Source organism: Hippocampus guttulatus, chromosome 2 (assembly GCF_054856545.1).
Source record: "Hippocampus guttulatus isolate MCC_2025c chromosome 2, RoL_Hgut_1.0, whole genome shotgun sequence".
Classification (NCBI taxonomy): domain Eukaryota; kingdom Metazoa; phylum Chordata; class Actinopteri; order Syngnathiformes; family Syngnathidae; genus Hippocampus; species Hippocampus guttulatus.
The window spans coordinates 30,892,455-31,033,587 of record NC_141262.1 but is presented as its reverse complement, the minus strand read 5'-3'; the positions used below and the strand labels follow the sequence as shown (position 1 = coordinate 31,033,587).

The following is a 141,133-nucleotide window of genomic DNA, read 5'->3' as shown; positions in this document are numbered from 1 at the left end:
GAGGGTCTCTGTGCACTGACAATGGAAGACTCGTCAGCTACGACTCAGTGGGTTCCTTATCAGCCTCCTCAAGCAATTACAGTTCATTAAGCCTCAAATCTTGTGAGCGAGAGGGTGAGGAGGAGGGCCGAGACAGTTTCTTAGCTCACTGCAGTCCTAAAATGGTGATTCAGCAGAGTATGGATGCCCTCACGCCACTCAGGGAATCCTCGGACCTGCTGGACATCTCCAACTTCACCCCTGACAAATTTAGACACTCGTCGTTGTCAGAGCTTTCCCCGCCTGAGACGCCCAACCTCTCCCCACAGGTTGCGGGACGTGAGATGAAGACACCAGGGAATGTTGGAAAATATCAGGATGTAAATGATATGTCTACGGAGCGCAACAGGGACCTCAAGTGGAACTGTGACTTAATACAGCAACAGGAGCACACGGGAAATGCCTACGCAGTGGAGGACGGTCAGTTTCCACTACACAACTTTAATAACCAGGATGTATTATGCTTAGATAAAAAGGGGGAACTGGACGCTACAGAATTTAATGAGAAGACTGATGAAATGGCAGGGGCCAAAAGCATTAAGTCAAAGAGGAAAGGCAATTACAAACAGGCAACTGCAGGACAGAGCCCGAAGAAAGTACGGGCTCCCAGAGCACCCAAGTCAGAAAAGGTCAAGACCCCCAAACAGAATTCCCGTTCAACCAAAAAGATTAAGGCCATGTTAGAGGGTAAGGCAGCCAAGAACCAGGCAGATGGGTGCCGCGCAGGCCTGACGGACAGCACAAGCAGCGGGGACTGGTCTGGCCCAGGCTGGTCAGAGAGCAACAGTCTCGTCGGAGACGACCAGAGAGAGTTTGAGGAGCCCTCCAATATCCTGTCCAACATTGTCTCCGGTATGGCTGAGGTCCAGAAATTCATGATGGCCTCCATTGAGCCGCTGTGGAATCCGATGTCTGAGGCCGATGCGCCCTGCGAGGCCAACAGCCTCAACCTAAAGACCCTTAAAATCTTGGCAGGCACCGAGTCTGACCTGAAGAAAAAGGGTGCCATGGTAACAGGGGCTGGGAGAGGCAGGAAGGCAGGGGGGAAAGGAGGGAAAAACCAGGCCAAATTCAACCCTACTCATCCCTTATTCCCTCAACTCGCTCTGGGCTGTGACATGTTTGACAAACCCAACTTTATTAACCCGGGGCCTGCGCACAAAAAGCTGTACCGTCACAAGACCAGTGCAAAGTTTCCTCGCATTGACACGCTGAAGGGCAAGCGAGCTGAGAGAGACCCAAATAAGGACATAGCACTGATGACCTCTTTTGAGAAACTGAGGTAATATTTTTTTATCAGCTGCTGTTGCACCCCCCTTTTTCTCTTTCCCCCACGATACCTGAGCCCTCCCTCACAAGCATACCTACACTGACGCTATGCCAGAGCTGCATGAGAACTAAATTTCCCGTTGATTTCTCTCACTTCCTTTAATCCCCGAAAAGGAAATTACTATCTGCATGAAAAACTTCTTGTACGTTGCAAACTACCTATTGAGTGATTGTGTCGAGCTTGATTGAGATTTAAAACGACCATGGCTGCATTTTCCTCGCTTTTGTTGTTTCTGCTTCGTTTGTTCTTCTTAGAGTCATTTTGAGTTTTTTTTCTTTCTTTCTTGTTTTTCTCTGGAAAAAAAAAGAGAACCCTCGAAAAATGTTCCGTAAGCTTTTTGAGGAGCTTTCTTTTTGTATTTTCTCAGCAAAACATGCTCCCCCGAAGTATGTATTTATACCTTTCCCCCCTAAAGATGTAGCTATATACACAAATGCATTGAGTGACATCTACGCACCCCTCCTCCTCATCTGTTTTTGTATGCAGAATGTGGATGTCCTGTTGTTGCCGTCCTTCATACACTGCCTGGCCCATTTCAAGAGGAAAACCTACATTTAATGAGCCCCATTTAATCCCAAGGCATCTTGAAAACACAAGATGGGACCATTTTGTATTGATGACATATCAGATGCCTTTTTTCTCCTCGAGGCCGGAATGATTTTCTTTTGTCAAGCACTTCTTTTTCTTCAGGAGTGTAGAGGAACTGATTATCTACATTTACATTTTTACGCCTTGCAGAGTCATAAAAGCTTCACCCTCAGAGTATTTTTGTCATTGTTGATGTACAGGGACATGCAATATTTGCAACAACAACAACAAAAAAAAGAGAAAATTATACCTTAAAATCAATGTGCCAAAAGTAACAATGCTGTGTAAATGGCCTCTTATATATGTGTGAATATTGGCTGTTCCTATTTTCTATCTCCTGGAAGACTGGCTCTCCTCACAGAGACTTACCACAACAGGTATTCTTTGTTTGGGACTCTCTCTCTCTCTCTCTCTCTCTCTCTCTCTCTCTGTCTCTCATCTGATGAAAAGCACCAACAGCTGGCAGTGGTACATCACCACTCACCAAACCAAATCAGAAACACTCTTGTTATCGCCCCCCCCCCCCCCACCAACCCCTCCCCTCACTTTGTTTGCCAAATTCAATTTACCTCAACATCGCCCGGCAATGAAAAGCAGCAACAAGAGAGAAAAAAGGGGAAATCTACTCTGAAAGCTACTGAAGAGGAATAGGATGAGAGCAAGATGCATTCAAGGTAGCTTTCTGCAGACCAAGGAGAATGTAGTTAGGATGTTTGAGGCTAAGCAAGGAAATTATTTGTCAGCCGGGGCTGAGCCTCACTGAATAGCTCTTTTGGACTGAAGTTTCAAGGCAATTTATAACAGAGAGATTCGGATGCACGTTCCAAATGGCCGTCAGTCGTGGCATCCTTTGCAGTTCGATTTCATGTGAATGTCAAAGCAGTTTTCAGTACAAATGCAATCTCGTAAAGGAAAAGAAGCATTTCTTTTGATTAATTCCATGCGAAAAACTTGCTTTTAATAAAATCTAAAATGTTCATTTGAATATCCTTTACTTCACATTCTTGTGGAGTTATGTTTAGAAATTAATGTATATTTTTCACCGTAGGCGCATCCACTTTAAGATTATTTTTGCCTACATTTTCCATGGGAAGGCATTGTTTTTTTCATGGTTGTCTTAAGTTGTCATCAAAGTTTATGGTCCATGTTTTGGCAGAAAATCAAAACCATATTCGTGCATAATATATATACAGTATATATATATATATATATATATATATACGTACAGTATATATATAAAGATGCTCTATTTGGTACCATTTTTTTAATCAACTGCCTCTCATTTGTTACTGAGCATCCAGGATTCAACCATAAATACAATCAATCTTACAAATGGCTGCAAAAAAATCAGAATAATTTTATATATCTTATTTCAAGAAGATGCAGCTTCTTTTACAGATTATACACAAGAGAAAGGCTTGTGTTATTTTTTTGGGACAATTTAATTTTAAGGTGATGAGTGCAGATGTGGAAGCTTGACTTATGTACGGGCCTTGTCACAAAGGGCGTGGCGGCACAAGGATGATCGTAATAAGATCCAAATCAAACTATTGTTTTTTTTGTTTTCCCTCTCTGCCATGATCCTGCATTTCTCTCCTCCAGAATATCAGGGTTAGGACCAAGATGAGCTGCTGATGGGAAGCTCCACATGGGTTGCAAACCCATTTAGACTGCCTTCTCTCATTTCTGCCTATTGTCAAATTGAATGTACTTATCTTTGAAGTTTTTTTTTCTTTTTCTTTATGAAATGTGCCACTGTTGAGCTGCCTCATTTTAATGGTGCTAAGAAAGCTGACATTTTGTTTTGTTTAGTTTCATTTGGTTTCTCCCAGAGTTAACAAAAAAGAAATGCAAACTAGATTAGGTTCCTAATCCTCCTTATGAATGTATATTATGACGTTATGTTTGATGTATTCACTTCATGATTCTTTGACATTGATTGGAATTACTTTTGCTCTTTTCGTTAAAATATTGCCAAGCTTTATATATACTGTCTAGAGTTGTATCCAGAAGGAATCTTAATGAACTCTTGACACAACAAAATCTTGTATATTTTTTGTGTGCCAATTTGTAACATATTTTGTAAGTGTATATTTTTCTTAGAAAGTGCTGTGAAGTATTTGTGTGTGTGAGTAACCTTTTATGCGCCTCAATGGGCAGTCGAAAGGATATACAATGACAAGTTTCTGGTTTTAAAAACCAAAATATGAAAGTATCGACAAAAAACTAGAAATATTTACATTTTGTTGGGAGTTTTTGTAATAAGACCATGATCTTGTTGTGTGAGTGTTGTGTTACTGTGTAAAACACAAATAAGCAAAGGGATAAAACAGAAAACTTTGGAGAAAAAAAAATATCTATATAATTTGTGAACAATTTGCTGTTTTATAGAATTTCATGTAAATTATTTGAGTATTCTTTTCTTTTTGTTTGTTTGTTTGTTTGTTTTGTTGTAACTGTTGCAAAGGTTTTAAATATTTGTGATCAAGCCTGTATGGTGATAATGTAATATTGGTAACTTGCTGAGTTTTGTAATAATGTTTATGGAGTAAATATACAAATTAAAATAAGATTTTGAATGCTGCTTTCTGAAGAGAATCGGGTTGTGTTATTTCACTGTTTTCTAAGTCCGTGTTAATTACTTTGTGATGGAGTGAGGGCAGGAGGGAGAGATAGGGTTGGACGGATGGATACAGTAGATAGATAGACAGACAGACAGATAGATAAGATAAGATATCCTTTATTTGTCCCACACTGGGGAAATGTACAGATTTAGATAGATAGATAGATAGATAGATAGATCGGAAGAAATGGGAGGATGAGCCACTGCTTTTCCCGAAGCACCATGCATCCCAATTAGTCCTTCCTATCTATATTCACAATATTGTAAGATTCTTTGGTGAAAGGTATTTTAATTTCTCTGGGTCCAACCTTGAATCATGTTATTTTAATGTCAGAACTAATTAGCACTCAGAGTCAGGCGTAGCTCGAGTGATTGCTCATCCATAACTCCGAGCTGGGCACTGTGGTCCACACTGCAACTCATTCTGGCATGCTTAATTGGGGCTGGAGCCAATGTCTGAGACTATAAACACACCGTGTGGTGTATGCGTCCAAAATTGTCAGGTGATATTAATTTCGTGTTTGTTCCGTAGTCACCCATAACAGTTAAGAGAGCAAGCCAATTATAAAATACAATGTGTCAGATGTACACCTACAGTGGGATCTTAATTGTTTTGTTGGTGCCTCTGTATTTTTCCCCCCTTCAGAGTAACAGTTTTAAAAGACGGCATTCGCACATTTGCGCATATTTTTCCCAGTCAACAAAAATATTGACAGATTTTGTTTGATGGCTGGTTTCAATTTTTTTAAGTGCATGAGCAGATCCCTTAAGGTGGCATATCAAAACACCTTGTAAGATGACTGTTTTTGTGTGCAATTGTACAATAAGAACTTAAACAAATGTAGAATAATGTATTATTCAACACATCAGGTGATTTTGTATAATTAGATTTTATGTCTTTTTTTTTCTAGCGGGCGGCCCGGTGTTCCAGTCGTTAGCACGTCGACCTCACAGTGCGGAGGTGCAAGGTTCGATTCCGGCTCCGGCCTCCCTGTGTAGAGTTTGCATGTTCTCCCCGTGCCTGCGTGAGTTTTCTCCAGGTACTCCGGTTTCCTCCCCATTCCGAAAACATGCATGGCAGGCTGATTGAACATTCTCTTTTGCCCCTAGGTGTGAGTGTGAACACTCTAAATCAGGGGTCCCCAACCGCCCCAACAGAAAGAATAAATAACTTACATTCCTTCCATTTTATTCATTTCGGAATCTGAAAGATGTTTTATTTTGAAAAATTATCGGATTCTCTGTTATATCAGTCTACAGTGTGTCACTCTTGATAGCAGGTGAATGCGCACCTCTCGGTCACGTGATAGGTTACCGCTAAGATGAAACCCAGGAGCTAGCAAAATGAATAAAAAACAAACGTCTTTGAAAAGTTTTTTTCGGGAAGGGGAAAAGGCCCAGCCAGGAGACAGAAGAGGAGCCTATGACTTTCAAAAAAAGAGAAGGCTACTTTAAAAAGACAGTATCAGAAGTCCTATTTCAAATATGGCTTCATCTCAATGGGAAATTCAGACGCACCAAGCCTACTCTGCATAATAAGCGGCGATGGTGAGTCGTATTTTTCATGCACTTTTTATTTGTGGCGCATCTTATTTTGAAGGCATGTTTAAATATTACCATAGCAACCAGAGAATGTTGCGGCCAGATAGGACATTCCTCATGTCATGATTCGTGTTTATTATGTTTCTAAAATACCACACTTTTCATGCAGGTCATATCATATTATATTGTTGATTCTATCCGGCGGGTACCTGAAAATATTGTCTGACATGGAACCGGTCCGTGGGGCAAAAAAGGTTGGGGACCTCTGCTCTAAATTGTCCCTGGGTGTGGGTGTGAGCTTGGATGGTTGTTCATCTCTGTGTGCCCTGCAATTGGCTGACAACCGATTCAGGGTGTCCCCCGCCGACTGCCCGAAGACAGCTGGGATTGGCTGCAGCACACCCTGCGTTCCTTGTGAGGATAAGCGGATCAGAAAATGGATGGATGGATGAATGTTTTTCAAGCCAGTTTCAAAGTAAAATTCAATCCAACTCGCCTACGAATAAAAACATATCTTTGTTACTTTCATTTACCCAGAAGATGACCCGGAAGTGCATAATAAACATCCATCCATCCATCCATTTTCCGAACCGCTTGATCCTCACTAGGGTCGCGGGGGGTGCTGGAGCCTATCCCAGCCGTCTCCGGGCAGTAGGCGGGGGACACCCTGAATCAGTTGCCAGCCAATCGCAGGGCACACAGAGACGAACAACCATCCACGCCCACACTCACACCTAGGGACAATTTAGAGCGTCCAAACAGCCTGACATGCATGTTTTGGGAATGTGGGAGGAAACCGGAGCACCCGGAGAAAACCCACGCAGGCCCGGGGAGAACATGCAAACTCCACACAGGGAGGCCGGAGCTGGAATCGAACCCGGTACCTCTGCACTGTGAAGCCGACGTGCTAACCACTGGACTACCGGGCCGCCCCCATAATAAACATTTCTTTCCAAATAAATATATACATAAATAAGCGTTATCTCATAATCTTTGCAAGGGAATGCGCAGTTGTTGGGGGGGGGGGTCTACTATGTTACTTTAGGGGCTCCGTATACGCTTTTGACGAGACGTCTGCTTTCAAACTTAACCCCAAAAAAAAAAAAAGAAAAACATCTTGTCTATTTGAAAGAACCATAACTTAGCCTATCAGTCCACTAGTGCTAATCAGCATCCTTGCAGCAGTGCTTTACCCCTTGAAGCAACATAATGAAAGCACACAGTGCAGCAACAATACTGTATGTAGCCTACTGTACAGTTTTCATGTTGCTATGTAATACAATTTTGCAAGTCAAATCATTGGTATCTCAGGTTACTAGTGTGGTGCAATTAAATGTTTGTGAGCTTTTCCTTTTGGAAAGGTGCAACATCAATCATTGGCCTTCATAGAAAAAGAAAGCCGTAGACAAGTGCTACTGCAGCTGTTTTGATGTCAAAATGTTTATGCACGGAAAACACTAGTAACATTTCTCATTGAGGGGCTGCCGATATGCCGTTTGAAGTTGTTTGCACGATGCTCACTTTCTTCCCATCTACACTGATATTGACATATTTGCAGGGATGTCCATTGCAAAGTACTACTAATACTTTCTGCCCTTTACCTAATATTTTCTGCATGGAAACACAGGCATATTGAATAACACACCAATTCATAATGTTCCTGACGCATTCCCGTCAAAATAATGTTCTATTCCAAATAATGACACATCGGACCTGGGACACATATTTAGAACTCTTCCAGGCACAGCAGTTACTACATTGGACAGTTTGTCATGTTATCAGGTGACAGGGTGCATGAAAGGGTTAAACATTTCACTGTACATTGGGTTTACATGAGAGTTCCCCTCTGATGGCAGCAGTTTGACCCGAATTTGTGCTGTTTGTAATGTTTTCTTGAAAAACACATCTAAGGCATACAGATCAGGCAATCCACACTATTGTAATTCATTGCTCATAAATACATATTACGTCCTGTCCCTGTCGGTGACCAATCCTTACGTGGACCCACCAGTTGACAATAACTAGGACAGACAAACCGACAGACTAACAGGTAGGTTGGTATGTAGGCAGGTAGGTAGGTAATTAAACTGATAGATAGATAGATAGCCCATACTTTTACTACTGTCAAGTAGGGAAACTATGCACACAGCGTCCCCTACTTGTCAACAATTGGAACAATAGTTTTAAAAAGTCAGACTACTGTACAGAAGTACAGTAATTACATTATAATACATTTAGTCATGTAGCCCAGCAACCCTTGCACTTCAACGTAAGATGGTAAATACAGTACATTATGTTTAAATGTGAGGAGTTTGTAATGAATGAAGACAGTTCGAACTGAAAATTAATTACAGCGCGCCTGCGACTCTCGTGAGGATAAGTGGTTCGGATAAAGGATGGAGGAAGTCTGGACAAATCTCTTGTGACGTGCCGCGTTCCAAATAGTGGCATTGATTTGCTTTCACGTGCTCGCTGACTTTAATTGATTTAATTAAGAGATGATAACGGTGATGTACTGGTGAATTAATGGAAAAGCAGAAATATCTACTGTATTTCAGTATCACCGGGTAGTACTTGGCATGTACAGTATAGCCACGCTGTGACCGAATTGAGTGTTTCGGTTCAAAACAAATCGATTGATTGTATTTCCTGAACTCTATCTATCAGGCAGCACGTTCGCCGATTGGTTCGCGCGGTGACCGTGGCGCCTACGTTCCAAAATAGCTGTGTAACGTCACAAAATGTTCCTGTGAGTCTAAATTCGGGAAATGAGAAAGTTTTGTATTTCCGGAAGGACGTTGTGGCTTTCACGAAAGAAACAAAATGGACTCCTGAAACTAAATTTCATGTTACATCCAATCGTTTTTTTAAGGTTATTGGAAGAACAACTGGGACTTACTATCCTATCATTACTCTCATCACCGAGCAGGTAACATAATAGCGACCTTTTGAGAGACCGTTTATGTTTCCTGGTACTATTATTTTGAGCGAACCAATTCGGTCCCGTTTGCACTTGCCTCGTACTGGTTTAGAACGTCATTGCTACCTGCCGTCCGCTTAGTTAGCTCAACAGTGGCTAATGGCTGTCGATGACGCTACACTTTAGGGACTTGGAACACTCCCATCCCGTTGTTGAACATTTATTGAAGCTTTGTCAGCCGATTTACAATTGCGATTGACCTTGCCAGGTATGTGTACACGACAATTTAGTGGTACTAACGACTCTTGTGAAATTGATCGCTATCGTAATGTTAGACGAAAGGCCCGTTTGAGATTACGTTGCTAGCGGCCACTGCGCTAGTTAGCATTGACGCCACATCGCCGCTTGTAGCCATTTGTCTCGGCGTGTCCGACTAATAAGTTCATAAACACGTTTGAAATGAATTCTTTAACGGCAACTGTACGTCAGGTGGTTTCGGACACCTAGTTTACGTTATGTGTACCGAGTACAGTCGCGTCCGTGTTCACTAATAGCAATATGAACGCAAACTAGATGCCATTTTGTTTTGGCTATACTTCTCAATTTATTAAGGGCTTTCCTTTAAATTAGACTTGTCCATATCAGCTGTTATGTATCCTTGTTATTTTCCTTAGAACAGCGTGGCAGTTTCGCTGTACTACAAATTACAGTGTTATAATGTTAGCGAATTGAAATGATTAGTTGACGTTTGGGTTTAGGTAATATCTAATGGATGTATTAACAGCGAATTTTGATATGGAATTTCCTGACACGAAAAATAACTGAATAATGTACTGTTTCTACTATAATCGCATCTGAAAAATATATCGAGTCAGGCCTTGTAATTCAGTGAGCCACCGCATTTTTTAATCACCCACATTTGTCATGCATTCAACAATAGTCATTTCTAATCCTTACATCTTTTCCAGCAGATCATTAAAAAGTCTTAGATATTGAAGTCAAACAAGGCCTTGTTTAGCAATTAAATGTAAATCTTTGAGGACCTAAAAATGTTAACACATGATACATGTAGGATGTCATAATTGTAAATAATCACACACAAAAAAATACCAAATGGTTCTGGTGGTAAGATCACACAAAATAGGACCTTGAGACTATTGTGAAGTTGTTCTTTTACTTCAAATGGAACTAAAAAGCCTAAAGTATTTAACGTGTCCTAAGATGTTGGAACCATGTCTTAAACCATTATTACATACATGTACATTTATTGTGTTTCATCCAGCTTCTAAATCTTGCTGGAGACTGGAGAATCTTCTCGGACCTCTTCCCCTTCTGACTCAATGGAAGGGTCTGACAGTTCAGAGCAAAGCGCCAGTGACCAGCCAGAGTCGCAGCGCAGGAGGCAGCTCGATCGTCTTGATAGAGAAGAGGCCTTCTACCAGTTTGTCAACAATCTCAGTGATGAGGACTATCGTCTCATGAGGGACAACAATCTTTTGGGTACCCCAGGTAATCGTCTTCCGTTTTATCTGTAATTCATTTCACTGGACATGCTGTCAGCTCATCATATGATTACATTACTGATGTTTAATCCAAAGTAGGCCAAATGCCCTTGTGTTCAAATTCTGTGTATCTAAGTGGCAGTATGCTGTTTTTGGGTGTCTATGATAGGATCTAAACTACATGGTTCAAGTGACAGATTTCCCAGAAAAAAAGGGCCCACTTTGCTGTAGTCATGTGGCATAGCAACATTTGTAAATAAAAATCTGATATGAATGAGAGAGCTGCCAACATGACTGCAGAGTAAATTGACAGACTTAAATCGACATCATTGAAGTATGCCGATAGATGGCATGCCTATACAGTGGATAGAAGAAGTCTATACACCCCTGTTGAAATGCCAGGTTTTTGTGATGTGAAAAAAATGGGACTTAAATAATTAAAAAAAATCTGCTATTAATGTGAGTGAGACATTAAATATCAGCTGGAAAAAAAAACCCTCAATGTTGAGAGTGGAAATGAAAATAAACAACCAATATAATGTGGTTGCACAAGTGTGCACGCTTTCTTATAACTGTGGAAGGTGGCTATGTTCAGAATTGACCAGTCACATTCAAACCTAGGTTAATTTGGAACTAAAATAAGATAAGATATCCTTTATTTGTCCCACACTGGGGAAATTTACAGTCTACAGCAGCAAAGTTGGGGGGGTAGAATGAAGAAAAACAAAGTGTTAGCATTCACAAAAATGTGTAACCACAACATAAAATTCAGATGTTTAATTTAGTAGGCTATTTCTGACATTTTCTTTTCCCTATAGATGCCTTTTTGCTGCCTTTTTTGTTTGTTTATTTTTAATTAGCTGAAGTCTGACAGTTTTGTGTTTGCAATGACTGCTGGTGAACTGGTTTGTTTTCTCTGCACCCACTCGAAGGCTCCAGTTCTAGCTATGCTTCACTGTTGGTGATGAGCAGTGTTTTCGGCAAATATATACAGTACCTTTTGAAATTATGACCACAAAATTTGACCGTGGTCTTATCTGACCATAAGGCATGTGTCTTTGGTTGATTTCAAGTGTTGTTGTTTTTCCCTTTGTAAGACAAAGCTTCTGTCTTGACTTTAGATTTTTGGTTTAATTAATTGCACAGGTTATATGTGACATTGATGGTAGAAAAAGTTGTGAAATGATTTATCCTGGTCTTTTTTCTTTTTTTTTAAACACAAAAATGGCATTTGAACTGGGCTGTTCAGACTTAATTTACAGTTCATGCACTACACATGTACACATCTTCTAAAACACACTGGAGTTTCGTGGATAGCATGCAGTAAATCAAACCTGCAGCAAAACTGTATACCTTGAAATAAAATGTGGTTTAAACCCAGTACAGTATATAGTAAAAATGTTATGGTGTAATGCAGAAGTTAACTTCATTTTACAGTGGGTTAGGGAAAATCCTTTTAAGCCAACTTAATTATTCAATGTTCCACGTTTCAATTATTATTTACTCTGAGTGTGTTAACGCATATAAATTTAGCCCTTTTTGCATGCCAGTTGTTACGTTTTTTTTTGTTGTTCAGAATGTGTAAAACGCTGATATCTCAGGACTAACTTGGCAATAATGTAAATAGACAGTAAATACAATTCTAAAGACTAAATCGAATTGTGGCACTTGGACTTGCAGTCTGAATCCAGCCTAAAAAACTTTAAGGAAAATGGGTATGTCCTACTAATTTCATCGGTCAACAAATATTGATGATGTTTCAATCGGAGCTGCAAGTAAACTAGATTTGGTTTTTGCACTGATTATGAATCTGTCCTTATAGTGTCCTATAGTAATACACATGTAGTCATATTTGTGAATTAAGGATTACATTCAGAAACAGGTGGAATATTGGACTGAAACGTCCAAGCTATAAATTACAGTGTACAGCAAAATCTGCACTGCAAGGTGTCGAATGGTTAACACGTTCGCCGCAGAGTGCAGAGGGTGTGGGTTCAATTCCAGCCCCAACCTTGCTGCGTGGTGTGTTCTCCCCCCGTCCCTGCGCGGGTTTTCTCTACGTATTCTGGTTTCCTCCCACATTCTAAAAATATGCACGATAGGTTAATTCTAACTCTAAATTGCCTGTAGGTGTGGTTGTGAGTGAGAATGGTTGTCTATCTTACAGCCAGTTCAGGGTACCCCACCTACTGCCAAAAAACAGCTTGGATAGGCTCCATCACATGCGCAACCCCCGTGAGGATAAGCGGTTCAGATAATGATTGAATGGATGGATAGATGGTAAAATCTGTATTATGCAAGCTTTTGTGGATCATACTTAAAAACAAACAACAAAATGTAAAATCAAATGATGTGCTAGAAAAAACCAAAAACATATTTTTTTTAATCAGTGTCAGAAATAAGTTTAGGGACACGTAGTGCAAACTGATGAACATTTGCCGTTGTTCTAGTGAATTCATATTTGAGTCACGATTTTCTTTGACAGTTGTAAAATGTGACTTTTTAAACTCCCAAATGTTATGGGTAGTTACTGTATGTTGGCTATATAATTGTTAATCCCTTTCATCACTATTAAATAGTTGTGTTTTTTTTTTTTTTTTTTTTTTAACGTGCCAAAATGTGCACCAGCCTCTACTCTTGTGAGAGATTTCAACATTTCGGTCCATTGTGTGACTATTAAGTGGATCCTAGAAGTCTTTGTGTTTAGGGACAGGATTGTTAGCATTTGTGTCTCACATTGTTGACGTGCACCTGTGTTTATGTGCAAAGATTTAAAAAAAAAAAAAAAAAAAGACTATGGTACTTGTGACACATATTTGCTCATTTCTGTTGATTATTTGGGGAGATTGAAGTTTACATAGTTGGATTGCATTTCCCTTACAATGAGCCTTTGACATTTTGTCTGCTGTGAAAGTCGCTTACATCGTTTCATCCAATGTCACCTATGTCATCATCAGAATTGTTTGTTTTTTTTTATCTCTCCACAGTCAGTTAAATCCCCCCCCCCCCCCCCCTTTGCCTGTATCGGAAGATGCTGTGCTGAGCATTAAGCTCGGGGAGCTTGGTTTTCACACTATGATGAAAATGTCACAACTTTCGCGCTCTACTGAAGACACCAATCCGTTTGTGTCCCAGGACAGTGGGAGGGAGAGTGTAAGTTTGGAGCGTCCTTTAGCGGAGCACCCTGCGAGGCGAGGGCATTGACTGGACAGTGGCATGCCCTGGTAAGTCTAGAGGTCTTAAGCATTGTCCTGTTGCTGTGTTTTAAGGAAACAAAACAGCTCTGTGGATCACTACTGTTTTGAAAAATACTCTAAGGACTATGGGATGAATTTGTGTCCTGTGCATTTATTGCAGGATGGCACCTCGAGAAACGTTGAGACAATAAGGAACAGAAAAAATTTGAAATACAGTACAGGCGGGATCTTTTTTCGCTGCTTATGATTCTATTGTAGTTGTTGAGGTCAAAAGATTTTGCATTCTGTTGGAATATATTTCCTTCAGCCTGATTGAACATTTGATTTTAGTGCAAAATGGTTTGGACGTTGGTGTCTTAGCTGTTTTTAAGATGAACTTAATACCAAATGACATTGAAAAAATGAATTACGGGGTGAGCCACGGCGGGCGCTCTGTTTTCTTGTTGATAAAGTGCTCTTATGTTTTAAATTCTTTTTCAGGAGAGGCAACTGAGGATGAGCTGTTTAGTAGACTTCAGAATCTCAAAAATGGTGCAGAGCAGCAAAGTAACACGCCCAGTACCGAAAATGTAGAAGAGCCCAGCGGTAAGTTTGACATATCTTTTGCTTTCTATTTAAAATCGAATTGGAAATCAATGATGAACCTGAAATTTTCTCCATAACTTTTAGAGCAACCTGAACCCTCTGAAGATCCTGCTAACGGAGATAGTCTCCTGGAATGGCTGAACACTGTGAGGCGCACAGGCAACACAACCAGAACTGGCCATCGTGGAAACCAGTCCTGGAGGGCTGTAAGTCAGACCAACCCAAACAGTGGAGACTTTCGATTCAGCCTGGAAATCAGCGTGAATCGCACCTTAGCAGAGCAGCAGGCAGCTGCCGAAGGACAGCAACAGCCTCCAGAGTCTCAAGCAGTGGAGGGAAATGCTGACCCACCCGTTCTCATGGAGACAGGAGTGGTAGAAGAACCAGTTGTCGAGGAGATGGCTGTCATTGTTGAGCCGGAACCGGAACCGGTACCGGAACCTGAGCCTGAGCCTGAGCAGGAGATGGTTGTTTCGAATGAGACACATGGAGAACCTCCCAGCTCACCAGTTGTCGTGCCAGTTCAACCCACTCTTTCTGTGTCTCTACGTAGAGGACACAGGAGGGCTCGAAGCCGCAGTTCGGAACCGTGCCGAACCGGGACTCGGTCGGCCAGGAGTCGCTCCCCTCTCCGTTTAGATCAGCTGGAAGAGCTCCCCAATACCCGCTTTGCTCAAACGTCTCAAAGCCCCAGCATCAATCCTAGCAATCCACCTGCCCCTCAAGTGGAGGGTAGTTCTCGGACTCGACAGCATGTTGTTTCTAGACAAAGTGCTGCTGAGACTGATATTCAGGAGAGCAGGGTTGAAACTGAACAAAGTCCTGAGACCCAAAGCGTTGCCTCCCAAGAAGGAGAAACTGGAGTTGAAGGGGGTGCAGCTGGACGACGGCCGCCGACTATCATGCTTGATCTCCAGGTGCGGCGCGTGCGTCCAGGCGAGTATCGCCAAAGGGACAGCATTGCCAGTCGTACCCGTTCGCGCTCGCAGAACTCAAACAACACATTTCTTTATGAAAGTGAGCGCGGTGGATTTCGTAGGACTTTCTCACGCTCGGAGCGTGCCGGTGTGCGGACCTATGTCAGCACCATTCGCATCCCGATCCGCAGAATCTCTGATGCGGGTTTGGGAGAGGCGACCTCAATGGCTCTCCAGTCTATGATTCGACAGATCATGACAGGCTTCGGTGAGCTCGGCTACCTCATGGATTCAGACTCCGATTCTTCAGATTCCAACCGTGGAGCCAATGCATCTGCGGATTTGGCTGAAAACGCCGATAACCCGGATGTCGCCGCTCCTGCTGCTCCTGTTGTTGATGAACCAGCCGTGGCTGCCGGTGTCAGGGCGAGGACAGTTGAGACCGATACGGATGAAGGACATGCCACCGCTCCGCCAGCCCCCGGTGGCAGGGCTCGACCCAGACCCCCTATCAGCCTTGAGGAGCCGAGCTCGTTGCCCCTTCTGCGACTGGCTCATTTCTTCCTATTAAACGACGAAGATGAGGACCAACCCCAAGGGCTGACCAAAGAACAGATTGACAACCTTGCCATGCGCAACTTTGGCGAAAGTGACGCCTTGAAGACTTGCAGTGTCTGTATAACAGAGTATGCGGAAGGAAACAAGCTCCGGAAGCTTCCTTGCTCCCACGAGTATCACGTGCACTGCATCGATCGTTGGCTGTCCGAAAACTCCACCTGCCCTATCTGTCGCAGGGTAGTTCTTGTGTCTACCAATCGAGAGAGCATAGTGTAGTTCATAGCAGTTTTCTTTGTCCCACACATACGTGATGTAATAACCCAAGTTCATTCACAACTTGAAGGAGAGCAGTCTTTGTTGAAATCTCGACCATCCGTTCCATTTGCAAGTTTTATCTTGAGGTCATCACCAGTTTGATTTGGGTTGCTTCACGCTGGCACTGCCGGAGGTTACGGTTGCTGTGGTATTCTGGTTTCATGATATACCGAGTTTGAACATTTCGGTTTTACTTCCAGTCGCAGACAGATGATCAGGTACAACAAATAATATCTTATCCAATGAAGACGGTTGTTGTGCGCAGAAATTGGGTTTCCATTGCAAGCCGTGCCTGGGAAACTTGTCAATTAATCGACCTGACTATTACAATAGTAGTTTCCACCTTTCCAAAGTTAGTCACACACCCTGCATGCTGTTTGAATCAAGCCCTTAGTGTGTGTGTGCGCGTGTGAGTGAGAGAGAGAGAGAGAGAGACACTATTCTCAAGAAAACCCTCTGGTTATAAAAGCTGTGCACCTGCAGGCAGTTCAAGCAGCTCAAACTGCACTGGTTTTATTAGCTCCTAATCAATGCCTTATATACCATGAGGTGTGTTGGTACAGTTCGGTTACTCCAGGTCAAAGTATTAGCTGTAAATATGCTTGTATAAATAATTTTGAGTCATGCTTTGTATCCGTGGTCTTATTTTTCGATTGGCCGACGTTATTGTCTAACAGGGCAACCCTTAATTTGCATCTAAACAAGGCTGGGATCAGCCTCCGGCCAATTTTATACATTGACGTTACAACCAAATGAGGACAATGTTGCTTTGCCATTTCATCTATACACTGCCATGTTTGTTAACTATGGCATAATGTCCATGTGCAATTGTTTCATAAAATGCAGTAGATAGTTGTTCCGGCAGAAAGAATATGGGAAAACAGGTTGCATAATTTTTTTTTTTTTTAACTCAACTTTTGGATTTGTATAATATTTGGCTGACAAAAAAGAAATGAAAATGTAATGATGTCGGACCAGGAATTGGGGATGTGTCTGCTGATTGTACATATTGGTTTGAAATCTTGCTGTTGACATGTGAATTTTCCCACATTACCAGTGCTGGAAAAAAAATCACAACACGCCTGGTCTCTCTGTCAATGGTTTGCTCCTTAAAGATTCCTGGAATTTTCCCATAGAAATGTTACGCAATCCATTTTTCCGCCATCTATCAGTTGCCTGGTCTACTCTCACATGATCAGATTGTTTTGTTAGGATTACTGAGCAAAATGTAACGCGTCTTAACTTTCTCAATTTATGATGGAATGGTACCAATAATTTGCAGAAATTAATTTCCATTTGCAATCCCAAATCTTAAAGAATCCCATCTTCACGCTTCAGTTTTGACCAAGGTGTGGTAGACTGTCAAAAGATGTTCAGCCTCACCACATGCCCATTACAGTTTGCAATACATGCAAAAGTCCAAGTTCACCAAACAAATTATTCTATATAACTGTATGCTATTATTAAATCTATGTTCAATGGCTGAAATCCGAAATAAAGATTTCTTGCATTATTAAATGTGTTGAAGTACATTTCTATATTAGAGGATATGTCAGGTTTTATGGCACTATTGAAGAACAGGAACACAGGACATCTTTGCCATGGTTGCTACACTTTTTTGCAGGTCCCCCCAAGAAATTAAGCCAGATTTTGTCATTGTTGAAAACCACAAACTTGTGTACAGTGATCCCTCGCTATTTCGCGGTTCATTTATCGCGGCTTCAGTGCATCGCGGATTTTTTCAAACATATTCATAATTTTTTTTTTCCACATACATGGAGTACCGTACTGTATATGTTGCTCTATGTGACTCGCTGTTGTTTTGCAGCTTCTCGCGGACCGTTTGCGGACTTTAATTTTTTATTTTTTTTACCTGTAAATGTTTATTGGTCACTACTTTGCGGATTTTCGTTTATCGCGGGTGGTTTTGGTCCCCATTAACCGCGATAAAAGATGGATTACTGTATACATTTTTTCTGTGATATGCCCAATTTGACTGGTCTTGAATGGAAACTTAACTGCTGAATTCAACAAGTTATGCCACAAATGTATTTGTAAGGTATCACAGGTATACTGTACTAAGGACCGGTTGCCGCAGCTATTGGCAGGGTAAATATAGTCAACATTTCCCATTCACACCTCAGGACAATTCAGTCTTTGGTTAACCTTTCATTTATTTATTTGAAAAGTACATGGCCCATGCAAGCATGAGACGCAAGCAAATTCATTAATTGAAGACCAGAGTTGATATTTGCCCCTGAAAGTCATAACTTTAAGGCAGATGTGCTAACCACAGCTTTACTCTGATGTTCATGTTTTGTTTTGTTTTTGGGAAATGCATTTTGTCAATTTGTTTTGGATATACAGTGGACCCCCGCTAATAAGGGAAATAGGGGACGGATCACCTGCAAATGAATGAATTAAAATCTGGATAATTGACAAACGTTTGAATTTCAAACGTTTGCACGGCAATTCCAATATTATAGTTGTGCATTTTTTTCTGTTTTTCAATTTTTTTTTTAGCACTTTGGGATTTTCGTCTTTTTAATTTCGGGGGCCACCCGACCCCAAACCCCACACTTCATGTAGTTCAGCAACAAAATAGTTTCTTTAACCCCTCTCCAAACATCTCTTGAATAAGTGGAGATAAACTACCAATAAGCATTTTCCATGAAAAAAAGGGTTGGGGGTTGCCCCCCCCCAATTCATTATTATAATTGTTTAAACATCGTAAAAACCTCAACATTGCATAAATTCCATTCCAGACCGCTCCCAATTCATCACCCCACCACAATCAGCACCTCCGACGAGCAGGAGTTGGATTTATTTAGTGTTGACAATTAAGGATTACGTGATGTGTACACCGTGTCCTTCAGAACACAAAATGCAAAATAATAGTCGCAAAGTGTTTCGTCTTCGAATATGTACAGTAATTCGAAAGTAGCGAGGAGGTGACGATCCTGCAATAATGAGAAGCAGAAAATATTGTGGAGGGCCAGGCCAAAAGTTAGAAATAGAAATAGAAAATAAAGAAGATGGCACAATGTCTTTGTATGCCAGTAATAATGTAACATTCTCCTCCACCATCACACTCAGTTCTCCTCAAGGATGTGTACTGAGCCCCCTGTTGTTCACGCTCTACACATTTGACTGCTCTCCGACTCTTATTAGCAGTCCAGTTTGCGGAAAGTTTTTAACATGATAACAATCAAACCATTTAGGAAATGTTCATTTACTCGAGCCACAAGCAATTCACTCTGAGCATGGAAATTGCCAGAATCGGACTGAGTAAGAATCGCTTCCTTGTTTTTCAAAGTCTCGTAGATTTGAGTCTTTCCGACTCCAGGCGTCTCCTGAATGTTTCGTACTTTGTTACCCGCTTCGTTTAATCAGATACATATCACTTTCCCTTCCATGGTCATTACTCTCCCTCTTTCTTCGTCTTCCCCTCCCTCCCTGTGCTCTGCAACTTGAAGTAACTGCGCCACCTGGTGTTGAAATACCTGTCGTTACAAGTCCAAACGAAATGAATGCAATCAAACCTTAATTGTGCACCAATCTTCGGCAGGCCGGATCCGGCCCGCAGGCTGTAGTTTACCCATCACTGCTGTAGACAGATGTATCCGTTTTGACTACACTCATGAAAAAATTAAACGCACACATAAACTTTGCTTTAAATATGTATTGCACACCACAAATCGTCCGCCAGTCTCCCCGTAGTATGTTGCCGAAGGAATTCATTGTATTTCTATGAATGTGCGGTGTTTCCAATACAATATAGAACGGGTCATTGATTATACCCGCTTCTCAAAATACCATTTAGATTCAGGTTGCACAATTTTGAAAATATTTTAACAATAGCTGATGGGCTTAAAACGAGACTGTTAGAAAAGTGAAGGCACGTTGTCTCGACTCTGTCTTCAAATTGCAAAGGTGGACAACGCGGAAGTGCCTTACAATTACATTACACTAATGGCACTTCAGAGAGCTGTCAGTCGTTTTTGGAGCGTCCAGAGGATGATACCTAAGGTAATTAACCGTTGTTAAAGTGAAGATGTGGTACTGTGTTTCGAGCAGAAACGTGAAATAATGAACGTACGATTTAGCCTTGGGTTTCTTTTCAGAAAGATTTCGCTCGAACGCATGACGCAGTTCAACGCAAGGGAACATGTCCGATCGAAGTGAGTCATTTGGACCATTTGGTGCTGACTGTAAAAAGTGTGCCGGACACCATCAAGTTCTACACGTCGGCTTTGGGCATGGAGCTCGTCACGTTCAAGGTATGCCGCGGGAATGTGTTCGAACGGCCAGGGGTTCATCAGCAAGTAACGATCAGAAGGCGTATACTTTTTGTGCCATCTTGTTTTAAAGGTGGTGTGTGTGAGATTTTTTTCAAAGAGAATAAGTGGAAGGAAGGGCATCTTTTAAAGCGGTTTGTAAATGTGTGTTGATGCTCATAAAGCACCAACACCATGCATGAATGTACTGTACAGTACACCAGGGAAAGGCAACTTGGATGCTGCAGAGGGGGGCAATTTACAAAAAAAGAAAAAACGGCAATTCCAATATTATAGTTGTGCATTTTTTTTGTTTTTCAATATTTTTTTTAGCACTTTGGGATTTTCATCTTTTTAATTTCGGGGGCCACCCGACCCCAGACCCCACACTTCATGTAGTTCAGCAAAAACGTATGTTGCATATTTATCAGCATTTTTTTACTTTTGAGTGTGTGGCCCATGGGCTGCCAAGTTGCCACTTGTACATTTTTATAAACCCATGTTACAAAAGCAACTGTATTCAGTAGTTACATTTTTTAAAACAAAAACACACCTTTACACCAGGCCCATAATACTAATAATTGCATATTCGTACAAGTTGCTTTCGCCTGAGCCCAAATGAACAAATAGTTGAGATTTTCATAAAAAATTAGAAGTTGGGTTCCCCCCAAAAATGTCCTAAGATGTACATTTGCAAATGCTGAACTGCAAATATGCGAGTGTTCACTATAAAATATTGGCCTTGGCTCAATAAAGGTTGGGAAAACCTTGTTGAAGCTCATCTTCGTGAAACATCTCATTCAGGATGAGGAATTGCAATCAAAGCGCCATGATAATTTTCATGCAATAGTTGCCACATGGCATTCTGAAGGTTTCACGATGCTATTGCTTTATCCATCTACAAATTGTATTGACAGTCTTTTTGGGGCATTATGTCATGATTTGATTACCGTCTCATTGCTTTTCTGTCCATTATCATAAGACATGATTTCCCTGTCGCTGTGTCAAGACTAGTGCAAACACCAATACAGCCAAGTGGCAGCTGTACAAACACTCAGACCGGAGAAATGCTCCACTCAACACAAACTGACTTTTGTTTGTTCCCCAAAACATTACCTTACAACCAAAAGAAAAACAAATAAATGGCATATTGCCACCAGAAGCCCTGAAGGCACACACAGGAAAAAGGCTCACCAGCTCCATTTCCAAGTGGCGCATCACACACTTGCTAAACAAAAATTCACCTGATAACACCACTGTGTTTTCAGTCATACACTTGCCCTTCAAAATATCCCCCCCCCACCCCCGCACTTCCCAAAACAAGCATTTGATTATTCTTGTTTTGAGTTCACAATAAAATCAATGCTAAGAGCATGAATTAATTCTCTAATCACACCATTCTGTATGTGATTGCCATAGAGATCCCCAAATGTCCCTCTGATTTGTAAGAACCTCCACCAGATGGCAGAATTTGATTGTATTTCACGCATCTTCTCCTGTGCTCACTAATTATTTACTTAGGGCAACTTTCCTGACTCACGCATGCCATTTCCGCCCCACCAATGGAGGGAGACCGTAAAGCTCTGGTCTTTGGGAAGCAGAAGTTTAACCTTCACCAGCTCGGCAAGGAATTTGAGCCTAAAGCTAAGCATCCAACTCCAGGCTCTGCAGACTTGTGTCTCGTCACCAAAACCCCTCTGACTACTGTAGCGGCACACTTCAAGGTCTGTCCACCTGTCATACGGAATTATTTTGTACGTTGGTAGTTGTTTGACTTATTTATCCCAGCTTCTGACATTGCTTCGTCTGTAGGCGTGTGGAGTGCAGATAGAGGAGGGCCCGGTGGAGAGGACAGGAGCGGTGGGGACAATCACCTCTCTGTACTTCCGAGATCCAGATGAGAACCTCATTGAAGTGTCCACTTATCACCAAGAAACATCACAAGAATTTTAATAAGACCGACTCTTGTTTTTTTCAAGAAAATATATACTTTTGGAGAGCTTAGTAGCGGGCCTTTTCTTTCTGGAATGAACAAAGTGACAAAAACAAAAATTAAAATGCTTTCTACTCACCAGCCACGATGATCATTATTTGTAATAATGTGATCGGAGCGCTACTTTTGTATATTACTCGTCAAACTTGGTTGGAACAACTTATTGAACTTGGTGTTTTAGCGCTGACCGACCAATTACAGGACGGAAAATGCAAATGGAATTGAGGGCCGGAGCACTGGCACTGTGAAGATGGATTTAGGATCTGATTAGTTTCAGAAACAATCCATCCATCCATTCATTTTCTACCGCTTATCCGGGGTTGGGTTGCGGGGGCAACAGCACCCCTGAAGAGATCCTGTCAAGGAGGCTGAGGAGTGTGATCCCTCTGTAATCGGAACACACCCTCCGGTCCCCCTTCTTTAAAAGAGAGACCACCACCCTTCTCTCCCCGATGACCATGCTATGTTACAGAGTTGTGTCAACGAGGCCAGCCCCACAGCATCCACAATCTTGAGGAACTCCAGGTGTCTTTATTAGATTTTCAAAAAATAAACCCCCTGGGCCATGGCACAGCTATCGGGGTGGGGGTTTCACATACATGAACGATGGGGATGGAAAGTGGTCTCCAAGTGCCCACTCCACAACTGCATGTGGAGGTCTGTTTGCAGTGCCTCATAAATGTATTTTGTGGGCTTTGATCTTCCGCATGGACTCCAGCAAGTCTATTTCTGCTTACGCAATGTCAAAGTTTGTGTGCGCGCCTTTCCTGTGCTGAATTTAAAGTGAATGAGCGGACCTTCTTTTTTTGTGTAGTCGTGAGTCGTCTGTGTTCACTCCCACAACGGTGCAAATGCCCCTTTCTACCTATGCCCGTCCGTCTATGGAAAATACCAAAAGAAAGAAAACTCCGCCCCTGCGGACAGTTAGACTACACTGTATGCTCGACTTGCTCTGGGCATGAAAATAGGGCCCAAAGTGTCCACTAGCTTTCTCGTTTCTATTCCGAATTGTTCAATTGAGTGAGTGACTTGTGTGACCATTCACTGCAATGCTACGTTGTAGACAACGGCACAGAGATCAGCTGACTCGATATCAAGCTCTGTCTCGATTTTCGATCTCTAACATGTCATTCATTCATTCATTTTCCGAACCGCTTAATCCTCATTAGGATCGCAGGGGGGTGCTGGAGCCTATCCCAGCTGTCTTCGGGCAGTAGGCGGGGGGACACCCTGAACCGGTTGCCAGCCAATCGCCCAATTGCAGGGCACACAGAAACGAGCGACCATTGGCGCTCACACTCACATCTAGGGACAATTTGGAGTCTTCAATCAGCCTGATATGCATGTTTTTGGAATGTGGGCGGATGATACCGGAGGACCCGGAGAAAATCTGACATGTCAAATCTTTTTAATCAATGATAGCTACCCCTACAAAAGCGCTTCTCTTTGATTTCACCCACGCTGCTACACTCTCACTCCTTGGGGATGTTATGAGCTTCATTAGAGAAGCTCATGAGTCGGCCGTGGATCTCATTGCCGACGTTGAAGGCCAGCAGGAAGTCCAGACCACTGGGCTTGTCATTGGCAGGCATCATGTCGCTGAGAGCCAGCACAGCAGGAAGCACTGCGCCGGAGGGATGAGTGGCAGGGTGCCATGTATCATCAAAGTCCATGGAGTGAGTCTGTATCAAAGGAGATAGATAATCAAATGCCCTTCAAATCCCAGGCGCTTTTGTCTGCGTGTGGCGAAAACTTAAATTGTAGTGAAAATAATGGCCTGAAAAGTCAACTTCAGCTCCTGGTGGCTTATTAAGGGAACCAAACTTTACTTGCCGGTTTAATAGTTGGAAATCTCACAGTCCATCTCCACTGCCCAGCTGAAGAATGTTTTAAGATTAAGATATCCTTTTTTGATGCCCTGTTTTACTTTTTACATGGGCATGCAGCTCTGTCTGCTCTTCATGCGAGTGTACACAGCACAAATCCTTCATTCTGACATCAGATTGTCCCTTGGGTTCTCATCTCTGGAGCCGTCATCCAGGCCTATGTCAGTCGGTTGAACGCTACATGAACAAACCGCTTTGGGTCGATCATCGCGTTAGTCAATGCGGCTGTTTGGGCAACATGGACCTGGTTTCGATTTGCAGGTATGACATCCAAGTGAGATGTGAAGTTGCCAACATTGTGATGTTGCACCCACAATTCTGATCCCTACTTTTTCATTTGTAGGTGTTCTACTTCAGCTTTCCACACAAACAACTGATGATTTTGCTGCAGGAGGCATCACTTTCGTGGTTATCGATGCTTTCCTTCTATTCAGTGGTAAGGATTACCAAATTGACATTTCCAGAGAGTTATAATGATTTCATGAAGCAAGCTGTGATGCTTTCCATTCATGTCAGCTACTTCCAAGAATCTGGTCCTGCTGTTGCTAACAGCAACCGTAGAGGTGCTCTTTGTTTGTCTTCTTCTTTCAACTCTACAGCAATTGCCACACCAACTACAAGGTGAGTGAAAACGAGATTTGAATATGAATCAAACACTATCAATGTCAATACATTTTTTCTTTTGTTTTGTATATGTACAGTATATACAGTGGCCACGCTTACGCACTTTCCCATCATTTGTGCATATGGCGCAATGGCAGCTTCTCTCAAAGATTACTACCTTTGGGCCCTGCATAATTAAAGGTACAGTATTCAGTATTTGTTCTTGTTTTTCTCTTTGAGCGTTGAGTTGTGAACGATTTTATTTGCTTGAGAAAAATGTTCCTTTTTTTTTGTCTTGGATGCAAGTGAAGCAGGAGACTGAGTTTGAGCTACCGTGCCCTGTGGCAAAATCTTGACTCACCTTTGGGCTTTTGAAAATTGCCAGCATTCTTGAAAAAGGGGGAATCGGCGCTATTCCCACAGACACCTCCTGCAAGGACTCAGCTACTGCGAAAATCTCAGAAAAACCCAGTGGAGAACCGGACAGCACGCACCACGGCATGGTCGTCGAGTAAGCCCCACTGTACAGATGTCATCATTATTTGCAAATTCAAGTCGTTTGGCATGACGACTGCTTTTTGTTTTGTCTTAGCCGACTGGGGCATAAGATTCAAGGGGTCCTGTGTGACGGGGAGACGACTGAAGTCGTTGCTTCAACAGTCGTCGACTGCCTTCAGATCAATGAGGGTACAAATCAGATTCTTCTCACATTCTCTTCAAAATCATGCCAAATTTAACCCCCCACCCCCCATCCTTTTTCAATCCACAGGGGAAATCACTATTCTCAGGGAAGGTTCTGTGCCCGCAGGATGAGTCAGGCAGATCTTCGACAGAGTGAACAGCACAACAGCCTGATTGTTGGATTCCAAATTCCTCCTCTTCAGAGAAGGCAGGAGCAAACATATAGAAGCTTGCACAACAGCCCTCATCCCAAATTATTGCACATTGTGCTCTATGTTTACTGCAATGTGCACGCTCTTGAAACTTGAAAATGTTCTCTGGGAAAAGGTTGACTGTCCATGAGGTTTTGGGAACAGCTCTTTGCCAGAGAAAGTGATATTCTGATATAGAGGCAAATGCGTCCGAGACAGGGGATTGAGGTGAGGAGGACCCTGATTTTGAGGCATTCTCATCTGATGCATGAGAGTTTTGACCCTGCTGTTGTCGCCCGACCACCAGCAGACACGATTCCAAAAATGTGAAATATCATATGATAACAATCCAGGCAGGCGGCCCGGTAGTCCAGTGGTTAGCACGTCGACTTCACAGTGCGGAGGTACCGGGTTCAATTCCAGCTCCAGCCTCCCTGTGTGGAGTTTGCATGTTCTCCCCGGGCCTGCGTGGGTTTTCTCCGGGTGCTCCGGTTTCCTCCCACATTCCAAAAAACATGCATGGCAGGCTGATTGAACACTCTAAATTGTCCCTAGGTGTGAGTGTGGGTGTGGATGGTTGTTCGTCTCTGTGTGCCCTGCGATTGGCTGGCAACTGATTCAGGGTGTCCCCGTCTACTGCCCGAAGACGGCTGGGATAGGCTACAGCACCCCCCGCGACCCTAGTGAGGATCAAGCGGTTCGGAAAATGGATGGATGGATGGAAGTATATATCCGCTTGTGTGGTACACCTAAAACGTGACCACAATTGTTTTCAGTTATTCATTTTTCTACATATTTTCCCCAATATATGACACCCCCTTTTTTTTTTACACATCATTGTGTAAATGTGTAGGGCTTTCCTGAATTTTCGTGAGGAAATGGATGGATGGGTGGATGAATTTTGTTAAGGAGGGAACTCTGGAAGTGGAACTTTAGTTGTTCGATGCTGCCATCCAGTGGCGATCTGCGTGGTAAACTTACTATATTGCCTCAACCGCAAACTGGACGGGGGACAGCAGCCTATGGCAAGCCATTTGAGCATTTATTCCAAATCCCTGATATCAAACATAAGTGTGTTACACAAGTTGACATGTTGCTGAAAATGAATGACTAGTTGGAGTTTGTATGCAACTAGTTCGACATTCGGTGTCACTAGTGTGGCCGAGTGTCGAACTAGTGCTGAAAGAGATCGAACTAGTGTAACACACTTATGTTTGATATCAGGGATTTGGAATAAATGCTCAAATGGCTTGCCATATGTTACACTAGTTCGATCTCTTTCAGCACTAGTTCGACACTCGGCCACACTAGTGACACACTTTGTCGAACTAGTTGCATACAAACTCCAACTAGTCATTCATTTTCAGCAACATGTCAACTTGTCAATCATGGATTATTCTAACATGTGAATTTGTGACCCGTGATTTCCTGCGTGAGTAAACAAGTGCGAGCTGAAATACTCACTAGTTTACTAGTGGCGGATAAAACAGTAGCTAGTTCACTAGTTAAAGCCCCTTGACGCCTTGATATCTAACTAGTGAGTGTCAAAAATGTTACTTGTTCACTGGTGATGCCCCAAATATTTACTAGTTGCACTAGTGTGACATTTAATGTCGCACTAGTTCAACTAGTGAGGTCTAAAATGTTCACTAGTAGAACTAGTGGATGCCAACCTGCTCACTAGTAAGCTAGTTGCACAAAATATAATGAGGAGGTGGGGCAGAAATGTGGCTGCAGGATTCCTATTGGATCTGCAGTTAAAATACACCAATCGGGATTCCGATTTTGTCATAATCACACCCACTTCATTTGCATGTTTTACACTAGTTTACAAGTTGTCCTGAGGATTTGCAGCTAGTTCACTAGAGGATGCCCATTATTGGTTACATGTCGACGAGTGAATCCAGAAATCCAAACTAGTAAACTAGGTGCAATCGATTTGACCTTACATGTTAACTAGACGGTTTCAAAATGTGAACATGTTCACAAGTCAATGTAGAGATATCCACTAGTTACACTCGTTGGGCTCATTTTCACTGTAGTGGTTAACTAGTGATACACATGTTTCCTCACTAGTAAACTAGTTGGGTTCAGTGTGACATACTAGTGAGCTAGTGACACAGATTTTCATATCACTAGTTAACTAGTGGAACGTATTTTGTCTCACTTGTCAGGCTCAATGCTGAACATGTATAGACTTTGACTGAACATGTTTTACAAAACTGGGCACTAGGTGACATGTGCACACATCTAGTTTACTAGTGAAATAATCACATTTGGCTAGTTTACATGTTTGGCAGTTACAAAACTTTACAAGTTCACTAGTTGTGCACACATGTCAACTAGTAAGCAATTTTATTTAGCTAGTGCGATGTGCATGCCAGCTAGTATGCCAAAAACATGAGCTAGTGCAACAAAAATCCCTACATGTTAGATATTTGTTGCACTCGTTGTGCACAGTCGCTCACAAGTGCTGATTAACACCAACAAGTGAAAAGAAAAGCCCAACATGTAGGAAAAATGTCAAACATATTCAGTCAAACCTTGCACAAGTTCATTTCTTGGTCTGACTAGTGAGACAATATGCCTCCCACTAGTTAACTAGTTGAATAAACACGAGCGTCTCTAGTGAACTAGTGGGCGTTTTGTGGCTTACATGTCAACTAGTAAGCCTCAAAATGATCTTACTAGTGAACTAGTGGGCGTTTTGTGGCTTACATGTCAACTAGTAAGCCTCAGAATGATCTTACTAGTGAACTAGTGGGCATTTTGTGGCTTACATGTCAACTAGTAAGCCTCAAAATGATCTTACTAGTGAACTAGTGGGCGTTTTGTGGCTTACATGTCAACTAGTAAGCCTCAAAATGATCTTACTAGTGAACTAGTGGGCGTTTTGTGGCTTACATGTCAACTAGTAAGCCTCAAAATGATCTTACTAGTGAACTAGTGGGCGTTTTGGGGCATACATGTCAACTAGTAAGCATCACAATGATCTTACGAGTGAACTAGTGGGCGTTTTGGGTCATACATGTCAACTAGTAAGCATCAAAATGATCTTACTAGTGAACTAGTGGGCGTTTTGCGGCTTACATGTCAACTAGTAAGCTTCAAAATGATCTTACTAGTGAACTAGTGGGCGTTTTGTGGCTTACATGTTCACTAGTAAGCGTCAAAATGATCTTACTAGTGAACTAGTGGGCACATTTATGGCCTTACATGTTCACTAGTAAGCGTCAAGATGATCTTACTAGTGAACTAGTGGGCAATATGGAATAAATACTCAAAGGGCTTGCCTGGCAAACCCTGAGTATTTATTCATCCGTGATTGTATTGTAGACCAATGAGAGCACGTCCGACAGACAGGTGGACTTCGGGCAGCCAATCATGATGCATTTCGAGCCAAGCCCCAACAAAAACGGAGGAGAAAACTTTCAGACGCATTGAAAGTTTTTCGGGTAAATATTACTCTTGTTGTTACACAAAATGTTGTTTTACGATTATTTTAGGCGGTAAAGTTATGGTGTAAATGTCAAATATGTGGTCAATTTATCAAGATGAAGCCTGCTTAAAAATTTGCTCCAACGATTTCGGAGATGTGTCTGACTTTGACAGCAATGGCGGCAGTTCAACGCTGACAGTCGCAGTCGGGTGCAGATTTATTTCGGCAGGACTTTCTCAAATCTGCCGTTTGCTCTGACAGTTCTCTGTCTGACAGTCACATTTTGTCTTATTACTCACAAGCTAATTGACATTTAAAAAAGAGTTAAAGTTAATGTTTGGAACATGATTTTGCTCTTACTGTTTGCTGCCTTAGTTCGTTTGAATTATTCCCTGCCTGCATTACATGAAGTACATTTTTTAATATTCACAAGACTGTAACTGTGCATTATAAATAATGTAACATTTGCACTATGTTTTACTGGATCTACAACTAAACTAAACTCGGTCCTCGTTTCTGGGAGAGTCCACAGCACCTCCTGCATCACAACCATTCTGCCGGCACACCTTCAGCAGCACGATGTTTCTAACGGGAGCTGGAGGGTGGAGGAACAGGAGGAGGAGAGGCACAACGTTTGTCATCTGTGATGTTTTTAGACTTTTCTCCTCATTAAAAAAAAACTGTATGTTTTGTTAATTTCTTGATATAGTTCTTGTATTTAAATATTTTAACAATCAAATATTTTTCAACTGTGTTTTGGATATGAATTGTATGAAATAAATCGGTGAAGCCCCAATCAAATTCTACTCCATCTAATCTGCTCGATCACACTGCTGTCAAGATGCTGTAAATAATGCCTTCATTCATGATTGTAGAAACCCCAGAACGGTAAACATGTGATTCTTTTATTTTAAAATATAAGAAGCCTATGTTTTTCAATTGTGCTCATTTTCGTTGTCTTGCACGACAAATATAATAGATGAGCCGGTTTGGGGACATCATCAACCAAGCTGCTGCTCCAATTGCAATGCGATGTCCTGCTCTCCTAAATTCGCATCTACACCACAAATTATAGCATCCTAACTGATTTAGCAACAACTGAAAATTCACATCATTATTTAGGGAGAATATGTTGCAGAACTGTTGCATTATATGGTGCCGTATTAATTTTATTTAGTATAGCATACATATATAAAAGTGGAAAGATACTGTAGAGCTGTACCATTACTCTTTATCTCCGTGTACATAATAAATAAACATCACCTACAGATACATTGACTGGTAAAAATTGCTTGATTCCTTCTGTATACTGCAGATATTACGCAAATGGCGGTAAATAATTGTGAAAGCTCAGAATCAGGTTTTAAAGGGTTAATTTTTTGCTGGGTGGTGCTCTTATCGTGGAGCCAATAGGAGGTGTTCACTTCTGGCACTGTCCGGCCTCCTGATTAGCATTTAGCGTAACTAGTGTGACCAGTGAGCCATTAGTGTTTCACATGTTGTACAAGTGAACATTTTGCCATCACTAGTTAACTAGTTAAATCAAACGACCATTTAACTAGTTGACTAGTGAGTAGGGTGACATCCACTAGTGCGACATTTTGACTTCACTAGTCGAACTAGTGAAGTCAAAATGTCGCACTAGTGAAACTAGTGGATATTTGGGGCATCACTGGTGAGCAAGTAACATTTTTGGACTCACTAGTTGGATATCAAGGCTTTAACGGTCTTAAACTAGTGCACTATCAATGTTTTATCCTCCATTAGTTAACTAATGGATATTTCAGCTCCCACTAGTTAACTAGTGCAGGAAATCATAGGCCACTAGTTAACATGTTAGAACAATCCACGTTTTACTAGTTAACATGTTAACACTTTTTAAACCTTACTAGTAAACTAGTAAGACTTTGAACCTCACTAGTTTGGTCTAGTGGGCCACTAGGGCATAAAAAAGCTGACTAGCTGGGAAGTTCCCTCTGCTTGTGTGCTTCCAGGTGTCACTAGTTAGAATTTTGTCAGCACTAGTTGGACAAAAGTGGCACTAGTTGCCAAAAATGAGTGGCTAGTGAGGATTTCTGTGCAACTAGTTCGACATTCGGTGTCACTAGTGTGACCGAGTGTCGAACTAGTGCTGAAAGAGATCGAACTAGTGTAACACACTTATGTTTGATATCAGGGATTTGGAATAAATGCTCAAATGGCTTGCCATAGTAGCCAGCAATCGTATCCTAGTTGTCTCCCTTCTGTACTGTATAAACATTTTCAGGTCAGAACACGGTGAAAGTGAACCGAAAAATAACTGTAAGTTGCCACAAAATATTTAAAGTCGCACTGTTATTGACTTGCAAAGCACTTTTGGTGTGTGCTAAATACCTCAGATGACACTGAGAGCAGTGCTATCGCGGCCAGCAGTAGCGTTGTTGAAACCGTTTGTTCATTTTGAGAAAATGTCATTTCTTCTCCTCTGTGACAAGTGTGCTACCCCCCCCCCTTTTTTTCTTTCCTGATTCAGCCCAACATGTGTGCAGTATGAAAATAAAACTCAAAAAGCATGTCGATGTGTTTTCAAGCATAAGATTTGAAGACTAAGACAATAATTGCTTTACATCTTAGAAAACGTTATTAATCCGTTTTGCTAGGACATGAGTGTGGCGCCTACCTATTTTCCTCATGCTGAGTCTCTGTATGGCACAGTGTGACAAAGATCTGTTCTTGACCTCGAAATATGATGTCGTGGACCGTCGTAACCACTCTCAGTCAAGTAGGTGACATCATTTAATTAAAATACCTTGATCATTTTCGACATTTTGAAATCGTTGCGGTCCATCGGCTCAGCAGCCTTCTGTGTTGCAGGCCTCCTACAGAGTGAAAAATGTCCTCTCTGTCTCTCTCTCATCCTACTACAGCAGATCACCTCTCTTGAGCTAAGCAAGTTATATTAAGCCCAGTTTATATAATCTTTTTTAAATGTCGAGTTAGCGACCTGGTGAGTCAGCTTTTGCTATTCATATTACATCCTGCGTCATTCTTCTACATCATGCCATGTATGAGTCCATGAAACAATTCCCACTGTATCTCTCTTAAAGCAAACAGGCATCCATCTCAGTTGAGGTCCCTCACTGTAAAGGCAGGAGAGTCCAAGATAAGCATCCAAGGCTAAACCTCAAAAAGCCACATTAGTTCCAAAAGCCTCTGCTGCGCCCTTGTACATTTCGCAATAAAGCACTTGTCCTCGGCTTTTATTGGCACGCCACGTGCTGCGTTTTTAAGCCCTGCGAGGGCGCGGCAGACGTCTGGACCCTGGGGTGCAGTCCAAGCATTTTGATTTCTGTTCGCTTCAGTCCAGACTGCTGTAATCAGAAAAGCCTCTTAACTTTTGGGGATGTTTTTTTTTTTCTAAACACCAAATTTTGGTTTCATTCAGTCGTAGATGTTCAGATTTAATCCCAGAAAGCAGATGAGAGTCACTCTCTGTGGAAAGATCAAATGAAAGCTGGCTTTTGAACACTTTTATGTGTAAAAAAAAAATAATAATAATAACAACAAAAACATGAACCGTCATCATCCATCGGAGTTTTGCTGAGGAGAATACAACATATAATTGTAAAGCAGGGCAGTGTCATTGCATTTGAAAGATACAGAAATATCAATGTACTGTAGTGCTTTACAGCTGAACAATTATTCCAAGTAATCATTCAATTCAATTATTCAAGTAATTGACCAACTATATAAATCTGGCAGGAAAGAGGACTAAAATCTATTTGTAACAATGTCATTTTCATAAGTAGAGCCACTTTTCACAAAATAGTTTCAAATCTTGGCACCAAACATGAGTCCTTGTTGATACCGAACTCCCGCATGCAGCTTTTCTGCCTGAATCCAGAAAAGCTTACTAGGACCGAACTCAGTCCCTTCTGAATCCTTTGGTTATTGTCAAAGCTGTACACCGATAGTAGAATAACAACAACATTCCCCACGATAATCATGAGCTTATAGACAGATTCACATTTAGGAAGACTTCTGCTGTACAATGTAGCAGGCGCTAGTTTCTTCTGTTGGTTTTGGACGGTTACTTTATGAATATCGAAATACACAGGCTGTGATTTAAAAACAGAAATATTCACAATTTTATTTATTTTACGCCGGCATTTTTCCTCTGCCAAAGCATATATGGGGCAGAATGCCGCCAAAATTACTCTACTCAAACACAATTTCCTCAATTAAACAGAGTGGATAACGCATTCGTTTCAATCACAAAATCCCAGACTGAGTGCAGGAGGTGCACAGGTATCCAAAAAAGTGTACAGTGTGGCTTTATTGATTGGCAATTACAATCATGGTTGAAACTAAAAGTTCTAACTCTTGGTCCCAGGCCGCCTTGTCGTCCGTGTTATGTTCAAATTTCGGAGGATTCGATCCTATCTATCCACGGCAAACCCGGGGATGGACTGTCCTCTTGTTTTTCCGCGTCGCTGTTCAGCTCTTTGTCTTCCCTTTCCAAAGTGCCATCTCCGCTCCCTCCTCCTTGCTCTCGAATGGCTCGCAGCTGGTGCACCTCCTTCTCCAGCTCTGCGTTGCGGTGGTACATCTCTAAATAGCTGGTCTGCAGCTCCTTCTGGTAGCGGATGACCTTGTCCTTCTCTTTCTGCCATGTCCGCCTCTCTTCCTCGAAAGCCGCGGCCTGGGTCTCACTCTGGCGCCGCTCCAATAGTAGCTCGGCGCGCAGTCGCTCCTCGGTCGGGCCCGCACACACTCCTACGAGCAAAAGATGGTACGAATGTTTCATCAGCGGTCCAGTGGAGCTTTCTGATCCTGACCTGCTTTCATAAATGAGGTACTAACTTCTTTTTTTGTCCCAAAAATAACGAAGTGGTTTATGATCGTCATTATTCCTCCTAGACACTATATAGGAGTAAAGTATTCACACACACGTTTAGCTTTGGACAAGGCCCTTGAATGGCCCCGACACTGGAAAAAAAAAAAAAAAACGGCTTGTATTTTTTGGGGGCCCAAAACATTAAGTTTGAAAAAAAAAAAAAAAGATTAACATTCAAGGCAAGTTAGCACAACCAAGCAAGATAATTGTTTCCTCCAAAACAATTTGCTGAGTTGTATTTATGTAAATCTCGGTAAGTTGGAGAAGAATAGTTCGGTCAACTATTTCTTTGTTGTGAAATGTGAGACAGCCAACTTGCACAACAGAAAATTTTCAAAAAATGTTTTTGAATTGGCCAATTTAAACGTTTATTGAGGATTGTTGCCTTCAAATTGAAATTTTGAAATCGCCAAACTTTTTTTAAATCTACCAGTACTCTTTTTTTGTTTTGTTTTTTTAGTATTTGAAACTGGGAACAGTTTGGAAAAGAAAATTTTCCTGTTCTGATGTACAAAGTAAGAAAGCAAGGTTCATTCTGGCAGGATCAGATAGCTTTGCTGTGGAAATACCGGTACTTGCACCAAAACCTGACCTAAATCCCATCAACACCTTTGCAGTGGACTAGAATGGAGTTTGCGAGAAATGTCTGCAGACATGCCAAAATATTGTACAAAATGCTATATATTGTCCAATGTGTCCGAAGAGATTATCAGGTATATTGCGAGAAATTATGCAATTTCACTTATTTGGTTGAAAAATTAACTTCAATACAGTAATGCCTCCTCCATTGCAGGGGCTACGTTCCAGACCCTACCTGCAATAAACAAAATTCTTGATATGGAAATACCCTATTTAAATACTCTTCAGGCATGTTTTTTAGAGCAGTTACGGCATTTGTATTTTTTTTCAAAGGTCTTTACACACTTTTAAAATAATACAAACACATTTAAATACATTTGGGAGCAAAAGTGCAAGAGCAATGGATAACGGAACTGCGTAACAGTGTGTACCGATCCCTCAACATCGCCCATTTTTTTCCCATACAATTAACTTATCATCTCACAATATAAAGTACATCAATCATGATAAAAAGCAGGATTAGAGCAGATGACATTCAATATTTTTTGCACCAAAAAATAGGCTGTGGTGACGTAGAGTACTTCCTCTTTCATTGTTTTTTCAAATGTACACGGTCTCAAACGAAATAAGTATGCCTTCGTCTAGTGGATGAAAGTGGAATACCAACGCATGTTAGACCAAAACAGTTATCGACTGTTTAAAAAAGGAAAGATTAAAAAAAGGAGAAATATGCAATTTATCAGGACGGTGAACCTGGAACCTGCCAGGAAGAGGGTTTACTGTAATGTATCTTCATTCATCGAGCTATGCCAGCCACATATAGTGATGAGCAGAGCAAGTGACGGCAGAAGCTAAGGCAAACCTGTGTACTCACCTGTTGCCGTTCATACAACAGAATAAATAATAGCTTGGCATTCAACTATTACTATTCAACATGCCCAACTTAACAGTGAATAAATTGAGACATTCTGATCAGCATTTTAATATTCATATTTTCTGTGGCATTTTTTTGTTTTGTTGTGTGCTGTAATTTTTTTTTCCGATGTAAAATAGATCAGAAGGTGAGCTAACCAGCAAATTATCACTTGAGTCCTGTAAATTCATGTCAAGTCCCATTCAGAATTTGGAAGCATTTCAAATGTGTTTAATTGAGCCCCAAACACTACCTGTTGCACTTTCGTCTCCTTTTCCGTGGTCGCTGGTGCCGCGAGAGGGTCTTCTGTGACACTGGGAGCTGTGCAGGATGACCTTCAGCGCATCTACTTGACTGTCCCTGTTACGAAGCTCCAGCCGAGTCTCTCTGAGCTGCGTCTTCAACTGGAAGATCTCGCTTAGCTTGCGGGTCACCTCGGCTTGAGAGTCTCGAAACTGCTGCTTAAGCAAGGAGATCTCTCCGGACTTCTGGCAAACCTTTGAGGAACAAAAGGCATAAATGAGACCCAGCAACATCGAATTCACTTTAAAGCGAGCGCTTCTCCCAGTCATAAAGTGTAGCCCACCTCCCACTGTGTCTCCTCCAGGGTGGGACTTCTTGGCTTGCCCTTGGCCTCGCCCTCCCGACTTCTTTTCAGACCCTCGAGCTCTTCTTGCAGTTGGGTTTTCTCTTGCTGGGCCTTGAAGAGCTGCAGCTGGAAACCACGCTGGGATCGCTGGGCATGCTGGGAAATCTGTCGCAGCTTGGCGGCGTAGAGGCGCTTCAGTTCCTCCACTTCCTTCTCCCACAGACGTTGTTTGCCTTCAAACACCTACGCGCAGGGAGGACGTGAGGCGCAGGCCTCCAACAAGACGGACGACACTGATTCGTGATCCAGAAGAGGGATTCACCTGAGCGATGGCGCCCTCGCTCTCGTCCAGGTTTCTTCTCATCTGCTTCAGCTCGTGTTCTTTCTCCACCAGCCGCTCCTCCAGATCCCGCACCTTTGAGAGGGTCATGTTATGCGCGTGGACCAAGGTTATTAGAGTTCAGGAAAAATAACTAAGTAACAAAAATTAAATATTTAAAAATATTGTCATTAATGGGGAAAAAAAATGCTTAAAACAAAAGAACGAACTGAAACTACATCTTTTGTTGCTAAAACTAACTATAATGACAGCAAAAATGTTGATGTGTTTGATGATAATAAACCATGAGCTTTCATGGTTTATTTCTGTGTACGCCCATCACGAATGGCATGTTACTTTTAAAAAAAATAATTAGTTTGCGATACAACTGACATTTTCCAAAAGGTAATTGATTTACAAATTATTGCCTTGTACAAGCAGTTAGTGTTACTCAGCAAATCAATTATGATACACACACACACTGCGGCATGTTTTAATTATATTCTCTCCGATTATCCTCACCACTTCCTCTACCGACATGGAGAGGGTCCAGTCATAAGGAGGTGGCGCTTCTCCTCCGTACGGCACCAGGCGGCTGAGTGTTGCCATGCTGCGACACGCCATTTCCCCCATGGTCCCACCTCCCGCCCCAACAGCTTGGGCGCCCAGCGAGGTGCGGTCCAGGGAGCCGATAGTATTGATGTGGCCCATCGATGCACTAGAAAGGCCATACAAATGTCGTTTTCAAGCAGCGATGAAGAAATGAGAACAATTGATTGGAGGCTGGGAAGTGACACAGACCTGATTTGAGCCAGGTTTGGGCGAAAGGGGGGCCGATACGGCGGCAGGCTATTCATGGAGTTGTGGCCCGAGTCTGACAGATTGTCATCCTCCTGGCTCGCCCCTCGTGCGGAGGAATGAACCTACACACCAATAAGTGCAATGCCAGACAATGTCCAAATTGTTGATTAGCTTCGCTTTGGGCCATTTGTTATGATGCAGAAACTTGATTGGGGAGTGATGCGTTTTCTCAGGCCCTTACAATTAAGCAAGAATCCGACAATTTACTTTCAGTGATGTAGAATCACAATCTCAATTTTTTTTTGACGTTTTTACCCGCAACTTCTTTGGCTGTCTACTGTATTTTGAAAAACACATGGCTTAAAAAATTTGTGGGTTCAATCATAAACATCCCACTCACACCAAGGGACAATTTAGAGTGTTCAATCAGCCTGCCATGCATGTTTTTGGAATGTGGGAGGAAACCGGAGTACCCAGAGAAAACCCACGCAGGCCCGGGGAGAACATGCAAACTCCACACAGGGAGGCCGGAGCTGGAATCGAACATCTGCACTATGAGGTCGACGCGCTAACCACTGGACCACTGGACCACCGAGCCATTCTAGTTCTGGTTTGCTTTCGGACTCGGAAAGAGATTTTGCAAAATGAACACATTTTCTTCCGCTGAACTGGGATCAAGTGAAAATGTTGTGAATGATAACAGAAGAGACCGTGTACCTTGTCGTTACCAGCGGTGGAGCCTCCGTGACGAGAAGGCGAGGATGAGGAAGATGAGCTGGAGAGAGTTTTGGAGAGATGGGCGTAGGCTCTGTGCAGCCCATTAGATATGCCGTGGTCCACGTCTTCTGACTTGGAAGATGGATACAGGTTCTGCATGGAACTGAAGTTTTTGGGAGTGACGGGTTTGAAGGCAGATGACCTAAAGCGGGCCTGGGGGAAACAAGAACATTCAAGAGACTTTAGGAAATCACATGCGCGGATACTGGCCTATCAAACTAAATCACACCAAAAAAAAAGATCAAAATTATTTCGCCTTGAGCAAGACATACAAAGGAATAGTTGTTATGATTGCATTAATGTCGGTGGTTTATGTTATGTGTTCTGTTGAACGAATATTATTTTATGTTAAATGTTCTGTAAAGCTCTGCAGCTGTTGTGAAAGCACGATATAAACAAAGTTGTCTTGTATTGCATTGAGGCTTCCCAGCACGACTGATTGAATTTCAGTTTGCGAGATTTTGTTTCAAGCAATGAATCCAAGCACAGTGAGTCTCCCAGATGGACGCTTGATTGACCACTGACATGTTGCGGGCGTGTTGAAGGATGCATCCAGAGCAGTATAAATATGATACTTGATCCATTTAGCACAACCTTGGCAGCTGGCCACTGGCTGGATGTCAATATAAAACACCCACATTGGCTGCTTGGAAGTTATTATTGTGTTCCTAGGCCGTATCTAAATCAAATGATGACGTTCTATCCCCTACATGGTGCTTCAATTACTTATCTACTATTATATGGACAAGGCAGAAGTATAAGACACCATTTTTAATCAGTCATTCATCAATAAGGGTTTATATCCCAAGATTTGAACTCCTCTGGATTCCAAAGACTCAGGCTTCACTCACAAAATTGTTGGGCAAATAAAATAACCCAATTATGTGTCAAAAAGGGACCGACTGCCACATGGGTCCCTTTGACCCTACTTTTAGGGTTATTCATTTCATTAGGACGAGAAACTTTCTCATATTAACAAAGAATTTCTCTCGTTAGGATGAAAAACATCTTTCTCCCGTGCGCTAGCTTATTGACCTGCGTGAGCTAGCTTCCCGTGAACGATCGTCTATTTTTAACCTGCTTCCAGCGCAATGAGAAAATGGCGGCAGAAGAGGACACTCTTTCCTCAAAACGATACCAAATACTGTTATCGACCAACTAAAAGAAGATAAGGTGAGGATCATTGTGTCTAATTAGGAGAACGTTTTCTCGTTTGGACTAAAAAGTTTTCTCGTCCAAACGAGAATCGTTTTTTGTTCTCCATGTCACTTTCAGGACTCCGTAGATTTTTGACCCAAGTGATTTTTAGAGCGCCATAATCCATGTTATTCGATAGTGCAGTCAAATCAACATTTACCTTTTCATATTTTCCACCACTTGGTAGTGAGTTCTTGCTCAAATCAATCTCTGTGATATCTTTGTTGAAGATTTTGGCATCCAGGTTTTCTTTTTTATGCCCACCGATAGAGGCCATGATGTCATTCTTGGAGCCACCGCTCTGGTTTGCTTTGGTCTCTTTTCTGTTTGGGAACACAATAAATCAACCATGGAATGTGACAACAGCCTGGGAATGGAACAAGTGGTGTCACCCACCTGGTGATGTTGAGGTAGTTGAGGAGCTCCCTCTGGGTGAAGCCTTTCTTCACGAGGCTGTTGGACGGTTTGGGCCTCACCTGGGGAACGGCCTGGTTGACTTTAGTAGGAGACACGTCGGGCTTCTCCACCAGACTGCCTACACTTCCCATGTTGCAGCGGGGCGAAAAGGACGGTGCCGGGAATGGTCTTTGAATTTTTTTACCAGGACGAGGAAGTGTCTGAACCGAGGCCGCCATCGGGGACACGGCTCACAAGGGAGGAAAGGTGCTCTGGAAAGAGAGAAAACACATTGCATGGGATCAATGTGACAAGATTTACACTTCCTGCCTTGACGTTTTAAATGCTACATGCTCACTTTAGTTTATTTTCCCTCCCTCCCTTTTTCTCCGCTCCACCTTTTGCCCCATTTTATTACCCTGAACGTATGTCATCAGCTGTGGTCCTCATGTGTGCGCAAGCAGCAGTCTCAGAACCCAGCTAAACCCACACACTCACACATGCATCCGCACTAGCCCAGCCTCATCTCCCATCAGACAACAATGCATGCAAAAATTACACATTGGGGAAAAGAACAAACATCCGACAGCTCTGCAAAAATACCCGCTGTGTACTCGCAGTTGTTTCAGAAGTGGTTTTAACCATCATGCGTTCATGTCTGGCCGTCCCGGCAGCAAATAACATGTGGCATAGGAGGCTGATGTTTATCCGGAGGTCGGGCAGCATATGTCAAATCGCAAGCCTGTTGCGTAACTCTGATCCAACTAGGTTACAAGTGCAGAGCTCGTGGGGGGGGGGGGGGGGGGTATGTTTTGCTGAGCCTTATGGCCAATTCAATCTGGTGCTTATTTTGCAAATGGCCTGCATCCCACGAAAGTCACATGTCCAATGTACTCTTGACAAAATGGATGCTGTGTGCAGTACTCTTGTGAAGTTCTACCTGCAGGCATCTGTCTATCTAGCTGGCTATCTATGGCAGGTAAACAGAACAAATATTCACTGAGACTGACTGAAGAAGTGTCTCCATCTACCATGTAAAATTGGTGTCGAGCTATTGCTGCACACAGATAAACTTTGAATATTTGGAGAGGTGCAACGTTTAATCGACAATTAATTGATCAAATGAATCGACAATTATTTTTATCATCGATTACCGGTAACTGTTTCGAGGGTTAATTTAAATTTGTCGAAATCCTTGGAACTTTAGCCTCTCAACAGCAAATGTTCTCCGATTTCTGTAGTCCTCAGTGAAAGCAGATTGATGTGTTGTTTCCCCCTCCCCTTTCAAAATAAGACAATTTCAAATATCTTGTTTTATTTTGGATAACAGTGGTCAACATTTTTGACGATTTTCTTAAACTAGTAATTAAAACACGATTAATCAATGTATCATTCATTCGTTTTCCAAAACAATACAGAAGGTAAAAACAAAAACCAAAAAAAGACTTTTTTGATCATATTTGTTCAAAACACCAAAATAATTAAAAAGATGAATAACAACTCTTTTTTCCGATTTTTATTTTTTAGACACAAGTGTAAAACGGGAAAACCAGATCACAGGCGATTCGAATATTTCATGTACTATAGCTACCGCAAGTTGTGTCACCTGGAAAGAAAGTTGAACTGGAAGAGAGCTTTCATATGACTCGCGGGAACTTCATTCATTTCTATTGAGAGATGGGCTTAAGCACACTTTAAAACATCCTAACTTGCTGCATATCAAAGCAATGGTCATGTGGTTTGTTTAGTTGCAAATGTCAGACATGTGGCTACAATACAAAATAAAAAGATCAGTGTGCGTTGAATTAAAAATCAGGACTTTTAAGGAAAGGTATTTTAAGGAAGGAGTGCAGCGGATTGGGAGACTGCGAAAAGACTCATTCATAGTGCACATTTTCCTTTTAGAACCGACGACAAGTAACCGAGGAGTCTGTCCAGTCAATGTAATTTGACATGTTGATAAATCATTAACTGCATTTTTTTTTCTCTTTACCCTTGCTCCCACCCTCACATTACGCCCTCTAAGATGGCCTCATTGAGGTTGTCTAGTGATTTCAGCAAGAAGCCATAAACATTTGAAAGACCACAAAAGCAGCAGCATTCCTATGAAGATGAGTATTTGCGCTTGGTGCAACATACATTTCCTCTAGACTGGATGAAAATCCGTTAGTTATAAGGCTCATACTGTCAAACAAGACTCTTCTTAATTTGAATTTAGAGTCTGCATTGAAAGCGTCTTCAGGGACAACATGCAACAGCAAAGTTTTGAACCCAGCGACCCTCAAAACTCTGCGGCATATCTGCTGACATAGAATTTAACATGTTGCCTGATAATATCAATGTACTGGCAAATAAAATAAAAAAAAATAAAACCTTATAATATCATCTGAAGTTTTGGAATATCCTACAATGGCTAGTATAATTTGGCGTGACCCTAATTGGAACCTCAGATACTTGAGCCCCCGCACTGCCTACCTCTTCATGCTCACCTTCCAAACAGTCTGGATATGCATTGGCATGTCTCACTTTGAATACATCATGAAGTGCTTTACACAGCTTCCCTCTGCCATTACGCAAATTGTTCAAATAGGGAGAGAGAAGAGAGCGCAAAAAAAAACTTGGGGGTACTTTGCTCAGGCCACTCAGCCACTTTCAGACGAAAGCTGTTCATGTTTAATTCACGCAGCTACCATGTAAAACTTTGCACTAAATCAACCAGCTAGTAAGCCAATCCAACACAAACTGAGATAAAAGATGCTGAAAATGTACACAAACACAGGCAATTGCTTCAAGACCGAGATTTCCAGGGCACCCCAAACATATAATAAGACTTGACTTAGTTTTTTTTTTTTTAAATCCCATTTTTGGGGGTGGGGGGGTATTGAAAGCATTTTTAAAAATTATTTAAGTCTCAATTCCCATGCTTCAAAACAAATCACAATGCTTAATCTATCACGACCATTTAGAGTTGTCTCCCCCATCCTTGCCATGGCCCATTGCATCTTCTTACAGCTTAATTTAAAGCGCGGGTTCACAATAAAAACAAAAACAAAAACAAAACAAGACACTTGTTTTTGTAAGAAAAAAAAATATGCGTAACTTGACAGTAGTGCATGATGAATATCATCTGTGAAACCGAATCAGCCATCACTGGCCCTCACTTGCGCCTTCAGGTTTCAGTCATTTGTTGTGCACTGGCGGGCACGCTCGTTCGACCGCGGCGCTGACCGGTTATCTTCTCGTTTGACTTTTCAAGCACCTCGTTTGTAATGGAGTGTTACTATCACGCTCCATTTAATTAGTAGAGATGTCCCGATCACATCCGTTTGCATCCAAGTCTGAATGTTTTGTTTTTACAGTATCTTGTATGTCACTGGCTTCGTAGGATGTATCAAGCCCAAAATACTGCAAGCTGATCGATACTCGACAAGAAGAGCAGCATCCACTTTGTTTCCCATCGTTACCTTTCAATTTATTGGCCTGAACAAACCAGACGACAACATTTACAGTAGCAAGCTAGCCCTGACTATGGTCCGCCTCATCCCCATCTCTTGATTGATGTATGCTTCTTGCTTAAAGGCAGAAAACTTTTCCTCTCTGTGATAACTTTTTTTAATGTACTCTTTAGCTTTTTATTATGCTCATAGGCACTTTTTTTCCACGTGACAAATTTCTTGCAGTATGTCCAGATCATGACTGGACTTCCACTGAATACTAAAGCGGTCATGTCAAACATTGTGCATGCCATTCTAAAAGTGGAAACACTCCATGTTTTCATTGTCAATGTTTTAATATAGGGCAGTTTACCTTTTATGTGTCACTATTAATACTTTACATGGGTGTATGATAAGAATTTCAAAATGCTAAGGAGGCAATTGATTCATGTTTTAGGATGCCAACAGATGAATTCATACACATTCCATTATTTTCCACGGGATTTTTTTTTCCTGCGGACAAATTGGAGATTGTGAGTTGGGAAGAACAATTTTGAAATACAATATAACTGCATGTTTTTCCCCCTCCTATATTGCGATTGCGATTGAATATGCGCTTATTTTTTTTCAAGGTTGCCTTCCCTCGTATTTCAAATGAATCAGAATTACAATAAGAGATTATATACAGTACATAAAATACTGCAATGTCACAAATTGGTCAATTTCCTATTTTTTTTTTCACAAACTGAAAAACTATTGGTAAGTGTGTTGGTGTTAGTTTTCCAAATTATTGACTAAACTACCCTCCAACTAGCTGGCCACCAGTTTAGAGTGTAGCCCACCTCCTGCCCAAAGTCAGTTGGGATAGGCTCCAGCACACCCGCGACCCTCTCCAGGATAAAGCGGTTCAGATAATGGATGGATGAGTGGCTAAACTGAAGTGCTGAAGATGGCTTGCTCTCTTTTAAGATGAAGAACAAACTTTTTGGGGGAGGTCTTCTGAAAAGTCATGATTTTGGAGGTACAAGGGCCCCCCCCCCCACACACACACAGACACACAACAAATTCCAGACTTTGCGATTTCAAAATCTCAAACGACTACATTGGGATGTCAATTTGAATGTGATTGTTCAGCCCTACTTCCGAATAATTCTGGACCTTAATAACTTCCAATGGACACACTGTTTGCAAAAATGCATCGTACTGTTTTCTCTATACAAATGTTTGCTTCTCATCTTTGCATAACCCGCACAACTACCACATCTACAATAACCACAAAAACAAAGAAAAACCCTCAGCTTTCAAGTGGAGGCTCTCTGGGACCAAGTCCCTCCTAAAATAGCAGATAGAAGTCTGACACTTGAGTGTGAAGAGTGGACAGTTCAGACGCTCGAGAACATTTGGGTCAGTCAGCAGCACCACAACATGCACAGTGGAAGGAAAATTCCAAAGATACTTCACAGAACACGGGTTTGGACTTGTCGGTTTTTTGATGCACTGAATGCTAACTCCCATGGACGCTTCACACACACTTGTGTATGTGTACGGGTCACTCAACACAGCCTTGCAAAAAAAAAAAAAAAACCCTCCATGATTGCGGATCTGATACCCCCACGGACATTGCCTCCCCTGCCTCATATCAAAGTTTGTTTACATTGGTGGGGTAACTGCAGGTCCCATCTCAACCTCCCACACAGCGCACACTTGGTTACATCACATTAGCTCGGTGGAGACAGGACGTTGTGCTAAAACTCAAATCATCCACTGGTCTCCCTTAATTTGTTCCACTAACAACTGCAGTGATACGGTGAGATTTAATTACGCTGGTTAATGCTTGAGTTTGAAACATCGTGGTCTAGTTATATCCAGAGGTATCCATCCATCCATGCATCCATCCATCTGTATACTGTATACACATATTAGGGCTGCCAAGATTCATCGATGAGTCTTGACGGGTCATTTAGATATTTATTTATATGTCGCTTTGTTTTTTTGTCAAATCTTTTCCCGCTGACTGTAAGCCTTGACTGTGATGCAAATGCGCAGTCCAGGTAATCCGTGATGTAAACAGAAGCATTGGAAGTTATACGGTATTACGGCTAACCCACGTGAGCAAGAGTCCGAAAGTTCGGGTGCATTTGACCAAAAATACTCAGAGATGAAAGTGGACTTTTCTGAAAATCCCGGAAAAATAAATAAATAAATAAATAAGCACACACACACACACACACACACACACACACACACACACCTGGCTGATCTCGCATGAATCAGTTTACACAAAACGCTCTTCAAATACTCGACATTCAATGACTAATCTTCCTTTTGTGTGTACGCGTGCACCCTTTGTGGCTTCCGTTCTTGACGAAATTTCGAAATCTCCGAGAAATGGCGAGGCCATGAGAATGCGAGGCGAGGGTATTACTGTTGTGGCGATGCCACTCAAGCTCAGCGAGCCTCAGCAGTAGATAGTCCGCTGCTCCCTGCTGTGCGTGCTTCAGCGCGAACATGTACGCAAGCGCGTCTTTTGATTTCAACCAATCAGCGCAACGACGACACACACGACAACAGCTAAGCTAAACTAGCCGAGACGACACTCGAAGTCGGACGGACACTTTTTCTGCCAATCTGTGTGTTTGCCTTTTTGTCCAAATATATTTTTTACGACAACTGTCTTGTCCACGGTGTCTTTTATTCGTTCCACTGGGGTTTAGCAAGTGTATTTAAGTGTGTTTAAGTAAAATCTCTTTACTGTTACTCGTGTTAGTGTCTCAACATGGCTACGCTCCTGAAAGCAAAAGAACGAACTCAAACGCGTCTTCGTTCAATGTTGTCAACTCATATCCGAATTAATTTTAGGCAAATTTTCCTCAATTCTCCGGAGAGATTTTCATAGAAATTTGAAAAACCCGGAATTCCAGGAAAATCCGGAGGACTTTCATCTCTGAATACTGCATACGATGCAAATCTCCCTTTCAGGGCAGTGGTGATAAACGAGCCTCTAAAAAGGAGGCACGCTGTGGCTGATTCCTGATTTCATATCTGACAGAGCGACAGTCTTGTCTGGAAGCTAGCATTTTGTGTCTGATGTAATGGTACGCTAACCTATTGTAGCGTCAACTAAGAATTACAGAGGCATTAGTCAGCAAACTCACGTTTATCAACAACCAAAACATCGTTTTTGTATGCCCGTGGCTAACATCGAACAGGCGCTCCCTATAATTGAAGTTGCTGCATCATTTATAAACGTGTCAGAAATGTTGGAGATCCTAACACTCATTCACTTAATTTTCCACATCGGCCCATTAAGCCATTGGGATTCGTTACACTAATGTCGCTTTTCAGGTGTGACAAATGGAACAAGCAGGTTCATGCATGTAAAGTCAATGAACAGCTTGTTTATCTTCTCCGATGTGGGTGGGATTTAAGATCTGTGAAGGAATTTTCTCTGCTGGTACTTCCTTAACATTCCATACTTTTGTTATCAACCAACACTCTTTGGTTTGTGGTCTGTTTGTCAGACTTTTCGTCACTCAAATTTCCCACACATTGTCCATTCCATGCCTTACATCTTAAAGACGCTCTATTCTTTATCAGGCAAGCAACCAGACTGTGACCCAGTCATATGACAATCAGATCATGATAAAATGATGAGAAATGTAAGGGCACGTATGACAAAACACGAGATGATGAGTGAAAAGGTGCAACATTTATGTCAATAAAATTATGGCCAGCGACTGCGTGTGGATAGAAGACAGAAGCATTTAGTCCATATTAATTGATTTGTTGTCTTCGCTGTGGCTCCACTCAGTGGCGGTGTGAATGGTTGTTCATGTCAATATGCCCTGCGACTGACTGGTGACCGGTTCAGAGTGTAATCTGTCAGCACCACTGCGACCCTGTACAGGATAAGTGGTTCAGGTAATGGGTGGATGGATATTTTCATGGCGACATCTGACAGAGGGAGAGAGAGAGAGAGTGAGAAGCAATATAGCAACCTAATGGTGATTAGTAATGGTGTCAGTATTACTTGTAAATTATAATTTTGTGGGTTTTAATTTCCCACAATGCTTATAATTAATACAGAATAATCGGCATTTATCAAATAACTTAAGGAGATGAAACAAAAAACAAATGTCTATTTCTTTCGGTCTCAATAAATATAAATGTCAGCATTTCAAGCAATAATGATTCATTTTTGTTGTCACAATAAAAATGCCCTTGGAATAGATATTTAAAAGTGAAAATGGATGAATGGATGGATTAAAAAAAATAAATTTAAAAAACAATTCAGTTACACTTTCCGAGTTAGAGCCTGCTTATATGGTTGGGGTGCCGCCATTTTTTTCCCCATATGAAAACACCACTGTAGCTGCCAGGTCCCTAAAATATCCTCTGCCCTATTTTGTGTCTGGCGTCTACACGCCGAGTGCTCAATAGCAGCTTTTCTCTGCAGCGATGAACAAATGCGACCCGCTTTGACCTCTGTAGATGCCATCAATGAAGACAGTGTGAGAGAGAACACTTGAGCTTTAACAGTACCACTCTTGACCACCACTGAGTCATGCCCCTGAGTCTCCCCCTAAGGCTGCTTCTGGTCCTCCGTGTTTTGCAATTATAGTGGACCTCTTGTGCCAAGTTGCGTCTACTTGCTCCCGAGGTGCGAATGACATGGGCTCGGTTTAGCCACAGACATCCCTCGCCGCATTTCCATGTACGTCTGCAGCCTGTGTCATGTCATATATCACACATAGGATATGACATCCAAATTGCCCTCAGATTGCAGAGAAGACGTATTTCACAGCCTTTTTCTTTGCCTTCTTTAAGTCGCCTCAGGGTTTTGTCTGTGTCTCGCATCCATAATGAATAACCAGCTAAAAATTTGAGGCTACAGCTGAGCAATCTTCGTCAATCCTGCCCCATGGTGACGCTTGCATGCAACAGTCTCCCGCGCAACCGAACACTCTTTGGCCTCACATAGGAGATGATTGTTCTCTTCTATATCTGCAGCGTATTTCGTTCTTTTGCGTTTGACAAGTGTTGACAGTATAAGAACGTGATCAAATCAGCAGATAGTCACACTTGCTTTACTTTCACATTGTTCTGACCGCAAATCATTTTTCCACAAATAACATGGCCCAACACCAATTTGTAACTTCGAAGAATGCAGAGGCAAAAAGCACAATTAAAATTGCGTTTGTGTGACAGTGTGGGCTACTCATGAAAATACTAGAAAAAATTAGGCTTTTGAAAGATTTAACCCTGGAGAACCCACGGGGTCAAATTTGACCCCTATAAATTCTGCTACTTCAAATACTGCCCTTAAATCCCAAAGGGTGATTTGGCCCTACTCCTAAACTAGGATTAAAGCGTTGAAAATTTGAAAAAACATATATTTTGGTGTTCAGTGAACATATAGCAGCCATTTAATGTATAATTGATCATTTTCCAAAGAAGAAAAAGGTTCTTGGGTTCTCCAGGGTTAAAAGGCTAAGATTAGCACACTTTTAATGTACGTCATCATACTATGACAATTTTGTCGTCTCCCATGTCTCATATTCATGTTAGCCATGGTGCCTGCAGCTGAGATGTCTTTGCTCTCAGTAGGCGAATGCATATTGACCTCTGCTGGTTGTGTCATTTTGTATTTTCTTAAGAGAATTCAAATATCGGCTTAAGTTGTCATGTGTAACCCCACATGGGCTTACTGCTGGTTGAACTGGCACGGGCTGCATGGACCCATATTAACCTGTATCTTTGTATGCTATGCAAGGCTGTTTTGGTTTAAAATGAAGGCCCCCGAGGGACCGTGTAGCCAAGATACACACACACACACACACACACACACACGTATTAGCACTATTCACGTGCCCTCCTGTTTATTTATTTCCTAGTTTGTTGCAGCAGAGAATGAATGAGTTGCATTTTGCCTGACTTTGGTGAAATTTGAAATTCTGACTGTTATTACCACTTGGTGTGTGTGTGTGTGTGTTTTGGTCCATACGAGTAAGATTAGCTTTCGGAGAAAAAGGATAAATACCTGACCCCCAGGGTTAGCATCTGTTTGCTTTGCACCCATCCCACACACCCATGTGGGCTTCAGGAATCAGCCGAGTGGGTAAAACAAAGCAGTTCTCCATCCATCAATTTTGGACGAGAGGTAAGGTACACTCTGGAATGATCAGCAAATCGGTCTCAGGCGATCAATGGGCAAATAACCATACGCTCTCACGATCACCTCAATGGGCGGTTTCGAGTCTTCAGTTAACTAGCATGCATGTTTTTGGAACGTGAAAGGAAACAACGATGCAGAGGGAAACCCACACTGATCTTTCCGGAACCTATCAACTGGGAGGCAGACAACCACGACGCCACCATCGTGAGAAAAAGACCACCTGCGTGAAATAAGCACGATACAAATAAATGGCACATTTGACAGTATCGTCAACAAACAAAATATTCAATATTTGTACTAATAAGGTTATTTATAACAATGATAATACGAAGAACAATAACAATTCGGGACCAACTGACCCACATTGATTTTTTTTTTAATTTTCAATATTTGGCAGAATAAAATTCCGATGACCAATTAATCAGATGATTAATTTAAAAATTTTAATAAATATAATGAATACTTTAGCGCTTATGCAAAATGCAACATTGAAGCCAGCCTGTGTTCATGCTGCTTACTTAATAAGCAGCAGTTCAGTGAGAGGTATGTGAATCAAGAGAACGATACAAGGAAATAAATGCACATTCTTAGCATTTCTCCCTGGCTAATAATTCATAGAACCCAAACGTTGCCGTTGATACTATGGTGGAAAGGTTGCGTGTTGGGTCAGTTCAGAATGGTCTCAAAAAGAGCAAACCCATGAGAAAAACACATGGGTAGCCTAACGACCGACATCTAATCACTGGTCATTTTACCAGATAATCATACTGTGTGTGTGTGTGTGTGTGTGTGTGTGTGTGTGTGTGTGTGTGTGTGTGTGTGTGTGTGTGTGCGTGTGCGTGTGTTGGCATGAGCTGATTAGATAGAAGCACAGGAGAGCGAGAGTGGGGAAGAGTTTGCCTTCCCTTTTGTGAAGCTTCTTTGTTTCCCAAAGTGGTTCACGTAGGAGTTACCCTTTTGTAATTATGGCAACACAAATCACGCTCACTTCCCACATCGATCCAGGTCCGCTCAGTCCACAGCTGCAGTGAACGTGCATCCACATAAACAGGAGGCTGGGCTCACAGCAGTCACCGAGGATGTGTCACACTTAAGTGCATTATTTAAAGTAACGCTTTTCAGATTTTTTGACTGGTTTTATGGTTAGCGGGACACTAAATTATCAGCCCGCATATCAGGCTGAACACTAGGATGCTGTTTGTACTGACAAACAGCAAAGTGGAAACAAGTTCCTTGCACTGTTTCTAATGACAACAGTAAAGGGTGCGGGAGACTGCACCACTACGGAAACACAAATGGAACCACTGTTTCGACAAAAGCAACCTAATGACTTACGCACCTCTGGTCGACAAGGCATCAAGAAATCCCAAGGACACAAACGGACCATCAGAGCAGCAATTATACATGAACACACACAAAAGAATGTCAATAAAGGGATATCTCTGCATGGGTCAGCAAGCCCAGGTAATCCGAGGTGTCTTTATCTAAGCACCATGCGGTTCCACTTTGGTGATAATCAGCCATCACATGTTCATTAGCGTCAATTCAGTGGGGGTACTCAGTGTGACGTCATCTTCCCAGAAGCAATGCCTTGAAAAAGTCAAAGTTTACCCATACCAATTCGGCTCGACTACACACGAGCGCTCTCTGTGGCTAATTAGACAAGTCGCACTGCGAACTTTCACCGCGCTCATCTTATTGGCATGTCAATCAGTGTTTCCACAAGCAGGGTAAACTACATGCACAGTTCAAGCCTTAAATGAAATAGCAGAAATGACCGGCCCTACTGAACATTAAACAAAATAAAGGTCAACCTATCGAATGCAAGTTTTAAACATTTTGGGGGGTACAAAAATGTTAAATGTTAAAGTGCACCAATATTAATGGAATATACTTTAACTAACTAACGAGCTATAATTACAATGAACTGTTCAGTCACGTTTCCATGTTGTGCCTAATTGTAATGAGAAATCATTCCATTCTAAATACTGTGTATTTAGATAGCTTGAATATCGGATTTAAAAAATGTAGTATAGAATTTGCTTTTCCAGGTCTATACAGTAAATCAACTTCAGTTAGAGCAGAATCTAATTTTACAAATAGAAAATACATCAATAATTTACATGGAATTCAGTCAACATCTTGTTCCTTATTTTCTTAAGTAAACACAAAAAATATAAGATGAATTATCAACGTACATTTCTATTAATTAGTCAGGGTTAATTTCATGTCGGATCAGCTTTAATGGTTCGTCTTGAACCAACCAAACTTTAAAGGTATTGAGCAGAGGCTGCATTTCATCTGCACGCGTGGCAAGAGAGAAAAGCATGAAAGTAAATCACTTACCTGTTTGTCCAATTGAATCTGTGACTTATCCCATGTTCCGCTTCTCTTACTGATAACCAGGTCATTGGACTTCCTGTTTGTCAGAGTGATGCGAGGGAGGGAGCTCCCTGGTCCTAAACAATCACCTGTAGGAGGACTGCATGGTGCACAAACACAGGCTAAGCTATTTTTTTAAACTGCGCTTAAGGGCCATGCAGTCAGATGGTTTACTAATTTAACACCGAGTTAACCTAACATGGCTTTTGTAGGGTGTCCGGTACTCTCCAGCTCTCCACCTGCTCATCTTTTTGTGTACTGCGCGCTCACTTAAAGAGGCTCATGTGGTCGGACTCGTTCTGCCTGTTCTCCCGCAGACAAAAGCCCTGCGTGTGGATCCGTTTTGGAGGCGGACAGTCCAGAGCCAACATTGACACACACGGCCTCGTCAGAAAAAAAATACACCGACGCAACCCGCATGTTTGTTATCGAATGAAGGCTCCGACTTGGGCTGAAAGACACAAGAGTGAATACAAGAAGCGGTGAGCCCAGCTTGGGACAATAGTCAGATTGTTAGATGGGCTCCCGGACGGGTTCGGCGCCATATCAGGTTACATGAATCAAACCAGAGGGAAGAAAAGAGAGGACATTGTTCTATAAATCTGCAGAGAAGTTACTTCTGTATTTCCCTCACTTTGCCTTGGAGTGGATCAGCAGAGCTCAATGGTCTGCTTAAAGAAGACGGGTGGGCATGCGGGGTTCTTATTTAATAGCGGACCGAGCCAAGATTGGCAGGCGAGTAAAGACATTCCTGGGCTTGATTGAGCTGCTGTATATAGCCTTACAGATAAAAAAAAAAAAGCAAGCAAATACTTCATTAAAGGACCCCTGCAATGACAGGCTGAACCCCTATCATTAACTCTGAACCCCACAGGCTCATACGGTCTTGCTCACAGAGATTATCATCGATCGGGCTTGTTTACGGCCTGAGACAAGAATGTTTACAGAGATCCATAGATGGAGAAACTAAAGACGGGGCTATGTTGGAGCCTGCTTAAAGATTCCCTACCTGTTGGACATGTCACAAAATGAGAGGATAGTCTGGATCAGACTCATTTCCTCTGTCTAAGATCCCCTGGACAATAACATTACAGGAAGCAGATAGGCTGTCTGGCATTTGAGAAACAACATTAGCCTTGGTCAGACACCCACTGGAGCTCAGCCGATATGTCACAGTCCACAATCACAGTAGGATAAAACGTAACTAAGGTCAAACTGATATACGTAAAACAGTAATGTGATTTAAAATGAGGATAATGTGACTATTATTGAATACTCTGATGGTGTAGCGGTAGCCTACACTCTGCTGACTTTAGTATAGGCAGTGTGGATTCAGCTCTAATGGATTGTACATTACAAAAAGTAAAAATATGAAGCAATATTTTCATGGCTGTCTTAAATTTTGCAGGGTGGAGAATTTGTGAGAAGGAGGGCTGCGCCGCTGTGGGTCACAACTGACTTGAATCATGGTCAATCAAAGCAGTTCTTTTCATTCAATTTTAAATGTGGCACGTTTGATGTTGCCAGTCCATATTTTGACATCCTGAAAATCGGATTTTGGCGAGGATTCTGAACGAGGCCTTAGTCTTGACATGGTGAAACCCCAAATGCACAGTGAAGTGAGCACTTGGAGAACAGGGCTGCAAGTGTAACATGGGTAGAATTGTTTTTCTTTTGGTGTTTTGGTAGATGGCAGCAGGGAGAAAGGGCTGTTTGCACTGTTGTGGGAGTTAATGCATCCAACTTGTTTGCCTGCCAATGAAAGAGACTCCCCTCATTCTCTTTAAATTTAGCCTAAGACTTTAACTAAGACTAAAACTTTTTCACATTGAGGAAATAGAAGACTCAGTGGAGTCGAAGTACGTTTCTTAAAGTACTGCAAGCAGAGCTCCACGGCTGGATGATGTAAAGTTAACCAGGTTGATTATAGATCACCGTTGTCAAGTCGGCACTTGGAGAACACCTTCCACCGTGGTCGTTCTCCTCTGTTTGTTACAGGGGCAAAGATGGGGCAATCGATTTATTTTCACAGGTAATTTTACTCATGTACTGCTGTCAGGTCAAATTGACAGGAACAAAACAAACAAAAATAACATTTGGAGAAGATTGAAAATTGTACCCTCTAAATGAATTCCTTGGTAGGGTTACAATAAATGCTTTCCGGTGCATTGTGTCATTTATGAAAACCAATGGTGACACCCGAACTAAAGCTGACCTCAACTATCAAAGTACATGCTGCGGGTTGGAGATAAACCCCTCGTGAAACCAGCTGAGCTTTACATTCAGTGCAATTCACAGGGTTTGGCTAAATGTGTCACATTTGTCTTGCTTGTATTTTTCTACAAACAATATGCTGTGTGATCACTATTGAGGCACGTGTGTGCAGGTGCACCTCTAATGGTAGATAAAGCACATCAATAAAAAGACGATAAGGCTGCAGGGACGTAAACAACCGCGACTTACTTTGGTTAATAACACAATATATACTAAGAAAATAGTGCCTGGGTGAGGAGCTGTCAGAGTTTGAGCAATGAGCCGTTTTCGTTGAAGTTGGTGACATTTGGGGACAAAGGGCACAGTGAGGGGTCTGTCCGCCCTCTGGCGCTTGCAGACTCCTCCCCGCCCTCCACCCTGAAGGCCCCTCCCTCAACACTTTTGTTTCATTGTTTTATTTGCTCTGTCTTATCTCATTATATCTGCTTCATCCTCCACCTTGAGGGTTTTGGATTGATGGGAATTAACATTTGGGTCAGATCAGTGTGCCAAGCCCACACTTGAACTCTCACACAGTGCAGTCTGTGTTCAAGACCCTGACAGATGATGTGAAAATCAACAAAAGATTGAATGAACAGATACGAAGCTTAATGAGTGAAACTTCCATCGATTGTGTGATATGTTATCCCTCATATGATGCAAAAATGTGCTGCTAATTATGCTGAGTTTCACTTACCTGAATAGTCAAAGTTTCTCTAAATCTTAATTCAGTGGGTTGTCCAGTCTTCCCTCCAAGCAAGAAACTAGCACGAGTGTCAACATCCTTCTTTAGCTCTCAAGTACCACCTGCTATTTGGGGATAATGATTAACTTAGGTGTGTTCTGCAGCAAATAACTCAAGTTTCATAGACCCCCATCTAAAAAAAAAATAAAAATAAAGATGAATTCATCCGTCAGTACTAAAACTAACTACAGCCGAACATCCGGAATGGGTTAAAGCGACATATCCGATGGTGCATAAAGCCGCTGTGCCTTACTTTAGTTCTACCAGCAGATACTCTGAAAAGGATAAGCGTAGCCAAGGAGTGAAAAGCTCTACATTCAGAGAGTCAATGAGATGAGGATAACCTCAGGATTAGGGACTACCATTGAGAAAAAGAGTTGAAAGGAGCGGAAAAGCCAAGTGGAGAAAGAAATGGGAGGTGGGGACTGCACTCGGGTAAGAAGGACTGATTAGTCTTTTTGATTTGTTGACTGGCTTGAAGGGGGAACTTCTGTGACTCAACACAGTGCCAATGGACCATCTGCTGGATTTCAAGTATGCATGAATGGTCTGACGTACACATGCGTGCTACTTGGCAAGTAGAGGAAAAACCTCAAATCATATCGTGACAATACACGTCTGGCAACAGGTTTAAATAGCCCCCCCGCCACATATGAGATTTGTTTGTGAAACAAATGGTCGGCATTTGGCCGGACAGTGTTACATCAGCTGCTGGTGTTTAAAACGGCAACATACGTGCACGCCGCACACACACACGAGCCCCTGGGATGTTGAACAGCTGAATGAAGATGGTCGCATCAGCTGTCTTGCAGAAAAAGGTTGCCCTAATGGGCAAAAGTACTGCAAAATACTGAGCTGGTTTCCTAACCCATTTGCTGGGACACCATGGTCTTTTGAGCAGATGGGGTTACTTTTACCCAGGATTGGGTTAATAATCTTGACCCAGCAGATTGTGTTGAAGTTTGGATTGGGGCAGGTTGGTTGCCATTTTGGAGTTTTAATCTATCATCCGTAGAAATGTCGGGTTCTTATGTCAGGAAGGTTATCTGGTGTAAAAACCATGCCAAACAGCATGCAGGTGACTTGCTGTGGCAACCACTGATAGGTAAAAAAAGGCTTCTTCTTCGAAAATGTTGGGAAAATGTGTATTATTTTTAACCACAACTATAATGATAAACTGGTGACCCATTTCTTGGTAGTTTTAACTCATCAGTACGGATAGCTTTTACCCTCTGTTGGGTTACATTTTTGGCCGAACACACTCGGTCAAATCATCAACCCAATGCACTAAAATAACCCAACATTGATTTTGCCCATTTTCGATGCAGCAATATGTAAGCTGTTTCACCCTGTTTGGGTTACTTTTAACCCAGCAGTTTAAAGAGTTCATGTTAAATGTGTATAAAGTAATGTCACAAGCCGCTTCAATAAGTAAATTTGGAAATGATAAGAATGTCTACTACAAAAGCTGTGTCAAATACTCTGCCTTTACAAAGATAATTATGCGGAGTTTTCTTGCTTACTTTATTAAGCTTTAGGAAAGGGGCATAAATATACCGTTTATGCATTGAGTATATCATTAAAATTATTAGGGATGCGCAAGACCACTTTTTTTTTAAGTCTGACACCAGGATGTGTTTTCACTCTTAAGTACTCACCGATACTGAGTACCAATACCACTAATAGTTTTGATAAACAATCATTCAATTAACACAGTGACACGCAATTGATAACAAAGACCTTTCTGTCCTCCTTTTTGGCACACATGATGATTTTCCGGCACACATGATGATTTTCCAAAGTGTCAAACAGCTACAGTGCAGTGCCAATTACTGGCAAGGGGGAATTACTCCATATCAGATGTTTTTTTTTTTGTTTGTTTGTTTTTTTAATGCCTGAAGGTAGCTGGTATTGGCAGCCATCGCGAAACCTGAAACTGTTACCTGGTTTCAATATCTGCCCATCCCTAAAAACTATATTCGGTGTGCGTGTGTATGTATGTGTGTGTGTGTATGTATATATATATATACTGTATATATATATATATACTGTATATATATATATATACTGTATATATATAGATAGATAGATAGATAGATAGATAGATAGATAGATAGATAGATAGATAGATAGATAGATAGATAGATAGATAGAAACATAACAGCCACTGCAGTCATTTCACATATTGTTGATACTGCACTAAAGCACAGCAAGACTGCAAATCTCCCCCAACTTGACACCCAAACATGCAGTAAAAGTACCGATAACCCACGCTCGAATATACCACACACCCTGTAAAACAGCATCCATTGTGCCTCTATTGTCGAACTGATCCTTCATTTGCGTCAGCGATCTCACACATAGCCACCTCGCTCAAAAGACCCTTCTTGCTATGTTCCAATAGCCCTCCCGGTCAGAGGTCACCTGTGGCCTCCGGTTTCCATGACGACAGCCTGGCAGTCCCCAACATTGAGTTACCCCCCCCCCCCCCACCTCTCACACACACACAAACACACACATTTTCTGTCACCAAACTCCAGACCATCAAAAGAAATTCTAGTGTGTGTGTGTGTGAGAGACAGAGAGAGAGAGAGAGAGAGAGAGACAAGCAATACAGTATAGCAACGTCATGGTGATTAGTAATGGTATCAGTATTACTTGTAAATTATAATTTTGTAGGTTTTAATTTCCCACAATGCTTATAATGAATACATAATAAGCAGCATTTATCAAATAACTTAAAGGCTCAACCCAAACATGCACAGATGTCCACAGCAAACACTTCACAACACGTTACACAAATGATTCCCAACCACTGGAGCAACTTACTCAATTGTACCTGGTCAGAGAAATATTAAGTACTTTTGTGGCAAATCTATCTGTACATAGTAACAGACAAAAATGTAATTAAATGAATTAGATTTCGCCACCAAGCATAATTATTTTGAGTATGCAAATTTTCTGGGACATTTTTGACTGGTGGCGTGCAATGAGTTTTTATCCGCAGTAAAATATGTGCCTTGGTAATTGGAAAACACTCCAGTCCACAGCGATGGAAACTACCGTCGCCCAGAGTCGTTACTCTGGATGAAGCTTGAGACTAACGTTGACAGTGAAGTTCCTCCATCATCCTGCTCAGTGCACGCAGGCACACCTTCAATTGCGATTCGAACCTAAGAGCGTATAAAACGAGGAAGAAATCAGTTTTGCCACTCACCATATCCCGCATGCAGGACATGTCTTCTTCAGCGTGGGTGTCTCCCTGTAGATGTAACAATTCAAACAAGAGGATAGTTTTCCAATGTCGCCGCGAATAAGCCTGCTCAGCGCTTGCACAAACACACACTGGCATGAAGAAGCGTTTCCCTCTCAAACGTTTGGACGGAGCGGAAACACCAGAGGCTGGGAGAAAGTTGCTCGGGCACGTTGTGTGGTAAAAGTGGAGGGAGCGACATCTTGTGGCCACAATTGTAATTACGTCAGGCGTGGATGATTTTTGCTGAAATGGATCATCCGACCATGTATGTGGTCTTAATTTGTCTAAATATTTTCAGATAGAAAATTAAGAAAAAAAGGAATGCACCATGTGGTTATATTTTAGACTCTAAAGTATTTTGATTTTAAGGTTGTGTCTGCATACAACACAACAGTGAAGATCAAATAACGTTAAGAAAATCCAAACATGTTGGCTCACGGTTTAGCCCCCTGAAAATGAAGGCCATCCATCCATCCATCCATCCATCTTCTACCGCTTATCCGGGGCCGGGTCGCGGGGGCAACAGCTTTAGCAGGGAAGCCCAGACTTCCCTCTCCCTAGCTACTTCTTCCAGCTCTCCCCGGGGACCCCGAGGCATTCCCAGGCCAGCTGACATAGTCTCTCCAGCGTGTCCTGGGTCTTCCTCTGGGTCTCCTCCCGGTGGGACATGCCCGGAACACCTCACCAAGGAGGCGTTCAGGAGGCATCCGAATCAGATGCCCAAGCCACCTCACCTGGCTCCTCTCGATATGGAGGAGAAGCGGCTCGACTCTGAGCCCCTCCCGGATGACCGAACTTCTCACCTTATCTCTAAGGGAGAGCCCGGACACCCTGCGGAGAAAACTCATTTCGGCCGCTTGTATCCGGGATCTCGTTCTTTCGGTCACGACCCATAGCTCGTGACCATAGATGAGGGTTGGAACGTAGATCGACTGGTAAATTGAGAGCTTCGCCCTTTGGCTCAGCTCCTTCTTCACCACGACAGACCGACACAACGGCCGCATCACAGCAGACGCTGCACCGATACGCCTGTCGATCTCTCGCTCCCTCCTGCCCTCACTCGTGAACAAGACCCCAAGATACTTAAACTCCTCCACTTGGGGCAAGATCTCCTCCCCAACCCGGAGGGGGCACTCCACCCTTTTCCGACTGAGGACCATGGTTTCAGATTTGGAGGTGCTGATTTTCATCCCAACCGCTTCACACTCGGCTGCGAAACGCTCCAGTGAGCGTTGGAGAGCCCTACTTGAGGGAGCCAACAGTACCACATCATCTGCAAAAAGCAGGGATGCAATACTGAGGCCACCAAAACGGACCCCCTCAACGCTTCGGCTGCGCCTAGAAATTCTGTCCATAAAGGTTATGAACAGAATCGGCGACAAAGGGCAGCCTTGGCGGGGTCCTACCCTCACTGGAAACAATTCCGACTTACTGCTGGCAATGCGAACCAAACTCTGACATCGGTGGTATAGTGACCGAACAGCCCATATCAGGGGGTTCGGTACCCCATACCCACGAAGCACCCCCCACAGAACTCCCCGAGGGACACGGTCAAACGCCTTCTCCAAGTCCACAAAACACATGTAGACTGGTTCGGCGAATTCCCACATACCCTCGAGGACCCTGCTAAGGGTGTAGAGCTGGTCCACTGTTCCACGGCCGGGACGAAAACCACACTGCTCCTCCTCAATCCGAGGCTCGACTTCCTGATGGACCCTCCTCTCCAGCACCCCTGAATAGACCTTACCAGGGAGGCTGAGGAGTGTGATCCCTCTGTAGTTGGAACACATCCTCCGGTCCCCCTTTTTAAAAAGAGGGACTACCACCCCGGTCTGCCAATCCAGAGGCACTCTCCCCGTTGACGATGCGATGTTGCAGAGGCGTGTCAACCAGGACAGCCCCACAACATCCAGAGCCTTGAGGAACTCCGGGCGGCTCTCATCCACCCCTGGGGCCTTGCCACCGAGGAGCTTTTTAACCACATCGGTGACTTCAACCACAGAGATAGGAGAGCCCACCTCAGGGTCCTCAGACTCTGCTTTCTCAAAGGAAGACGTGTTGGTGGAGTTGAGGAGGTCTTCGAAGTACTCTGCCCACCGGTTCTCAACGTCCCGAGTCGAAGTCAGCAGCGCCACATCCCCACTGTACACAGTGTTAGTGGTGCACTGCTTCCCCCTCCTGAGACGTCGGACGGTGGACCAGAATTTCCTTGAAGCCGTCCGGAAGTCGGCTTCCATGGCCTCACCGAACTCTTCCCACGCTCGGGTTTTTGCCTCGGCGACCACCGAAGCTGCGTTCCGCTTGGCCAGTCGATACCCGTCAGCTGCCTCTGGGGTCCCACAGGCCATAAAGGCTCGATAGGACTTCTTCTTCAGCTTGACGGCATCCCTTACTGCTGGTGTCCACCAGTGAGTACGGGGGTTGCCGCCACGACAGGCACCAACCACCTTACGGCCACAACTCAGATTGGCCGCCTCAACAATAGAGGCACGGAACATGGTCCACTCGGACTCAATGTCCCCCGCCTCCCCTGGAACATGGGAAAAGCTCTGTCGGAGGTGGGAGTTGAAACTCCTTCTGACAGGGGATTCCGCCAGACGCTCCCAACAAACCCTCACAATACGTTTGGGTCTGCCAGGACGGACCGGCATCTTCCCCACCATCGGAGCCTACTCACCACCAGGTGGTGATCAGTTGACAGCTCCGCCCCTCTCTTTACCCGAGTGTCCAAAACATGCGGCCGCAAATCCGATGATACAACCACAAAGTCGATCATCGAACTGCGGCCTAGGGTGTCCTGGTGCCAAGTGCACATATGGACACCCTTATGTTGGAACAAGGTGTTCGTTATGGACAATCCGTGACGAGCACAGAAGTCCAATAACAAGACACCACTCGAGTTCTGATCGGGGGGCCGTTCCTCCCAATCCCGCCCCTCCAGGTCTCACTGTCATTGCCCACGTGAGCATTGAAGTCCCCCAGCAGAACAAGGGAGTCCCCAGGAGTACTCTCCAGCACACCCTCCAAGGACTCCAAAAAGGGTGGGTATGCTGAGCTGTGTTTGGTGCATATGCACAAACAACAGTCAGGACCCGTCCCCCCACCCGAAGGCGGAGGGAGGCAACCCTCTCGTCTACCGGTGTGAACCCCAATGTACAGGCAGTGAGCCGGGGGGCAATGAGCATGCCCACACCTGCTCTGCGCCTCTCACCGTGAGCAACTCCAGAGTGGAAGAGAGTCCAACCCCTCTCGAGAGAACTGGTACCAGAACCCAGGCTGTGTGTGGAGGCAAGTCCGACTATATCCAGTCGGAACTTCTCTGCCTCACACACCAGCTCGGGCTCCTTCCCTGCCAGAGAGGTGACATTCCATGTCCCAAGAGCTAGCTTCTGCAGCCGAGGATCGGACCGCCAGGGTCCCCGCCTTTGGCTGCCGCCCAGCTCGCATTGCTCCCGACCCCTTTGACCCCTCCCACAGGTGGTGAGACCATGAGAAGGGGGACCCACGTTGCCTCTTCGGGCTGAGCCCGGCCGAGCCCCATGGGTGTAGGCCCGGCCACCAGGCGCTTGCCAACGAGCCCCACCTCCAGGCCTGGCTCCAGAGGGGAGCCCCGGTGACCCGCATCCGGGCAAGGGAAACTGAGTGCCATTGATTTTATCGATCATAAGGGGCTTGTGAGCCGTGGTTTGTCTGGTCCCTCACCTAGGACCTGCTTGCCATGGGTGACCCTGCCAGACAACTTAGCTCCTAGGATCATTGGGACACACAAACCCCTCCACCACGGTAAGGTGACGGCTCACGGAGGGAAAAAAAATGAAGGCCCTCTGCATAAAATCACTGTAATTCATAAATGATAAATGCCTGACTTTTAATCCGAATTTTAATCAAACCTTAAATACTTGTGGTTTTAACTCTACGCATACCTAATATGTTTTGTATTTTCCAGTGTTTAAAACATGTACGCATAAACTATTAAATTATTCAGTTTTTGTGAAATTATTCATCCCCTGGACTAAATGAATGTTTAATTGTTGAATTGTTTCTGGCAGGGAATTGTTCATTTTTCATTATTACATATTTGAAGCACTTTATTGATCTCACAACAAAACAGTCATGGAGGAATCATACAAAAGTCAAAAGAAGTTTAAAAAAAAAGAAAATAGCCACGTATGTCTAAGAAGAAGTTTAATAGATCAACTGTGATGCACAATATTAAATGTTACATGTATTCACATTATTTTTCTGCTGGTTTTATGTCCTCATCGGAATTTTCCACAAAAGTGAAACATGCTGGGTGTCAAATGAAAGGCGCTTCATGGTTTTGGAGGTTTAGCTTTGGGAAGCACTTTGACTGTGGTGGACACGGATTTGGACCCTTGCAGGTTCTCAGCAGTGCAAGTGTATGCTCCTTGGTCCACGTCCCTCACCTCGTCCACCAAGAGAATGGACTGAATCTGCTGACCAGCCGCGCCCCCACCAACTGAATTGATACTCTCGAGTGTATACAGAGGCCTCCCAATCTGCTCCCAGTACAGATAAAATGAAAAAACAGAATGAAAGAAGTTAGAAGTCATAGAGTGAATATGAGTCAAACTCTTATTTGAAGCTAACTTTGTCATGATCAGTTGAAGTTTATTGCCAAACTAAACATAAAACAATGATAATTAAAATTAATTATTGAGTAATGAAAACAACCACAAAGCTTTGCTTCAGATTACCGGTAGTCTGTTTAGCTTTATGCTAACAAACAATGCACAACGTCATAGACGGGCTACTGAATTGGATCAGTGTTTAATTCTTGACATTTGATTATACCATTACAATATGTTTTTATATCGTAAAGTATTAGAGAGTGCTATTTTTCTCATTAAAAAAAAACACATTCAAAAGTTTATTGTTTTTTCTTTTGGGAGGCTTCAACAAATTGATAGAATTTCAACTCATTTCAATAGATAACTTTACACATACAATAACATACAATATATACAGATATATCACTCCCTCCATCCATAATCGGAACCGATTTATCCTCACGAGGGTCACGGCGGTGCTGAAGCCTAACCCAGCTGACTTCAGGCAGTAAGCCAGCCATATATATATACAGTATATATGTGAGCAGCACACCTCTCCACTATGTACTGCTGCCACAATAATCTGAGTGTAACCAATTTAATGATCATAGAGTGTTGATGATATGTGACCTGCTGTCCCGGGTACTCCCATGTGATCTCTACTGCCACATTCCTCTCTCCCATCACAGTGCAGCTGACACGTAGATTGTCACCAGCAGTCAAAGAGGTCGAACTGGCCTGGATGACTGGAGCGGGGGGAGCCATGGGGTCTAAAAAATGTTGAAAGATGGCATTTTAGAATGAGTTAATACACACAAATACACATTTCAACTACAGTACACACAACAGAGGGACTAAATAGCTTTTAAAAGCCAACAGGAGTGGGCAACAACATGCTATTTTTCCATTTTAATGTGAAGGACAGACTAGCCATGTTGGGATTCTGGTGTACCCACAATGAGTCATTGGCCAGGAAAAACATCAGCTGTGATTCTGTCCAATTACGTGATTGCAGTATCGTGCAGGGATATGGTGGCCTTTTTAAATGCATGGGGGTTTTTTTTCCAGACACGTTGAAGGACCACTGAAAAACTTACAAACCTTAATCAGCGGGTCACTATTCTGGGGAGAATGACTGAAGAACTTTATGTGTGTAACCTATTTGAAATAAATTCTGTAAACACATCTTTGTTGATGAGAAATGGGTTTCAAGAAGTTCATTTAAGTATTAGATTATTTTCGTATGTATAAAGACAGACAGAAAGTGTCTCGAACCTTTTTGGTCGTTTGCTCCATTTTACAATTCTTGATTTGACATAAATCCACTGGCCGTAAAGTTGTATAATTTTTAACTTTTATTTTTCTTTTATTTAGAGTAAAAAGAGAAAAAAGAAGTCTTAGTCGCAGTTGTGGGCTTGGCCCTCAAAAATTGTTTGGGTAGTGCCCCCAAAACCGATATTTGCAACATGAAATTAGTTTGGCTTATCTCGGTTGAGTAGTTCTTCTTTCTTCCTTCATTACACACCAGTCCTTTAAATAGCAGATGAATTGTTAAGTCAGAAGTCACTCACAGTTGACATAGATGAGCATGTACTTCGTGGAGCTCTGCCTTAGGCCGCCCAGGTTGGCCACACAGTACAAAGCACCTGCATGATAAGGCCGCGGTCGATGGATGGTGAAACCTTTCTTCACATTGAAAGAGATCTCCGTCCCATCCACTGCCACATCCACTGGCGGGAACTCGCGGTGCAGCGTTACATTGGCTGCGGGTGATGTCACCTGGCAGGGAAGGCGGGTAGGCCAGTTGGATCTCAACTGGATTACCTCATAGTAGTCAGACGATGGGACAAAAAGCTCCTGCGGGTCTGTCACAAAACATGTCAACGTCGAGTCACTATCATCATGGTAGTGAAATGAAAGACCTTAATGTTGGAGTGTTGGCTTTTCACCATACCAGGGAAGAAAACAAAGACTTTGATAGCTTTGTCATAGTTCTTTCTGCAATCTGTATCCTCACAGAACATGGGGTAGCATGTGTACTCCCCTGTGTCTGCACCTGTAGTGTTGATGAGTGTCAGAACACCATAGCGCTCATGCTGAACAATCCTGCGGAGGTGAAACAGAAAATACAGTAGAAAGCCATTCTCTTCCAACTTGTAACCGATCCTATCGCCAAGGTTATCATTCATTCATTCATTTTCCGAACCGCTTTATCCTCACTAGGGTCGCGGGGGGTGCTGGAGCCTATCCCAGCTGTCTTCGGGTAGTAGGCGGGGGACACCCTGAACTGGTTGCCAGCCAATCGCAGGGAACACAGAGACGAACAACCATCCATGCCCACACTCACACCTAGGGACAATTTGGAGTCTTCAATCAGCCTGCTATACATGTTTTTGGAATGTGGGAGGAAACCGGAGTACCCGGAGAAAACCCTCGCAGGCCCGGGGAGAACATACAAACTCCACACAGGGAGGCCGTAGCTGGAATCGAACCCGGTACCTCTGCACGGTGAAGTCAACGTGCTAACCACTGGACTACCGGGCCACCCCAAGGTTATCATAGTTAATGAAAACTAACAAAATAACAGAAAGTAAAATTCCAAACAATTTTCCTAAATGAGGTAAAAAAAATAAAAATAAAAAAAGGTTTACACCGCATTCAATATAAAATCCTGCTCCTCACATTCAAAGCCATCCAAAACCTAGCCCCTCCATACCTATCTGACCTCATCCATATTCCTACACCTGTCTGCTCTCTTCGTTCCTCTTCCTCTCTCCTCCTCTCTGTCCCCCCTGTTCGCCTCGTCACCATGGGAAACAGAGCCTTCAGTCGCTCTGCTCCCCAGCTCTGGAACTGACCTTTGTAATACAGACTCATTAACACATTTCAAATCCAGCCTCATAACACATCTGTTTAGACAAGCCTATTCACTCGGACCATAAATCCATTATTTTTATTTTGTTTTATTATTTCTTATTTTATTTGATGTTGTTATTAACATTGCATTTGTGATTTTAACTGCTTGTTGTAAGGTGTCCTTGAGTTCCTAGAAAGGCGCCCACAAATAAAATGTATTATATATATATATATATATATATATATATATATATATATATATATATATACAGTGTATATATATATATATATATATATAATATATAAGAGATATATAAGAGAGGGGGAGAGAGAGAGAGAGAGAGAGAGAGAGAGAGAGAGAGAGAGAAATAACAGCCAAAATGTCATTTATTTCATCATTGTCACTTAAATTTATAAATGAGCCAACGGGGGTGATTTTAAATGTAATTATTTTGGTATTACTGTACGGCCATAATAAGGAAGGTTGTTGGGGATTTGTAGTTTATTTTAATTAACTCTAGTTCATAATACTTGTGAACCTTGTTTATATCTTGCAATTGATCACTGCTTCTTATATAAACAAAATTAAAACTAATCCGAAAAGTAATAAAAACTCAAGTAAAATGAATCATTAAGAAAAATAACAAACAAACATTAACAAACCCCTTCTAAAAACTAATTAGAGTGAACTGAATTCAAAAGAAAAAAGTACAGGTCGAATAAAATCGAACTGCAATGAAAAATCCATTTCTATTGTAACACAGCCCACCAGACACCAGTGGCAAAATTGCCTGTTCCACTCCCACTGCCATGTCGTTTCCTGTCTGATTTGCTGTCCAACTCGCCCTTTGCACAGCAAAACTGATCCAGCATATAAAAAGACATGTATTTGTCTGCAAGGTACCTTCAAGACTTATCAAGCGGGAGGCCTACCTGAGCCTGCCTTCATCATCCTCCTCCAGGTACGATGGCAGGGCCCACTGCACGGGTTTCCCCCTGCACCTCAACTCCAGAGTGTCTCCAGCGTGCACGCTTATTGTGTCTCCCACCTTCATGAACTTACCTCTGTTTATCACCTTTGGGGTGTCATATAAAAACCAGAGTGGGTCACTTGGAAAGAGTACAGGGTCACGTCTAAAGAAGGAGTTCTACCTGTATGAGTAAGTTCTGAGCCTGCATTGGTGCCTTAACCTTTGGTTTAGGTTTTACAGGCAAGGGCCCTTTCTTTACTGCTTTGGCCTGTTTCGGCTTTCCAGTTTTGGCCTCCTTCCCTGGACTCCTCCTCTGCTCTTGAGCATCTTTATGACAATAAACTAGATAGCAATCAGAACATATCATAAAACTTCCCATCGTCAAATGTATCTTAACATTTCCGACGTCAGTAATGTGTGCCATCAAAGAAGAGGGAATGAGGCAATCATCGTTTGACCTTTTCCCAGAACATTTTGACGTAGTAAAGCAGTACCGGTACATAAAACGAAGGGAAAATTCCTTAAGCAGGAGTACACAAAATATGCAAGACCGATTTCATTGATATTTTATGAGTCATGTGGTAATGCATGGCCACCGAGGAACATTTTGGTGAGGATTTGGATCAAGGTGTACGGTACATGTCGAGGTGAAGTTTACCCAAACTGTCAACCACACAGAATCATAATGGTGCCAGCCATCTGTTCATCATGCTCAGTGAACCAGCAAGTAACAAACAGACAGCCAGTCAAACACAGATACTGTGCTGTTTATATTTGCAGTAAGCCCTCGTTCGCGGGGGTTATGTTCCAAAAAGAACTCGTGATAAGTGAAATCCGTGAAGTAGTCATGTTTATTTTTTTTTAATTTCTGATTTACTGTATCTTATATAATACAATACTGCATTGAATGAAAACGAAGATTACTTGAAATCATTTTTTCATGCCCAAGCATAAAAAAAAGACATCAATATAAGCCGTTTCTTACAAACAACGGACAGTTTTTAGAAATACTCTACAGAATGTTTCGTCGACATTGTGGGTTTTGTCATGGAGGACATTTGGCAAGCTGTACAGCAATGAGCTGCGGAGACGAGTGATATTAGTCTGCAGTCCCTTAGCCAATCAGGATGCAGAACACAATGCGCTGTTAAAAAAAACACATAAAAAACAGAACGACAAAAATGTGGGAAAAGAGCAAAGCTGTGAAAGATGTTATAGCCAGGGTTTACTGGATATCATTTTTCTGAACATGAACAGTTTGTCCTCCCTTCTACCGAGTGACATTCTGTTTGAATATGGTCACTGTAGCATAACAACATCTAATGGCGGCCTGCGGCCCCCACATGGAAGTGGGCGTCGACAGAACTGCTGACTCACTTACCTAACTCGGAGATTATGATACAAATAAAAAGAGCACTCAGCACCAGTCTCCACTTGGATCCAAGCAAGTTCACCAAAGTCATGATGCGGGATTACCAAAGGTGGCCGGTTGTTAGTTCACGCAGTTCGATGCACTGCAAGTCAAAAGAAGTACAGAGAAGAATGAGGGAAGTCACGGGAGAAGGTGGGCAGAACTCGCAAAGTGAGTGGTCAGCTGCTTTCTAGAATCACACAAATTCCGCCTCCTGTCAGTAGCATTTGCACCCCAAATTCCTGCCGACTGGCTCAATGGAGGCTTTCAAGCTTGTCTGGACCAATGAGGGCGCAAAAGCGGAGGCCTCTCCATGTGGAATCGCAGAGGCTGTTTGCTTAGCTGCTGGAGTGGAAGTCTGTGAGCGGCATGAGACAACAACCCTGTCCAGATGAGACTTGTGTAAAGGTTATTCAAAGCATTTGGCGTGCTGCGAAAGTAATGCCTGCTGATGTTAACTTGTTTTGTGCTTTGTACTTGCGATGTGACGACAAACCAAAAATACAACAATTCTTCATTTGGATTTGGATTTTTTCACGGAAGAATATAGTTACATACATGACGTGGTTGTAAATCAATCTCAGGGAAAATATACGAGAGGCAGACAACCACTGTGTGCATTTTGGTTGTCAACATCATGCGCTAACCAAGTAAAACTAGGTGAATCGTTAAGTTTTTTGTGAGCATGCCATACTGTAAGTAATCGGATTTGAAAGGTCTTATTGTTGGGCAGTAAATCCGAGTGTGGGTGGGGTAAATTCTACCCTACTAAGTTTTATTTCTAATGAACCACAGGAAAACAAAAACACTTTGGCAAATATCTTGAAAACATTAGTTCTCTTTAATTAAAATATACATTTACAATTCATCATTAGAAAACATGTACACTCTATATTTACACATAGATACAAGAAACGTGCTGAAATGTGACTAACGCAAAACAAACATCTGAAAAGGCCGTCACGTGATAAAAACAATAATTCTGCAACAAAAAAAAATATGAATATCTCTAAATCACAATCACAATTTCAGCCAAATTTGAAAAGTACAAATATTAGCAGCTGATTTTTTTTTTATACTTACATTTTCTGCAGTGTAAAACGCAGATGGGCGCAGGAATGACTTTTGCAATATATCGGCAATACGTGTCAGTATGATTCGTAAGAGAGACATTGAGGAACCTGAAGCGGAACGGATGAAAGCTTGAACTGCATGAACGTGTGCTGAAGTCATTGTGAACCACAAATGCTTGACACTGTAGCAAGGAACACCAGAGGTGCTGATAGTTACTCACGTTTACAAAACAGTGGGTCACAGTAACAACTCTATTCATCTCTCCCGATCCCGTTAGCGCTCACAATTTGCACTCTTTAAAGATGTCTTTGTCTGTTTTTTCACTGATGGTTTCGACGGCTGAAAGGTTGGTTTTGTGACGCTGGCTCTGAACGCTGTGATGCAGCCCGTAGCCAAAATAGATGAGCAGGCCTGCAGAGAACAAATATTACAGTTCACCGACTTGGATGATTACATGAAGCGCAACATCTAAATTCAAACGCAATCCATTCTGACGCCGCTTGACTTGAAATGTTAAGGGAATGGATTTTGTTTCAGGTTCAAATTGCCATCATGAAACGTTTATGAACTGAAAATGTCATGTTCGAAGTGACATTTTAACATTCAAAAGTAACTTTCACGATGTTAACCACCATAAAATAAATGATCATGAAAATTAAGTAAAATGAATCAGACATTGAATATTTTCTTTTCATGCTTGTCATTCGCCATTATGCTTTCGCTTAAAGGTTTTTTAGGATCAGCTAGGCATTCTACATAGTTAACATAAAAAATACACATCATAAAAAAATGCATAGTTCTGATCTGTTGTCTTGATGGTTATTTTGGTTGACCTCTGAGGCATGTTTTCTTTTCTCCATATTTTGTCACATTTGACTTCACAGGTTCCACTGCACTTCGAAACGTTCTCATCCGATGTGTGGCCTCACCTACTGCCATCCAGATGGCATAGCGTAGCCACGTGGCACCTTCTAGCTGGAACATGAGGTAGACATTTATAAGTGCACTCACAATGGGCAGTGCAGGGAGTAAGGGCACCTATGGAGCACACAAACAGCCATGTCTGTTGAGATCGTGTGCTCAGTTCCTCATATTCATATTGTAAAATGCACCCACCATGAAGGAGGCTTTCTTGGCATTCTGTGGGTGCATCCAGATGAGGAAAACGGCTAGTAGCAGTATAATGGAGATGATGCAGACGAGCACCACACTCCATGCCTCCATGTTGTATAGTGCATCAATAGCCAGGCTCAGAGTGATGCACAGAGCAGTCACACATGCGACTGTACGCAGTCATGACAAGAAACAATGACATACAGCATAACAATGCAATGATCAGGCAGCGTTGACAGCGGAGGACGTGTACAAGACAGAAAAGAAAAGTGTGTCCTTACCAGAGACTAGAATCAGAATTGTGACTCTTTTTGAAGTGTCTGAATTCGGAGATGATGGCGGCTTCAGGAAGCCAAATTTGGTGTTGGATTCCATGATTTGTAGTCCTCCATCTTCAGATGGAGTCACCTGATACCTTAAATGACAACACATATACAACATGAAAGGATGTAGTTCAAAGCATTTGAGCTGTGAATGAATATATTATATGTCACCTCAGTATTAGGATGCATATCGCCACAAGTGTGTAGGCAAAGAGCGTCCCAATAGACATCATCTCCACTAAGGCGTCCAGGTCAAACAGCACAGCCATGAAGGCTGAAAATGGAAGAAAAACATTATTTTGCATCAATACAACTCAGCACAGACAGTACATATGCAGATGTGACTGAATTGGAGTTGGTGTGATAGTGGCCCATCAGATTCAGCAGGTGGCGCTTTGTTTTGTTCTTCCTTTCGGATATCCATCCATTCATCCATTTTCTAAACCGCTAAACCTCACGAGGGTCCTGCGGCGTGCTGGAGCCTACCCCAGCTGTCTTGGGGCTCTAGGCCCGCGGGGTACACCCTGAGCTGGTTGCCAAACAATCGCAGGGCGCACATAGACAAACAACCGTTTGCGCTCACAACCAAAACTGGGGACAACTTAGAGTGCCCAATCAACCTGCCATGCATGTTTTTGGAATGTGGGAAGAAACTGGAGTGACGAGTGAAAACCCACACAGGCACGGGGAGAAAATGCAAACCCCACACAGGAAGGCCGCAGTCTGAATCGAACCCTGCACCTCTGCACTGTGAGGCAGACGTGCTTACTAGTTGACCGCGGTGCAGCCCCCTTAAGACATGTCACATAGAATGAACACAGGAGAGTGAGTCAATTGCAAAGTTCCTCCTAATGCTTATTGTGTTGTTTCAGGAAGAAGTTCCTTTGCGTTTCTGTCTTATAGTGCACCAGCTGTGAAAGGTCAGGGCCAGCAAGGCCATCTCTGCCGGCCTAAACATTGTCACGAGCACTGACCTACACTGACAACCTAAATTCCCTTTGTTTTTTTTTAAAGAAATTGCATTCGTTTCTTCCAAACATTTATCCTCTTCATTTTGTCACATTCACCGATTCCACTACAGGGGTGTAAAGGTCAGATGATTATTATTTTTTTGCATCCAATTAAATGTCCACCCTTTATGTGCTATCATGTCAATCTAATCTTCCCAGGGCTTTCAGAATCACTACTGTTGGCCATTGGAATTCAGACTATATTAGCACTGGGACTTTTTAGGCAATCAAATTTTGTCTTTGCGGGGCCAGTGAGCTCAACATTTTTTCCTCCACTAATTGGCCAGTTAGAGCAAGCCAAATCTGACCAGCCAAAAACATCTGTAGTGATCTACACAAACCGATGAATTTAATACTCGGCATCTAATCCGTATCAGTTTGATAAACAGTGTACTGTATTCTATTTCGTGGTAAATGTTTTCGTCATGTTATTAGATAAAAATAGATTCTCAACTGCTCCAGATGATGTTGCATGCAGCATTTTTTTTCTTTTTGCGTTTTTGTCAAGGAAATAATACAAAAGAGTCATAAAGTTTCCATAATTGTCATGTGATAGTCATGTATTAAGATGTGCCATGAAGTCCGCACTAAAGCCCCAGGAACCGAATGCACAGCCCGCCACTGATCTGTACTGTGTCTACTCTATGTGTCATAAAGGAGTTTTCTTGTCAGTGTCATTTATTAGGGTCAGGTAGTGTCAACAGGGAAGGCCCCTCAGACAGGAAGAGTCAGTAATGTTGCCAAAATAAGTGTCTGCTACCCCACCATTTTTTCAGCATTGCGATCCCAACTCCTCCATACAAATCTTTACGCCTTACCTGCCACAGTTCCAGATGATATGGTAGCCACAGCAGGACTACCCCGGGAGGTGACCTTGGTCAGGGGTTGAAAAAGAAGGCCGTCCCTTGCCATGGCAAACATCACCCTGGGCATAGGGAACATGGACCCCAACAGGCTGCGCAGACCAATAAAAAAATGCTCAGACATGATCACCTTCACAGGGCATTGTTATCATCCGTGCCAATCAAACATTAAAATTTGAAATCAAATTTTGTGCTTATACCTGGTGGACAGGGCACACAATGACCCCACAGCCACAACGTATTTGGCGGGACCCCAGCCGATGAATTGAAAGGCCACGGGCAGGGGGCTTTTTTTGCTGAGCATGTAGTAAGGCATCATCAGGGTAAGCGCAGCAGAAACAGCAAAGTAGGCCAGGAAGCAGATCAGTAGAGAGGCCACAATCCCCACTGGAATGGACTTTTGAGGGTTCTTCACCTCCTCACCTAACAACAACACACATACAGTAGGTCATCATAATGTTCCTTGAGTACCTAACATTCATAGCTGCAGTCTAGTATAGTATAGTATAGTATAGTATAGTATAATTTGCGGAACAAATCATGTCATTGCCTAGTGTTTTAAATATGATAATAGATAGCACTTTTGCATGTTTTAATATAAACACTCTACAAAAATCGCTAAAATTAATGCTGTCACCAAACTTAAACAAAGCATTAGAAAATAAGAATAAAAACTCATAAAAACCAAAAGACACACTCTAAAAACTAAGTATAATTAACAGCATTTGAAAAACAAAAGTATAAATGAAATAAAAACTAACTAGAATGAAAAACCCCAAACCATCATAATCTTGCTCTGCACTGTCGTCATAACTGGAGAACAAACAAGAGTCTCGGAACTAAATATGTTTGACTTTTCCAAAAATGTGTCGGCTCAACCATACAGCATCAGCAGAAATGTTAGGGCAGCATGATAAACTTGCTCAACAATCTTGTAGATTATTAAGTAGAGCGGGTAATAAGAGGTTGATACGGCAACGATAGAGACTTTTTAATTTAAACACTATTATTTATTTATTTAGATGTTCATCTGTGTACCACAAGGTTCATCTTTAGGTCCTCTTCTATTTTCAATTTTCATCAATGACCTCCCAAAAACTTTCAGATTCATCAATACGCTGATGACATAATAATATACTTTTCGAGTTCGGATATTCAACAAACTCAACAATCATCACAATCTGATTTCAATCAGGTTCAACAGTGATTCTCTAATAAGCTTCTTTTAAGCAAGAAGAAACCACAAGTCATGTTGCTTTGCACGCGGCCAGATGCAAAGCAAGTGGATGATTTCAAATATTTAGGCCTTTGGCTAAATCCCCAACCAATCTTTCAAAACTCATACGAATTCAATGTCAAATTATATATTTAGTCGTTTAAAGTCACTTATCGCTCTTTTGAATGTTTTAACTTGCGAGGAACATAATTGTGAAACAATCGTTGCTGCCAATTTTTGATCATGCCCATATTATATATAAAGAATAACACTTCAGAAACAGACCTTCATCTTTGCTACGCTTTGTACAATGGTCTTTGTAGATTTGTTTTGAGGTGTCTGCAAATGACTCAACACTGTGCAATTTATGAGTTCATGAAGTGCCGAGCTCCCATGGCCAGAAGCAAATTCCATTGGTTAAAGACTGACTGACATCTATTGATTTGAATTTTCCTCCATATTTGAGGCTTAAAGCAATCAACAAACAAAAAGGTAGAGGAAGACCAGGTTGTTCATTTCTTGTGTAAATGTTTGCTGTATTGATGCATAAAAGTGATTGATATCGATTTAATAAACCATGTTTGATGGATGGAACATGTTTTTTTAATGCGCAAAACGCGATGTTCTCACCTGTTGTTGCGATACAGTCAAAGCCCACAAAGGCGTAGAAGCATGTTGCTGCCCCAGCCAGGGTTCCACTCAAGCCGTAGGGGAAAAAGCCGCCGACCCCGAAGTCGCTTGTGAGATTGTCAGTCGTGCTCAAATTACTGCACAAAAGAGAGGACGTTATCTCATCTACAGGTTGAATGAACTGTAATCTGAAGGGCGATAACGCCATATCTGTCAATGAGAGGATGCAGTATGCACCCAAACACAGACAACATTCTAGCTGTAACTCTTTGACTTTACTTGGCTTGTGCTGTGGCGTTGAGCAAATAGTCCTCACTGATTTGCCAGTTAGCAATGTCTCCTTTGATGAAGCCTGAAATGGCGACAAAGACCAGAACCAGGATGTTGACCCCTGTGAAGACCTTGTTGATTGAGGTTGACTCTTTCACCCCAAAGGAGAGCAAGCCTTCACGGGAAACACAATAACAGGAGGTTGTGTTAGATTTGACACATCTAAGTCTGAGGTACTCCGTAAAAATGCCCATGAAATTTGCAATGAAACATGTCAACGCATAACAGGAAAAAAAATGTAAATACAGTGTTTAATTTACCATGGTGTTTTTGTAATTAACTACTCACAAATGTACATTTTAAAGGATAAATTTGCTTTCAAAAATCAAATATCTCTAGAATGAACCAATAAACTGTAATCTTTCAAATTTAAATAGCAAAAGCAAAGCAACACAGTCAAAATGTCCAAATTTGTGTGATAAAATCACATTACTAATCACAACATCAACAATCAGGGTTTCATGAAATAAACTACTTCAATTTTCCCAAATACAGCATTGGGTTATCTTTTCTGACCACAAATTCTTTAGCAATTGCTATCTTTTTCTCTTGATTCTTTGACGTGCCCCCTATGTTAGCTGTTAGCTAGCAAATCAGTGCATGAGACAAAAAGAACAAAACAGAATGATAAAAGCAAACAAGCGACAAAGAAACAGGTATTATCTTAGAAGTTATATTATGAATGTGTTGGTCAAGGTTGGCATGTGTGCATTTTATGGCATGAATTTTTGGTACTGTAACATTTTCAGACTACAAACTATACGGGCATTGCGTCAATATTTAACATGTTGCCATATTTCTGGCAGAAATGTTCTGGCCAAGTTTTTTTGGTTTTTTGTTTGTTTGTTTGTTTTACTGTGTAGTAAGGCAAAATTACCGGATAGAAGCATAATAAGGAAAGCAGCAAACACATCTGGATAGGGTGCCAACCCTGGAAGGCCCATGGCTGCATTTTCTTGCAAATATTTGGACATGACGCCTCCGATGAGGTCATCAAAGGTCCCACTCCATGCAAGCGCAACACTGGACGTCCCTGAGCAGAAAATGAGAGGAAAAATGCAATAAACCGAGTCAACATATAATTGCAGTCGTAAAGTCCGAAAATACGCATGTTGATATTTCCTGGCATCCGCTAAACTTTAGACTTTGGAGGTTTATGGTCCTATTTACATGGCAGTAAGACAAGATTACCGGTATATATATGTGAATCATTCGAATCTGCTTCTACAGCAGGTGGAAGGTCACATGATGCATCATGCGGATGGTTGATCATTTATGTTTTGTCTCTCCAAGTATGTTACATAAGCTGAAGAAAATAGACCATCAATCAACCATGCATTTCCCATTAAGATCACACTGCTGTTGATAAAAGCTGCATTCAGTTTACCAATGACATAAGAGAGAAGCAGATTCCACCCGGTGATAAAAGCCAGCAGCTCCCCGACTGTCACATAGCTGTAAAGGTACGCCGAGCCTGTCTTAGGAACTCTGGAACCAAACTCCGCGTAGCACAATCCGGCGAAGATGGATGCCAGGGCAGCGATGAAGAAAGCGATGATGATGCTGGGCCCGGCCGACTCTCTGGCCACTTCTCCGGAGAGGACGTAGACACCGGCTCCGAGGGTGCTGCCCACACCGAGCGCCACCAGATCCAAAGTGGTCAGGCATCGGTTAAAGGTGGACTTCTCCCCATCGGGCTCCAGAGGTTTCGTCCGTGACAGGCTCCTAAAGAACGACTTCAGCCCGGTGTGCGCCATGCTCAGGCTTTGGATGGAGAGATGCTGGAATTGGAGACGAAGACACAGGTGGAAGTGTGGCTGGATGTCGTGGAAGAAGGGAGGGAATGGGGGAAGAAGCAGAAGACAGGGAATAGGAGTAGGAAGGGCGGGTCATTCAATGTGTCAATGAATAATTGTCAGGGCAGCCCTCAAGTTGGACTCACACTCTTCACAATATGCCTAAATATCAACCGAATACGATTCCGGGAGCATGACAAATAACGTTAGCTATTTGAAATGCTATGCATTAGTCACTTGAGCCACATACAGTAATTCCCTTCATGATTTTGAAATTTAAAAAGTATTGCATTTGGATTGTCCAGAACTAATGAACTTGCATCAAATGTATTTATTTACCGGTATTAGGATATTTCCCTTCAAAACTAAATTGATAAAGACAGGACAGGCCTATTAAAACTACTGTAAATCCATTTCAATTCCTCGTTCTACGAGTAGTTCACTCACAAACCCACACTAACCAAGTGTTTACAATCGCCATCTTTAATTCACCTTAATACAATTATTACATTATGATGCCCAGTGTTTGGTTATAACATTGCCGCTCGCATAAAAACATCCACACCCTGTACTCAACCATTTGCAACTACCTTTTATGATTGTATTGAGTCAACAATTATTATTGATACCTAGCAACAATACAGTATATTTTCACCTCACCACAGCAGGATCATGTCAGAAGATAACCTCGGTTTGATTCACGATAACATGAATAATCACAGCTATAAACAAATAAAGACATTCGATGTGTATAGGCTAGTGGTGAAAGGTGTTGAACATGGAGTGGTGAATGCGCAGCGTTATTCCAAACTAAAATAGTCACTGCTGTGATTTGACAGATTTTTTTATCATCATGTAAACGCAATTGTCAATCATCCATTCCAAAAATTAAGTCATTAAAAACAGCGGAATTAACACTGTCTATCAGCTCGGCTGAGGAGGATGTTTTTGCTCGAAGGTGTGACGTAGATCAAGTCATGACCCTGAGAGTTAATGAAACACAGGAGGACAAAGCAGTCACGGTGGAGGCTGCACACGTTCTCTATAAAAGGTAGCTCTACCCTCCTCATCCACTCCCAGAGTTATTTCAACTCCCCCCTAATCCCTCCTGGCATCCGCCTCAGCAGGTTTGAGGCGAACGGGGCCAGCACGTGTGGACCTTTCAGTCTATCTTTGACCAAACATAACACTTGGCCTTGCTATCTGCTCAGCTATCTTTTCCACACTAGAGATAACAGGATTATTAACAACAACAACAACTGCACATGTGAGGTGCAGCTTTGTCACCACTATTATATCATATTAAGATTGCCTGTGTTATCTGGATCACATTCACAAATGTAAGTACGATCAGATTTAATTCATCACCAGATGAGATTTTAATTCCATAGACATACATGTTCTTGAACTGTACCTTGTGTGCTGTCCCACGAGGAGTGGCCGGCCAGTGGCAGGCAAGCAGTATCAGTGCTGCTGGCTTGGATGAAGGGAACGTGATTTTTACTGCAATATATACAAGAGTGGCCCGCCAGACCCTCCCACTCAATGGAATTACTCACAAAGTAGCCTTTCTTGCTCCCTTGTTTGGGTCATAATGTGCTCATTATTGCAAAGACACAGCTGTGAATGTGAACCAGATATCACAGTGAGAATCTCAAAAATGCTTTTGTGCCGAATTTTATTGTTTGATACATTTTGAATATTTGCAATGTAGTTCGGCAATGCTTTCAAATTCTACAGACTGACTGTGTTAAGAAACAATATCTTGTATCCTCATTTCTGTAATGATGTGTTCTTTATTTTTGAACGGATCTGGCAACCCAAGACACTACGCCATATCCGGTCTGTACTCGGCGCGAAATTTTTTTTTTCTTCCTGTTCGGTGGCGATGAGAAGCGGCTGCTCTCTGTGCAGACGGCAAATAAAACATGCCACGTGTTTGAGTCTAACAAGTAAATTCATCTCTCGTCGTTACTCTCCCAAATACATCCCGACGAAGCGCACACCTCAACAGACTGGATTTAAAATGAACTCTGTGACGTAATTTATTCATTATTGGTGACATACCAAGTTGCGGTTGTTTTTCTTCTGTCATTGTATTCCTGAAGGAACAATCACGATAAGTGCAATGCACAATTGAAGCACAAGAGGTTAGTATAAAGCACCTTAGTGGGCCATTACTTGAGCGCATCCTCTATTCATTGAAAAGCTTCAACTAGTGTTTTGACCTGGAGTATTAATTAAGGGGGAATACAAACATGAATTTCATGGTTTATCAGAAGAGACTTCCCTCAGAGGGCCGTTATGAAAAATAGAAATGTTTAATCGCCTCCTCATATAATTCCTTATTCACAACAAATTGATTAATAGATAGTTTTGAGATCAGGATACAAAAATAATCAATCAAGTATTGTACAAGTTACTGTAAAAATGGGTTTGGTAACATCTCACTTTTATTCATTATATATGAAAATCACTGCTGTGACGGAAACCGTGCCTTGACTTTGCATTGATTACCAAGATCAAAGTTCCTGCAAGCATAACATTTCAAGCAACAGCTATTAGCAATTCCTTGTTATATGCAACTGCATAATAAAAGCATTAAATAACTAAAACATTTTAATATTTATGACGGTCATACGAGTACAAAGAGATGTTACCTGGAAAAGAAAATATAATTATAACGAAATAAAATGAATCGACCTTTGAGAAAGGAATGACCGAATGAGGATTTTGGAAGGTGTTTGTATATCAATACTGTCACCTAGTGGTAATGCAAACTCTACACAGATGTGCAGATTCGAACTCGCGTCTATTGTAGTGAGGCATATTAAACCACACTTGACTCAAATGTCGACTTCTAACTAAAATTCGAACTTTTTGTTTTGAAGTACCAGTATATTTTAGATCGCTCTGAATGCGTCCCAACGCTTTATCGTCCTCTACCGAGAAACCTTAATACTGTACAATCAACTCGCTAATCGGTCGTTGCGTGGTAATTTGCGCAGGAACTGTGCGTAAAAAACTACGTAAAATTAAACCTAAGATTGTGCGTAATATGCACGCGGGCGTCAGAATTTGCTTCGTGGTTTCCCATCAGCCGCGCGCACGTACCGGGTAGGCAGTGCCTGCGAGCGCCTCCGTCTTTACGTCACACCGGAGGGAGGACACGTAACGGTCCGCAAAGAAAGAGCCAGTCTGCACTATTTTCGCCCCAAAACTCCGTTCATTTGAACAGGTAATGTCTCTTGTTTTATCTACTTTTTCCGAGTGAATATATCTAACGTGGTGTCTGCTAATTCTTTATTTGTGCCAACCCTGCAGGATACATTCTTGTAAAAAAAAAATAAAAGAAAAAAGATTCGAAACAACTAATCTGTCGTACTAGGAGGTGATGTGGAAGTTTTAGAACTACTTGATTGGAGCAATCTTTAGGGTACATGGAAGGGCGTGGCTCTGTATGTACAGCAGAGGCCCAGACCCTTAGACTGCATTCTGTCGCTATTTTTGGAAAGATACTCTCATGTCTTATACAAACAGCCCTGCAATGAAAACTAATAGGATCTCTGTCCATTCGGCCTCACCCACAGTTGATTTTATCCGTACTTATTGATTACAATCCACCAGTATTTAGAGATGAAAATGACACATTCATTTTTACGTGTTGAATGATCTTCTTGTCTTCAAGTGTGTATTGTAAGAGAGATTATTATTGAATTAAAAATACTTAGTTTTATGTGCTGCATTAGATTTGGGCCAAAAGGGGAGGGGTTGTCCCAGTGCACATGATGACTTTCTTTACATGTTGCAGGAGCAGTAAAGTGATAGGGAATGACACATTTTAACTGCATTGCTGTCATCTCGTTTTCTTTGAAGGCTCCAAACTATTGACCCCTGCACCGTGCAGACACAGACGACCAAATTCAGAGATGGTAAGTGGACCTTTGTCTCACATTGAGTCATTGCATTGTGGACTAGATCACAGAGCTGGCTAATTGTGTCATATGAATGAAGGTGGGATTTGTTTTTCCTACCTCATGCCACCATTAAGGCAGCAGCCTTCACACCCGAGAGCCCCTTTCATGATGTAGTTTGTTTGCAGAATTTTAACAAAACATTATGATCAAATGTACTTATTCTAACCAATATCAAGTGTGTAGTTCCTCTCATGTATATAACCATCTCATTAGAAACAGCTCTCTGGAGGAGGATGGTTGAACATTAACAAATACCCACTGTATCTGAGGCAATCACAATGGAGCATTTACATATAGCTCATCAGAGAGTACATGAATAAAGTGAGTGTGCATTCAACAAAAATTCTTATCCACCTTCTTTCATGTAAGGTCCACTGTGAGGATTTTGTTAAAAGTTTGCTGCTCTGGGGGCCTGTTTGGTGGCTCCGTTGCTATGATAGTGAAGCTTTCCAGCTGTGGGAGGAGGGGTGGGATTGTGGTTGGTTGTTAATGTGCAGTGGAAAGCGCCTTTTGGCTGACTGCCCTAAAACAGCATTGATCTGTGGAGCAGCTGCTGCATTGAACACTCTGTTTTCCTGCAGCCCACAATGACTTTGAATGTGTCTTCACAATTTCAGTGGGTCAAAATCATAGATATGAGGGACAACTTTCATTGTTCTAAATGTGGACTTGTTGATGAACGCTGAACTTTATTCACTACATTTAAAAAAGACCCACACAGAGAAGGCTGCTTTGTGTGTAATCTGATTCCTTGCTGACACCCACTGTCCCACCCCTTCGTCCTTGCACCAGCCACACACATAGACCCACACATACACGTGCCCGCGCGCACACATGAACACACACACACACACATTCAAATTCTTTCTGTGAACGGGCGGGCGTTAAAACAGCTGCAAGTGGTCACCTGCTTTCATAGCAAAATGCTTCAGATCATGTACAGTAACATATTATTCCTGAAGATTGCAAACACACAGTATGCTTTGGTGCTTTATCTGTCATATAGGTTTGATGTCTCACAGTATATAAACTCGGATTACTCACTGACACGTACGTCGGGATTTCTACCAGTCAGTGTCAGCTGTCTACAGCATCCAACCCCACTTTCTGCAGTTACTTTTGTATTTTCATAGATAAAGACCTCTACTTCTGTGTCATATCTGCTTCTGGCTCCAAATTCCAGAAAGATTGCGTATGTTGCGAGTAAATCAATTTGAATCTGGTGAAAAACAGCTGACTGCAATTCATTTGGCATTTCATTGTCAGACTTCCCAAAGTATGAATGAGTGTAATTGTTAGTACTCGCATAGAGTAGGTGTTTAGCATTTTGTCAGTAAAACACTCAGTGCGCATAGAAAACATGCAAGTTAATGAATCATCATTAGGTTGCATTACATTAAGCATAATAGTACAGCATTTTTCATGTTATTTAAATGTTTTTTCAACTAGCTTTAGAATTTTTTTAACCGATTGCCTTTAAATATTTATAATAATAATAATAATAATGCATTTTATTTAAAAGCGCCTTTCATGCCACCCAAGGACACTGTACAGACAATAAGAAAATACAATGTAAAAATTAGTAAACGAGATATATAAAAACAGGACATAAAATCATAAAAACATAGGAAATGGGAGAGCTATGTGTTGTAGGCAATCCTGAACAGGTGTGTTTTTAGACGGGACTTGAAAGTGGAAAGAGGTGTGCAGTTTTGGAGGTCCGGAGGTAGGTTGTTCCAGAGCTTTGGAGCAGCGTGACTGAAGGCTCTGGCTCCCATGGTGCTCAGTCGGGCAGGGGGCACTGACAGGCGGAGGGAGGACGAGGATCTGAGGGAGCGAGAGGGGATATGCACCTGGAGAAGGTCGGATAGGTAAGGAGGGGCCAGGTTGTGGATGGCCATATATGTATATAGAAGCAGTTTGTAATTGATGCGATGTTGAACAGGGAGCCAGTGGAGCTGTTGGAGAACGGGGGTGATGTGCTGCTGGGAAGATGTTTTTGTGATGATGCGAGCAGAGGCGTTTTGAACCAGCTGGATTTTATGAAGGGAGTTTTGAGGTAGGCCGAAGAGGAGAGCGTTGCAGTAATCAAGGCGGGATGTGACAAGACTGTGGACAAGAATAGCAGTGGTGCGGGGGGTGAGGGAAGGGCGAAGTCTGGTAATATTGCGGAGGTGGAAATAAGCAGTGCGGGTGATGGTGTTGATATGTGAGTGGAAGGTGAGCATGCTATCCAGGATGACACCCAGACTCTTAACCTGGGGGCAGGGGGACACTAGGGAGCTGTCAATGTTGAAGGAAAAACTGTTTACTTTGGATAAAGTGGATTTGGTGCCAAGAAGGAGGACTTCAGTTTTATTAGTATTTAATTTAAGAAAGTTTGTTGTGAACCATGTTTTGAGTTCGGAGAGGCAAGAGGTGAGGGAGGGGGGTGGGAGTATGGAGTTTGGCTTGCAGGAGAGGTAGAGCTGGGTGTCATCAGCAAAGCAGTGAAAGTGGATATTAAATTTGCGGAGGATATGGCCAAGAGGCAGGAGGTAGATGATGAAGAGAAGGGGACCTAGGACAGATCCCTGTGGTACACCTGTGGTGACTGGGGAGGGCTTTGAGGTGAAGGATTTGAGCTGGACAAACTGAGTGCGGCCAGTGAGGTAGGAGTGGAACCAACTGAGGGGAGTGTGGGAGAGACCAATGGAGGAGAGTCTATTGAGGAGGATAGGGTGAGAGATTGTGTCAAAGGCAGCGCTCAAGTCTAAGAGGATGAGGATGGAGACTAAACCGGAATCAGATGCTATGAGGAGATCATTTACAATACGGATTAGGGCAGTCTCTGTGCTGTGGCGGGGGCGGAAACCGGACTGAAAGGGTTCATAGAGAGAGTGAAGGGACAGGTGGGAGTGGAGTTGAGCAGCAACAGTTTTTTTCAAGGATTTTCGAGATAAATGGAAGGTTGGAGATGGGGCGGAGGTTATCGAAGTTGTTGGGGTCAGAGCCATGTTTTTTCAGTGTGGGGGTGATAGCAGCGGTTTTGAGGAGTGATGGGACAATACCAGAAGAGAGTGAGGAGTGGATAATAGCAGATATGAGAGGAAGCACAGAAGGAAGGCAGGATTTAACAAGGGATGAAGGGAGGGGATCAAGCTGGCAAGTGGTGGGCTTGGATTTGAGTATGAGGTTGGATAATTCAGCAGTCATTGGTGGAACAAAACTGGAGAAGAAATGACAAGGAGAAGAAGGTTCAGATGGGGGGGGGGGGGGGGCAGGCAGGTTTTGATGGAGTTGGTGATGGATCTTAAGGATTTTGTGATTGAAGTGTTCCATTATGGAGTTGCAGGTTGCTGTGGAGTACAGGTGGAGGGGGAGAGAGTTTGGTGGCCGGAGGATTTTGTTCATGACGGAGAAGAGAGTTCTTGAATTTCCTTCGTTGGAGAGGATGAGGCCGGAGTAGTAGCTGGATTTGGTTTGTGCAATTTGGTCCTTGTATTTAGTGATATGGGTAGTGTACATGTCCTTATGGATGGTGAGACCGGTTTTCTTATAGAGTCGCTCAAGTTGGCAGTTTTTTGATTTCAATGATCTAAGAGCGGGTGTAAACCAGGGGGCAGATGTAGAGAATGAAGCAGTCCTGGTCTTCAGGGGGGCGAGAGAATTTAGAATATTTGTGAGGCAGGCATTGTAGTGAGCGGTGAGGTCATCCGGGTTTGAAAGGGCGTCTGGGGGCGGGGAACGGTCGATAATGGAGCAGAAGGTGTCAATGTTGATATTTTTGGTATTACTAAAAGAAATGAGGCGGGAGGTTTTGATTGTAGAGAGACTGAGTACGATGTTAAAAGTGAGGAGGAAATGATCGGTTTCAGGAAAAACATCAGCAGTGGGCTTGGAGGGGGAGAGGCCAGAGCAGCAAACCAAGTCCAATGTGTGGCCTTTGATGTGGGTGGGGAAGTCAGTAAGACAGTGTATCGCGAGGCTCTCCAGGTAGGATGTGAAGTCTCTTGTGAGTGGCAGGTCGGGGTTGTCCATGTGAATATTAAAATCTCCCAGCAAAATTAAATTTGGCGAGAGAGTGGATAAGTGTGTGATTAAACTGGAAAATTCATTGATGAAATCGCTATGTGGCTTCGGGGGGCGATAAACTGTGGCAATGATGGTTGGCGTGGGTCCAGGGAGTTTAAACACCATGCATTCAAAAGAGCTTGATGCAGGAACGGAGACTGGTAAGACTTTCCACTTCTCGCGGTGGATTACCGCGAGGCCTCCTCCACGGCCGTTGCCACGGGGACGGCAGATGTAAACAAAGCCGGGAGGAGTGGAGTCATTCAGAGCAGCGAAGTCGTTTGTTTGTTGCCAGGTTTCTGTTAAAACGAGGAAGTCAAGTTTGCGTTCGGCGAGGACGTCTTGAATGAGGTGTCCCTTGTTCGTAAGTGAGCGGATGTTCAGCAGTCCAAAGTTGACAGCGGAGGTGTCATGTTTGACGGCGGCAGTGCTGTTAGCCGACCTAGCCAGGCGGGCTACTGCATAGTACTTGGTGTTGCGGCCGCGGTTTCTGGGAGGACGTCGAGAAGTGGACCAGGTCGAGTTGATTGAGCCAGGATTTTTGTAGTCAACATGTCTACGCGACCCGCGGTGAATGTAGCGACGTCGAGGCAGGCGAGCGATGTCAGGATGATGGTGCAGTTCCGGCGGTGGAGGCTCCGGTGCAATCCTCCGGATCCGGAGAAGATCCGCGACAGAAAAGTGGAGTAGTCCTGTCACTGGATGATGGCAGAACGTCAGAAGTATCAGAAATAACCCAAAGGCGGCGAAGTTGTGCCGCCCCATGACGAGGGAAAAAGGCCGGTGCGGTGACAGCCGGTAAATTTAAGCTACCGGCGTTAGCCCGTGGACTAAGTTACGATTTGGGGTTTGATTGATCGGGTGAAGCTATGATTTGTTACATCAATCACAGTCCAAACAGTCCAAAAACAGAAGGGCAAAAGAAAAATCTGAAGAAATATCTGAGCTTTTGAAAAGTTTTGGAAAAGTTTGGAGTGAGAAGCGGCGACGTACACGCCAGCGTCCTCTCACCCCGGAAGTCTACGTCAAAATTTATGAATCATGTACCTGTCTTTTTATTCCAGTATCGACAGATAAATTATTAAATGGGCAACATGATCGTGTAATGTAATGAGAACAGTTCTGTGTTGTGCTTGAAATGAAGTGCCTATTTGTTTTCAGGTGTTCAGAGGCACGATAACAGATGCTTCCAATTGTAATCCCGGCGCCGATGCCGAGGCGCTCTACAATGCAATGAAAGGCATGGGTGAGTGTTTGAAAAGTGCATGCATGATATTATTCAGCACTCTTCACAGTCTCTGATTCCCATGTGCATGATGTGCTTCCCAGGCAGTGACAAAGAAGCCATCTTGGATCTGATCACCTCCCGCAGCAACGCTCAGAGACAGGAAATCATTGCAGCGTACAAATGTAACTTTGGAAAGGTACATCACATCATCTATACTCAACTCACAAAACATGATACATTCCGTGCTTAGTGTTAAATTCCCAGATGAATTTAAAATACACCTTTACAGGTGAACTTAAATTGAACTTCCGATTAAAAAAAAAAGAAATTCCAACCGATCCGTGTTTCACTACTTTTTTCCACAACTTGTTGTTCTCCAACAAAAAAATGTTTTGGTTTTTTTCATAATGATGCTCACATTTATTTCAACATGATGAGCCTAAGACGGACGGCACTTACGGTAACACACAGTGTTGTCCTTGACAGTCATTTTTTGTTTTAGTCTTTTTAGGCCTTTGGACGAAAAGTCCATCTTTAGTCGGCGAAAACCCAAAAAGGGTTTTAGTCTATTCATCCATTCATTCTCCACACCGCTCATTCTCAATATTCCAGCTGTCATTGGGCGAGAGGCAAGGTACACAGTTTTTAGTCTATTTTCAATACTTTTTAATTTAAAAAAAAAAGTGTTCGTCTTTTAACAAATGAATATCGTCGTGTTTTTTAAAGTTCAACACGCGACTTTGTTTAAACACTACCATGTTCAAACATAACCACGTGACATGCTACCGTCCAGTACTTTCTGATCTTTCTTTCTGAGCAATGTTATAATACCGTATATCTGTATTTTTTTTCTTTTCAGAGAACAGCAACTGGTCTAAAATGACATATTTCCCTCCATGTTTCAGAGAGTCACTCAAACATTTGTCAGTATTACACTTGCGGCCCATCCAAAAATCCTAACAGTTCACACATAAGTTAATAAATAGATGTTCGCGCAACAAAACTCACTTTAGCCTGATGCTAGCTGGCAACCCATTTGTGCCAGGAGTTATGTGAAGCTTACTTTGAAATTACAAGTCGATTGCAAACAACATCATAGAAACAGTATAAGTTACGCTTGTTATAGTTTACCGTTGAATGATTGTCAGTGTGCATTTTCATCCGGTCTTGTCTAAATAAAAACTTCCACACCTCGCGACATAAAAGTGCTTGTCAACATCATGTTATCATCATTAAAATTAGAAGCATTAAGAAAATCATTTTATCTTTGTTTTTGTAGGCCAAAACAGACACTTGTTATGAATGTTGCCATTCAGGTCCTTGTTAAAGAACAGCATGTTGTACGAAAAGTCCAAAAACACTGAACAGTTGGGTGCATTCGGAAGTTCACAGGTCAATTTACCTGTAAAGATTCATCTTGAATTTTCATTTTAAGATGGATATCATCTCCCAAACTTGTTGTGAGTACTGCTTGTGTTTTTTCCGAATATCACGTCTTTAAGTGAGAAGAGTTATTTTGCAGGATCTTATTGAGAATCTGAAATATGAGCTGACGGGTAAATTTGAGCGTCTCATTGTGAGTCTGATGAGAACACCACCCTACCATGATGCCAAAGAAATAAAAGATGCACTCAAAGTAAGACACTGAGCCAACTCTTATGTCAGGGAAGGTGAGTTTTATTTGCCGTATCTTTTCAATTTATTGACCCCGTCATTAGGGAGCTGGAACAAACGAGCGGAGCTTGATTGAAATTCTGGCATCAAGGAACAACAAACAAATACATGACATGGTAGAAGCATACAAGGATGGTGAGACCTTTTTTGTCCATTATGAAGAAATATGTGTCTTTTTTCTTTTTTAATCTTTAACCTGATGTCTGCCTGCTTTTTTAGCTTATGGTAGGAACATGGAGGAAGATGTGATTGGCGACACTTCAGGTCACTTTAAGAAGATGCTGGTTGTTTTACTTCAGGTGGGTTATTTGAGAGCTTGCGGTGGTCAACAGCAGCGAGCTGTTTAACTCTATCATATAAACCACCTGATGATCAGGAGCGTGACTTTGTGGCTTCCTGATCACCTTGTTGTCCTGGTTTCAGGGGAGCAGAGATGAATCGGGGGTTGTGAATGCAGATCTGGTGGAGCAAGATGCACAAGTGAGAATCTGAACTACTTCTATTCTACTATTTGAATCAACTGCCCCGACAGTGGAAAAGTATTCATAATGCAAGAAAAATCATGTGCTTTCAATCCTGTTGACAAGGGAAATTCTTTTACACTTGACCTTTACAGCTTGCAAACATGTACATCTATTTATGACTGTACTGTAGTGTACTTACACTTACACTTAATGAAGTGTCATTGTAATCCCGCTTGCGGTTGTCCCACTTGTCTCAACCAAAGGACCTTTACGCTGCTGGCGAACAGCAGTGGGGGACAGACGAGGCCAAATTCATCATGATCCTGGGAAACCGCAGTGTGACCCACCTCCGCATGGGTGAGTGCACGCCAAGGAGAATTAACATGCACGTGTGGCATTTCCACATTTCTCGTGTGACCCCCTTAGGGTGTGACAAAATTGAAAATAAGTGGAACAGAGAATAGATGAATGGATATTTCATTAATACATTTATTTATATAGTGTCAATATAAGTGGTGTTTACACAACATTGTTTCATGAAACAATTTCATCAAACAACATGAGAAAATAAAGTAATACAACCACAGATTTGTTGTTGTTTTTATTGTAATCAGATTTTTTTACCTATTCACTGACGTTCACGCCACATTCGTTTGGTAGGATTTTGCGAAGTTGTCATCGAGAACGCTCAAAAGAAGTCAAAGTGTGGAACAGGTTAAGAACTCGAATTGAAGTAGATACATACACGGTCTTTCATGATCATTCATAGTGGATTTGCCTTTATTTTAGCACAAGACTAAAAAGACTAGCCTATATGACCAAAACATACATGAATACTATATCTGATATTGTTTGTTGTCATTCAGATTTTTTTTATTGCTAGTCATTGTTAAAAAATAATAATAATATATGGGAGGTAGACCTTGAAAATATGATTGCATGTGCGTTGTCAGCACAATATTGAGGGAAAAAATGCAGTGAGATTATTATTCATTATTGTCCATCCATCCATTTTCCGATCCGCTTATCCTCACAAGGGTCGCGGGGGGGGGGGGGGGGGGGGTGCTGTCTTCAGCATTAGGCGGTTTGAGGGACGCTCTGAACCGGTTGCCAGACAATCGCAGGGCACACAGAGACGAACAACCATCCACGCTCATACTCACACCTAGGGGCAATCGAGAATGTTCAATCAGCATGCCATGAATGTTTTTGGGAATGTGGGAGGAAACCGGAGTACCCGGAGAAAACCCACGCAGGCACGGGGAGAACATGCAAACTCCACAAAGTAAGGCCGGAGCAGGAATTGAACTGGTACATCTGCACTGTGAGGTTGATGCACTAACCACTGGACCACCTGCTTGAAAAACAAAGACATAAAGTCTAATTATACAAACTCTACTGATGTGCTGAATAATACATTATTCTCCATTTATTTATATTCTTATTGTACAATTGCACATAAAACCAGTTATCTTACAAGGTGTTTTGATATGCCACCTTAATGGATCCGCTTACTGCCCTGTTCATTATTGTTCAGCCCTAAATTCAACACTCAATCGAAATTCATGCTTATTCACCATAGCAACAGTTTCATACACTGTATAATTTGGGTATATGGTAATTTGTTATGATCTCATTATTCAGTACAACACTGTAAATAATACTCTTGTAAATATTCCTGTCGCATAATTATAATTTACCGCATACCATCATGCAACAATCTCATTCATTTGGTTGTTTCAAAATTGGACACACTAATGTATATATTTCCAGATCACTGCTGTGACTTTTCCCCCATGGGATGAATAAAGTATCCATGTATTTATGGAATTTTGTTAGAATATACAGTATACCTCATTGATAGTGAAATGCTAACTTGAAGAGTGGCAAATCAACGAAGAAAAACACCCGTGTCAATTTTGTTGCCTTTGTCCAAACCTCACCTATGTACCATCTTGTACGTTTTTATCTTTGTAGTTTTCGATGCATACGAGAAGATTGCAGAGAAATCCATCGAGCAAAGCATCAAGAGCGAGCTGTCTGGCGACTTTGAGAGACTGATGCTTGCTGTTGGTAAGGTGCCATCTGACTTCTGTTGTAAAAGAAAGAAGCAACAAAAGTAATGCAATAAAATCTATTTACTGTAGGTATGACGTTAGCTGTAAATTACCGGTAAATATTGCTGTTTTTTTCCCCCTTGTGTTGAAAATTGTTTTAAGGTCCCCCCAAAAAATTTTAAGTAAAAATAGCCCCTTTCACGAAAAGGCACTGTCAGCAAGTGAGGAGGGTTGATAATGTAATGAGCTGTTTTTTTTTTTATTTATTGTGATCTGTGACAGCCCAAACTATTGTTTGAGTTTGTGAAGAAGGTATCAAATGTTAAAGAAACGTAGGCCTGTTTTATTTTCTTTGTATCTGTTGTTTTGGCATCGTCTTGTGACAAGGCATTTATATATATTTTTTAGAAATGTTCTTTTCAAGAATTCTGTGACTGTTTCGGTGAAAGTAACTCAAAGGTCGTGCACAAGTAGAGCGGCATAATACACCTTACATATCATACATTTCTGAGTAATTACTTTCGATTATAACTACTGTATGTCACATACAGTATTGCATTCAGAAAGTAAACAACTGTCTCTCTGTCTTCCAGTCCAGTGCATCCGCAGTGTTCCCATGTTCTTTGCCAAACACCTTTACAAGTCAATGAAAGTAAGTCTAAATGTCTGATCATTCCAATTAAAACCCAGGATGTTGTCACCTGACAATAAACCTGTGCTTTATTCCCAGGGTCTCGGTACAGATGACAACACGTTGATCAGGATCATGATTTGTCGCGCTGAAATCGACATGTTGGATATTCGCGAGTGTTTCAGGCTCGGATATGAAAAGTCACTTTACAACATGATCAAGGTACTGGAAAAGTAGACGAGCCCGTCTCCGAATGAGTACGTCATTGATATGCGCTTGCTATAAACAGGACGACACATCAGGCGACTACAAGAGGACTCTGTTGAATCTATGTGGAGGTGATGATGAGTAAGTTCTCATTTTGAATTACAGTCGCAACCTGATGAGGGTGGTAAAGCCCAATCTCAGAGGAGGGCCATGGCAACATAAATGAGCTCTATTTCTTTGAATCAGAGTCTCAAGTGAGGTTCCAGCTGTGCTCAGCATGCTGTGTTGTGTCAAACTCATCATTGCAGTCTAGCTGGAGAATTCTTCCCCGAAGCAGCTCAAATAGCCTACAAGATGTGGGAAATAAGTTCCATGACCAAAGTCAAGGTTTGCCCCCCCCCCACCCCTTTGAGAGAAAACTACAGTTGTCATTGCATGGTTTGCCTTGGCTGTAATACGCAAGTCTTCCAGTGATCTTGCATGCCTTGGGAGTCAGCTAATTGCAATTATGCGCTCTTGCTTTGCTCTACTGTACCTTCAAAGTCAAATGTCAAAAAGATTCCACATTTGGTTTGACACAAACAAAAGGGCTTTTCAGGCCCCCTATTTCATTGTTGGCTGTGTCATGGTATCCAACCTCGAACCAAGAGGTCCCGTTTTCCAAAAAAAAGTTCCAGAGCTGTTGCAGAATGTTAAATCTACTCACCAAATAGCATGCGACCAATATGCTCTTTGATGTGAGATGTGTATGTGTGGTTTGTTTGCCTTTGTAACACTTGTTTGGCCAGATAAAGAATGAACGCTTCTCCCGCAACCTCATGATGTAAACCAGAATCTTATTTGTGCATTTTTACAATTCCCCTACCAGCTGAGGCCAACAGTTGTCCCCTCAACCAACTTTGACCCTTCTGCTGATGCGCAGGCTTTAAGAAAAGCCATGAAGGGATTTGGTTTGTAACCTTGTTTTTACTGTTGAAGCGTTTATAAAATATTGAAATAGAATCACTAACATGACTGTAAAGTTGTCGTGTACTATAGGAACAGATGAAGATGCAATTATTGACATTGTGGCGCGCAGAAGCAATGCACAGAGACAAGAGATCAGACAGACTTTCAAATCACTACTGGGGAGGGTAAGAGATGATTGTTTGACATTGGATGTTTTTCTGTTTCATCATATAAACTTAAAAAAAATGCGTGAACTGCTTGGTTGCAGGATCTGATGAAGGATCTGAAATCTGAACTGTCAAAGAACTTGGAAAGACTGATCATTGGTCTCATGTTGACCCCAGCTGAGTTTGATGCCAAAATGATGAGGAAAGCCATAGAGGTAATGTCTACATTGATATGTTTTTGCTTAAATCCTGGACAAATTCTGCTCTATTAATTATCATTGTAACATATGCAAGAACATACTGAAAGTTGTTTGATGAACAATGGACCCCCAACATGAACGAAACAGAAAAAAACTGGATATGAGACAGGACTGAGTTTGTAAAGAGGAAATCACTTTTGTAGCGTGCCAAGTGCAGAAACATCACTATCGTAACTCACGTGTACCGTTTTAAAATGCTGCATCATCATGATCAGGGGCCTTGCTCTGGCTCTGGGATGACAAATTTGACGTGTGATGAGTTAAATAGTCCCATTGCTAATACAGTTTCAGTTACACCGGCCAGCATTTCTGATTCAAAAATCAACATCCACAAGTGCTGGAAGCAATGCAGCCAAGATAAATATAGGTGATTGGATGCATTGTTCGAACTTCATGAAACAAATATTATAATTCAAGTTGTACTGAGTGAGTTTAGAACATCCGAGAAGCTGTGGAGAAAACTGCAGACGTGACTCTATCAGGCCACGGAGAGTACCATGAGCAGACACTAGGGGGCGGCATAACTCCAAAACTCTGGTTTGATTTCTGCTTCTTCTCAGTTCTGCCCAAATTTGCCATTATTGAGGAAATAGTACCACATTGCTAGAGTGCATGGAGTTACCTGTCAAAGCAAGACCTAGTGACGTAACGCCACTCCTGCGTTATGGCCGAGTGTTGACATAAAACTCAGTCTGCCTTAACGCTGTCCTACCTGACAAGACACGTCCATTGTGAGTGTTTCGGTGTTTTTCCACAGGGCGCTGGAACAGATGAACACGCGCTGATTGAGATCCTGGTCACCAGGCGCAATGAGGAAATACAAGCCATGAATGCTGCCTATCAGGAAGGTGAGCTTGGTGACAGATATGGTGTCATATGTCTTTGTTTTAGGATCATTTCATATGTCATATACACTAAATTCTCACGTGAACTTCAACAGCCTACAAGCAATCTTTGGAGGCAGCAATTCAATCTGACACATCAGGTCACTTCTGCCATATCCTGGTTTCTCTTGTGCAGGTAATGTCGAGTTCATATCCTCTTGTCTTATTATTCGTGGTTATGCTTTGCATTACATGTGTATGGAAACAACAGAATGTGAAGGAAACGATATTTCAATTTGCAGGAAAACTGAGACTCATTAACTGGTCATGGTTATTCCGGCCATCTATTTTCGATAGCACTCGTCCTCATTTTGGGTCGTGTGTGCGCTGGACCCTGTCTCAGTTGAATTTTGTCCGAGAGGTAGGGTACAACCTGGAATGGTCAGATGACACATTTAAACAACCTATGGACAATTTAGAGACGTGAAGCAACCTAAAATGCATGTTTTTCGAATGTGAGAGGAAGCCATGCAAACTTCGCACAGGAAGGCCAGAACCGAGATCAACGGATAGATGCTTATCGCTACCCCACCATGCTGGTAATGGTTATTCCCTTTTAAAAACTGAGAAAATATTTCACAATGTCAAAAAGCCCAAGGAAACCACTGTCGCAAACTCGGAAATATGCAAATTAGGGCCATGAGAATTTGGAACGGAAGCACAATCCAGTTTAGTTTATGGTACGATCTTCAAGCACTATGACATCTATTCCACGATGTTAAGACAATGTCTTATCTCAAATTCTATATATATTTTTTTAAACTTAAACTTCAAATGTGAAGACATCCAATGGGAATAATAGGTCACCCATCTTGAATGACAGGAACATTCTGGTGAAATGGTGACATGGCAAATATCTTTTGTCTGTCAAAACAATATTGCAAAACAATTCATTCCTTTTCACCTTGCTCAGGGTGCGAGAGAAGACGGCCCTGCGGATTCTGAAAGAGCGAATACAGATGCTCAGGTGGGTAAACGTTTCATATGAAACGGATCTCGGAAGGTAAAAAACTGTGACGTCTGTGATTTCTACCTGTTGCTCTGCTTCTCATCAACAGGAACTTGCTGATGCGTGTAATGCTGATTCTGATGACAGGGTAATGAAGTTCATGAGTATTTTGTGCAACAGGAGCTTTGCTCATCTGAGGAAAGGTAAACTGCCACTGCCATGTTTATGTAGTCAGTGCTCTACAAGTTCAAATTAGCCAAAAGGTGATCATTACCTTTTCTACTCTTTTCAGTTTTCCAGGAGTTTGTCCGCTTCTCCAATAAGGACATCGAACAGATCATCAAGAAGGAAATGTCAGGAGATGTGAAAAATGCCTTTTATGCCATCGGTAATATCAGACATTGAAATGGATCGCAACAAATCGTTCAATACTTTACAGCGACACCCCCGATTTGGAATTTCACCTCAACTTGCTCTCTTTTCGTTGCAGTCCGCAGTATAAAAAACCAGCCTTCTTATTTTGCAGACCGCTTGTACAAAGCCATGAAGGTATGCAGAGTGCATTGACTATGACAACACATCTGCATGCCCTTGAAAGCAAAAGAAGATGCGAAAATATGTGTGGTGGACAATGTTTGAGTTATACTTGATGGACAAAAATATTAGGGCACCGGACCATTGTCACTATAGAAAGTGAAATGGGACAATATACAGTTTGGGGTCACTATCCCAGGTTCAGATTTTCCCCTACCAGGAAGATTCAGTGTTCCTGTCCATCCCATTTGGTTAAGGGTCAGGACTCCAAATTCCTTTGCACTACAATCAAAGCATGACTTTATGGGGCCTTTCATTGTGCAGGAAAAAGACTCCCAAAAATGGAAATAGTGTTCACTGAGGGAGTGCAATAAGAGGTCTCACCCAAACTTACTTCAGTGTAATTCTTATGATGTCCGGGCACTGTGTATAATGTAAAATATAAGATATTGAATGTGTAACATTATGTTTAACATTACTACTATACGGAGCTGAACATTGAATTTCTTGTTGCTATTTATTCAAATATGTTCTCATTTTGAATGTAATGCCTGTAACACATTCCCAAAATGCAGGGAAAGTCAAAAAAAGGCAGGCAAAGTTGGGGAACACTTGAAAAAATATTGCTCATTTGTTCGAGGCGCATGCAGACACATTCACGCGTGGTGGATGTTGTATTTCATTAATCGATCGGGATTGTATTTTGGTCTCAATTGCCGGATGCACAATAGTCATATGCACGGCCAACTACAACATCCATAAGGGAGACCTTACAGTTTACTGGTATAAACACACTTTGTACGTGGACCCCAGAGAATCTGCATCATGCACTTCCATCACCCTGAGTTTAATGGGAGTGAGGAGAGGCACTTCAGTTCGCCAAGAGTTAGCTGCTTCCATCACACAATGGCTTTAAACGCCCCTTACGTCAAATTCTGTCAGTGCAAAGTCTATAAAAACATCAAAACCTTTTGTAAATATCACCCATGCGCACAATTTAACTAAAAAAAATTGCGTTAAACTTGCACCGGGCAGAATAACAGGGTCCATAATATCATCAAAAAGTGGCATGGCCGAAAATGCCCGTGACCTTCGATCCCTCAGGCAACCCTGCATTGAAAATCTCCAAAATTGCGTAAAGGATTTTGCCTCTTGGCCTCACGAACACTTCAGAAAACCATAGTTAACGCAATTCGTGGCTATGTGTCCAAATGCAAGTTAAAACTCGACTGCGCAAAGTGAAAACCATATATCGACACCACGCAGAAACACCACCGGCTTCGCTGGACCGAGCCCATCTGAGATAGACTGATGCAATGGGCAAAAGTGGGCTGTGGTCTGACAGGTCCACATTTCAAATTATTTTGGAAAGTCATGGCCATCGTGTCCAGGAAAATGATCATCTGGATTATTATCAGCACAAAGTTCAAAACCCAGCGTCTGTGATTGTATGGGGATGTGTTAGTGCCCATGGCATGGGTATACTTGCACATCTGTGACGGCACCATTAATGCTGAACAGTACACTGCCACCCAAACATTGTCTTTTTCATGGACAGCCCTGCTTATTTTAGCAAGACAATGCCATCAGAGTGGCTTCAGCATAAAAGAGTGCAAGTACGAGACTGGCCTGCCAGCAGTCCAGACATGTCTCTTGCTGAAAATGTGTGGTGCATTATGAAGCACAAAATGCAACAACAAAAACCGAGCTCGGACTGTCGAGCAATTGAAGTTGTTGTCAAGCAAGAATGGGAAAGAATTCACCTGCAAAGATTCAGCACTGAGTGTCCTCACTTCCCAAATGCTTCATGAGTGTGGTGATGTAACGCAATAGTAAATATGCCCCTGTCCCAGGTTTTTTGGAACGCGTTACAGACGAATTCAAAATGACTGAATATCCCCCCCCCCCACCCCCCCAAAAAAAACAATTTAAAAAAAGCTTTTTTTTTTCCCGTGGTTATTTTACATACGTCTTTGTCGTGTGTTGATTTAAAAATGGTTTGAAAGCGGTTTGTAAATTCTTGGTTTCTGTTTTTATTTACGTTATACACAACATCCCAACTTCATTGGAATCGGGGTATGTACATAAGTGATGATCATCAAAGTTGATGTCTGTTCTGTTCTAACTTTTTCTGCAGGGTCTCGGCACAGACGACAGAGCGTTGATCCGCATCATGGTGTCCCGTAGCGAGATCGACCTTTTCAACATTCGTAAAGAGCTCAAAGAAACGCAAGACACCTCCCTGCATGAATTCATCAAGGTAGAGACAATGATCGTAAGTCTGCATCGATGTCCACTAACACGCCTGCCTGCTTTTTTTTGTTGTTTTCTCTTCCATTTGTTCTGTCGCATTGTGCTGTTATGTTGTCTTCTGCCAAGGCGATGAAGCCGCGGTAACCTATAGGTTCCTTGCGGTGGACTGTGGGTCTGTGGCTTCTGCACAACTGTTCAGGAATTTCCCTTGTATGCTCAACTTCCTTTCTGTATCTGTTGCATGATTGGCTGACGGCTCTACAGACAGGAAGTACCCAGTAACTTATCTATTATAGCTTCCACATGAAATGGCTGTGACATTAATCCATATTAATAAGCACATTGCTTCATATTGGCATTGCAAAAATATTTTCCAATTATGAAACCACTTCCAGATTCCGCTACGTACACACTCCAAATGTCACAATAATGTTGGCCACACTGACATCTTGCAAACATATGCCTATTAAAATGAGTGGTTTGACTTAATAGACGGGTACTTGGTTAGATTTTGACGGCTGACTGTTCAGCAAGTATAAAACAAGACTCCTGTCAGTCTGTCTATTCTGCCAAAATAGCATGACCTTCAATGTGTTATGATTAATGGTAAATGGCAAGTGGTCAGCACGTCTGCTTCACAGTGCAGAGGTTCAGAGTTCGACTCCTGCTCCGGCCTTCCTGTGTGGAGTTTGCATGTTCTTCTTGTGTTTGCATGGGTTTTCTCCGAGTACTCCGGTTTCCTCCCACATTCCAAAAACATGTGTGGCAGGTCAATGTAACACTCTAAATTGTCCCTAGATTTGATTGTACGCGTGAATGATTGTTCATCTATGTGTGCCCTGCGATTGGTTAGCAACCAGTTGAGGGTGGGATAGGCTCCAGCACACCCCGCGACCCTTGTGAGGATAAGCGGATCACGAAATGAATGGATGGATGGATGAAAAACTTGCCATTTGAGCAGTGCTCTCGAGACTTTTTCTATCCACGGTGTACACCGTAATGACTTAGTGTAGCTATTTGTTTTTAAGTGTTAATTAAAAAAAAACAAAAAACAGTAAAAATATTATTCACCAGGGATGGCGAACATTTTCAAGTCTGCCGAGATCCATACAAAATGCTATCAAAGAAATGTTGAGTATTTGTTGTGACCATTTATGGCTTTATAGTTTTTTGCGCTTTTTGTAACAGTTCTGAAATGTTTTTTAAAAAATGGTTTGGTTTTTTTTTGCATGGTGTTTCAGATGCTTTCACCATGACAAAGATGATTTTTAAAATACACAACAGGAATGCAGTTTTATAATTAAAAATAAGTATATGTACTGTATGTATACTGTGTACTCAGGGTGACACTTCAGGAGATTACCGCAAAACCCTGCTGGTGCTTTGTGGAGGGGAGGATTGAAGATCTCCACATCCCATCACAGTGAAAATGTGGTGGACAATATCTGTTGTCAGCACACGAAACTGTTGCTGCTTGTCTGCCAAAACTAACTGTATGTCCACATCTTTCAAGATGTTTTCTGGTCACATGAAAATCCTCTATCAGGACATTGTTTGTTTTTTTTTGTTTGTTTGTTTGTTTTGTTGTTGTTTTTTTAAACACAGAGCCAAGCCATTTGAAGGAAAAACATTTTTTCCCACGACACATTAAAACGCCATTGAAAGCATCACTGAATTATACAGAACTAAATAAAGTCATTCGTATCTGGTGTCTTTCATTATTCATACGCAAATGTAGTTTTAAAATCTCCCTGTACGTGTATTCCATTTTCACCACATCCTGTGTGAACAAAAGCAAAGTGCTCAAATTTGCATATTGGCGGACAGTTCATTAATTTATTGTGCTGATACTGGCACAATGTCAATGTAATAAGCAGAACGGGAACTACTTCACCGTGAGGAAACTCCCTCTAAGTCAATACCTCTTCACTTTTGCTATGTGCAGGCAAATGTTTGTGAAAGTATGATTATGGTTATGCAGTACTTCGAGTAGGTTAAAAGAAAAGAACAGATAATTAAAAGGAAGCTTGTTAGTAGGTAAGTACATCGTTATTACGTATGACTGACTCTCTTGAAGGCCAAAACAAGCCTGATGTGAGAGCAACACATTCTACCTTGTAGTTCACTACATACACTACACAGCATGTGGGAGTGAAGCTGCCACAGCCTTTCTTTGCGTTAAAAAGAAGAAAACAAAAAAGGTGTAGCGAGGAAATCCCCTGCAGAAAGCCAAAATCCAAGGCAAAAAAAAGTGCTGCAACAAGTTGCACGTCCCAGCCTGTTCACGACATTCGGTGATCTGACAAGATTTTTTTTACTGCTGCATTAGGACATGCATTCCCCCCCAAATGGGCCAGAGTGACTGGAATTGCCTCATTTGCTTTTTATAACTTCCCACCCATTCTACGTTAATCTTGACATGAGTACAAGAGATTTTATTAAAATGTTTGGCAACCTGCATATATTTTTGCTGGGCACAAATCGGCCATTATTTTTAGCATGGCCGTTTCTGTTGATGCACTTAAGACCCTCGGGTACGACACACTAATTAAAACCAAATATTTGTTTATTTCCAGTATGTGTTTAGTCACTCCCCAAAGGAGGAACACAAAGTTGGAGACACAATCGGTTCTGTTCACACTGAGCCTACTTTGTCAGGCCATTTCGCTTGGTTATGGGAATTCCCCACATCTCACAGTGAAATTGCTTCCCTCCTATTCACCAGTTTCCTTAAAAAGTGCATGCCTCTCAGACACAAGCCAAATGAGTGGGTGAGTTGTTTATACCGGTTTAATATTTTGAAACGTTCGAGCATGTTTTCTCCTAAATGTCCGTTATCTATATTGTTTTGTGTTATCTTCAGGGTTCTTCACACACACGGCAAAAACTCGCAACTTGTTGAATAAGCGCTATTCTTTCACACATACGGTAGTACAGTATGTTAAGTAAATATGATACTACCTTTTATTGTGCTTCATTAGAAAGCTCACAATTTGTATTCTTTTTTTTTTATTTTATTATTTCAAAATCATCTTCCAAATCCTCAAACATTTCAGCAGAATGTTGGCCTGAAGTTTGGGGCAAAGGAATATATATATATATATTATTTGTGTGTTCAAGACTACATGGAAGAGATGAAATTGGACATTTTGCTCAAGATTACAAAAAGACGAGCTGCTTTTGTTTGATGACTGTCAGCTGTTGCTTTCTGCTGTTAGGAAATGCAAAAAAGATTGGCCTACTTGCGTTTATGGCCCTCTGTCTATTTTGAAATGTCAATAATTTACCGCTTCGCTTACCCACTATTCACTAGTTTAACACATCTCTTCAATCACTTCAATTTTGTTGACTCTGTTTCACAACATTTTAGGGGGAAACATTGTGTTCGGCTCCACAACTTTGGTGTGCTCATCACCCCTTCTGTAACTGAGAAGACGTTGTTTATCATAGGATCCATCGTCAGGGTTTCATGAAATAAAATTGATACACACAGTACACATAACAAGAAGCGCACATAAGGGGTGCGGCGGTGCACATGAGCAATGCATTTTGCACGCCACCACAAGACGGAATCCGTAAGCCAGCCTCGATTCAAAATCAAGCCAGTTGCAACGATTGCTTCCGAGGACCAACATTCAATATACGTTTACCATGAAAAATGGGGGGAAATGGAGAAGGAAATCCATCCATCCATCCAAAAAAATGATAAAACCCCAAGATAGTGAAAAATATTGAAATCAAAATTCCAGAAAAAAGGAATGTGCAGATATGTAAAATTGTAAATCTGTGGGTACAGAACGGCGAATGTGAGGGTCAACTGTAGTTTTACATTGTAATATCATCAGTCACTATTAGATGGCAGACCTATATTACATCAGGAGGCCTGAAATGTCTGGGTGAAATTGGAATAAAGTGTAAGTCAATGTGGGGTGGCTTGCCTCTGTGGTAGAATGATTGTCTCTCAAATCTGAATTTGTGGATTCAACCCCTGGCCCTTGTAATGAATGTCGAAGTGTCCTTGAGCCAGATACTGAACCCCCAATCTCTCCGGATGCCGCATCATCAGTAGGTGAATGAGGACTCAATGTTCAAGCACTTAGAGTGGCTTGTTGGTGAAAAAGCGCTATACAAGTTAACCACGGCAAAAATAGTAACTCAATAACATTTGAATTTTGAGTTGATTTGTTTGAAAAAAAAATCCACAAGATTAGTTCTTGCATCTAATGTTGGTATGCAGTTCAGCAGTTTGGTGCCATCTTTGAATTATATTTTTTATGCAAGACAGCCCTTTGCGCTGAGAAAGCAAAAATCACAGTTCGTGGTTATGTTGTTGTTTACTTCAAAACTTTGTTCTCGTGTTAGCATAGCGGATCTTTTCTACATGCATCGAAGATCTCTATTCAGAGGGCCATGAAAAACAGAACTAACTGAACACATCTTAGGAGCACTTATGCACGTACAGTATTTTTTCCACATCGAAGTGTCATTTTTGTCATGTATCTGGTTAGGAGTTGGGTGGTCCTATATGGTCCCCAAGTAGCGCTGATTGAGTCGCTGAATAGATAAATTAGAAGCTACACACCAGTTAGTTATTAATTGAAATTTTTTTCACTCAATACTCTAATTTAAGTGATTTTTTAAGTCTACTTTTTTATAGTTTTGTATTGGTCATATTCAAAATTCTTACTTTATTCCATTTTTTGGCCACTCTGCCCACATCTGATAATCATACAGTCAAGTGCTTTATAAGGATGTATATGGCGTCTGTTATGACATGCTATAAATCTCCGCCAAAAGTGAATGAGTGCCTCTGTATTTCTCTATACACTACGAGAAGGCTGAAAGCTAGTTTTTCTTTTCAAATACAGAACACACAAAATAAAATAATACTAAGAGACTAATCAAAAAGCTCTATTACCATCATTTTTCACTGAATGTATACATTTTGCTGATATCATACTGTAAGAGTAATAGTGTGTAATTTATTGCTGATATACATTTCACAAATATTTTGTAAATTCAATTTCTCTGTGACAAATGCATGGATCTTAATCATAATTTTTGCACTGATTTACACCTACCTATTTTCTTATCAGTCATTACAGTGGTGCTTACCTTTTAAGCATCAATAGGTATTACCGGTAGTCTAAAAATACAGGATCAACGGACTTCCAAGAGATGCTCATCATTTCAAACTTCATATGTTGTCTGAGTAGGCAGCCCGGTGGTCGACTGGTTAGTGTGTCAGCCTCACAGTGCAGAGGTGCAGTGTTCCATTCCAGTTCCGGCCTTCCTGTGTGGAGTTTGTATTTTCTCCCCGTGTCTGCGTGGGTTTTCTCCCGGTACTCCAATTTCCTCCCACATTCCAAAAACATGCGTGGTAGGTTTATGGAACACTCTAAATTGTGCCTCGGTATGAGTGTGAGCATGGATGGTTGTTCGTCTATGTGTGCCCTGCGATTGGCTGGCAACCAGTTCAGGGTGTACTCCGACTACTGCTCCAAGACAGCTGGGATAGGCTCCAGCACATCCCGTGACCCTTGTGAGGATAAGCGGATCAGAAATGGATGGATGGATGGATGTCACCTGAGTTTGCATTATTCCAATCTATCTTGCCTCCTCAACGCGTATGCCAAATTTTCTTTAGAGGATAAGCAGGCCCAGACTCAACTTGCAACAAAATGAAAAATGGGTTGTGTTATGATAACTTCAATGTACCTTGTGGGACCTAACTTTAATCTATGCTGTGCATGTTCACTTGTTCAGGTGTGATTTGAACTTCCATTGAAATGGGAATTTGGGCAATTGACTGGAGACGAAGCCAAAGATTTTTCCCATAAAATGTCACGGAAGATATCAAAAGGTTGAGAACCTCTGCTCATGAGTACCCCGACAGTAGTCAGGAAGCAGATGAAATAGATATACTCACAATTTTATGTACTTTATGTTGCATTTCACGCAACAGGAAGTATGAAATCACTATGCCTCCATATACTTTATATCTTTATATCAGGATGACAAATGCTGTACTGCTGACCTGGCCTTGATTGTGATTGCACTTCTAGTTCAGTGCAAATGCTTGATACAACCAAAGAAGCCCCCACCACAGAGCCCTTCATCCTCCAAATCTATTTTAAGCAAGGGAAAAAACGGAGTCCCTTGCTAGGAAAAAAAAAATGACAGCAGGGTGTCTTGGCTGCTGACAGATGACAAATGCTTCTACCAGCAATATTTTGTAAAATGCCCACCTCTGTTAAAACGACATTCCAGCCTGCATATTCACAGTTCGGCACCCACTGATTCATCCAGTCACATTTTCCCATTTTACCCTGGCCATTCCGATCCACATTTATGTATGTATATATGTATGTATGCATATACTGTATGTATGCATGTATTTGAAGTTGCCCATTTCTGCTCTGAAAATAACGTACTAGAGTTCAAAACAACAATATAACACCACTTCAATAAACATTTAAGTAGAACATTTTACTTATAAGATTTTTTTTTTTGGGCTCAATTTAAGGAATACAGTCGTTTGAAAACGTGAAGCAGTATTTACAATCGAAGGCTAGTTGGCTCCTCCTTTCTGAGCACTGATTGGCCGCTTCGACTGTCAGTCACCGCTGTTTACATCAAACGTTGCAAGGTGGAATTTCCCGTGTTACGGCGGCGAGCAACAGACCACTTCCGCAGTCGATGTCTAGGCACAAAGATGAGATGCCGTCGCTAGCGGAAAGGTATATTTATGTCAAAGGACACCGCTTTGTTTGTTGCTTTGTCGGGTATCCCTACGCTTTCTGACGAACGGAGTGCTTGGGCAAAAGAGTGTGTGTTGCGGGGTTTAAAAACAAAAGGAGAGCTATCTGCTTTCTGTCTCCCATTGTTATCAAGCGTTAGCTAGCTGATAGCTAAATGTTGCTAGTCATTTGCATGACAACAGCAAAAACTAATAATAGCCTTCTTGAACAAGCAACCTCTCTATCACTTTGTTATTTTGCGTCGGGACTCTTTGGTATAGGCTCTTTTGGAGCTATTCGTATGATATACAAGTAGGTCTTTTTGTGGTCGACATCATTTGCCGTGAATGCTGTAGTGATCTTTGTATTAAGAAACAATGCTCGTACAGTGCTTCCCATTGCATACTGTAAATTGTGCAACCAATCTTACAAGTATATTTCTTGTTAACAGTGAGGGAGAAACAATACTTTTAAAGTCACTCCTGTTGCAATGAACAAAATGTGTGTGCATTGCTTTTCATTGTGATCAAACATGACCGTCACACAGAAAAAAAGTGAATTAATCTATCTGTGTATTTTATGCCAAATGGATAGAGAAACTTTGTTTTGTTTAGTCTTTTTATTCAGCTCTGTTTTGGACCGACACTACAATGAGATTGGATTGGATAAACTTTATTGTCAAATGTACTGTGTGTGTAACATACAGCACAGATGAAATTTCTTCCCTCTCAACATAAAACAAGAGGAGCCGCTGCGGGTGTCCGCGCCGCTATCAAAAGAAAAGTTAACAAAAAAATGACAAAATAATACAAAGCAACATATGAGACACAGACAATCGTGCACTCTTAACCACTTTCCTGCATACACTTTGTTGTCTGAAGCTGTTATAGATGAAAGAGGAGCGAATCAAAGTGTCCTTTTCACCAGTGGATCAAAGACGTCATGCTGCAATGTGCACACGTCTGCTACAAGCTTGGCTTGAAAGCAACAAGAAGCTGTAGCTGTAGAGATACAAGACAATGAGTCTTTAAAGTCTTTAAAACACTTCTTTATCTATCTCTCTTCAGGTTGGAGGATCATGTTTAGCAAGTGAACAAATGATGGAAGGAAAAGGCCCGTACCGCATCTACGATCCGGGTGGGAGTGATGTCAAGTCCAGGGATGAGGCTGCAGGAGGAAGCAGCTATCGACAGCTCCTGGAGGAGAACAGCATGCTGAGAGAGAGGATGAAGGGTCTTAAGAGCCTTGGTAAGCTTCTATGAGGGTCCGCGATGGATGTCTGCTGCTCATTGATGCCTGATGTACTAGAAAGGGGCATTCAAATTCATTTTAAGATTTACTGTTGTTCCTTACAAACGTCAAGACAGCCATCAGTCAGTGCTATAAGGCATATAATTGCATATAAGTGCATTTTTAACAACAGATTGAAGTTATTTCTTATCTAGTTTAAAATTAGACTTTGCTGGCAAAATTAGCCTTATCACTTTTGTATTACTTAAGCTGTTTTGGCAACAAACTGTAGGTAGGCCTGGATTGTTTCTTTACTCTCTGAAGTTTACTGCAGAGTAGTGAATCTAGTGTGCTTTTTTTTGTTGTTGTTGGATTAATGTATAGTGGCAGAAAGATTGAAGTTCATTGAGACACCTGTCAGAGCAATCAAATCAATCATTAAAATGTATATTGTCATTAAACAACAGCATTTTATTGATAAAAAATTTGTACAGGGAACCATGTTATTATAGTTACCGAAATAACTAAAATTAAAATTGATAAAACATTGTGCCAATGAAAATAAAATGACTGACTGAAACTACATTTAACATTTATAAAACTAAATAATACTATAAACATAGTAAAAAAAAGTCCTTCGTTTTTGTCTTTGACGGTTAATACCATTGATGAGTTTTCAGATTCCGGGTTTCTTTTAAATGTATTTATTTCAGTATTACTGTATGGCTGCACAGAAGGAAAGTCAAACATCCTATGTTACACAAAACTTTGTGGTCCTTTTTGATTTTAATCTTGCACTCAACAAAGACTCTGTATAAAAAAGTGAATACTAAAACTAGTAAGACTACATTAAAACAAATTTTAAAAAAAGATAAAAAGGAGCAAACCGTTTCTTAAAAACAAATTAAAACTAGCAGAATTTTAAGAACAAAAGTTCAAACTAAATAAAAATTAAACCAAAAAAATGTATAACTCTGGTTGGGAATCAATTGTCAGAATGCATGAAATCGGACATCCGGCGCACTCGCACGATGATTGGTGTCAGAAAAGATTCTCTCATGTTCAAATGATGCGAATACAGGAGTGACTGACATGCAGCACATAAAAACAAAAAATGTAGTAAAACCTGAACACGGGTAGTTTTTGACTATCACACTGCCTGTGACTCATTTTAGGAGTGTTACTTGTTCTTCAAAGTATCGTATTCTTGTTGCTGGCATTGACATACTTCCAAGCTTGCTGAAACTGTACTTTGTTCAACTAAGCAGCCATCTATCTGCAGGCGACTTACTTGAAGAATCTCAATTGGAAGCGTCGAGGCTTCGTCAGCGCGTTGAGGAACTTGTGAGAGACAACGAGGCCCTCAAGTCCTCCAGCTTTGCTGCCAGTCTGTGCGCTGGTGTACACGCTCAGACAGAAACGCAAAGTAGGTGTCATCCATTTTCATATTTGTGGGTGACAATGGCTATATTTACACAGCGATGGTGTTGATGGTCCGCCCCCCCCCCCCCCCCCCTACACTAAGGTAAACCTTGTTTGCATCCCACTGCTGAGCCGAAAGAAGCAGATGCAAGCTGTTTAGCAAGGGCCATGCAGGCCAACAGACTTCACGTGAGTGTGAACTTTGTGAGGATTGCAACGTTACATTTCAACTGGTGGAACTTTTATTGATGGGGGTGTTGGCTGGTGTTACCTAACGCGACGGCTTTTTTACAGGACACTTTATCAGAGTTCGAAGCGGTCAATATGGAAAGGAGGACGTCAGATGCCTTGACTGTATGTACCAATCTTACTTTGACCCTTATAACTTGAGCTTCCATTTTAGAAGTAGAACTTAAAACTTGTCACAGTTTTATGCCTCTGATAAAGGTGTCATCTACTTCAGGCTATACGTACACCCTTTTCGAAATAGCTATTTTCCCAACAATAGAAACCTGTCCTGGTGAAGTAACCCAGTAATTCATTCAATACTGGCGGATTTAGCCTGAGTCAACCAGGGAAAGTCCAGGATTATTACTGACTGGAATCACACATGATTCAGTCACATGTTGCATCCTAAGGAATGTAGTCATTAGATACTCGACCAGAATACTATTGGATGTCAATGTGGTCATATTCTAAAATAACTCAGACTACCACATGTGACCTGTGTATTTGCGGTTAGATTGCTAGTCACTATCTCCGGTCAGCTTCCATTATTGTTTGTTTGTTTTTTTCTTCTCTCCCGCAGCTAGCTCAACTGGTTTGACAGAAATTGTAGCACGATGATTCTTACAGCCTGATTCCTTTTTTTTTTATTTTTTTAATGCATATTATATATACTGAATCAGCTTGAAAGAGAAGTTTGATCGACTGACTTTTAACAGGGTGGGTGTGCTTAATTTCAGGCCCGGTCTGCAATAGGAGTCATCCCTCTCTTGCCTCAGGAGAACGTCGAGCTGGCCAGCCAACTGAAGAAATTGGAGAGCTCCTTCAGCATATTCGCAGAAGAGTCCAATCCAAACCAGCTGTTAGCTCACCTGGGTCGAATGGCTGTGGAGTTTCACCATCTTTCCTCGAAGGTCCAAAAGAATGAACTGAGGACATCCCTCCTACAGGTATGTGACCAGTTTGAATTGGGAGAAGTCTCATAAATACAGACGTTTCTTTGTTTGAGAGATATGAATTTGCATGCAAACTGAGCACCACAATTAAGCTTTAAGAACAAATTTGTGGCTCATTTAGGTCGCATGCGTTTTTACAATTCCCACTGCAAACATTTGATTGGTTTGGAAATACTGTTCTAAATGGCACCAACATGAGAAGAGTTGATCTGACAGTTTTCTGCTTTCTAAGGTAGAAATGACAGTAGAGCCACAACAAAAGACAGGATGTCGTCTGTTTGTAAAGGGCGTGGAGTTAAATAGTCAACATTCAAACAAATTGCTCCCTACATGCAAAGCCCTAGGGGGCATTTTTGCATGGTATTTTTTGGGATGGGGCTATGATGACTGTGGCGTTTTAACCAGCCTTGCCGTCCTCGGTAGATTTTTTTTTTCTTTGGCATTTTGGCTAAAGACTAGGGCTGAACGGTTTTGAAAAATACTCCGAAATTCAATAAAATTAGTATTATAGGTTAATCGTAGGTTAAGCTCAAATAAAAGCAAATCGACCATGAATTAATATGAAAGACAGTTTATTTTTCTACTTCAGTTAGAGTTGTTCCTTAAACATTTGCTGTGTTTTAAGCACTGAATACGGCAACTACACAAAATTCTACCAAACATAAACATAAGTCAGTAAGTCATAAATCACAATTCCAAAAATATTGCAAACTAATCTGTGACTTTATCACCTTAACTTTTTAATGTTTCATTAAATAGAGATGGGTAAACACGTAGACTGCATTTCATAAGCACTGAACTAGACACAAAATAAATAAATGAAATACTGTATACATGCCGTATATATATATATATATATATATATAAAAATAAAGCCGACCGACCGAACAAAATGAAACAAATTTCCCAAATCTCTACATGTGCAATTTGAAAATTATATTCTACTACATTGCAATGTTAATTTGAATTTGAAACCCGTAACTGTTCAGCCCTACACAGGAATACTGGTGAATACTTTTTCAGACAGATGATCTTAACATTTCGATCGGCTGATTACATATTTGTGTTTTTTGTGTCAAGATTCATACTGTGATTTTTTTCTCTCCAGTAGTTCATACTTCAGTTCTAAACAGAGTAGGCTCATGACATAATTTTTTTTTTTTTTTGTTATTGCACAATGGATTTTGCTAGTTGTGTATGCAAATTAGAGCGGGGAAAAAACTATTTCCACGTCACATAGGAAGGCTTGTGTATGCACTCGTATGTACTTCATAAGACTGGGTGGCATTTCTTCATTCTGTTCCCACACTCGTTCACTGAAAGAGCAATCTCTTATAGTGTTGGCAGCTAGATGACATAGAATATATTTACAATGAATTCAACCAACATTTTTTGTGCAGACTCTATGTGAACAGCTCAGAGAGGAGAACAATGAGCTGCGGAGGAAAATGGAAGAGGATCATCATATCAGGAATCGAGACTTGGAACAGCTGAGGTCATATTTTTATTTATTTAACCCCCCCGCTGCTTTGACGCTTGGTAATTTTCTTTCCAACAATGGTCTTAACTCATCTTCATTTTAGAAATCACTGATTAGTAGATTAGTCATAGTATTTTTTTTCATACTATAATTTTTATGTCTACTTTTATCTTGTAGCACTTTGAGATTGTTCATGCACGATAATATGTGTCTTCATAAATAAGATGCATTATTATGTTAAATTGATCTTCAACTTTTCGTCAGTCAATTAATAAAATGTGAGTATATACACTGACTAGTTACATTAGCACGACCTGCACAATGTAATCTGTAATGCAAGCTCTATATGGAGACTTCTGCATTTTGAAAAAGTAATCCTAATTATTTTGGAGAGACACACTTGGAAGGGTGTTTATTTGACAATCTGTTTATTCTTGTGATAGTAATTAACAGTGGTGTTGAACTGCCCAACATCATTTAGGCCCTTCTTGACAGTTCTGCTTTCTTGAGCTTTACTAAACTCTAGGAACACATATGAAACTTTCAATTATAATCAAACAAACACGTTATCCTTTGAGAAGAAAATACCGTAATCGTAAGTCAGTTGTGTGATCAGTACCACATATCTTTGTGCTGCTTGCCAGTTGCACATGCTTTCACTTTTGCCGGGGAATATTGTTGATTGAATGTTGTTACGCCTTTTGGAAATGGTAAGGTATTACCCAAATAAATATATCCCGAACTTGGACCAGGGCCTTGTTTGCAGGTCCTGTTCAATAAAATGTTCATTGTACTGGTGCTTTCAGGCAGGAAAATCAGAAACTGAAGGAACTTGTGACAGGTGGCGCAGCAGTGGCGTCAACGTCAGCAGCAGCAACAGCAGCTGCCGTGTCATCATCGTCATCGTCATCTGCGGCAGCATCTGACACTGAAGCTCCCGACACCAAAGATGAGACGGTTAAAGAAGAATGTGCCACGGTGAGACCGAAGATAGAAGCCTCTACACCTCAGAAGGTAGCTAAAATGAAATGATCAAGCTGTCATTTTTTTCCCATCAATATTGTCACACATACAGTATATAGACAATATTTTACAAACTTAGGTAATCAGTACTCTTTTGTTGCTTGCATACTGACAAAATTAATGAATAATATACATCTATGCAGAGAAACCTCAAACTAATAAGTGCATGACAAAAAAAATTCTCTAAGCTCACTGACTTAGCTGATCTATGAAGCATCCCACTGTGGGGTGTACTGTATGTAATGCAGCAATGTTCTGTGTGCCCCCAGAGTGGAAAAGCTGCCGAAAAAAGTCCAAACAAACCGTGTGACGTCGAGGTTTATGAAAAGAAGATCAAGCTCCTCGAGAAGCAAAGAAAAGATGCAAGTCTTTTCCTCTTGTTGAGACCAGTCCTACTATTGGATCGTATATTCAATGAGTTTCCTATATGCTCGTTTGTTTTGCGTCATATTTCTGCACAGGTACTGGAGGTGAATAAGCAGTGGGACATTCAGTGGAATTCAATGAAGTCACAGTTTGAACAGAAGGTGCAGTAATGACTAAGACTGCCGTGAGGGTGAAAGGAAACATTACTGTGCCCTCTGGTTGTAGCCTGTTACAGCACGTCTATTTTCATTTTACCACAGTCAAAGTAGTAACTCAGTAAAATTCACATTTATGCCCTCTTGTTTGTTTGTTTGTTTTTAAGGACATTTGGTTTTGTAGCCTTACACAGCTGGTGTAAACTACAACAGTCAAAATATTATTTAGAAAAATATCCATTTATTTACCGTTGTCCTATAAGATAAGGAAACATCTATTTGTCTCTTAATGGAGAAATTCCCAATTTACAGCAGCAAAATTATGAAAGAGAGAAGTAGAAAGAAGTATATAAATAAATATATATGTTAAAATATAAATATAAGCATATTAAAAATAAAATAAACATTGTGTATGACTTTTTTTTTTTTTAATGCCCGCAGAGAGCGAAAATAAATACCACAAGTGCCAGCTGTAAAATAGATTAGCAACATCAGCTTGCCTGCAATATATATATTTTTTTATCCTTGGGATGGTCTCAATGTATTAATTGTTAATGAAAGTTGTTATTAAGTCAACAAGTCAAGTCAACAGTATTTATAGAGCACTTTCAAACAGCCATCGCTGCATACAAAGTGCTGTACATGGAGCAATTTAACATGCACAATAAACAGTAAGACAAATCGGTAATAAAGGCGGTAGAAAGCACCAAACTTAGACTTGCAATATGCAGAGTTCAAATAAATTAAGGGCACCTAGCTTTCAAATGACAGATTGCATTGTCACAGCTGTTTGCTGTGCGCTGTAGAGTGGAAAAGACACACTCTTGCAATAGCTAACCTATCTGAGCATACTTACCACACGCGCTGTCAGTGAGAATTCCCCTTAACCACTGTTGTATCTGCTGACCTGCTGTTATGGTGCAATCGGGGGGAGCAGACACACACACGCACGCATACACAGACCAACAGACGCACATTCTGTGATCACACCCTCAATCACAAACAAACGTGTCGCTTCTTCGTACATGGGGACACTATGTTGTTCCATACCCATTTGCGTCAATAGGCATACTGTTATTTCACACACAAATACCTGTGACATAGCAGATGTCTTCGTTGCTGTGGTTTCATAGATAACAGATTTGCGTGACTACCTAGCTCATGTTTACCTATGTAGAATAATACACACTCCCTCAAAGGTGCAGCTAAGCGTCAATAATCTAGTTTTTAATGGATATTATGACAGTCCTTGATCCTCTCACAGGAAATGCTTTTAACTTAACAATGCAGATCACTGACCTCAGGCAGAGGCTAGCCGATTCTCAGAAGACTGTGCTTGAACTGGAGGCGGAGCGAGAGCAGAGACAGCGCGACTACGACAAGAAACTGCTCCTGGCAAAGTCTAAGATTGAAAATGTGCAGGTGAGCAGAATTGATTTCAAAATGGAAATTCAAGTTAAAGGACACCCGTTTTGAAAACGCTGGCGCTGTTGTTTCAGGGTGAGAAGGAGTGTCTCAACACGGAGACGACTGAGTTGAAGCAGAAAGTTCGCTACCTGCAGGACCAGTTGTTGCCTCTCAGCAAACAGCGGGAGTACCAGGAGAAGGAAATCCAACGTCTCAACAGGGTCAGTGAAAAGGGACATCAAATCGGTGGCCTGGGAGCTTTATCTTTCTTTTATGGAACAAATACAAGCAATGAATGAATCTGTATTACGATAATATCAGATTTATCCGACGTAAATGTTTTGGTTTTAAAGCTTATGCTAAATTAAAGGCAAATGAACCATCAATTCATATGGGAGACGGGTTGTCGACTTCAATTAGAGTCAACTTACTAAACAGTTAGACTTGCAGTCTTTTAATGAAGACAACTTGACAAAATCTAACCAACAAATGTAGCATAAACATGAAAAGTCAGGAACAAATGTGTGGCTTTATCACGTCAACTTTGTTTCATGCAACAATGATTATGTAAACATGTGGACTAAACTTCTTAAGCACCGGCCTTATTTAGGGACTATAATAATAAATATAGAATAAAATAATGGTTCAAGTCATTTTTTTCAGAAAACATGAAAAAGTGAACCACATACTGATTAGGATATATTTTTTAATAGTTTCATTTCGAGAGTAGATTTGATCTGTTCAGCAAAGGATGTAGCCGATTTTAGCATAGGTAGCCAGCATCCTAAGATTTGTATGGCAAAAACTATTTTTTGGTCAAAATATGACTGAGGCCATTATTTTGAGTGTGAACGTATGCATGTTCTGTATATAACAAATAAAGCCTACCAGCAGGCCGAAATGAAGCCCTTTTTTTTTGTCTTCCAAATGGCTCCCTTTGCGTTTTGAAAATTTGTATTGTACAACATTCCGATGTGAATTTGAATTCGGTAAATTGTTCAACCCTAGTTTACATTTTACAAAACAAAATAGCTTTCCTCTTTTTCCAGGCTTTAGAAGACGCCTTAAATTTACATCCCCCATCATCCTCCCAACAACAACCTGGCCAGGACGCTGCCAATCACCTAAAGAAGCAGGAACTACTCACCCAAATTGCTGTTCTAAAAGAACAGGTCAGACAAAACATGCATTTCAAAATGAAATTTTGCTGCAGTCGTGCGTTCATCTCCTCATCAGTTCATCGTAATTTCGGTGTAAATCAGGTGAAAATTTTTGAAGAAGACTTCAGAAAAGAACGCAGTGACAGGGAGCGAATGAATGAGGAAAAAGAAGACCTGAGGCGGCAGGTGGAGCGACTCCAGATTCAGATTACGAATTTGACCAATCAGGTAAGCGACCTGATGAGCACATTGAGGATGAGAGTTGACCGCCTGAGTTGGTGCTTACTTTGTCTTCCAGCTGCATCAGGCGCAGAACGAGTGTCAGCGAGAACACACAGAGCGATGCAAGCTCGAAAGACTGCAGATGCAGCATCACAAGCAGGTAGCGTGTGAATGAAAGCCCGAGTGAGAACGTGTGAAAGAGTTTGCATGGGCGAGCTGATGCGGTATGTCAGGAGAGTTCCAAAGCCCCAAATGCTCACTGCATGATTTTATGCTTACAAACTAGTGACCAGTCGGAAGTCACTCATCTTAAGTGTATGGGGTCAACACAAGAGCCTGACTCCACTTCTCATGTTTGTCAGTGCATCCGGTAGCTCAGCGGTTAGCCACGCCGTAACCGGGCCACGTCTGTGCTCGCTCAGTTTACCATCCATGCACTGATCAGGGATCACATGTGTACTTGTGATCCCCGTAGGGGCAGCAGCAGGAAAGACGTACCTCAGACCCCACGTCGGGCTCAGAGAACGGCCCGCTGAGCCCCCCCTACTGTGGTCCCTTTGTGCAGGTGGGACCGCAGGGCCTTGAGGGCTGGCCCGTACACTTCCATCCCCGGATGCCCAATGCTGCAGGTGCCACGGCGGCAACCGCCACAGCTCCGCCCCCCATACGAGACTTCCAGCCTGTTACCCCGGTAAGGATCCTCAAAGGTCCCTACATCTGTCTCACTGACAGAACCAGGCTCTCTCCTCTGCCTCTATGTCAGGTGTTATGTCGGGAGAAACACGCGAATGACGGAATTAGGTCTTCTGCTTAATTAATACTGAGTGACGAGGCTCTGCAGACTTCTGTCATTACATCACGACAACAGAGACTTTGGGCTTGCTGTTTGTGGTAAATCATTTCGTATATATTGAGTCGCTTGAATGATGATGATGCCATTGTGTCTTCCAGGGTTTTCCGTGGCAGTCCTCGTCATTTCTACAGCCCAGAGGACCCAGAGCGGTGGGGGAAAGTTCACGACCAGCGCCAGATAATGCAGGTAAAACAGTGGAGCAGGGCTGCAACTAAATTAATTCAAAGCGCATTAAATTCACAAACATAAATGAATTAAGATTCAGTTGTGGGTTTGGTCTGTAACTGGTCAGAAAATGGACAAACATGTTGATCATTGTTTTTCAAAGTAAAAGTTTGATTTCTTATGTCTACCTTGCAGACCAGTCCACAGCGGCGGCAGCAGGAGGGGGAGGATTTGGAAAAAGGGAGCGTCAGAATATAGATCCCGGAAAGCACTAAAGTGTCACCGGATAATGGAACTTGGGTTGTAGCATGAAATCAGTTTTGGTTTGAAAAGGTGTGATTTGATCTATAATTTTCCTACTGAACTGTAGATATCCTATTGTAATGTTGTTTATACTTGCGTTTTATAAGGCTATTTGTGGAACACTTCGCTTTTCTGAATATAAACACGACTGATTTCGATTTAGTTTTTTTTTTTTTTAATCATGAATTGAGATCTTTTGTTAAATAGTTAGGTTACTTAACACTCCTTTTTTCCAGAAAATCGAACTTTTTATGTTGTAATCTGCAACAACTCGATTGAGCAACTTGTATGGTTACAGCAAGCCGTTCCCTGTACGAGCAAAACTATTCTCATTCCAACAATGGATGACAACGTGGGTGAATTCAATCACTGAATTGACAAAGTAAATGTTAATTTACCGGAGAAGACTTGCGCATTACATTGATGTGATAGAAACGTCCCGTATGTGTAACTGGTCAAAATGTGGTTGTTGCACACAAATGTTTGGGGGGGGGGGGGGCAGGGGTGTTGAGGGGATTTTGACGTGTCATACCAAAAACATATTTGTGATCGATAATTTATTTATAACCTGCTGTTTTGATAGTTGCATTGACTCAGTGTGAATCATTGTCTTTCAGTAATGCTGCTTAATGTTGTGAGTGTATTCCCGATATATTGTAGCTCTTGACATTTGTGTCAGACACAACACATACCCAAGCCTTTCTTTTCACCATGATGATGGACCTAATCTCATTAAACAACACTTCTGTGACTTTATTTGACCACCTACAGTATCTTGTTATCTCGTGCATATTTTTTTTTTTTTATCCCTGTGCAGTACCCAACAGTTAAGCAGTCTTCTAATAGCTGTTAACTTACTAATTCATTAGTACAGATACAGTTGCCAGAGAAGAGGAAGTCTGGGTTCATCTTTGAAACCCGTGCCTTGCTGTATGTAACACTTAGTCAGGAGCCCTGGTGTAATGTGCAGGAGGCCACTTAAATTTTCTTTTTTTTTTTTTTAAACCGTCTCAAATTCACACCAATGTCTGAACCGAATATTCACTAGGATTTCTTGCGTATCAAACAGTATGAGGTAATTGGATGAAGGCCTTCAAAAACTGCACAAGATGAGATAGTTTCATTTTAACCGAGTTATTAGGTTACCATGAACCGAATCGGATTGGTGGGAAGTGAAGGGAGACGTGCACTTTTGAAACGGTATTCTTTGATTCCTGGCAGTTGTATTTCTTGGTTTGCGGCCCCTTTTATGTTTGCTGTAGGTAAAAGCACATGTGAGACCTTTTGTATTTGACTGGCTTAATAAATCTATTCTAAATGTTTACATTGCATGATGCATACTGCATTTTTTTCTCAATTTTTCTGCCTCCGCAGGGGTTACTGCACGTTTGCAGTAGCACTAACTGACAGATATATATAAAGAATTTACAAGTTTATAGATCAGCTTTTGTGTCAGGGTGTGGCAAGGTCTTTATAAAACAATTTGGTTCAAATTTAAGATTCCGTTTCATTTCAGTGATCAAGGCCCTCTCTTTTTTTCCCCCTTCAAGTTTTGCTTAAATTCCTCTGAGCAACACACGTGGACATCAGTGACAATGTAGGCAAACTAAAATTGGGAGTCCACATCCCATGGGACATATACAGCCCACCGTGAAAAACAAAATAAGTACTGTATTCCAAGACCGAGGTATTATAAACACTAACGAAATAACCCAAACTAAAACTGTCGACAATGAAATAAAAATGATTTGAAAAGCATGAAAACTACTGTACATCTTAAATTTATAAAGTGAACAAAAACAAAAAAATATAGCCATAGTATCCTTTGTTTTTGTCATGTTCATACATGAGCTTTCGAGGTTCATTTAAAATGCATTTCTGTATCGCTGTATGTCTGTACATAACATGAAATGGTCATTTGAGAATTGTAGTTTCGTGTATTACACTATCCCAAATGACTTTAAAAATCTTGCACTCGCCAAATATTCCATACATTAAAAAAAAAAAAGAAGCATTTTCCATCCATCCATTTTCTAATGCGCTTATCCTCACAAGGGTTGCGGGCATGCTGGAGCCTATCCCAGGTGTCTCTGGACAGTAAGCAGGATACACCCTGAGCTGGTCGCCAGCCAATCACAGGCCTCGCATAAAAAAACATTCACACCGAGGGACAATTTATAGTGTTCCATTAACCTCCCATGCAGGTTTTTAGAATGTGGGAGGAATCTCGACTTCCCGGAGAAAACTCAGCAGGCACGGGAAGGCCGGACCTAGAATCGAACCCTGCACCTCTGCACTGCGAGGCCGATGTGCTAACCAGTCGATCATGCCGCCCATGAAGTATTTTCAAAAAAAATTGAGAAGTTGAAATAACTAAATATGATGGAAAAAGTAGTACAACCCTGGTATGGACTGAAAGGCCCATTACAGGGAAACATTCCCCTGCCCATGTTACTGGTGCACTATTCATTTCAAGATAGAAACATGACATCATTCTCACACCCCTCACACATGATCAGCATTCCAGTCAAAGATTGCTAACAAGTGCACAGTTGCCATTAGTTTATTAGAGGTTGTTGACATCGAGGTTGTAAATGCCAGCAGGTTCCAGTTTGTGAAGATAACATGATGCTGTGAGATATAGCAAGACCGCTTGAATGCACTAAAAAGCTGGCCTTGAATCTCAGACTCCAAAGAGGCTCTACAGACACTGTTTTCAAACCTCTTCTTCATTTAGCATGCTACCTTCAAGTTAGAGGAAACGGCAAGATTGACATCAACTTTATGACATCTTGGACAATCTAGTTGAAAACCTCCTCTGAGTAACGCTGGAGTAGGTATTTACGTATACCAGCTCGTACCTCGGAAACACTGACAGCCGGGTGCCATCTCATCACGGGTTTTCCATCCGGGCCAACCAGGAACTTTTCAAAGTTCCACTTGATGTCGCTGACTTTCAACGGATCCCAGAAAAGCCTGTTGGTGGGGTTACCAAAGTTGTCCGAGACCGGAGGACAGGAGCTCTATTGAGAGGCCAGAGTACATACAGGTAGGTGAGGAATGAAGGCATTCTTTATTGACAAAACCAATTACCTGCATTTTGTTTTGGTTCTGAAGGAAATTCTGGGTCATCCACTTTTCAATTTAATGTACAGTAAATACTGACACAAATTGTTAACTGAACTCCTGTCATCTGTATAGCTATGATAAACATCATTGGTCTTCTGAAGCATTTGACCCAATGGTAACATATACAGACTGAACAACGGGGGTCCAATAACTGACCCTTGAGGCACCCAACATCATGGGCATTTGATCAGATTTGAAACTTCCAATCATCACAAAATAACTCCTTTCCTCCAAGTAGGACCTTCACCATTTTAGGACTGTTCCATTTAATCCCGTCATCAATGTTTCCAGCCTTTTCAACAATATATTTTGATCAACTGTATCAAACACCGCACTGAGATCCCATAAGACTAACACAAACAACTTCCCTTGCATCCATGTTCAATCTTATGTCATTTCGTAGCTGTGCTGTTTCTGTGCTCTGATGAGGTCGGACACATTTATTGAAGAGTCCCTTTGAATTAAAAAAAAAAGTGGCTGAGTTGATTAAAATTACTTTCGGAAATCATGGTTAAAAAAAGGGAAGGTTTGAGATGGGGCTATAATTTGCTAACAGGGAAACATACGGTGCTCTCTTTTTTTTGAAGAAGTGCTTAGACACCAACTACATTAAAGGGTTTAGGAAGCTCACCTGACTGAAGTGAGCAGTTGATTATTTGCTGCAACTTAGTTAGCAAAGATGCCACAATAGTTTGAAATAAGTCAGATGATATTGACTCAAGACAGCTAGTTGATGGTTTCAGCTGCTGAACCAAGTCCATGATACTGTACTGTGTAGTATATATCTATTTTTGGATTCTCTGTCAAATTCTGACAAGGTAATGGAGTTATTCCTGGGTAGTTTTAAGTGTTGTGTCATTTTGGGGATTTTGCTGGTTTGAACTGAGGTTTGGCCTAATATGTTATACTTTCTTCAGGAACATAGCAGGCAAATTCATTCCAATTATCTGTTGAGAGAAGTTGTGGCGCTATTTAATTTGGAGGATTACCGGTTCATCAACCAGAGCAAATAGTGTGTGTTGTTGATGTTCTTGCTAACAATTTCAGTAAAGTCTTGTCGAGCATTTACTAACTCTTAAAATTGCAAATGCATTGTCTATACAGGTGTACTGAGAAACACAGGAGTACATTTTCAGCAAGTTGCAAAAACCTACCTTGAGGAAGGTATACACTCCTTGCTCGTCTTTCCCATTCACATCACCTTTCTCAAACAGCAGAAAGTTTGGAACAAAGTCATTACCGGGTCTGACATGCCTGGAATTCAAACAGGGAAGCTTATCAGAGGTTAGTCTTTCAACACTTCATGAGCTGCACCTTGGAAGCAGGCCCGAATTCCCTCTTAGCTACAGTCTAGTACAGAGTCTGTGTCCTCCCTATAAGATGACTGATAGAATATGAGCTGGGAATTCTCTAGTGAAAAGGCACCAAAAGAATGACTGATTGTAAGCAAGCAGATTAAATAAAGCCTTGCTGACTGACAGGATTTAGAGTTACAGTGAACCTCGTTTATCACGGGGGTTACGTTCCAAAAAGAACCCGGGAAAAGCGAAATGCATGAAGTAGTCAGTGTAACTGCCCCAAAAGGTTTTCTTCCTATTTTAGAAAGACTTGAGGAGTCGACCGATGTTGAACAGCCTTGACGGTCCACATGTCCATCGGTGATGAACACCAGTTTTTGGTGAAAAACGATCACAAAAATATACAATTACACGATGTGCAACATACCTAAATGCATCTCAATACCACTAAACACAGACATGACCTTCTAAACAGGAATTTAGGAGTAATTAGAAGCAACCGAAGCTCTTGCCAATGCACCTCACACTTTCGTCTCTTTCCTCAAACATCAACATTCATCACTTCGTGACACTCAATGCAATCTTTAAATATAACAGCAGGGGGCACAATAACCTAAATAAATATGGAGTCTTTAGCAAATAACATATCCTGTCATTTTACTTGCAATCGTGCAGAAAGGTACATTATTTGAATATTATCACGAACTTAGAATCACAAGTTACAGTCAGGTTTTCTTACAATTATTATCCAACATAATACTGTACTATAGAATGAAACAAAGATCAAAACCTGTTTTTGTTGCAAACATAAATTTGGCAAGATGTACAGACACGAGGTGCGGAGACTGTTGACATTGGTCTAAAGTCCCTTAGCCAATCGGGATGCAGAACACAATGCACTGATTAAATGTAAAAAAAAAAAAAAACGTGAAAGGTGAACAGTGTTATAGCGAGCTTTCACTGTATTGCAAACGTCACTAGAAGGGTCCAGATGAAATTCTCACAGCACACTTAGCACTGCTTAACCTGAGAGCTTACTTCAAAGCTGGCAGGATATCACGGTTATTCCCAGGTTCCTGTTTCCCAAATTGATTGCAAGGGAAGCCAAGAATAGTGAGGCCATGAATATTCATCTCCTCCTGAAGTGCATTCAGCTCTGCACAAGACAGGAGATACATTCCGCACACTTAAAATATCACCCTTAATATCTTCTATGCTGACATTTCATTTGCGTGTTTGGTCACTTACCAATGTACTGAAAGGTGTAACCTCAGTACGTAGCCACGTTGACAAAGAGGACAGTCTTTCCCGCGAAGTGACTGAAGTTAATCGAGCGACTGCCATTCAAAGGCTTGGCCTGGTATTGGTAGATGGTGCCATTTGCGGGTGGGAAGCACCGCTGGGGGTAACACATACGTTCATTCTGATTGACGAAGGGCGTGCAGGGAGCACAATAATTCTTTGCAGAAAAACACACAATTCATCATAAAAAAAGACAAAATCTAACTTGTGCAGTATTTTTCTGAAAACTCAGATACTGTTGGTGCTTAAAAGACTGTGAAATGAGAAATGGGAGAAAAGGGCCTTGAAAAAATTTTTAATAATAGCAATCACAGTATTGAGTTGGGAGGAGGCGGGGTCGCGATCAGATTATTTTTCAGAATTGTTAAACCCTACTGAGGGCGCTTGTTAATTAAGATGTGTTTGCAAAAATGCAATTCATCGCTCTTATATTGATATGTTTGGAGCAATTTTCTTCATATCCTTTGCATCCCTCTTTGTTTTCCTACAGACTCCCTGTCCATGTGCACAGTGCCATCAGCCCCTGATCTGTCAAGCAATCAACCTATTGGGCTGACTGATACTTTCTACTTTTATCGCTTTTGTCATATCGAATTCCCTTCGATCTCAAGTGGCCTAAAACCTGACAAGAAAAATGTAATTCTGTTACTAAACTAAACCGCTGTCCAGCAGACGATACATTTTGATTCTATTTGTGAACAATGAATCACAAACAATTTGTGTTGAAGTAAAGACACATTGAAAGTACAGTAGAGGAAAGAGAAATGATTCTCAAAGCGTGGTTCGGATGACCATTTGGCCTGGCTCTTAAAAGAGAACCACAGGTTGTTGCTTTATTCTCATTTTGTTCCGTACGATACATTATTACAATCTCAATCATTGCCTACCTGTGGAGTCGTCCCGTTGACTGGTCTTAGAATAGGTGTTACTTTTTCTGTCACTGAGGATCAATATTTATTTCAAGTTAATTTAAAACCCTCGTGGCCTGCAGCAAGGGGTGCCATTTGTAGGGTAGTTTAGTGCTTGTCGGTTTGCTCAACTGATCTGAAAAAGGAACGACTCAGTTGATGTGTGAACTTGGAATGTTTTTTTTTTGGGGGGGGGTTAATCTGATGCGCTCTTAAAAAATTTTCAGTGTGCTTGCACAGCTGCACACCACTTACATGCACCCCTAACTATAGTGGTATTCTGCGTTACTTATTCATGGTACGCAAAGAATCATTGAATTAACTGTTCTAACTGTGCACAATGTTAGTGTTTTCTTCTTAAATCTAATAAAGTACCATTTTAAATACATTTTAGGTGTATTTAACCTAACCCTAATTTTGAGTGCAATACACTTGTAGTTAACAGGTTAACTGCTAGTGTATATAATCTGCTGTTAAGTAAACGATATACTAAAGGACCAAGTATGTATTGAAAAAACAGTCAAATGTTCTATCTGTAATTCATCTGAGACGTAACCCATAAGGCAGGGGTCGGCAACCCAAAATGTTGAAAGAGCCATATTGGACCAAAATAAACAAAAAAACAAATATGTCTGGAGGTGTAAAAAAATAAAAAGCCTTCTAATGAAGGCAACACATGCTGTATGTATCTGTATGAGCTATATTAGCCTGCTATCAACATGACTAAGTTGGCTACAAATACACAACGAGCATTCATGATTAAAAGGGTTTTTTTTCCCCCTGCAGCTCATCCTGTAGAGGAGGGGTACCCAAACTTTTTTGATGGAACATCTACTTTTCGTACAACCAACCTCCCGCGATCGACCCGTTCCCGCACACACGTGCACACGCACACACTTACACACGCATGCTGTAATGAGCAACAGCCATAGCGGCCGCTAAGATGAACGAGGCACAGGACGCACTTTTGTAGCGTGCTAACTATCGCAGCTCACGTGTACAGTTTAAAAATGCTTCTCTTGGCCGCCCAGATTCCCATTCTTAGCAAGTACCCTCAGTGAATTGTACATGAAAGGCAGCTGTATTTTTTTTTATTTTTTAAATTTTTTTTTACAACAGCCCCTTTACTGGCATCCCGCCCTGCTAATAGAAACGGGTGTCGCAGGCTAGGATGCAAATATTCAATGACAAAATGTTGACATTTAATATTTATTCAACACATTTTTACAGCATTGGAAAACGTTAATAATGTTTGTGTCATGTTTGTCCTCTGACAGAAACCATATTAAAACAAAAACATATTTCCCTCCCATCTTTTTCCCTTTTCAAACATTTTTTAATAAGCTCTAGGTAGCCACTGGGGGCGCTAAAGAGCCGCATGCGGCTCGGGAGCCACGTGTTGCCGACCCCCGCCTTAAGGGATAAAAAAAAACCACGTTATTTTATTCACTACTTTTGAAAAAAAATCATCAGCCAATTATTCAATTATTGGAATATTAATCCGCCAAATATCAAAATCGACCTATGGGGAAAAATACAATTCCATATCGGTTTGTTCATATTCAAGTATTTAAGCACACCATTTATGTTCAAACCTTGCATAATGTTACCACGGCTTACTAAAATATTCCATGTACTTTTTAGAAATAAAGCAGCTGCCTCGTTTATTAGTGAACACTTTAGTCTACTATACCCTTTATTATAATGTTAGTCACGATGGTGCTACTTGGAGACCTACGTATTTTTATTAGGTGGTACAGTAACACATTTAAAAAAACATCGCTGGTACTGGGTGTACAACAATTAAGAGTAATACTGATTATATTATGTTATTGTATTAGTAATACTGGGCTGGACAAATGCTGGATTACAAAAACCGCCACTTGACATTGCTGATTATCACGACGCACGTCCTTTTAATTAGTACTGGAAATTCGCCCAAAACTACAAATGCGTGTTGTAAAGAGTCTTACTAATGCAAAATTTAGGCAGTAGGTACCTGCACGAGCGGAGTTCCTTCGGCGTTGCAAGGCCACAGCGGATTAAGCAGCAGTAAAAGCAACAACGGAGACGGCAGCTGCCACATCACGTCCACCTGCACACTGGGGAAATGTTAGCGTTTCTCTTTGAAAGGAGAGAGAGGCAGAGACGTAATGGCATGAGGACGCCCTTTAAAGACGCCATTGACTACAAGGAGGCGCAAATATATCAGTTATTATTTGGATCAGACTACAATTATTAATAAACATAGACACTATTCTTTACCATGTTATTAATTTTTTTTCCTACGCAAATTTTGCGTTAAATTTACTTCACAATGCTGCGCTGATAAACAAAATACCGTAAAAGTACATAAAAAAGGTTTTAAGGAAGAACCTGAAACGGAGCGCACTTGTGAAGTTAATTTGACTATCTTTAAAGATACATGTGCAAGAGGGTTTTAGAGTTTTAGTCGTTTGTGAACAACTTGCTGTTCCCTGAACAACAAAATTTACAACATGTCCGTTTATTTTCTCCAATAACAATTCTAATTGAACCGGGAAACGTATTGGTCGATCCATGCATGAAACACTTGAGAATTATCTTGTTCGGCTCCTTGTTAGAGAACACCGAGTTGTCAACTCAAGTCACAGCCCTCGATAACAAACAATTTCATCAGAAGGCTATTACTGATCTTGTGAAAGTCAGCAAATGTATAGAAATTAAATATAGGATTGGTGAAAATAGAAGTCACGATTCAACAGCTTTACTTAAGTACAAGTAAAAAGTACAGACTCGGAAATGTACAGTGGTGTGAAAAAGTGCTTGCCCCCCACCTCCTTCAGTTTTTTTGCGTGTTTGTCACACTTATATGTTTCAGATCATCAAACAAATTAAAGAGTCGTCAAAGATAACACAAGTAAACACAAAATGCAGTATTTAAATCAAAGTTTTTATTATTAAAGGGAAAACAAAATCCAAACCTACATGGCCCTGTGTGGAAAAGGCGTTTGCCCCTAAAACTAATAACTGGTTGGACCAGCCTTAGCAGCAATAACTGCAATCAAGCGTTTGCAATAACTTGCAATGAATCTTTCACAGCCCTGTGGGGGAATTTTATCTCACTCATATTTGCAGAATTGTTGTAATTGAGCCACAGTGGAGGGGTTTCGAGCATGAACCGCCTTTTTAAGGTCATGCCACAGCATCTCAATAGGATTCAGATCAGGACTTTGACTAGGCCTCTCTAAAGACTTCATTTTGTTTTTCTTCAGCCATTCTGAGGTGGACTTGCTGTTGTGTTTTGGATTATTGTCCTACTGCAGAACCCAAGTTCACTTTAGCTTGAGGTCATGAACAGATGGCCTGACATTCTCCTTCAGGATATTTTGGCAGTGTTATCTCAAGTATCTGTGTTCCTGCCATCACACCAAATGGTGGGTAGTGGTGGTCTGGTCTCACCTCACCACTCCCAACTTCTTCCAGCCACACCGGGTCAGATGACATGTTACTTTCTTTGTTTCTGGGATTTGCATGAGAGGCGTACCTCCCCGCCTCTCATTATCATATTGTCTCTATATAATCTCATGGATGTGTTTCTTTTACGCTTCCTGATTCAAATCTGGACCCCTCAGGAGCCCGAATCGATTCGTAAACTGCAGAAAAAGAAAGTAAACCCTTCGAAGGAACTGTTCATCGCCTCCAGCCTTTATTTGGTTTACCAACGTTCTCCTCGTCCGAAATTCAACGAACACGCGGGGAAGAGGAGGCCACTCTTCCCCCAACAGTAGACAGTAGAATTCATGGTTCCATTTATAACAGCAAGTCTTCCAGGTCCTGAAGTAGCAAACGGTCCCAGACAATCACACTGCCACCTCCATGTTTTACTGTTGCTATGATGTTCTTTTTCTGAAATGCGGTGTTTCTCTTACGCCAGATGTAACGGCTTTTGTCTCATCAGTCCACAGAGTATTTAATAATTTAAAAAAATTTATTGATAAGTCAAGTCAACTGTATTTATAGAGCACTTTCAAACAGCCATCGCTGCATACAAAGTGCTGTACATGGAGCAATTTAACATATACAATAAACAGTAAAACAAATCGGTAATAAAGGCGGTAGAAAGCACCAAACAGTAAAACCAAGAACAAATCTAAGTCATGCTGAGTCGAATGGAAAAGAATACAAGTGAGTTTTTAGGAGGGGTTTGAAGATGGGCAGCAAGGAGGCTTGCCAAATGTTCAGTGGGAGGTCATTCCAGAAAGAGGGACCAGCAACAGAAAAGGCTCTATCCCCTCTGAGCCTCAGTTTAGTTCTTGGTACTTCTAATAATGTCTGGTCCGCAGACCTGAGGCGCTGGGCAGGTGTGTAGGGGCGGATGAGCTCAGAGCGGTAAGGTGGCGCAAGATTATTTAGAGATTTGAAAACAAATAAGAGGATCTTGAAAATAACTCTCAAATGTATGGGGAGTCAGTGCAGGGATGCCAGAGTAGGAGTTATGTGCTCCCTCTTACGAGTACCAGTCAAGAGGCGAGCAGCGGCATTCTGGACCAGCTGAAGGCGCTTAATGGAGGACTGGCTGACTCCAAAGTAAATGGCATTGCAGTAATCGACCCGGGATGTGACAAAGGCATGAATTACTGTCTCAAAGTGTTCATGAGAGAGGAGAGGTTTTATTTTGGCCAGCTGTCTAAGGTGAAAGAAGCTGCATTTAACAACGGCACCAATTTGCCGATCGAGTTTGAAATCACTGTCCAGTTTAAGGCCCAAGTTTGAGACTGTTGACTTAAGATAAGGAGACAGGGGGCCCAAGTGTACAGGATGGGATGTACAAGGGCAACTGGGACCAAACAGTATCACCTCTGTCTTCTTTTCATTGAATTTCAAGAAATTTTGTCCCATCCAGGTTTTGATTTCTTCCAGGCAGGATAGGAGTGGCCTTAATGAGAAGGCTTTTTTTTTTGCTCAGTGGGACATAGATCTGGCAGTCATCTGCATAGCAGTGGAAGGGAATACCATGTTTCCTTAAGATGGAACCCAATGGGAGCAGATACAGCGAGAACAGCAGAGGCCCCAGAATTGAGCCCTGTGGAACACGACACAACAAGGGAGCAGTGCGTGATTCAGAGCAGCCAAGGCTGACACAAAAGGTTCTCTAAGCTAAATAGGACCTAAACCACTCAAGAGCACTACCGCCAATGCCCACCAAGTGTTGCAAACGAGTCAGCAGAATACTGTGATCCACTGTATCAAATGCTGCAGTTAAGTCCAATAAAACTAGACACACGTGGTCTCCAGTGTCATTTGCCAGGAGGATGTCATTAGAAACGCGTAACAGGGCTGACTCCGTGCTATGCATCGTCTTGAAACCTGACTGGAAGACCTCCAAGATGTTATGTTAATCCAAGAAAATTTTCAACTGCATGTGCAGCACTTTTTCCAGAATTTTTGAAAAGAAAGGCAGTTTGGAAATGGGCCTGAAACTTCACAGCACATCTGGATCAAGACCAGGTTTCTTGAGCAAGGGTTGGACCACAGCATGTTTAAACTGCTGGGGAGCTATACCAGAAGAGAGGCTGCTGTTGATGATATCCAAAACTGATGCGCCAACACTCGGAAGAACCTCCTAAAAGAAATGCGGGGGAAGAGAGTCGCAGGGGGAGCCAGATGGCTTCGTCCAGCGAACTACATCCTCCAAAAGCGTGAAGGACACAGTTTCAAAAGAATTTTGCACAGCTACACATGGAACATGGACAGAGGGGTCAGATGCGGTATTTGAGACCGGAGTCCTAGCTGTAGAGACCTTATCAATGAAAAACTGAAGGAATCTGTTGCACATCTCGGGTGAAGAATCCGAGCAAGTAGGCAGAGGGGGTTTGAGTACAGAATCTAGCGTTTTAAATAGTGCGCGTGGGTTGTGACGGTTAGCTTAAATAAGGTCAGACAGATATTCTCTCTTGGCCTCTTTTACTGTGAGCTGGTAGTTACTTTCCAAATTTGATAAGAGACATGCAATTTGTCTTTTTTTCCACTTGCGTTCGGCTTTGCGACACCCCTGCCTTGCTGCGCGAGTTTTGTCGTTAAACCAAGGCTCGGGTTTAGGTTTTGGGAGCACAGTTTTTGAAGGAGCCACCAAATCCTGCTTTTGCTATAGACCTCGTCGTATTTCGCTTTTGAACTCTCGGTACCAAGTATGTTGTAAGTATGGTTTTTATTTTGTGATTGGGCTTTCGCTTGCGTGTATTTGCTACATTGTTTTTTGTTTGCCTTCACGGTTCTTCTTTTCCTCCCTTGCCTTTCGTGCAAGCGCTTTTTGTTATTCGTTTTTGTGCCCTCTGGTCCTTGTTTTGACCAGCACTTTATGTTACTTCTTTGGCAGTGCGATTTTTGTATATTAAACCCTTTTTTTGCTACGACAAATCCAGGATGGCACGGCATGATGAGTTGAGCCAAGAGGTGAGTTCCTCTGTGTTAGACGAGGGTACGCAAAGGTTATTAAAGGCATTAGAGAAACGACTAGCAGTGCGAGGGTTAAAAATTCGGCGTTTGCGGCAGATTTCACAGCAGCATTCGATAAGACTACGTCAAATAAAAGTCTCAGGGATCATCAAGATGTTTACCATCTTTGCTTTTTGGTCTATTGATATAGATCTGAGCAGCATTTGCAGTGTTATGTTACACATATGTGACTCTCGTTGCCTATTTGTAGATTGTCAATACACATTTGTAACTTCAGTCACACATTGTAGATTCTATGCACACATTTGTGACTTCAGTCACGCATTTGTCGATTCTCGGCACACATTGATGACTTCAGTCACGCATTTGTAGATTCTCAGCACACATTTATTACTTGTGGTTACAGATACGAATTGTTTTTACGCATTTGTGGACTGAGAAACGTTTTTGTATTTTTTTTCCGACAACAATGGCTCCATACTTTTGCATTTCCTGCCCTAATTATTTGTGAAAGTGGGTTTAATTCCAGCATTGACCACAAGAGGTCAACATGGAGCTCAGGTTTGGCTTCCAGAATACAGTAGCCAACCAGTAGTGATGGGAATTTCGGCTCTTTTCGGTGAGCCGGTTCATTTGGATCAGCTCAGTGAAAAGAGGCTCTTTTGGCTCTCATACGGCTCTTTTAACTTTAGCTTTTCTTTTAAATATTTAGAACAAATTTATCATACATTTTGGTAAATGACTTGGTAAACTAAATATTCCACTCTCCTGACTACAAATAGCAACAATTATCAAGCAAAGAAAGGTGTTTTTACTTATTTTATTGAACATTAAAAAGGCTCCAAATTATAAACAAGCAGCAAAATTAAACCTCAACCAACAACAATCAAACATGCTGCATCATAACAAAAATAGTGAGTAGTAAATGCAACAGCAGCAGAGAACAAAACAAACATAAGCTCCTCCTTGCTTTATTTTGCATATCTGTGGCTGCGCAGACGCGACGGAGCTGTGTTCAGCGTGCACTCCGTGCAGTACTGTACCTACCAAGCCCCTCGCCCCTCTCCTTTCTCTTCCTGTCTCCCGCTCTGAGCACAGCAGCTGAGCCACTGCCAAACCTCGCTTCGGACACGCGAAAAAGCGAGAGCGACATAGAGAGGGAGAGGGAGAGAGAGAGACAGACAGAGAGAGAGAGAGAGGGGGGGGGGGGGGAGGGGGAGGGAAAATGACAGAGCCGGCCTTCGAGGGAGGGTGCCGGCTCTCATCGTTCACTTCAAAGAGCCGGCTCTTTGTACCGGCTCGTTCGCGACCGACACATCACTACCAACCAGCTGTGACAAGCACAGAGATGGCGTCGCTTCTGCAACCAGACAGAGTCGTCTATCTGGTTCGTGGAGAGAAAAAGATCCGGGCTCCTCTATCCCAGCTGTATTATTGTCGTTATTGCAGTGAGCTACGATCCCTAGAATGTGTATCTCACGAGGTACGTTATCTGTTTTTCTCCATTGGTTTTGACGCTCTAGCATTGTAGCTTTCCCCCCCTCTTTTGGCTACTGTGTCTTTAGCCGGCTTGCTAACAGGTCTGACTGATAGGTGGGGTCATTGGGTGCTGTCTCGTGTATGGATTGGCTTCGCATCCTGCCAGTCGGGCAGTGTCAAACAGTCCCTTCATTTCATTGGCTGTTTGTGTGCCGTTTAACTTCCGCTTATGTTCCTAGCCCTCGCGTCCATGGGCGTTTTAAGCTAATTAGCCTTGCGTTTGCTAACTGTTAATCGTTGATGAGTTGATTCAATACCGTGACAGAAAGGTTGCAGTAAACATTTATTGTATTTTATCCTATACCCAGGTGCTATTCCATTTGTCAGCGAAACATGTTAATTTCGGCACCAAGAACGAACACCACACCCAGAGACGCCAAAATTCAGCTTGCCCAAACTTAAGCATTTCTTAATTCACTTTTGTTTTCACCGACTTGATATCTTTGCGATTTTTATGACAAAATTTGAAAATATGCATTCGTATATGTAGATATGATTGATCTCGTTGTTCCCTCGTTATTAAGCTTTTGTTACACCATCAATGATGCGTTTGACTTGTGTTCCACAATAACGTTGTCCAAGGTTGTCAACCTACTGTACAAATAACTGGATCTTCATTTCCACCCCCCAACCACTCACTGATCAGGTGGACTCCCATTATTGCCCAAGCTGCTTGGAAAACATGCCATCTGCAGAAGCTAAACTAAAAAAGAACAGGTGAAGTTAATTTGACATTGACCTCTACATATCTCCAAAGTAGATATTACAAGTGGTCTTTTTGTCATACTCAGTTGATTTACTTTCCTCCACTATTGTTGTTGTAGGTGTGCCAACTGTTTTGACTGCCCATGTTGCATGCACACCCTGTCGACTCGGGCCACCAATATCCCGGCTCCTCTTCCCGATGACCCCACCAAGACTGCTATGAAAAAGGCGTACTACCTGGCCTGTGGCTTCTGCCGCTGGACCTCCAGGGATGTAGGAATGGCTGACAAGTCAGTGGGTGGGTGCTGATCTGTTATATATGGTACATGTGACTATGCCCATGTTGAAAGATTATTTCCTCTAATTCTGTTTTTGTTCATTGTAGCCAGCGGTGGGTGGCAGGAGCCTGAGAACTGTCATAATCAACGGGTATGCCCTCCGCCCCCCTTCCCTGTTGGCAGTCATTTACATTGCCTTGGGTTGATCACATGTTTTGATGTGCTGAATAGATGTCTCTGACAGGATCCTTGGAACAGTCAGCGGCTCATAAGTGTATATTTGTTCAGTAGAACGTGTGGTTGAGCACAATCTGCTAATGATGTAATCAAAAAATACTCAGCCTTTCAAATGTGATGAAAATAGCTTATAAGAGTGAAAAAAGGGAATTGCTCAAGGCTTTTCTGTGTGATTGGTAGCAGTGTGTGTCCTATAGGGCTCTTTTTTAATACATTTTGAAATATAGTTCCTTTAGACATGTCAGAGATGATTGGACAATTTTCCCACATTGAAATACTTTGGAGTGTTACTTTTTCAAATTTTAAGACTTTGTAATACTTCATACTACTTCTTGACGTATTTTCAGGCATTGTGGTGGAATTTTTAGTTGAAATCCAAAGAGAGTGACTTCAGGGTTGCTTAGATTAGCTCCACTGTAACTCTTACAAACACCAACCAATCTTGAGATTGGACATTTTAATTAAAATGGCTGTTGACTGACGTTGACTGACTGTATATACTTGGCATCCAGGACATGTCCTTTTCATAACTGAACATTAAAAAAAAAGTCCTCGATGTGAATTTCTCTTTGCCTCAGATCAACAAGCTGATGGAGTATTACCAGCAGCTGGCTCACAGAGAGAAGCAGGAGCGAGACAGGAAGAAGCTGGCCAGGAGACGACAGTGCACGCCTCTGGCTTTCTCGGTACTCACTTTCTGCTGTGACAAACAAAAAGCCATTTGAACATTTAATTTCTAGAAATGTCACAAAAAATGTTGTTGTGACAAGGAAGAAGGAGATTGATTTCACACATGGGCCAAAAATATGACTGAGGCCATTATTTTACAGGTACAGGGTGACAATATATAAAAAGTTTTAAGAGCAAGTATTTCGTGACAGCAGCCTAACAATTATTTTGGATGACCATCCAATGTACTATTTTATATTACAGTGCCCAAAATTCGCAACAAAATAATTTTTCTGTTTCTCTTATAGTCAGTACACTTGTATGTAGATGCACTACAGCTAAAATGACATCATGTAAATGATTTTGTTCTCCATGAATTTGCTAATGTACACTGCAAAAACATAATTTACAAAAGTGAACAGCACACTATTTCTCGTTTTGGATGTCCAATGAAAAAAAATACCTGTAGTAGTTGAATTTGCTTGATTAGTTCCTGACTTCTCAGAGAAGCCCAGTCCGCTGTGTCATATTTGGGTATAAAAAGGTGAATTCAGTTAGGTGTTTGTCGTTCGTCATTGTGAAACTTGGAGAGCTCACTGAAATCGGAAGAATCCACATTAGAGCAGCTGATGAGGCTGAATGGTCTCTTCGTTTTTGACAGATGCACTAAAATTTGTGAAGCACTTTTGTTGTATACAGTATGACACAGTGTCTCAGAACCATTCACACAATGCTATGCATAACCAAGTTAACCTTTCTCTCAAAATACACCCACGATCAGTTTGCCTCTATGCTTAAATTGTGATGTCCTTCATGCCTTTTTTTCTTATCCAGAAGTTGCACTGTTTATTGCTGTTGTACGTCAACTGATGTTTGCCCAACCTCTTCTTGCATCGTTATTGTCTCCCCTTTCCTTTGCTAATGCTCCCCGGTATTTTGTTTTTGACCCCTACCAGCAACACACTATTCATGTGGTGGTGAGTTGTATTTGCCTATTTGCAGTTTAGTATGCAATGCTGATTTCTCATTCGTTAGTGTGTGACCTCACAGATCACATGAATGCCCCTGTGGTGAAAACGGAGCCCACAGTGGAGCTTTTTTGTGAAGGTTAGCAGGGGAGAAGAGACATTTTAGTGCGAAATAAAACGTAATGTTGAAAACAAAATGCTTATCAAAATTCGAACAACCTATTCAGCCAGATATAGATTTTGTTACCTATTTCACAAAGCTTCACTCAAAGTTGCTATGCAAGTCATTTTCCCCCTTTTGATTTTTTTTGAATTTCCTGAAAATTGCATACAGCACTCTTGTTTGATTGTTTTCAAGTACAGTGATCCCTCGCTACTTCGCAGTTCATTTATCGCGGGTTCGGTGCATCGCAGATTTTTTTAAACATTTTTATTTTATTTTATTTTTTTACCTATACATGGAGTACAGTACTGTATATGTTGCTCTATGTGACTCGCTGTTGGACGCTACTTTGCGGATTTTCGTTTATTGCGGGTGGTTTTGGTCCCCATTAACCGCGATAAACGAGGGATTACTGTATTACAACACCCAAAATGCTTCTTTCATTGTTGGTGGATTTCAAAAAGCAAAACATTAAACTGACATTAAGATCAAGCTTTTTTCGTATACATATTAAAATCTGAGAATTTAACTGAAAATTGTCAGTAGGTTACAAAATGTTGAAAACAATTCTGCACAACACAAAATGTCAGTGTTAATTCTCTCCTGCTGTTCTTGGCAGAAAGGTTTTTGTCTCTCATCATAGAAATTCATTGCTTCTGAGTCCTGACATAGTCTTCTTGCTTGACAGTTGTTTCTCCATGTTGTCCATTTTATTTGACTCTGCACACGACACCCTCCCTTAAAAGTAGCCCGTAGAGGGAAGAAAAAAAGTAGCTGTAGAATAAGAAGCCTTACTTGTGTTGAATACACCAAATATCTGATCTTGTTCTTTCTCGGTCATGCAGGAAAAGTATGGCCTTGGAACACGACTGCAGCGGCAGAGGCCTGGAATGTCCATTTCCACTCTGGCGGGGCTTTCGTGAGTTACATTTTGCATTATACACTAAACTAAACATTTTTTATTTTTTGGAATTAAAATGAAGGATTGCAAGGCGTTGCGGATACTTGTGTCTTACTGATAAAAGGGAAATTCATTATTAAGGAAATATGTATACCACATGCCCAAAGCCTGCTGGAATAGACTCCATCACCCGTGACCCTAATGATTGAAAAGGGTTGGATGGATTGGACTCTTGATTGCTGGACATGTTTCTTTGCAGCCTGAAAGAGGGGGAGGACCAGCGGGAGATCACCATTGAGCCTGCTCAGGCTCTTGATGAGGTAGAGCCTCTGCCTGAAGATTGCTACACGAGGCCCGTCAGCTTGCCAGAGGGTAAAGCTTTCCACTCTTTAATGGTTGGACACTTCTCTGTTGCACTAATTAGAACCTACAGTTATGCAAGACTGGGCCGTTCTTGTATTAATCAAATACATAATTAAAAAACAAAAGATGATTATTCCTACACGCTGCAAGTCATCTGGGTTTGAGTGGAAGATTGGGGATTTATCAGAACAATGAAGACCGCAATCAAAGCCTGTAAGCATGCTTCCAAAGCACACGGAACGCGGTTGAGAAGGAAAAAAGGTTTCATGTTTAAATGAATCACCAGAGTCCTGATCTCTATCCCATAGAAACCCCTTGGACAAAGCGAATTTCTGCCATGTGTGAAAGAAATCAGGCAAGCGTTCCAAGTGCTTCACTGCAAGTAAAGGTTAGGGATAAAATATCGTCTGACAGGTGCAAGAAGCTTAAGGTGTGCTTTCAAGAAAGTTTGCAGGCAGTCGCCCTTATGAAATGGTTAGCTGCAAAATATTAAAGAAGGTCACCTATATTCCTGTCCAAGAATCTGATTACATTCAATCAGTTAATTTGTTTTATCAATTACGATTGTGCACAACTCCGATTCATAAAATGTATCGTGATGATACGACCATAATGATGTTTCCCAAACCTAAGGCACACCACTTAACAAAGGTGTCGCCAAAAGTATAAATGCTCAAATAATGATTTTGTCTTAATTTACCCGCAAACTTACTCACTCAGTGGGAAATCTGGGCCTTTTTAATTGAACACAAATCTGATGTATTCATTGGAAGATATGACTTGATCTGTTGTATTAAGGGCAGCAGATGGATACACAAGTTTATTGTACCTTCCGCCGTCTAATGGAGCAGCGTTAAATTGTTCTGCATTGTACACTATAGGTCACTGGCATAAGTAGAACAAAGTGTTTATCATTAATAAATACATTTCCAACAGATTGAATCCAATAGGTTTGATAAAATGAGTACTTTCGATACATAACATTTCAAATGAACACAAGTCTTTCTTTCTGACGCGCATGATTATTCGCCAATGTGTCAAATTCCATGATTTATTTTTTGCCTGAAGTATTGATGGCTGGTATCGGCGTCCTTCATGAGTAAACAATACCTTGAAATAAGACCGGTATCAGTAAGACCGATGCTGGTATCAATACTCGCCTGCCCCTAGTATAATACCCAACCCCCGCCCCCCCCAAAAAAGGGCCAATAACGGTGGCCAGAACTGTGTCTATACACACACACACACACACACGTAATACAGGTTGATTCATAATTTGAAGGGTTTTTTTCTCTTTGCAGTGACCCGGCTGCGCCAGCGCCTCCTGCAGCCCGACTTCCAGCCCGCAGGAGCCTCGCAGCTGCACCCGCGGCACAAACACCTCCTAATGAAGCGCTCGCTGCGCTGCAGGGTCTGTCAGCGACACGCCGATTCAATAATATAGATGACATGTTTTGATTGATTTGAATTTCATGCGAATGTCCTTGTTTGTTTTTCTTCCCCTCAGAAATGCGAGCACAATCTCAGCAAGCCGGAATTCAATCCAACTTCAATCAAGTTTAAAATTCAACTGGTGGCTGTGTGAGTGGCGAGCACCGCACCTGCACATTGAACATGCATTCAATAGTCGGTCGCACCGTTTTGGTACACCTGCCCCAACTTCTGAGATTCAGTTAACAAGTTGTCCTATTTATACTTGTTTGTGTGCAGCAGTGAAGATCTTTTAGTGTCATTGCAGCATGCTCTACTGGAATGATTTGGGCAAACGTTGTTAAGAATATAAATTCAAGTTATCGATTTTTAGTATGTAATCAGAAATTACCAATGCTTTTCTTTGTTGCTTCTTTGGCTATAGTGATTTAATGTGCTTGAGAAATGCTCTTATTTGCAGTTTTACCCAGGGCTGTTTCTTTTATATTGCTTTCTACTACTATTTGTAGCGTTTGTTGTTTTCCATTTTGCACATAAAATGAAAAGTCTTTTTGTGACTTCGGCAATTGTTTTTATAATGAACTATACATCTAGTTCTACCTTTCCTTCTGTAGGAGTTACATCCCCGAAGTTCGAATTATGTCCATTCCCAATCTGCGCTACATGAAGGTGAGCCTGTCTAATTAGATGTTGGAAAAGGTATCGTCATTTAATGTGCCGTACTCATTTATTCTTTCTGTCCATACTTTGATGGGTGGCGGTGGCCAAGTGGCTAGCTCGTATATGCCTCGCGTGCATGTGTCACATAGTGTGGCTGTAAGAAAGGGCGTTTGTTTACATGTGCCCTGTGTTCGATTGGAGTACCCCGCCTCCCTCCGAAAGGGCGCTGGGATAAGCGCCAGTGCACCACCAATCTGAATCAGGTCAAGTGGTTGAGAAAACGGATGGATATGTACAGTACATTTCTACATGTTGGAATGTAACAAACCATCTTATTCTAATGTTTACAAACTGCCTCCAACACAAATGTTCATGAAATCGCCAGGGAAACTGTGGCTGGTCCCATGGAGTAGCAGCGATGTAACGCTTTGCTCTCTTATCACTGTAGGAGAGCCAAGTGCTGCTGACTTTGACCAACCCAGTGGAGAACGTCACCCACGTCACGCTGGTTTCTTGTGATGAGGAAGATCCTGATGACATCCACAGCACTGCGGAGGTAGTACATCCGTCCCTCCCCTCAGATCCTCTTTGTCACACCTTTAAATAGTGACTGTTTATTTGAAGATCATGAGCTCCTGCAAAAAATGCAAAATGGCCTCCCGTTTGTTTTTGAAGCGCTTGTTTAAGGGTCCAATCTTGATTAAGACCAGGGAAACACATCAAAATACAACAATCAACAGTGATTAACTGACATGTTTTTGCGAGCATGTGTTTGTTAATTTGTTTTATTCATCCTGGGGCTGAAGTGAATTACTGTACTCACCCTGACATCAGCAGTCAGCAGCACTTTTGGAAAATGCCGCAGTGGAAGTGAGCAACTGTGGGGCGGAAAAATACTTCTTTGGCTTTCCTGGACGTTTTGCGATTGTATTTGCTCGGCTAATCCAAACGTTCATACGTCTTGGAAATTTAGGGATTTCCGATCTCACTTCTGTGCTTTGTTTGTAATGCATGCGTTTTCTTCAGCCAACAGACCAGGGGTGCCATTGAAATTAGGTGTATCCGAAGTTCCAAGTGCCTCTGGCATTGATGTAACAAATATACACTTACCTTCCTATAATAGCAGTGAATGCTCGTGGAAGCGAGGAAAATAGCAGCTATGTGTCCCTTTGCTGCTTATGTTTCAAGATTTCGTCAATCAATGTATTCCGTTTTCATTTACATTTTCCAGTGTCCCCATTTTGATTGGAATTGGGTTTCGACAGTATGTTTAAAAGAAAAGACACATTTGCAGCTTTGAAAAGTGCTTTGAATTGCAGCAAGTGCTGCCATCGTTTTCTTGGCCATCCGGACCTGGCAGTGTTTCTCTCATAGGGGAGTCAGATCCAGTTTGAGTTCCATTTGTCAGCTGTCATAGGACCATTTGATCAGCGATGCGATTCCATTGGAGTACAGTCCACTGAGCCCTACATGTTGCCGGCGGCCACTCCAAAGCTTGGCCCGGCCCAGCCCACTGCGACAGCCTGTTTGTCTTGGCCCCTTTTAATGATGAAGTCACAGGCTCTGACTAGATTAGTCAGAGCTCTTGGCCAAACCAAAAGCGTGACCCATTTCGAGACGCATTGCGGCTAAAGTGAGTGTGCAGTTGTCTTTCTGCTTCATTTGATATTCAAACACCTGGAGGGCCTTGTGCTCGACTGCTTACATTGACCAGGTCTTCCGAAAATAAAGGGTAAGGGGGCGGGGGGTGGCTTGGCTCACCTCTAGGTGTGACATGATTTCGCTGACCCGTGCAGTCTACCAATTTGCTCATGACTCAATGGCTGAAATGTTCATTTTGCACATTCTATGCCGGGAGGCGACACGGCAACATCAGTTATGTCATGAACTTGCAGACTCCGGTCAGGGTCCAGGTTGGGATGTGATTTTTACAATTATTATGAATTCATTGTAGGGCGGCCCGGTAGTCCAGTGGTTAGCACGTCGACTTCACAGTGCAGAGGTACCGGGTTCGATTCCAGCTCCGGCCTCCCTGTGTGGAGTTTGCATGTTCTCCCCGGGCCTGCGTGGGTTTTCTCCGGGTACTCCGGTTTCCTCCCACATTCCAAAAACATGCATGGCAGGCTGATTGGACGCTCTAAATTGTCCCTAGGTGTGAATGTGAGTGTGGATGGTTGTTCGTCTCTGTGTGCCCTGCGATTGGCTGGCGACCGATTCAGGGTGTCCCCCGCCTACTGCCCGAAGACAGCTGGGATAGGCTCCAGCACCCCCCGCGACCCTAGTGAGGATTCAAGCGGTTCGGAAAATGGATGGATGGATGGATGGATGAATTCATTGTGGCGGCATACACATCAAAGGCGAAATGATTGACAAACGAGTATCGGCAAGCTTTAGCTATTCTAACATGATTATGAACAACCGGACTCTTGATGGTGACGGAGGAGAGGTAAAACTGAAGCACCGCATGCCTCGCATTCTTTAATATTAACTGTCACACGAGTATAAGGAGGAAGAGTTGAATTCAAATCAAATGTACAGCGTCAATGTCCTTTATTCACATAATGGCCGTTCGATGTATAGTACATGACAAAACACTGACAAATGCTGGCCAAAAGTGCGAGTACAGTGAAAGTCAGTCAATTTCACTTTGCCTCGCAGTAACTTCTCAAATTCTTTTTCTTCTCGTTTCCCTTCCCTCCGTCATCTCGTTTCAAACTAAGCGGAGCAAAACGTCAAAGGAAAAAGCAAGACAGAATTAGTCATGTAGTGTCGGCTGAAAATAGCACGATGGAGGTGCTTTTCGCTCCTTGTTTGAAGACAACAAATGGTGCGGCAAACATGAGTTGAATACACACACACACACACACACACACACACACAGCTCACGTCTGCTGATGTGGACTGAGCGCTTGCCTAATATGCTGACGTCACATATGATGACGGTGAGAGCATCAAAAACAGTTCCAACTTTGGGGGAGATATTTATTTTCTATACAGGAACAGGAGGCAGGAAGTGAAAAAGCAGACCACCGCACAGTCTCTGTTGGTTGGGGCGAAGGAAAGATGAGTCTTGCTTTCTGTAGAAATCTATCTCAGTAGGGGGGTAATTAAACCAAGAAGGTGAAGTGCGCCGGTTTGAAAAAGGGAAGTGCGTTTCTTCTTCAAACTGTGACATGTAACAAAAGGTGATTAAATCGGGTCGCCGTGGCATGGTGGCAAAGCGGCCTCTAGAATAAGTCAGATTTTCCTCCTCGGTGCTCAATTAAACAAGCTCAGGTTTCCCAACAAAATAAATTGAGAGAAGATTGTCATTAGGTCTTTTTTGGGGGGGGGTGAGGGTATGAGTGCTATGAGGTTCTTTTCTTTTGTAAAATGGGTGCCTTGGCTCAAACACACTGCACTGGGCACCCAATGGTGCAATTAACCCGAGTTGCTATTCTTGCAGCAGAATAATAGATTTGCATTCAACTAAAAATGTTCTAGACTTCAGTTACATACATTTGTGAGTCAGTTGAGTCAAGATCATAATTAATCATTTAAAGATTAGGCTCCCCGGTGACCTCATGCAAGAGGTGAGGATTGAGCGTTTGGCTGATGTTTGTTTTGAAGGTCATCGTGCCGCGCAAGGAGCTGGTGTTGGCAGGAAAGGATGCTGCCGCTGAGTATGATGAATTGGCCGAACCTCAAGACTTCCAGGATGACCCGGAGTAAGTGTCTCACTCATACATTTCCAGAGAATTCCAACTGTGACTCAGCTCTACCCATCTTCTGGCCTCTTCCCCAGTGTTGTTGCCTTTAGGAAATCCAACAAGATTGGTTTCTTCATCAAAGTGATCCCCCGCAAAGAGGACGACGCTGATGTCACTGCTTCATTTAAGATCCGACACGACTTCCGGGACCTCGCCGCTCCCGTCAGGCCGAGCGAGGAGGGTGCCGACGACACCGCCAAGACGATTTGGTTGACGCACCACATCGAGCTGAGGCTGGGGCCACTTGTCCCCTGAATGCCCACAAACAGGGTTGCCTTCCAAAACTAATATTTCAAACTATTTCTTTTTGCGCTTGCAAATTGGCGGCAAATAAATTTCTGGTCAGTTTCCATCGGTTGATTTGGAATTATGGAATAGACTTTGCAAAGAATGAATGGGAATGGACTTTCCACTTCAGTTGAGCGGCCGCCTATCTGAAGCTTGCGTTTAACTAAAGGTTTTGGTCACAACAAAGCAAAAAAAAAAGAAACCAACACCCCCCCCACAACAACAAAAAAAAATTAAAATCCCACCAAGCGACGGCACACAATTTATACTAAATTTGGTGTATGGTGTTATATTTGGATTATGGTAAAATAATGTATATTTTACCAACTACAGTACATTTAAATTCCCTGCAAAGAATCAACCGATAACTTGCTGAATTCCCATTTATTCCTATAAATTCCCACAGAAAGTCTCCAACTTTGAAAATTCACGGAAGTTTGTAAACCCACCTTTGACTCAATTTTAGTTTATTTTGCAATTTTGGCCTTTGTTGCATTATCAGCTGCAGTTAAGCTTACATTACTCGATGAGTACAAATTGATTAAAGCATCATGTCCAGCTTGACTTCACAACTAGTCCTGGACTATAAAATGTCAGTATAATTGAAGACTCATAGTTAATTGTGCCCTCTTCGCTGCTGCATTATTTTTTCCCACCTCCTTTCCCCTTTGAGTATCTATTTTGTATCAAGTTAAAAGCAACGGTTTGTCCTGAAGGTGTTTGCAGTTTGATAAAATGCATAAAACAGCAGCAGCACGGATTTACTTGAAACTTGGCCGCAGAAAAAATGAGCAGAAGAAGAGATTGAATCAGAACAATCCATAACACTGCTCTCTTACACAAACACACACATGCGCGTGCCTGTAGCTTCCTCAGACAGTCGCGTTGCACTAACCTGCATGGATCATCTATAATAAATATTACAACTGTCATTGCACACATGCTGCTGTACTCTGCTTTGTTCTTTGGCAAATAGAGAGCGAACTGTTGACACTACAAAAAGCTCTGTACTTGACAGTATGGCTTGTCTTTTGGAGCTATGCTTTTTGATTTGTCTTAGTGTTGTAAGCTACTGTCACTTTCGGTTCCAATCTGTACCCTTGGTAAAATGAAGAGTAAAAATAAATGAGTTATTCTGTATTGCATAATAAAATAACATCCTGCAAGAAACGGTTTGGGTGTACTGAGTATTCTGTGAATTGGCTTCTACTAAGTTTGCACATATATGTATGTGTGTGTGTGTATATATATATATATATATATATCATATAAAAATTCTGAATGTGTTTGTGTCTCACAGTGTGTCGTGATGACCACAAAAATCTGCTCCAAGCAAAATATCTGTCATGGTACCAAAATTGACCCGTGAGAGGCAGCATAGGGCCACAGGACATCCAGACTGCAGGAAAATACAAAAAAGGGGAAAAATGGGGACTAGGCTGTTGCCTTGTCTCGTAACTCCTGAGGGTAGTTTCAAATTTCTTGCTCCTTATCATTTTAATTGTGGTGAGTGACTCTGTATCACTGGATGCAAAGACACAATGCTCCTCTGTTTGTGTTGGTCAACAACACAAGGTTCAGCTAACTTCCTCATTAGTTGTCATTCCGTTCACGTCACCAGCACAAAGCCCGTGGCTCAGTCGAAGTCCGCGTTGATTACCTATTGAACAGGTTAAATAAAACATTTACTATTGTCGGCCTTGACTGTTTTCTGAGCACATCAGTGAGAATAAAAAAAATCCTCTTTCCACACCCCGGACCACCAGATAATTGCTCAGGGTAATCTTGAAGAAACATCTCCCAATCTGTTTTTTGATGGCTTTGGAGCAGAGGAAAATTCGTCAAGTCAAGTCAACAGTATTTATAGAGCACTTTCAAACAGCCATCGCTGCATACAAAGTGCTGTACATGGAGCAATTTAACATGCACAATAAACAGTAAGACACATCGGTAATAAAGGCGGTAGAAAGCACCAAACAGTAAAACCAAGAACAAATCTCAGTCATGCTGAGTCGAATGCCAAAGAATACAAGTGAGTTTTGAGGAGGGTTTTGAAGATGGGCAGCGAAGAG

The 141,133-nt window shown here is 41.8% G+C and overlaps 11 protein-coding genes across 27 annotated transcripts in view; 7 read left to right on the top strand and 4 right to left on the bottom strand.

The window, feature by feature from the left end:
- The window catches only part of nexmifb (neurite extension and migration factor b), a 94,728-nt gene extending 92,547 nt beyond the window's left edge, over window positions 1–2,181 (top strand). The window contains exons 3-4 of one of the 2 annotated variants that reach the window (XM_086105656.1): window positions 1–1,321; window positions 1,856–2,181. The exon at window positions 1–1,321 is cut by the window's left edge and continues 2,886 nt beyond it. In XM_086105656.1, the coding sequence (XP_085961782.1) occupies window positions 1–1,321; window positions 1,856–2,027 (1,493 nt within the window). In that variant the 3' untranslated portion in view covers window positions 2,028–2,181. The other variant, XM_086105657.1, reaches the window with a different exon arrangement.
- Window positions 2,182–8,903: 6,722 nt separating this feature from the next.
- Window positions 8,904–17,634, top strand: rlim (ring finger protein, LIM domain interacting). Of its 2 annotated transcripts, none has more exons than XM_086105654.1 (4): window positions 8,904–9,051; window positions 10,325–10,551; window positions 14,222–14,326; window positions 14,411–17,634. In XM_086105654.1, exons 2-4 carry the CDS (start codon window positions 10,383–10,385, stop codon window positions 16,075–16,077), a joined length of 1,941 nt encoding a protein of 646 aa, XP_085961780.1. In that variant the 5' UTR covers window positions 8,904–9,051; window positions 10,325–10,382; the 3' UTR covers window positions 16,078–17,634. The 2 variants fall into 2 exon arrangements, with proteins under 2 accessions (XP_085961780.1, XP_085961781.1); XM_086105655.1 differs by lacking the exon at window positions 8,904–9,051 and adding an exon at window positions 9,185–9,310.
- A 2,411-nt stretch (window positions 17,635–20,045) lies between these two features.
- glod5 (glyoxalase domain containing 5) lies at window positions 20,046–22,467 on the top strand. 2 transcript variants are annotated; one of them, XM_086106054.1, is made up of 4 exons: window positions 20,046–20,145; window positions 20,223–20,396; window positions 21,962–22,117; window positions 22,206–22,467. In XM_086106054.1, the coding sequence occupies exons 1-4, from the start codon at window positions 20,089–20,091 to the stop codon at window positions 22,344–22,346; spliced, it is 528 nt and encodes a 175-aa protein (XP_085962180.1). In that variant the 5' UTR covers window positions 20,046–20,088; the 3' UTR covers window positions 22,347–22,467. The 2 variants fall into 2 exon arrangements, with proteins under 2 accessions (XP_085962180.1, XP_085962181.1); XM_086106055.1 differs by having other exon boundaries at window positions 20,050–20,145; window positions 20,241–20,396.
- A 1,409-nt stretch (window positions 22,468–23,876) lies between these two features.
- On the top strand, window positions 23,877–25,730 carry LOC147209565 (uncharacterized). The gene is given in 9 exon segments (XM_086132024.1): window positions 23,877–24,042; window positions 24,264–24,533; window positions 24,616–24,708; window positions 24,789–24,893; window positions 24,983–25,021; window positions 25,024–25,088; window positions 25,187–25,386; window positions 25,468–25,562; window positions 25,645–25,730. Coding segments are annotated over 9 exon segments (1,119 nt in total).
- A 6,950-nt stretch (window positions 25,731–32,680) lies between these two features.
- n4bp3 (NEDD4 binding protein 3) lies at window positions 32,681–57,983 on the bottom strand. Of its 6 annotated transcripts, XM_086105650.1 has the most exons (11): window positions 49,392–49,790; window positions 49,108–49,239; window positions 39,634–39,905; window positions 39,398–39,560; window positions 37,981–38,193; window positions 37,264–37,385; window positions 36,985–37,180; window positions 36,466–36,558; window positions 36,141–36,386; window positions 35,808–36,051; window positions 32,681–33,941 (listed from the first exon to the last, which is right to left on the bottom strand). In XM_086105650.1, exons 3-11 carry the CDS (start codon window positions 39,870–39,872, stop codon window positions 33,583–33,585), a joined length of 1,875 nt encoding a protein of 624 aa, XP_085961776.1. In that variant the 5' UTR covers window positions 39,873–39,905; window positions 49,108–49,239; window positions 49,392–49,790; the 3' UTR covers window positions 32,681–33,582. The 6 variants fall into 6 exon arrangements, with proteins under 6 accessions (XP_085961776.1, XP_085961773.1, XP_085961775.1 ...); XM_086105647.1 differs by lacking the exons at window positions 49,108–49,239; window positions 49,392–49,790 and adding an exon at window positions 57,840–57,983; XM_086105649.1 differs by lacking the exons at window positions 49,108–49,239; window positions 49,392–49,790 and adding an exon at window positions 51,589–52,427.
- Window positions 57,984–62,048: 4,065 nt separating this feature from the next.
- Window positions 62,049–68,064, bottom strand: LOC147209563 (platelet-derived growth factor receptor-like protein). The gene is made up of 7 exons (XM_086106053.1): window positions 67,658–68,064; window positions 66,458–66,618; window positions 66,239–66,381; window positions 64,404–64,555; window positions 64,021–64,314; window positions 63,080–63,219; window positions 62,049–62,398 (listed from the first exon to the last, which is right to left on the bottom strand). Exons 1-7 carry the CDS (start codon window positions 67,737–67,739, stop codon window positions 62,192–62,194), a joined length of 1,179 nt encoding a protein of 392 aa, XP_085962179.1. The 5' UTR covers window positions 67,740–68,064; the 3' UTR covers window positions 62,049–62,191.
- A 474-nt stretch (window positions 68,065–68,538) lies between these two features.
- Window positions 68,539–77,508, bottom strand: LOC147209562 (cationic amino acid transporter 2). Its single transcript, XM_086106052.1, has 12 exons — window positions 77,457–77,508; window positions 75,634–76,063; window positions 75,124–75,279; window positions 74,196–74,361; window positions 73,917–74,053; window positions 72,271–72,493; window positions 72,026–72,162; window positions 70,369–70,471; window positions 70,156–70,289; window positions 69,878–70,044; window positions 69,691–69,799; window positions 68,539–69,172 (listed from the first exon to the last, which is right to left on the bottom strand). Exons 2-12 carry the CDS (start codon window positions 76,001–76,003, stop codon window positions 69,042–69,044), a joined length of 1,833 nt encoding a protein of 610 aa, XP_085962178.1. The 5' UTR covers window positions 76,004–76,063; window positions 77,457–77,508; the 3' UTR covers window positions 68,539–69,041.
- A 6,310-nt stretch (window positions 77,509–83,818) lies between these two features.
- anxa6 (annexin A6) lies at window positions 83,819–98,037 on the top strand. 4 transcript variants are annotated; one of them, XM_086105644.1, is made up of 24 exons: window positions 83,819–84,436; window positions 85,234–85,318; window positions 85,402–85,496; window positions 86,823–86,936; window positions 87,019–87,109; window positions 87,194–87,273; window positions 87,398–87,454; window positions 87,702–87,795; window positions 89,416–89,511; window positions 90,089–90,147; window positions 90,226–90,348; window positions 90,416–90,474; window positions 90,642–90,720; window positions 91,202–91,283; window positions 91,372–91,466; window positions 91,550–91,663; window positions 92,466–92,556; window positions 92,649–92,728; window positions 93,506–93,559; window positions 93,651–93,744; window positions 93,834–93,929; window positions 94,032–94,090; window positions 96,213–96,335; window positions 97,671–98,037. In XM_086105644.1, the coding sequence occupies exons 1-24, from the start codon at window positions 84,419–84,421 to the stop codon at window positions 97,728–97,730; spliced, it is 1,998 nt and encodes a 665-aa protein (XP_085961770.1). In that variant the 5' UTR covers window positions 83,819–84,418; the 3' UTR covers window positions 97,731–98,037. The 4 variants fall into 4 exon arrangements, with proteins under 4 accessions (XP_085961770.1, XP_085961768.1, XP_085961772.1 ...); XM_086105642.1 differs by having other exon boundaries at window positions 96,213–96,350; XM_086105646.1 differs by having other exon boundaries at window positions 83,819–84,589; window positions 96,213–96,350.
- Window positions 98,038–98,998: 961 nt separating this feature from the next.
- Window positions 98,999–115,364, top strand: tnip1 (TNFAIP3 interacting protein 1). 5 transcript variants are annotated; one of them, XM_086105638.1, is made up of 18 exons: window positions 98,999–99,099; window positions 104,136–104,316; window positions 105,581–105,724; window positions 105,824–105,909; window positions 106,015–106,074; window positions 106,686–106,895; window positions 108,302–108,396; window positions 109,188–109,359; window positions 109,674–109,766; window positions 109,866–109,931; window positions 111,216–111,347; window positions 111,425–111,553; window positions 112,382–112,504; window positions 112,595–112,720; window positions 112,791–112,874; window positions 113,190–113,405; window positions 113,666–113,753; window positions 113,928–115,364. In XM_086105638.1, exons 1-18 carry the CDS (start codon window positions 99,070–99,072, stop codon window positions 114,005–114,007), a joined length of 2,115 nt encoding a protein of 704 aa, XP_085961764.1. In that variant the 5' UTR covers window positions 98,999–99,069; the 3' UTR covers window positions 114,008–115,364. The 5 variants fall into 5 exon arrangements, with proteins under 5 accessions (XP_085961764.1, XP_085961763.1, XP_085961767.1 ...); XM_086105637.1 differs by having other exon boundaries at window positions 99,000–99,099; window positions 109,188–109,395; XM_086105640.1 differs by having other exon boundaries at window positions 99,001–99,099; window positions 109,188–109,395; window positions 113,280–113,405.
- A 1,218-nt stretch (window positions 115,365–116,582) lies between these two features.
- gpx3 (glutathione peroxidase 3) lies at window positions 116,583–122,819 on the bottom strand. The gene is made up of 5 exons (XM_086105636.1): window positions 122,672–122,819; window positions 119,711–119,861; window positions 119,501–119,618; window positions 118,319–118,418; window positions 116,583–117,058 (listed from the first exon to the last, which is right to left on the bottom strand). Exons 1-5 carry the CDS (start codon window positions 122,756–122,758, stop codon window positions 116,837–116,839), a joined length of 678 nt encoding a protein of 225 aa, XP_085961762.1. The 5' UTR covers window positions 122,759–122,819; the 3' UTR covers window positions 116,583–116,836.
- Window positions 122,820–128,351: 5,532 nt separating this feature from the next.
- dctn4 (dynactin 4) lies at window positions 128,352–140,231 on the top strand. 2 transcript variants are annotated; one of them, XM_086105634.1, is made up of 14 exons: window positions 128,352–128,593; window positions 129,296–129,366; window positions 129,474–129,652; window positions 129,740–129,783; window positions 130,448–130,555; window positions 131,495–131,515; window positions 132,515–132,588; window positions 132,830–132,942; window positions 134,235–134,344; window positions 134,441–134,514; window positions 134,979–135,033; window positions 135,473–135,580; window positions 138,634–138,731; window positions 138,809–140,231. In XM_086105634.1, the coding sequence occupies exons 1-14, from the start codon at window positions 128,459–128,461 to the stop codon at window positions 139,026–139,028; spliced, it is 1,410 nt and encodes a 469-aa protein (XP_085961760.1). In that variant the 5' UTR covers window positions 128,352–128,458; the 3' UTR covers window positions 139,029–140,231. The 2 variants fall into 2 exon arrangements, with proteins under 2 accessions (XP_085961760.1, XP_085961761.1); XM_086105635.1 differs by lacking the exon at window positions 131,495–131,515 and having other exon boundaries at window positions 128,354–128,593.
- Window positions 140,232–141,133: the final 902 nt, after the last annotated feature.

Excerpts from the sequence above, each read along its gene's own strand:
- rlim (XM_086105654.1), top strand. The coding sequence starts at position 10,383 with ATGGAAGGGTCTGACAGTTCAGAGCAAAGCGCCAGTGACCAGCCAGAG. Across the intron at positions 10,552-14,221 it reads CAATCTTTTGGGTACCCCAG|GAGAGGCAACTGAGGATGAG; the intron begins GTAATCGTCTTC and ends ATTCTTTTTCAG. Across the intron at positions 14,327-14,410 it reads AAATGTAGAAGAGCCCAGCG|AGCAACCTGAACCCTCTGAA; the intron begins GTAAGTTTGACA and ends CATAACTTTTAG.
- glod5 (XM_086106054.1), top strand. The coding sequence starts at position 20,089 with ATGGCACTTCAGAGAGCTGTCAGTCGTTTTTGGAGCGTCCAGAGGATG. Across the intron at positions 20,397-21,961 it reads TGGAGCTCGTCACGTTCAAG|GGAGACCGTAAAGCTCTGGT; the intron begins GTATGCCGCGGG and ends CCACCAATGGAG. Across the intron at positions 22,118-22,205 it reads CTGTAGCGGCACACTTCAAG|GCGTGTGGAGTGCAGATAGA; the intron begins GTCTGTCCACCT and ends CTTCGTCTGTAG.
- n4bp3 (XM_086105647.1), bottom strand. The coding sequence starts at position 39,872 with ATGGCGGCCTCGGTTCAGACACTTCCTCGTCCTGGTAAAAAAATTCAA. Across the intron at positions 39,561-39,633 it reads AACTACCTCAACATCACCAG|AAAAGAGACCAAAGCAAACC; the intron begins GTGGGTGACACC and ends GTTCCCAAACAG. Across the intron at positions 37,386-37,980 it reads CCACCGCTGGTAACGACAAG|GTTCATTCCTCCGCACGAGG; the intron begins GTACACGGTCTC and ends ATTGGTGTGTAG.
- LOC147209563 (XM_086106053.1), bottom strand. The coding sequence starts at position 67,739 with ATGACTTTGGTGAACTTGCTTGGATCCAAGTGGAGACTGGTGCTGAGT. Across the intron at positions 63,220-64,020 it reads CATGCTCATCTATGTCAACT|ACCCCATGGCTCCCCCCGCT; the intron begins GTGAGTGACTTC and ends AACATTTTTTAG. Across the intron at positions 62,399-63,079 it reads GGGAGTACCCGGGACAGCAG|ATTGGGAGGCCTCTGTATAC; the intron begins GTCACATATCAT and ends TACTGGGAGCAG.
- LOC147209562 (XM_086106052.1), bottom strand. The coding sequence starts at position 76,003 with ATGGCGCACACCGGGCTGAAGTCGTTCTTTAGGAGCCTGTCACGGACG. Across the intron at positions 74,362-75,123 it reads CCTTATTATGCTTCTATCCG|GCTTGCTCTCCTTTGGGGTG; the intron begins GTAATTTTGCCT and ends TTTCCCGTGAAG. Across the intron at positions 74,054-74,195 it reads AACGCCACAGCACAAGCCAA|TAATTTGAGCACGACTGACA; the intron begins GTAAAGTCAAAG and ends TCTTTTGTGCAG.
- anxa6 (XM_086105642.1), top strand. Across the intron at positions 90,148-90,225 it reads ACCTTTACAAGTCAATGAAA|GGTCTCGGTACAGATGACAA; the intron begins GTAAGTCTAAAT and ends CTTTATTCCCAG. Across the intron at positions 93,930-94,031 it reads AAATGCCTTTTATGCCATCG|TCCGCAGTATAAAAAACCAG; the intron begins GTAATATCAGAC and ends TTTTCGTTGCAG.
- tnip1 (XM_086105637.1), top strand. The coding sequence starts at position 99,070 with ATGCCTCTCAGACACAAGCCAAATGAGTGG. Across the intron at positions 109,767-109,865 it reads TCGAGAAGCAAAGAAAAGAT|GTACTGGAGGTGAATAAGCA; the intron begins GCAAGTCTTTTC and ends ATTTCTGCACAG. Across the intron at positions 112,875-113,189 it reads AGATGCAGCATCACAAGCAG|GGGCAGCAGCAGGAAAGACG; the intron begins GTAGCGTGTGAA and ends TGATCCCCGTAG.
- dctn4 (XM_086105634.1), top strand. The coding sequence starts at position 128,459 with ATGGCGTCGCTTCTGCAACCAGACAGAGTCGTCTATCTGGTTCGTGGA. Across the intron at positions 131,516-132,514 it reads AACACACTATTCATGTGGTG|GAAAAGTATGGCCTTGGAAC; the intron begins GTGAGTTGTATT and ends TCGGTCATGCAG. Across the intron at positions 135,034-135,472 it reads CCAATCTGCGCTACATGAAG|GAGAGCCAAGTGCTGCTGAC; the intron begins GTGAGCCTGTCT and ends TTATCACTGTAG.